The sequence below is a fragment of the Lygodium microphyllum genome, chromosome 1, assembly GCF_053477565.2.
Source record: "Lygodium microphyllum isolate KBCC chromosome 1, Lygodium_microphyllum_v1.1.10, whole genome shotgun sequence".
NCBI classification, from domain to species: domain Eukaryota; kingdom Viridiplantae; phylum Streptophyta; class Polypodiopsida; order Schizaeales; family Lygodiaceae; genus Lygodium; species Lygodium microphyllum.
This window is the reverse complement of record NC_141135.1, coordinates 38,031,808-38,175,986: the sequence shown is the minus strand read 5'-3', so window position 1 is coordinate 38,175,986 and position 144,179 is coordinate 38,031,808. Positions and strand designations below refer to the sequence as shown.

General features: G+C 41.7%; 1 protein-coding gene across 4 annotated transcripts; it reads right to left on the bottom strand.

Moving 5' to 3' along the window:
* Positions 1-64,948: 64,948 nt before the first annotated feature.
* LOC148041010 (pantothenate kinase) lies at positions 64,949-116,306 on the bottom strand. Of its 4 annotated transcripts, none has more exons than XR_015690456.1 (13): positions 115,801-116,305; positions 115,158-115,223; positions 82,236-82,302; positions 82,038-82,106; positions 81,796-81,936; positions 80,900-81,028; positions 80,671-80,757; positions 68,093-68,167; positions 67,845-67,931; positions 66,639-66,716; positions 66,458-66,557; positions 65,535-65,658; positions 64,949-65,337 (listed from the first exon to the last, which is right to left on the bottom strand). XR_015690456.1 is itself a non-coding variant. In XM_087675556.1 (12 exons), the coding sequence occupies exons 1-12, from the start codon at positions 115,968-115,970 to the stop codon at positions 66,315-66,317; spliced, it is 1,113 nt and encodes a 370-aa protein (XP_087531682.1). In that variant the 5' UTR covers positions 115,971-116,302; the 3' UTR covers positions 65,855-66,314. The 4 variants fall into 4 exon arrangements, 1 of the variants encoding a protein (XP_087531682.1); XR_015690454.1 differs by lacking the exon at positions 64,949-65,337 and adding an exon at positions 66,151-66,395 and having other exon boundaries at positions 66,495-66,557; positions 115,801-116,302; XM_087675556.1 differs by lacking the exons at positions 64,949-65,337; positions 65,535-65,658 and adding an exon at positions 65,855-66,395 and having other exon boundaries at positions 66,495-66,557; positions 115,801-116,302.
* Between the last annotated feature and the right edge of the window lie 27,873 nt (positions 116,307-144,179).

The window sequence follows — 144,179 nt, the reverse complement described above, 5'->3', positions numbered from 1 at the left end:
GTAATTTTTTGAATATTTTTAATTATTTTTTACCAATTTTTAATGTATTTTAAATGAATTTTGAAGTTTTTGAATATTTTGCAATTAATTTTTGGAATTTCAGCTTTGGAAAATAATACAAAAATTATCTAGTTGGTCAAAGGATTTTTTGGCTATTTTTTGTAATTTTTTATGAATTTTTATTACTTCTTTTTATTTTGATGTGTTTTTTAGTGTTTTTGACAGTTTTTTAATGAAAAATGGGATACTCGACTGCATGTGAACCGTGGTTGGTGTGATCATGGTTGGTGTGACCGTGTGTGTGTGAACAGAAGCTGCGTACTCCCATGAACGAGGTTTTTGACAACCGTGTAAACCACGGTCACACCAACCACGTACGAAAAACCACGCACAGCGGCATGTGAATAGCAAAGACGAACCCGCAAACGCATCCCCACGCACGAATCCACACGTATGCCCGCTTATAGTTGAGGGGTAGATATGGGTGTCGTAAGAGAGAGGCGTGTGGGGGAAAGGGGTCTAAGGGGGTGTGTTATGTGAGGGGGGGTGGGGTATTAGGAAGGAGGGCTTAAGGGAGAAGGGAGGGGGGGGGGGGGGGGGGGGGTTTAGTGGTAAGAGGGTTTAGGAGGGGTTAGGTTAGTGGGATTGAGTTGGGGGGGTTTGGTGGGAATGGGGTGGGGGTTTGGGGTAATGGGGTGGAGGGTTAGGTTAGGTTAATGGGGGGGACGGGCGGGCAGGGGAGGGTAGGGGGGTAGGGGGAAAGGCAGGCGGGCAAGGGAGGGTAGGAGGGGGGGTGGGGTTTACAGGTGGTGGCGGCGTGGCAACGTATTCGAGGCGGGCGGTGGTGAGCACCACCGGGAAGTGGGCAACTAGGGCAAAGAAGCTATGGCAAGGAGAACCAACGGGCGTGGGGAGGAGTCGTCAGTGGCGTGTGCAACGGCGGGCGGCGGCGGCCCAATGTCTCAACGGGGGGGTTGGGGGGAGGGGAAGAAGAGAACGAGAGGAGGAGTAGGAGAGGAAGGAAGGGAAGGAGGATGGAGGAGGAGGGAGGAGGAGGAGGAGGAGGAGGTGAGAGGGAGGAAGGGAAGGAGGGCCTTAGCACTATGTGCCACAAGGTGGGGAGAGTCGAGATCAATGGTCGAGGGCGAGCATGGATCACGGGGACGATCAGGGCCACTCCTTTTTGGCCAAAGCAAACCCGTCCACAAAAGTAAACCCAACCCGACATGTAAACCCAACCAGCCGGAAAGGTGGGCTGTCGAAAAAGTGGTGGATCACATAGCATATGCATGGGCCCGTGATTTTCGCCGAGGCACATCTCATGGGGCACGGTAATCACGACAACAGAAGGGGATACGACAAATTCAATGGATATGGTGGGGCTTAATGTGCATAAAATCATGCTTAAGGAGCTAGTCTTCAAGGTATTTCCATGAGAAATATAGTTTATTAGTGTTGGAGGCTAACAATTCAACAAACTCCAAATACACCCCAAATATAGTATTCATGGAATCCTTCTTAATAGCAACCACCAAGGCATTGCATTAGTAAAAAAAACTTGTGATTAATTCCTTTTGTTATGTGGAAGGTTTTCGACGTGTTGCAACATATCCAATTTCTCTTTCTTATTTTGGTTGCTAGGTTACTTCTATTATACATCTTGCTAATTAACATTTTTGTTTGTTAGTATCAGCACCAATTAGAACTTTGTTTGAACTATTTGATGTCTTAAATGCTTTGGACATATTTGAATTATGCAAGATTGAGGCTAGGATGTACTCTTTTCCAATGTCCACTCTCTTCTCTTTCACCTCCTATTTTGTTTTTGTTCTCATCATTCTTATGCATCTTTAAAGACAACATCTAGCAAATTTGCCATACTTATAGGAATAGTAACATGCATTAGGAGATTTTGAAATTTTGACCTTCTAGATAAATTCAAACTATTTGATGTATCTTTTAAACATACTCAAACCCATTGATGTAAGACTAGCTCCTTAGGTATGATTTTATCCATTGAATTTGTTGTATCCCATTCCATTGTTGTGATTACCCTACCCCATGTGACGTGCCTCGGCAAAAATCGCAGGCCCCATCCACGTGCTATGTGACCCACCACCTTTTCCAACATCCCACCTTTTCGGCAGGTTGGGTTTGCATATCATCAGGCTGGGTTTACTTTTGTGGACGGGTTTACTTTGGCCAAAAAGGAGTGGCCCCAATCATCCCCGTGATCCACACTCGCCCTCGAACGTCGATCCCGTCTCTCCCCACCCCGTGGCACATAGTGCTGAGAGAAGGATGGGGGAAGAGGAGATGGAGGCAAGGGAGAGGGAGGGAACGAAGAGGAGGAGGAGGGGAAGGGGAGGAGATGCTGGAGGTGCAAGAGCAGGGAGAGAGGGGAGAGAAAGGGAAGGGTCAGGGAGAGAGAAGAAGAATAAGAGAGAGAAAGAAGAGGAGAGAGAAGGACAAAGGAGAGGGGGAAAAACCATCGGGGAAATAAAAGCAACCGCAAGGGAAACGACCGCAACAGCAAGGGGTACGAGGATGGCTGCATGAGGGCAGAACTTATGTGGTAAACACACATGATTGGTTAAAGACATAACATGCAGTGATTGGTTAAGTGTGGGGACGGCCTAAGGCTTCTCAATCGACTGGACGCTGACGTCCCCCACACTTAAGACATAACATGCACTTGTAAATAGAAAGGTAGGGTTAGGAACACTTGGCCCATTTCGTAGATGGTTGAAGGGAACCGTCCGTGTTGATGCAGGAAGATCAGAGCCATCGAGAGGAGGCACCAGGGCTCGCCACAGAACACGTCTAGCATGGTAGGGAGCATGCAACAACACCTATGGAGGTAGCTTTGTCAGTAAAGTCCATCGATTCAAGTATCGATGATGAAGAATAGAACTCTCAGCTCACAGGCACTCAAGAGGATGATAGAACAATCGCTCGCCCCATGACATCCACCGCTCAATGAATAAGCATGAAATCCCATAACTCATGCCCAATTTGGAATTGAACAAGGGAAAAATGATTTGGAGGGAGTGTGCCACTATGCACAATTGATGGTGCATTCATGCATTCCACCCAATGTCAGTATATGGTGTGAGAAGGAAGGCTAGGGAGCCTTGACGTGCAGTGTACAAAACAAGGTGACGAGGCCTGTGTGGTGGTGGTAGAGACCCATCCCTTGGGTGCATAGGAAAACGAGAACGTACATGACTCCAATTATCCTAACATCCCCCTCAATCCTCACCTCTCAATAATTGAGTGAGGAAATACTAATTACGCTCAACCCCCCTCTAATTTATACTCTGTTTGAACATACAGAAGGGCAACCCCTTACTTACACCCATTTATGCAATCCTCAATTGCGCTTGTGTAGAGGTTGTATGCCATGTGCACAATTGATCATGCAACTATGTATCCCGCCTGGTGTATGGTGCGAGAAGAAAGGCCAGGGAGCCTTGTCATGCAATGCACAAGAACAAATCATGCTTTGTGCATTGAGAGGCCCAACCTGTGCGTGCAACACTCCATTCACATAGCTTACCTCTCATTGATTGAAAGAGTAGTGGTCACTCGGCCCACCCTCTGTCTCGCACTCATTTGATAGATATAGGAGGGCAGCCCGTGCTCACATCTCCATCCAATTAGGAGGAAAGCTCACATCACTCAATGGGTTGTCGTTGAAGATCGTTGGTTGGTTGTTGACAAGGTGTTGATGAAGAGGTGTACCAAAGGAGGTAGGCAATAGATCTGGTACTTGATTTTATCTATAGAACATGTCATCTTTGGAAAATGTAGTCTATTGTAGGGAATCAGTCCTTCGAATGAGACTGTTGATACAGCGCAGCAAGGGAGGTGTCTCTAGAAAGTTGTGTCTGAAAAGGTTCGGCTAGTGATTCAACTGTTCTAGACTGCAGGGTGTTTTCACCTTTTCCACAATGAGCTTCCCGTCCAAGGGCATTTACCACCTTTTCTTGGAAGAACGAGACTTGCTATGACAAGGAATTTCTTTCTTTTCTCCCATAGCAGATTTATTTTTATTTTCTTTTATTTTTTCACTTTTTTTTATTTTCTCCCTACTCCCAAGGGTGTTTCCACCTTTTCTTGAAGAGTAGGTTGGCATGACAGCGACTGAAGTCCTTTTCTCCCATTATCGATTTTTTTTTCCCTTTTTTTTTCTTTAATAAAGAGAATGGTAGAAATACCATGTGTCAGGACCATCCTCATCACCACAGCTCGATCAGATGAGAGAAGAACAGAGTAAGAATGGGAGGTGTCTGGGAGGGGCTAGTAGAACGAGACCGCCTCATGAGGAAGATCATAAGGGCTATCAGGAGCACGAGGAGAAGGACAATGCGATGCCCAAAAGGGATAGGGTGGGTTGACTGTGATTGTCAAGATCCCTAAGGAGGGAAGTAATTCTTCAAGTGATAGCCATTGATCAAAAAGGAATCCTCAAAAATGTCAATAACTTGCACTTGGATAGAGCCATTAGGATTGACAATAAGTACCTTATAGGGACCCATCCAACGTTGTTGAAGCTTGCTAGCAAAATTCCCAAATCGTGAATCATAGGCCAGGACAAGATCACCCTCCTTAAACTCCTTGTGCTTGATGAAACTGTCATGATAGGTCTTGTTTCGCGCCTGAGTGGTTTCCATGCATTGTAAGGCCATCCTATAGATCTCATCAAAACACTCCAAATGCAAGAGACGGCGTTGCAGAGACTTGTCATCTCCCAGGCATTCTTTGACTGCCACTCACAAAGAGGACAACTCCAGCTCAACACGAAAGATGGCTTATGTGCCATACACCAACTGCAAAGGAGTTTGTCCTATAGCAGCCTTGTAAGAGGTTTTGTATGCCCAGAGGGCCTCTGTAATTCAATCATCCCAATCGCGATAATGTGTAGCAATTGTCCTTGTTAGGATCGAATAGAGGATGCGATTGGTGACTTCAACTTGGCCGTTAGCTTTGGGGTTATAGGGGCTGGACTTGGGATGGCGGATATAATACAAATCTATGAGTTCGTCCATGATTTTGTTAAGGAAGTAGGTACCTCTGTCAATGAAAGCTCTAGGGGACTGCCAAAACGGGTGATGATATTCTCATACGTGAACAAAGCTATGATATTACCATCGTCCCACTTCAAAGCTTTAGCTTCACACCACTTTGTAATGTAGTTTGTACAGACCAATATGTATTTATTCAGCTTATATTTTGAGGAGTTGATTGCTCTTCTAATTTCTAAGGAGCAGAGAAATGGTGGTGCATCTTCTTCAGGAGGAACTTCAAAAGAAGCTGTCTTCTACTCAAATGCTGGAAGAGGTAGAGGCAAAGGTGGAGGAGGCCGATTTGGAGGCCGTGGTAGAAATCAGAATATGCAGCAAACTCAAGAAAACCAGTCCTATGGAGGAGGACGTGATAACTCTAGAGGCAGGGGGAGCCAAAGAGGTCGTGGTAGATGGCAAAGAGACCAAAATGCAAACATCAATGTTGAATGCTACTACCGTGGTAAAATGGGTCATATGGCTAAAGACTGCTATAAAAAGCAGAATGACATCATGAATGGGAAATTGCAACAAGGGAATTATGCATCTTCTAGTAGACAGGGTGATGACAGAAATGAGCATTTTTTTATGGTGCAGCACATGAACAATTCTGTGACAAGTGCAGAAGAAAGCAACGATGTATGGTATGTTGACTCATGTGCATCAAACCACATGACAGGTCATGCAGAATGGATGGAGGATGCAAGGAAAATGGAAAAACCAGGATTTGTGGAGACTGCTGATGATACTGCACATCCTATTGTGCAGATTGGAAAATTTCCTTTGTCTATGCAAGATGGGAAAAAGAAATACCTATCCGATGTATTTCATGTCCCGAATATCACCAAGAATCTGGTTTCTGTTGGTCAAATGGTTGAGCAGGGCTTGCAGGTCAGATTTAATCCTCATGAATGCTTTGTTGAGGATATGAAAAATAAAGGTCGCTTGATAGCAAAAGGAAAGAAGAAGGGCAGAATGTTTACATTGGATGTAGACATGTCTGAATTGAGTGCAGCAATGTTTGCACATGGGACCGGTGTAGTTGCAGATATTGATATCTAGCGTAAACGCATTGGTCATGTTAATGTACAGCGACTTAAATCGATGCAAGCCCAAAACATTGTTGCAGGATTGCCAAAATTTAAGGTTGCAGAAATGCATAAGATATGTGAAGCCTGTCAATTTGGAAAACAGGCAAGGAAACCATTTCCTAGACATGTTCAAGAGAGTAAGAAACCATTGGAATTAATCCACTCTGATGTGTGGACTACTAAAGTTGCATCTCTTGGAGGCTGTCATTATTTTGTCACTTTATTGATGACTATAGCAGAAAAGTTTGGGTGTATTTTATGAAAAAGAAAAGTGAATTTTTTGGGCATTTCAAAACTCTTAAAGCTATGGTTGAAAAAGAAACAGGCCTGTAAATAAAATGCCTAAGGTCAGATGGAGGGGGAGAGTACCTCTCAAATGAGTTTGCAAGGTTCCTGCAGGAGCATGGCATAAAGCAGCAATATTCATGCAATCATACCCCACAACAAAATGGAATTGCAGAAAGGAAAAACATGCATATTGGAGAGGTATCTCGTGCCATGCTCAATGAAAAAGACTTGCCAGATTTTTATTGGGCTGAGGCAGTTGCTACAGCAGTCTACATAATGAACAGGACTCCCACTGCAGCAATACATGGGATGATGTTCAAAGAGTAGAGAGAGAGAAAGGGAAAGACTCCATATCCATGAGCCTTCAGGCTCTCAAGCTCATTCCTTCATTTCCACACACTATACTGAAAAGCACACACACTCTACAAGATAAAGTGACCTAGTGTAAATGTAGACTAGACTAACTAACTCTAGTCAGATCACTGACTTACTACTAACCCGACTTATTTAATGGTCACATGTAGACAGCTGTACACACTAGCTGTCATAGATGTCGGTCATAGATGAAGACACATTGACGGTGAGCTTGATTTCTAACACTCCCCCTCAAGCTCAAAAACACAACTCAAATCATCTGCATCACTCCAAGCAGCTGTCTAAAGTGAATGAACTTATCTTTACCAAGTGATTTGGTAAAGATGTCTGCTACCTGGTCTTCAGTCTTCACATGCTCCAAGTGCTAAAACCATTTCCCTGATGAAATGGTAGTGAACCTCAATGTGTTTTGATCTTGCATGATAAATAGGATTGCTTGCTAACATAACACTGCTCAAATTGTCACAGTACAGCTTGACTTTGCTGTCCAAGTGTACTCCCAAGTCATTCAGTAACTTCTGTAACCACTTAGCTTCACAGGCCGCTAAGGCCGCACCATGATACTCTACTTCCGTACTGGACAATGCAACTGTAGGATGTTTCTTACTCTGCCAACTGATCATGCTACTACCCAATCCAAATGCATAGCCACTGGTTGACCTCCTGTCATATGTGCAACCAGTCTAGTCAGCATCAGTGTACCCCATCAAGTCAAGGGGTTTCCCATATGCATAAAACAGCCCATGATCTATGGTACCCTTTACATATCTAATAATTCTTCTGACTACATCCAAGTGTGGTTTGCGAGGCTTCTGCATGAACTGACTGATCAGCCCCACAGCATAACTCAAGTCAGGTCTAGTGATCGTGAGATAGATCAAGCTGCCTACCATCTGTCTGTACATAGTAACATTCTCAATGTCTGTCCCAACATCAATCTGCAGCTTGACATTCTACTCCAAAGGTGTATCCATAGGCTTGCAATCAGCCATACCATATTTCTGTAACATGTCATGAGCATACTGCTTCTGTAGCAGCCATATGCCTCGAGGTGTAGAGACAACCTCAATCCCCAAAAATATTTCAGCTCTCCAAGATCCTTGACCTTAAATTCAGTCTATAAACATGTCTTTATTTCAGCAATCCCATTTTCATCATCTCCTGTAATGATTAAGTCATCAACATAGACAACTAGGAAAACATAGCCACTATCTATCTTCTTCGCAAACAAACTATGATCAGCATCTCCCAATCGAAAACCATGTTGCTGTAAATAACTGCTAATGCGAGCATTCCATGCTCTGGGTGCCTGTTTCAACCCATATAATGCCTTTTTCAGCTGACATACATGTGCTGGAAATTCTGGATGTACATAGCCTTCAGGTTGTTCCATGTAAACCTCTTCCTCTAATTCTCCATTGAGAAATGCATTCTTTACATCCATCTACCATAGTTTCCAGCCTCTAGCTGCTGCCAAAGCAATCACAATTCTAACTATAGCCATCTTTGCTACAGGGCTGAAAGTCTCCTCATAATCAAGACCATACTGCTGCGCATACCCTTTTGCAACCAGCCTGGCCTTATATCTTTCCAATGATCCATTTGATTTACATTTTACCTTATACACCCACTTGCATCCAATAGGTGTTTTTCCCTCAGGCAACTGTACCAAATCCCATGTACAATTTTCAGCCAAAGCTGAATATTCCTCATCCATAGCAGCACGCCAATTCTCATCTAAAACTGCCTCATCAAACTTACTTGGTTCTCTAAAACCTGTTAATTTCGTCATATAAGCATAATGACGGGCTGAATATCCAGTGTAAGTATACCTGTCAAGAGGTCGTCTGACCCTCTCTGATCTCCTGAGCTGTGGCTCACTATGAGCTTGCCTCTCATGAGGCGGCACATAACAGCTCTGTCTAGCACCTGGCGTCATAACAGACGGAATCCCCAATTCACTATCTAAGCTATCACTGCTAGATGAATCATAACCTGCAGTGAATGAGTGGACTTGTTACATCTTCAAAAACTTTTTCTTTTCCCTTATCTGTTCTCCCCCTCACTGACATATCCGTGTCAGTGGATGCAGTAGTGCGACTCCGTAATCGTCCTGTCCAAGGACTCACTGTAGATGATACATCATGTTAGATATGATCAATGCCCCACCCTCATTAGGTGCTACCAATGATCCATGGTGCTCAAAGTTGTAAGGCCCCCATTATGAGGAGAAGCCAAATGTGAGCCCGGACATTGGTTGAGTCCTGACTTGTATATCAGATGAGGTCTATGTGACCGGATGGCGAAAAGGTGACTGTTGTGGGTCTAATCTTTGGGTTAGACAGAGTGGTTAAGCTGGTAGCAACTCGAGGCACATTGCATTGAGTTGCGTGGTAAGGGAGTTAAAAGGGGCCCCTATTGTGGGGTCCGGGGGCCGCGGAAGCGGCCCCTGGCTGGGGGGTCCCAGGGGGGCCAGCGGCCCCCCTGGCGGGGGTCCGGGGGCAGCGCCCCCGGCCCGATGGTAGGGAATATTCCCTGGAATATTCCCTGGCCGACTAGTGGAGGCTCATATGGTAGGTCGGTCAGCAGGCCGACCTAACGACCTTCGCGGGCTATAAAAGCTAAACCCCTTCGCAGCCATCTTACACTCATCTTTCACCCAGTCAGAGTTGTTGTTCCAGCTAGCCTTAAGCTCTTCACCTATCTTCTGTCTAGATCGCCATCTAAGCTTCACACAGTGGAAGCGCACGGGTGGACAGAGCCATCTTTGTATCAGTTGTTTGGAGTTAAAGAATTTTACTGATTCTCCTCTTATCTGTTGTGTACTCTCTATCTCTTTCTCAGATTCTGTTCGCTGCGCCGTGTAATATTTTACATGGTATCAGAGCCCAGGGGGCTCTAGAGATCGGAGAGCGTGCAAGAGGCAAAGGCTTCAACAGCAAAGAGAAACGATGTCGACTCCGGGAAGCAGTTCTGGCGCATCAGAAGCGGTGCAGGAGGTGGTGCTGCTGTACCGGCTATTCAAACACTGAGGATTCGTCCACCAACCTTCAGCGAAGGCAAGTTAGACGGTACAAACTACACCTTGTGGAAGTTCAAAATTACTACTATCCTTGATTCTTATGAGCTTCTGGAGACTGTGCTGGGGACTGACGCAGAACCACAGCCTACCCCCGACCCATCAAATCCTAGTGTGATGATTCCTCCGAATGCAGATCTTCTATGAGCTTGGAAACGAAGGAATGCAGATGCATTGTGTGCCTTAGTTACAAGCTGTTCTGACAGTGTTTTGACTCTGATTCAGCATACAACCAAAGCGTCAGAGGCTTGGAATGTACTAAGGAGTCAGTATGAAACACGAAACCAAACAAGGATTCAAAACTTGGAGAATCAACTAGCAGCGGAGAAGTTTGCTGAAGGAGAGACGGTTGAAGCATTCATCACTCGGATTAAGAATCTGCGCGACCAGATGGCTGGCGCTGGGATACAAAAGACTAGCGAAGAGCTAGCTCGGAGGTGTCTTCGGATTTGTCCACAAAAGTTTGATGGACTAGTAACTGCCCTTAATACTCAGGTGAGACCTCAAGCTTTGACTTTTGAGGAGTTTTGTGCATTATTAATGGAGGAGGAGTTGAGGCTGAAAGCCCGAGAAGGAAGCAACAATGGAGATGCTGCATTCTCTGCAAATGCAAAAGGCAAAGGTGTTTCCTCCACCAAAAATGATGGTGACAAAAAGAAGAAGGGCGGCAAGAAGAAGTTTCAAGGAGAGTGCTTCTACTGTAAGAAGAAAGGACATGCAATTGCAGATTGTCGTGTCAAGAAGGCAGATGAAAAGAATGGTACCCTTAAAAGTAAAGGGAAAGAGACAGCCAATACGGCTGAAGCAGAGTTGGAATTATTCATGGCGACCATTGAGGAAGTGTGCTCCTCGGCGCAAGAAGAATCTACCACTGACTCTTGGGTGTTGGATAGTGGGGCCTCCCGTCACATGACCAACAAGAAAGGTCTATACAGTTCTATGCAGCCTCTACAAGAATCCATCACTGTGACGGTTGGAAATGATGCTAAATGCCCTGCTGCGGGCACAGGTACTATTTCTTTTGTTGCTGCAAATGGTGAAGTCAAAAAGCTTTCAAATGTGTTGTATGTTCCCGAAATCAGGAGAAATCTCTTATCAGTTGCTGCCATAACTGATCTTGGTCATGAAGTGAGGTTCAAGAAGACAGGTGCAGAAATTATTGATAGTGCTGGCACAATTGTGTTGGCAAAGGAGAAAGAAGGAACAACCTGTATGAGCTAAGTGCTCTTACAGCCACCGCTGGAGTGGGCACAAGTAAGCTTTGGCATGAAAGGTTTGGACACATCGGATTTGCAGTATTGAAGGAGATGCAAAAGCAAGGTATGGTTGCTCACCTACCTACAATAACTGAATTGAAGGAACCATGTGAAGCTTGTATGATGGGCAAGCAACAGAGAAAGGCATTTCCACAAGAAAGCAAGAATAGAGCACATGCTCCTCTAGAGTTGGTGCATGCTGACTTGTGTGGTAAGATGCCTACACAGGCCTTGGGGGGATCTTCTTATTTTATGTTGATTGTCGACGACTACAGTAGGAAGATGTGGGTGTACTTCCTTCGTGATAAGGCTCAAGCTTTTGGTAAGTTTAAAGAATGGCTAATACTTGTTGAGAATGAAACAGGGAAAAGTGTGAAGAAATTTAGAACAGATGGTGGTGGTGAGTTCAACTCAAAGGAGTTTGAAGGCTTTTGCAAGAGCAAAGGTATCAAGCGTCAATTGACAACGCCTCACACACCTCAGCAGAATGGTGTTGTGGAACGCAGGAATCGTACCATTGTGGAGATGGCAAGATGCATGCTAAAGGGCAAGGGATTGCCTAACCATTTTTGGGCTGAAGCTGTTAATACTGCAGTCTACATTCTAAATCGGAGCTACACAAAGGCTCTCAAGGGAAAAACACCTCATGAGGCTTACACTGGTAAGAAACCATCTGTTTCACATTTCAGAATTTTTGGATGTGAATGTTATGCACATGTTCCAGATGAGAAGAGAAACAAGTTACAACCAAAAAGCAGAAAATGTATCTTCTTGGGTTATAGTGATGAGCAGAAGGCTTACAAGTTATATGACCAAGAGGCAAAGAAGATCATCGCGAGCCGTGATGTGGTGTTCAAGGAGGAGCCGCATACAGTGGAGGAGGAGAAGGCAAGGTCTTCCACTTTATCATCAAGCGAAGAAGTAGTCCACTATGAACCTGTCCCGAGAGCTATCCCTATCCTTAAGGAGGAGGAAGCATCATCTTCAGATGATGAGGAAAAAGTTCACCAACCTGACATCACCCCACCGGAAAAGCCATTGCCGCGCTGGGTGAAGCAGCTCTATGACCACAATAATCCTATGCCTGCATCTGTTGAGGAGAAGGCAGACGGACCAAGGAGGTCTCAGAGAATAGAGGAGCAAAGGAGGGCTTCTGCTCACATAGTCAACATGGCCTTGATGGTTGAGATTATGAGAGAAGTAAAGGAGCCAACTGACTTAGAAGAAGCACTTGCAGATCCATCATGGAAGGCTGCTATGCAGGCGGAGTATGACAGCATAATGAAGAATGACACTTGGGAGCTAGTGGATCGGCCAGCAAAGCGGAAGATTATTGGCACCAAGTGGATCTGGAAGGTAAAGTACAAGGCTGATGGTACCTTAGAAAAGTACAAAGCTAGACTGGTTGCCCAAGGATTTTCACAAGTTGAAGGGTTTGATTTTCAAGAGTCATTTGCCCCAACTGCCAGAATGACCACTATTCGCACGGTACTTGCAGTGGCTGCCCACAAGAAGTGGCCAGTGTACCAAATGGATGTTAAGTCAGCGTTCTTAAATGGTGACCTCAAGGAGGAGGTGTACGTGGCTCAGCCACCAGGGTTTGAGGCCCCCCATTCTGAGAACAAAGTGTGTAAACTGAAGAAGGCATTGTATGGGCTGAAACAAGCCCCCAGAGCATGGTACCAGCGGATAGATAGGTTCTTTTTAAATCTAAACTTCAAAAGATGTGCCTCAGATGCTAACTTGTATGTTTACAGGGATGGTAAAAAGTCTGCAGTGATTGTCCTATATGTGGACGACCTTCTTATTACAGGTGACTATGAAGATATGATCAACCAAACTCGAAAGGCTTTGAGTTTTGAGTTTGAAATGACAGACTTGGGCTTGCTGCACTATTGTTTGGGGATTGAAGTCTGGCAAGAGCCAGGAAAGATCTTCATCTCTCAGAAGAAGTATGCATGGGAGATCTTGAAGGCATTTGGCATGACCGAGTGCAAGGAGATAGCTACACCTATGGAGGTGAATGTAAAGTTATCCGTTGAGGATACATCAGCACTAGCAGACATTGGGAGGTATAGGAGGTTGGTCGGCAGTCTAATCTACTTGTGTAACACCAGACCAGATATCAGTTTTGCTGTTGGTGTTTTGAGCAGGTTCTCAAACAAACCTCATGAGAGTCATTGGAAGGCTGGGATGCGGGTGCTCAGATACTTGAAGAAAACTCTTGACTATGGTATCACATACAGTTTCGGAACTTCTCTTGTGGGGAACTGTGACTCAGATTGGGCAGGAGACATTGATTCCAGGAAGTCAGTTTCTGGTTATTGTTTCTCTTTGGGTTCAGGAATTTTCTCTTGGATTAGTAAGAAGCAACCAACAGTGGCATTGTCTTCTACCGAAGCAGAGTACAAGGCAGCTTGTTTTGCTGCATGTGAGGCCGTATGGTTGAGAAGGATTCTATGGCATATGGGAGTGCAGGATGAAGAACCAACTGTGCTGAGATGTGACAATCAGAGTTGCATTGCCATTGCCAAAAATCCAGTGTTTCATGCACGCACCAAACATATAGAGATCCAGTATCACTATGTGCGTGATTTGATGGAGGATGGGATAGTGGAATTGGTCTACTGTCCAACAGAGGAGAATGGAGCAGATATCTTCACCAAAGCACTTACGAAGGATCTGCTTCAAGTTCATCTTCAGAGACTCGGCATTGGGCCAAGGAGATAGTTCACCTATGGGTGGACATTGAGGGGGGGTGTTAGATATGATCAATGCCCCACCCTCATTAGGTGCTACCAATGATCCATGGTGCTCAAAGTTGTAAGGCCCCCATTATGAGGAGAAGCCAAATGTGAGCCCGGACATTGGTTGAGTCCTGACTTGTATATCAGATGAGGTCTATGTGACCGGATGGCAAAAAGGTGACTGTTGTGGGTCTAATCTTTGGGTTAGACGGAGTGGTTAAGCTGGTAGCAACTCGAGGCACATTGCATTGAGTTGCGTGGTAAGGGAGTTAAAAGGGGCCCCTATTGTGGGGTCCGGGGGCCGCGGAAGCGGCCCCTGGCTGGGGGGTCCCAGGGGGGCCAGCGGCCCCCCTGGCGGGGGTCCGGGGGCAGCGCCCCCGGCCCGATGGTAAAGGGAATATTCCCTGGAATATTCCCTGGCCGACTAGTGGAGGCTCATATGGTAGGTCGGTCAGCAGGCCGACCTAACGACCTTCGCGGGCTATAAAAGCTAAACCCCTTCGCAGCCATCTTACACTCATCTTTCACCCAGTCAGAGTTGTTGTTCCAGCTAGCCTTAAGCTCTTCACCTATCTTCTGTCTAGATCGCCATCTAAGCTTCACACAGTGGAAGCGCACGGGTGGACAGAGCCATCTTTGTATCAGTTGTTTGGAGTTAAAGAATTTTACTGATTCTCCTCTTATCTGTTGTGTACTCTCTATCTCTTTCTCAGATTCTGTTCGCTGCGCCGTGTAATATTTTACACATCACCTATCTGACCAGTCATGGAAGTACTCTTTGCAGGAGTATTTTCAGCATGACTCATACTGGGTGAGCCATCAGTAGGCACTGCAATAGGATTCCCATACCAAGATGCTAACTCATCAAATACCACATCTCTGCTTATGAATGTCTCATGCGTAGAAGGTACATAACACTTATATGCTTTCCGTTCCTGTGCATATCCAATAAACACACTTTTCACTGCCTTAGGATCCAATTTCTTCCTCTTCTCATCCGGCATATGCACATATGCAATGCTGCCAAATACCTTCAAGTGTGAAATATCAGGTTTATGACCATACAGCCGTTCATACGGGGTGACATCATGAATCCCTGTTGTAGGGGTTCGATTCAGCACATATACAGTAGTCACCACTGCTTCAGCCCAATAACCATTTGGCAGACATTTTTCATTCAGCATAGCTCTAGCTGACTCCATCAAAACCCTGTTTTTCCTCTCTGCAACACCGTTTTGCTACGGTGTATAACTGCATGTGAGCTGTCTTCTGATCCCATGTTTAGCAAGATACCTGTCAAAGTAGTTTGAGACATATTCACCTCCTCCATCCGATCTCAAACATGATATGTAACAGCCCAATTCATTTTCAGCATGTTTCTTGAATTCTTTGAATGCATCAAACACATCATCCTTATGTTTCAAGATATAAAGCCAAGTGTACCTGCTGAAATCATCAATAAATGAGACATAATATTGTGCACCGCCAAAGGAAGCATTATGTGAAGGACCCCAGACATCAGAGTGTACCAACTGTAAAGGCCTAGTGTTTTTTTTTACATGTCTCATGAAAGGAAACCGTGCCTGCTTCCCAAACTGACATGTAGGGTATACATGACCAAAATCATTATACTTGAATTTAGGTAATCCAAGTACTACTTCTTTCTGCTGCATAGATTTCAGCTTTTGTACATTGACATGTCCGATTCTCTTGTGCTAGATCTCTACATCTCTCATGGCACTCTCATCATGAGCAAACATAGCTGCTTTAAGTTCAGGAATGGTCGCTTCCAAAGTAAACATCCTGCCATCCCTTCTACCCTTGGCAATTAACTTGCAGCCATTTCCATACTCCTCAATGAAACATCCATCCTTGTTAAACCTCACTTGCAGATTCTGTTCTGCCATTTGACCCACAGACAACAAATTCTTTGTTATGGTCGGTACATGTAAGACATCATGCAGGCCTTTCTTCTTGCCATCAGGCATCATCAATGGAACAATCCCTTTATGCTTTATGTCATGTTGGGTATCATCCCCAGTACATACATGACCATGTGTACCTGCAACCATCTCATCAAACCACTCTCCATGTGGGGTCATGTGGTTTGACGCTCCAGAGTCAATGTACCATCTGTCATCTCTATCATGTCTCGATGCATTTTTAGATACATGCTGCATGGCAAAGAGTCTATCAACTGACTCATCATGAGCACACTAGAAGATGCATAGTGCCCATGATGTCTGCCCTTTGCCTTCATATCTCCTTGCTTCTTGTAACAATCCTTTGCAATATGCCCATACCGGCCATAATAATGGCAGTCCTTGTCCCTGCTGGACTGATCAGACGGCTGCCATAAACCAGAACCACCACCTCTACCTCGGGGTGATCTCCCCCTACCTCTAAACCCACCAGATCCATGCTGGCCTTGTGTATTTGCACCATGCCAATTACTATGCTGCTGCTGCTGTCCATAAGTATTACGAGTGTCACCACGACCTCGAAACGAACCACGACCTCTAGATCCTCTGCCACGCTGGCTAGAGTACAACACAGTGTCTCTACTCTGAGATGCACTAGAACCTGTATTCAAACCAAGTTTGACTTCCTCATGCAGCAACAAAGCAACTAGCTCTTCCCAGCTAGGGGGCTCTTCTCTGACAGAAATGGAAGTGTCAAAAGCTTTGTACTCTTTGCCTAAGCCATTCAAAGCAACAGCAATCATATCATCTTCTGATACACTTGAGCCAATAGTAGCAAGTTGATCAGCTATGGTCTTTATCTCCGTGGTATACATCTGGATGCTCTTGTCATTCCTAGACATGTTGTTGAACTGCTGTTTCAACTGGATCTTTCTTGCATGTCATGGTTCCATAATTTTTCATCAGTATGTCCCAAGCATCCTTCGGAGTCTCACATCCAGTGATTTGAATTACCATAGCATCAGATATACATAAGGAAAACCAATGCAGCACCTTGCATGCTCTTTCATTCCATAGCCTGTAGGCTCTTTTCTGTTCATTTGTTGGATTGTGTGCAGGCAACTCAGGAGCAACTTCATCTCCTGTACATAAATCCCAATAATCTCTACCAACCAGAAAATTTTTCATTCTGAATTTCCATAATGTAAAGTTCTTATTATCCAACTTCTCTCCAACTATCTGAGTGATATTGTCAGTCCCATGTGCATTAGCCATGATGCAATAGACTGTCTATCAAGTGCCTGACTCCCTGCAGTCCAATAAGTATGACTGACTGAGTTCAATCCGTAACAGTTTATGACAGTTTTTTGCACTAAATTGCAAAAAAAAACCAGAGTATTTCAGCCCACTGACACCCCAAAAAAACCCACAAACAAGTGGTCTCAACTGTAGATATAACTGTCAATACATAAGCTATGTGTTTGCTTTAGCTTAAGCTTATGTAACCTCACTGCCAGGGTACATACATGCAGTCTGAAAACTGTAAACTATGAGTAACCAGTAGCAATTTCAAGTCCAAAACTGAGTGTGTCAACAAATTCAGTTTCAGGTTGCAGTCAACCAGAATTCAGCATACCAAGCTCCAAGCAGCTCCAAAATTGTAATTAGCCAGGACAGTGTAACTGCATTTACTTCAGCTTCAAAATTCAGTTTTCAATGATGCTCATTGCTTGCTTCAATTCTCCATGCATTGAGCATGTATAGGCCAGTTCACATAGATGATGGAACCCCCAAGATGACCTGTATTGCTTCAGTAATGCATAGTACTTGTCATTGACTGTGTATGACAGCTTTCAGCCTGTCATTGATTTTCAGATCTGAGTATTATGTCATTGACTGTGTATGACAGTTTTCAGCATTGATTTTCAGATCTGAGTATTCTGTCATTGACTGTGTATGACAGTTTACAGATTTTCAGATCTGAGTATTCTGTCATTGACTGTGTATGACAGTTTTCAGATTTTCAGATCTGAGTATTCTGAGCAAGAGATCTCAACTCCAAGACATTTGATCCAATATATACATGCTTTGACACATTCTTGTGCTCCAAAGATGCCTTTTGAGTGTAGTACAAGGCTCCTGTGTGTCAATAATGACTCAATGCATCCTATCCATTCATGTATACAGCAGTTCAGAAATGATTACAGGTCTGTGTCTATCACTCCAGCTCATAACAGAGCTCCTACACAAGCATTTACTCCTTGCACACTTCAAATACCTTCAATAGTGAGCATACATGCTCTATGAACCTTGTCCAGGTGCCCCACTGAAGATTGACAGGTTGTTGTCCACTCAGATCAGCAGGCGCAGATTTTCAGATACAGGTTGCTGTCCATTCAGATCAGCAGGCGCAGATTTTCAGATACAGGTTGTTGTCCATTCAGATCAGTAGGCGCAGATTTTCAGATACAGGTTGCTGTTTTTCAGGAGACAGTCCACGATTTTCAGACACAGGTTGCAGTCCACGATTTCAGGACACGGGTTTCAGGAGGCAGTCCACGATTTTCAGACTCAGGAGGCAGTCCACGATTTTCAGAAGGCAGTCCACGTTGATTCCTTCCTTTGACTATGGCTTCATTCGCAAGTTGTCATGCCCATTCTCCCACAGCCTCATGGATGAAGCTCTGATACCATGTTCAAAGAGTAGAGAGAGAGAAAGGGAAAGACTCCATATCCACGAGCCTTCAAGCTCTCAAGCTCATTCCTTCATTTCCACACACTATACTGAAAAGCACACACACTCTACAAGATAAAGTGACCTACTGTAAATGTAGACTAGACTGACTAACTCTAGTCAGGTCACTGACTTATTACTAACCCGACTTATTTAATGTAGTCACATGTAGACAGTTGTACACACTAGCTGTCATAGATGTCGGTCATAGATGAAGACACACTGACGGTGAGCTTGATTTCTAACAGATGACTCCAGAGGAGAGGTATACTGGTAGGAAACTAGATATTTCTCATTTGAAAATTTTTTGTTGCATTGCCTATGTACATGTGCCAGATGAGTTGAGATCCAAGTTGGATCCAAAAGTTGAGAAGTGCATCTTTATTGGTTACTCTCTGCAGCAAAAAGGGTATAAATGCTATAACCCTTCTACTCGTAAGTTTACAGTGAGCAGAGATGTTGTTTTTGATGAGATGAGTAGCTGGTATAAACCAGTAAATGTGATTGATGATGTAGATGCACAAAATGGTAATGCTGCACAGAATTCACAGCAGCAGTCACAAGATATTAGTGGACCAGGAACGTCCTCTAGCAGTGGTTCACATTCTTCACCATGGACAGGCAGATTGAGATCAGGAGAATCTTCTCAAAGCAATGCAGATAGTGGTATGCAGGTATCACGAAAAGGAAAAGAGAAGGTAGATCAGCCCATGTTTGATGTGAATGCAGGTCACTCTTATGTGGATGGTGAATCCAGTGGCTCAGAACAGAGCATTGATGATGAGTTGGGTATTCCTTCTATTGTTACACCTGGAGTAAGGAAGACCAGGGATGTTTTGAGAGCACCTGGGAGTGAACCTACTTTGCGCAGGTCTACGAGAGCTAGGTATCCTGTGGATAGGCTGAAATATGATGGATTTACAGCCATTCACTATGCATATATGGTCAAAGTGATACAGGAACCAGAACCCACTTCTTTTGAGCAAGCCATGGGAAAAGAAAAATGGGAGAAAGCCATGGATGAAGAAATGGATGCCTTGGAAGCAAATGCTACATGGGAATTGGTACCTTTGCCTAAAGGTAAGAATGCAATTGGTTGTAAGTGGGTTTATAAGGTGAAGCACAATGCAGATGGTTCTATGAATAGATACAAGGCAAGATTAGTAGTCAAGGGGTATGCACAAACATATGGCATTGACTATGAAGAAACATTCAGTCTGGTTACAAGGATGGAAACTGTAAGAGCAGTCATTGCTATGGCTGCATCAAAGGGATGGTCTTTACATCAGATGGATGTAAAGAATGCCTTCTTGCATGGTGATTTGCAAGAAGAGGTCTATATGGAGCAGCCACCAGGTTATGTGCATGATGTTCATCCTGAGTTTGTTTGCAGGTTGAAGAAAGCTTTGTATGGCTTGAAGCAAGCACCTAGAGCATGGTCTCACAAGATAGGACAGTATCTTGTCACTATTGGCTTTCAGATTTCCAAGGCAGATTTCTCACTTTATGTGAGAAAAACAAAGAAAGGTATTATGCTACTTGTCATTTATGTTGATGATTTGATTATGACAGGTGACAGTGATGAAGATATCCTTCATGTGAAAATGCTATTGAAGCAGAAGTTTGAGATGAAGGATTTGGGAGAGCTGCGTTATTTCTTGGGCATTGAGGTGATTAGATCACCAAGTGGGATACAGCTCTTGCAGAGGCAGTATGGATTGGACATGCTGTCCAAATATGGGATGACAGGCTGTAAGCGAGCTTGATTTATATGACTATTACCAGGCTAGATTTGAGCTATGCTGTTGGATTGGTAAGTCAGTTTATGCAGGCTCCAAGGAAATTGCATTTGGATGCGGCTAGACGCATACTCAGATATGTGAAGTCCACATTGCAGTATGGACTATTTTATGAGACTGGGGTTCAAATACAGTTGCATGGATACACTGATGCTGATTGGGCTGGTAGTATTTCTGATAGACGATCTACCAGTCGATATGTGTTCTCTTTTGGGAGTGCTGCAGTCACTTGGAGCAGCAAGAAACAGCCTACAGTTGCCTTGTCGAGCACAGAGGCTGAGTACAAGGGCGCAGCAATGGCTGCATGTGAGGTAGCTTGGTTGCATAAGCTACTTTATGATATGCATTAGCCTACAGATGGGCCAGTTGTCATTTATTGTGACAACATGAGTAGTATACACTTGGCAAATAACCCAGTCTATCATGCTAGAACAAAGCACATTGAGGTGCATTATCACTATGTGCGGGAGAGGGTTTTACTAGGTCTTATTGATCTAGTTTATGTCAGCATAGAGGATCAGGTAGGGTTGGCAACAACCAGTTGATCTGTACTCTACAGAATAGAATCAGAGGGGCTTCAATCTCTGGAGGACTCTCTGGCCAACATCTCTTCTACTTCTTTCTTCTCTATGTCTCTGAATTCAGCTTTCAAACCACTACAGAGGGGGAGATATTCCGTTCTGAAGGTATCAAAACTCATTCTTCTAAGGATCATTGTTGTTCCATCATCATAATAATGCTAGCTTTTGATAGTTTGAATAGTGTATGTTGTGACGAATACTCTACCTATCAACTTCCAGTGGGTTGCTAATTGAACAAACAGGAGATTGACAGTGCACCATCCATCCAATGTGTCCTGCTGTTGAGCATCCATGAACAAATTCCAACTCTTTTCTTTCTTGTTTTTGTGAACCTCCACTAACCACGACTCCTGGAGCTTCTTCATGACCTCCCACTTGATGATGTCTGGAAACTTCTTAATGAATGTCAAATCTTCCATGGATGGTCATTCTCTTTGTTTCTACACTTTAGTTTGTTCCCAAACAATTTGCCACCAAGATGCACACCTCTATTGCTTCAATAGGAAGAGGAAATAGTCCACCACATAGAGCTCGCATCATGATGGTAATTTGTTTTCGCCATTCTGGGATGATCTTCTTGTAGAAAGTGGCTTTGGCAATAAGAATTTTCAACTCTTCATTGGAAGAAGGAACTTTACAAGCATCCATTGAATTCTTCTCTTCTTAGCAATGCCATCTCCTTCATTTTCAGCCTCTTCTGATGCTTGTTGATGGCAAGTTTTCTTGGGTGCGCACCAAAAACATGGAGCCCCAAGAGGAACACCAAGGAAAAGGGGTTTCTAATGCAAGAAATTTTATCTTGTAACATCAACAAGCTTTTGTTTCATTCTTTTGAGAACCACAACAAGGAAAAGAACAAATCTTCACACGTCATCATAGTAGATATCTCCCATGGATTTGATAGAATCAACCATAATCTTCAACATCTTCCTAAAATCCATCAATAGAACAAGGAACACAAAAGAAAGACACCACTTTTGAATGGAAATAATCACATAGTATTTATCTTCATTGTCTTCATAGTTCTCTCTCTCAATTTCTCATAGATAAATACATTGTTTTGATAGAATTGGCTATCTCTGGCTCTCTCTCAATCAATAGTACATCATCTCCTCTCTACAATGCTCAATAATAACTCTCAATAATCCTCTCTTGGTCGTGGATGCCCCTTCCAAGAGGCATGGGAGGTATGAAAGGGCACTAGAGCCACTACAGTGACTCTTTATAGCTCATCACTGTCACTTCACTCCAGTCTTCTCTTCAGTCTTCAACAACTACTTCTTCCATTTGTTTTAGCTTTTTTGAACTTAGATTGTTTTTTAACCATTTTTCCATGCGAACGCGCCTTCCCATCCCTGAAGTCACCTTCGACCTTTTCCATCACGTCCGCCCTATTCCTACTGACATTTTTTGTATTCAATCTATTGCATTTTGACCGTGGATCTTTTCGTATTAATTTTTTTCCTTGTTTCAAATATGTTTTTCTGATTTTTTCCATGTGAACGGGTCCTATCTCTGTCAAAATGGCATTCTGCTGTGAACACGTCGTTCTTCCGAATATTTTTCATTTTTTCTACACTTCATTTCAATGGATGGATTTTTCAAAATTAATTTTTGTCCGTCTTGCAATCGCACAAGTTTGCGTGAGAACGCCCTCATTTCCATCTTTCGACGCGCATGTCGTGTTCATTCCATCGTCCTCCATCCTTATGCCTACCGACATCCGCTCCACGTTCCTAGCACCGTAGACCAAGGGGCATTTCTCTTCTTCATCATCTATCATTCTCCATCCTTATGCCTACCTACATCCGCTCCACGTTCTTAGCACCGTAGACCAAGGGGCATTTCTCTTCTCTTCTTATTCTAATTTTATTTTTATTTTATTTTAATCATTCCCCCCCTAACCACCCTCATGTATCCCCTCACCCCCTCTCCTTCTTCCCTCTTCTCTCTCCTCTCTCTCTTTCTTTCTCTCTCTCTTTCTTCCTCACTCCCCGACCCCCCTCTCTCTCTCCACCCTCCTCCTGTTCCTCTCTCTTTCCAACCTCCCTCTCCAGCCTCCAACTATTCCTCTCTCCCTCCATTCTCCTCCTCCCCTCCTTCTCTCCTCCTCATCCTTCTCCTTCCCATTCTCCTCCTCCCTCTCCCCGCACGCCCAGAGCCTTCCCACTCCCGTCATGCCTCCCTCTCCCCTCACGCCACCATGCCTAACGCCCTCCCTCTCCCTTCCTGCCAACGCCGCCACTCCCGCCCCTCCACACTACTGCCGCCGTCGTGTCCCACTCCCCTCCACCATGCCACCGCCATGTTTCTCCCCGTCGGCACCACGTCTCTGCCCGCCGGAGATGCACTCCCTCCCCTCCACAATGCTATTGCACCTTGCCGCCACCGTATTTTTCCTGGTCGACACTACGTCTCTCTCCCGAGTCCACCACTGCCACATGTCCCCTTCCCCCCATAAACACCCCCCCCCCCCCAAATTCCCCTTCCCCTCCTTTACCCCCCTTCCCACCACCCGCACACCAATCACCCTTCTCCCCCCCGTAGAATCCCCCATCTCCCCCTACCATAACCCCCCCCCCCCCCCCCACACTAAAACCCCCTTTTCCCCCCATAGGTCCCCCCTTCCCACACCCCCCCTTAATCCCCCTTTTCCCCTGCGTTCCTACCCCCGCCCCGAGCCTCTTTGTTGGCCACTGATCACGCCCTCAGTGTCTCCATTTTTTGTGCATGTTTGCATGTTGGATCGCATGTTGGTGTGCTGGACTTTTCTACATGTTGGTTGTTGTTGTTCGTGCGTTGTGCGTACATTGTCGTGTACATGTCACATTCAAGCACCCATTCACACGCATCTTGTTTCATACATGCCATCAGAGTTGTTGTTCACGCGCAATCTGCTATCCGGTACCTTGTTGTCCCGACTTTGCTTATTTTATTCCCATAAATAACAAAAACCCGTAAATTTCATCTAAGAAATGATAAAATGTGTAAAAATCAATAAAAATTCATTAAAACGTTGAAAATGACAAAAAAATCAAAAAAAAATCAGTTAATTCTTGAAATTTCAATATTAAATTTCAAAACCCAATGAGAAAGTAATCAAAGTTGAAAAATATTTAAAACATAATAAACCTTATAAAAATCCTAAAAATTCATTAAAACGCCATAAAAATACCAAAAAATATTTTAAAAATCCAAAAATTTACTAAAATAATTTATCAACTTTTTGAAATTTCTCAATATTTTTGTTTGATGATAATGATCACAACAAATTAGAAAATCATTAAAAACCCTTAATTTCATGCAAATTTACCTAGAAATTATTGAAAAATGATGGAAATAATCAAAAAAATTCCAAAAAAAATTCAAAAAAATATTTTCATATTTTTAGATTACTTGTATAGATTGACATGATCAAAAATAATTGGAAATAATTAATTGAAAAAAAACTTTTTTAAATGTAAATTCTTTGTAAAATTCTTTTCCACTCCAAAAATAACAAACAAATTTGGAAAAATTTTGAAAATTTATTGAACTTTTGTGCTTCACTTTCAATCCATATTGGTACTTAAACAAATCAAAAAAATATTAGTTCAACATTTATATCCAAATTCATTACATTGTGGTTGCATAATCTTCACTACTGATAGCGTATCTCTTTTCTTTTCTTTTCTTTTTGCTATCCCAAACCCACAATGATTTATTAAAAGGAATCATGATCACCACGTTTTCAAACACATCCACACTAAACACACATATTTCTAAATTAAAAATCAACCCACCGTTCACTTAGCACGCACTTTGTGTGCTACTATAGACACATCTAAGTTTATTTAAAAAAGAACCTGCCTTCATACAAGTGCATGCACTAAACAAAAAGTGCTCAACACACACTTAAATTTTAATCAATGAATTTGTATTTAGAGACCCCAATCAAGGTTTGAAGTCGGGATTATGATAAAAAGTACCGTCTCACACAATAATTTTTAACTAACGGATAAGAAAGAATTTTCATTTTCTTTTAAAGGTTTATAACCTAATAAAATTTTACCCATTATTAATAACTTTATTAAAATTAATCCTTCATTATATTTAATTCCCCTACACTACACATTCCCTTTTTAATAAATGTGATTCGTGGGGATGGGTCACGATAGAGTCTTGTCTAGAAACTATTGTCATTAATGGTGGTTAATATTTCAACTGTGATGTCCATGTACTTAGTTCCTTTGAGATTTTCTCTTTTTATTTTGGTCAAATGGACGAGCTAGGAATATGATATGTCTTGTTATTTTTATTTTCTACCTTATACAAGGATTGAGGGTGTCTGATTGTATTGCATTGCATAAAGCTTTCGATCGCATGTGTGTCATGTAGGATGTGGACTGCTTGGGGTGGTCAATTAGTTGGTCGAGAGTTTGTGTTAGTTCATTCAGATTGATATCTTATGTCTATCCTATTGTTTTTCAAGCATTCGTTGTGATTGTCTCTCTGTGTGTGGTGTGTGTAATTCATCTGAATGGCGCCTCGTACTCCTCCAGTTCAATATGTTCCATTGGTTTCTCATGACTATTCTTTATTACTGGATTCAAATCTTATCAGCAAAGTGGGTTTACCCAAGTTCATCGCATTCTCATTGCCACTTATCCTAGAGGATACTGATACTTGTGATCAATTTCTAGCCTCTTATAGTAAGAGGTATGGCCCTGTAAGAGGAACAGTTATCCAACTGACACCTAAAATCTTGTTGTCTTTATCGTATCAAGGAGACTCTTTCCCTACTACTCAACAATTATTCTCGAATGAGGATATCCTTAAGTTGTTGCATAAGCAGACATAAGATGTGTTGGACCCCAAGAAGGTTCTTACTACCTTTGGCATCAATGTCTCCATGATCTCTAATCCTATGTGGAAGCATCTATGCCAATTTCTTCAAAATAGGTTTATGTCTGCCAAGATACCCTCTAATTACCTTTCAAAGGAGTTGTTTACAGCTTTCAGAATGGCATTGAAAGGCATAACTATTGATTGGAGTTCCGACCTTTTGTCAAAGATGGATCAACACTTTGTCAAAGCCACAAAAGGTAATGTAACTAAAGTTACATTTGGTTCCTACCTTTCTGTCTTCTTGGCATATGTCGCCCCTTTGAAGGAAGTTCCTACCTTGATAGTTGATCTACCAAAAGCTCCTCCTATACTGAACACACTAATATTTTCATTGAGAATCTTCATCCTATTCCTCTTGTGGTAGTTCAAAGGAAACACCTTAAACGAGTGGTTAAATCATCCCTAGTTCCTCCAATCTCCATTCTTGTTCAATCTAATAGTCAACTACCAGCTTCCCTCACAATGCTAAATCTTTTCAAAGCACATCATGATGGTACTCTCAAGAGTTCCATTCCTTCTATACAATGCTTGGTAGATGGAGATGTAATTCCCTTCCTATGTCAAGATATCTAGTGTTCTATTGAGCTCTCGGTGTGACTGCCTGTATCCAGTAGCTCTATTCCTCTTTATGTGACAAAATTCAACAGACCAAAGAAGAGTTGAAAAAAGTAAATGAGGAGCTAGCTTCTGCTCATGAATGATTTTATGATCTTTGTACCCAAACAATGGAGCAACAGACTAAGATCATTTATGCTCAGAAAATGGAAATTTCTAGTTTGCACACTTAGTTGGTTGACACTAAAACCCGTGGTTAGTGTGGAAGCCTTCGCTCAACCGCCAAGACCCACGGACTGCTTATTGTTTCAAGCATTCCAAGCCAAGCGCTAATGGCTACCTCTCACATAGCCGACGCGCCATCCATATCTACAAGTGTAGTGAGCTTACCTCCATGCCAATTGAGTTACCTCCTCTCCCGCACACTCCGGTAGCTCCACGATCCAAGCGCAAGCTTCAAGAAAGCTCCATCCTCAAGCTCCATGCTCCAAGCTCCATAGCTGCCAGCAAGACAAGAGAAGAGAAGAGAAGAGAAGAGAACAAGAGAGGGGAAGATGGAGAGCTTCTCCTCCCCTGTCCCTCACCCTCACACACTCACTCCCTTACACTCTCACACTCCCTCTCTCAAGCACAAGCTCAAGCAAGCAAGCAAGAAGAAGAAGAAGAAGAGGAGGAGGAGACCCACTTTTGGCCACACACAAGAATGAGCTTCTCGTTCACTTTTCAACTTTATATACAAAACCCTAAATCCCTTCTAGGCGGTCATCCCCTTATCCCCTTTTCTACATGGCCAGCCATGGCCTAGGCCCTTTTTCCCATTGTCCTCCTATCTTCCTAGCTTCCTTTCCACCGCCTGTCTACATTTACAAATTGCACGGGTGAGAGCCCGGCACTCTTAAAATAAATCATGGTGCCCTTTTGCTTTTTTACAAAAGTATTAACTTGCGCCTTTCCTTGTGTGCCTTTTTCCTTTATTTAGGACTTTTCAACACTTCTTGCGTTTCCATATTTTTCTTGGCACACCTTCGTCTTCCGTTTCACTTTTGCCCTGGCCTTGTCTTCTACTTCAGCTTTTTCAGATTTCCCACCTTTGTTCGTTTGAGGGTTAACATTACCCCCCTCCTAGACAAGTGCCAGTCTCATGGCACTCACTGTCATAGGTAGCAGGCTGTGGCATGCACTGAAGACATGGGTGAAAGGGACATCGATGGTTGTCGTGGAGGAGTGTTGGTGGTGGTATGGAGGAAGGTCATTGGGGGCACGTTGGTGGCCTAGGTGGCTGGTGGTAGGGTTGTTGAACTTGGTGGTAGGGCTGTTCTTTGTTGGGGATTGCACTGATGGCCAGCACAAGTGTTAATTTGTTGGGGATTCTGCACATGATGATTCTTGCCGGGCTTGCAGGATGATAAAGGATAAGAGTTCAGAGTTGGGTGTCGATGAAGAGCGAACGACACTTTCGTTGGAGTCTTCAATACCTGCAATTGAAAACCTCTCATAGGTGGTCTCTCCCTAGGGGTAGTGCTAGTCTTCTCTATTGTGCTTAAGACATTGTTCAATTAGTTTGGGAGACAGGTCAAACTCTAAGCAAGCTGAGAGTATTGTCCTGCACTTAAGGACCCAAACTATGTATATATTTCGGTGTAGATATTATGTGAGTGCTTGTGCATACTTAGATATTACGTAGTTAGAAGACCGTGGCTCGTTTCTCGTAACAATATGTGGATGAAACAAAGTTGTCCATGTTGAGAAGAGGTGTATGAGACATCCTTTGCATTGTGAATGCATGACGTAGCATAATTGAACACAAGGACACTGCACTTTCAGTAGTTGGGAGCTATTGGACTTGCTTGATGAGGATGGTGTACTTTTCATGGCCATTCATGCGGTGCTTACCACAATTGATTGCAATGGTATTAAGGCAGAGTGCAAGAGGGAATCGTGTGAATGGGTCAGGGTGACAGGTCTAACTATAGGCGAGACAAGCTCCCTAGGTATGTCCTGCCCTTGATGTGCCCTGAATAATTGTGGGTGATGCTAAAGGCCTATGGGACTAGGGACAGAGCCAGTCGACCAAGGTCACTGGACGTACCTAATTTGAGGACCCCTAGATGTTGTGCTGTGATCGTGGGTGCTTCTAATCTTTTCGTTATTTTCTTGTCTTTCCTTTTCTTTTTTCCTTTTTCATTTTCTTTTTCTTGTTATTTTTTCTTCCTTTCTTTCTTTCTTTTCTTTTCTTTTTCTTTTTGGACTTGCCTAAGTACAACCATTGCAATATGTTGAGGCTATCAGCCTTTCAATGGGTTGAAAAATATCAAGCTTCGAAGGCTCAGGAAATGGATATTACAGAGATGATTGTGTCCTAGCCTCGCTATTAGAGAAGCAGTTGTTGAGATGGGGCAATACACTTGAGATATTGCAACCCTCTTTGGAACGTGTGATATTGGTACAACTTGGGGTAACAGTTGCCGTGAGTGCTGGCATAGAGTGTAACTCAGAAAGAGAAAGTGGTTATGATCATGCTTTGGGCCATGCGGTGTGGGTGATCGGCCAGGATGATTTTTGCTTTCAGCAGCATGGCTTTGTTGCAGCTCTTCATGGGGTTGGTGGTCTTGTGGTGTCTTGCGCATTGAACACTTTCGCACAAAGACCTGCGTCATCCTGCATCCACTTGTCACTTCATGAGAGCACATGCACGGCACATGCCGCAACTATAATAAACCAATGCAAGACAAGGAGACATCACTTATCTGAATTCCATGGTGTTGACTTAGATACGTATCACATGTGCTTGATTATCTTTTTCTTTAACTAAAGACGTGAAACATAGTAAACGTAGATATGAAAAGTTTGTACAATTGGGGAACATGTCAGCACGTAACCCTTTAGAGACAAAAAGTCATGGCCAGGTAGCATTTAATAAGCCTTTTATACAACATGGGGCTACTCTATTTATACGAGCCGGGGCGATTCTGGGTGGCGGGGCAACTGAGGCTATGCTGGTGAGTGGCTTCTGTGAGGCTGGGCAGGGAAAATGTCGGTCGGGACCTAAATGGTGTAGTCCCTGGCCACAACTATTTCCAGAATGCTTTTAAACTATGCGTCAAATTCCTGCTTGTCTCAAGCTGCCCTCTCCTCTTTTGAGCACCTAGTGCCCAAGCATCTGGTGGGAGCCTACACATCAGTGTTGCCATGCCCCACGTGCTCCCTTGAGCTTTCTATTCCCCTGGCCTGCAGATTTTTTGGCCTACATCCGGGGCGGTGTTGCTTGGGGCCTTATTTCTTTGCATACCTTTTAAGGGTAGATATGTAGCGTTCTAGCAAAGGAGCTTGTGCTACATGCTCCCTTCGACGGCGGATAGCGTTCTTGCAAGCTAGCTGCACTGGGTGCTCCATGTCAGCTACCATAGGGGGACCTACAAAATGCGAACCAAGGATTAGGCCCTAAGGTAGCATAAAACTATTTGCATGGAAGGGATTATACAGTGGGTTATCAAGCGCATATGATGAGGAGGGGAGAGGTGAGGCATGCAGTGTTTGTTGTAGAGGGATGGCCCCCATGATGATGTTCATTTTTCCTCCAGCAATTAGCAAATCTTAGCTTATGCTAAGTTGTGTGGACTGGTTGTCATGGAGTGGAGCAGGGCTCATCCCTAGAAGGATAGACCGAAAAGGGGAAAGGTGTATAGAAAGGGATGGTGCCCCATCTACACCATCAGAGATATTGGTCAGAGCTTCGTATGGCGATAATGGGGGTTGCATGCCCTCCTCCTGGAGGCGGGAATGGTCACACGACTTCTCAATGTGTGGTGAGAGGAGAACCTGAGGAGCTCAGCTTGTCAAACCCAACTCTTCTCCCTGTGTTTGGCTATCATTGCTTGTGTGTGTTGACCTTATCTATACAGGGTCACAAAAGTCATTGTTTATTTATATACATATTTACGAATCCATGTCACTTCACGAGGATAAAAACCAATTGTAAAACTCTGGATTGTACTGAAGTGTGGCACACGCATCTAGTACTCGTGGCAGCTTACTCAATACCGATAGATATTTTGCAACATCGAGTAGCATGGAACCTTGTCCTAGTCTACTTACAACATGTAGCTCCTCCTCAGTGGGAACCTTATCAGCCAGAGAGTTCTTTTGGCTAGTTCTAGCTAAGTCTGTACCCCGAATGGCAGTTAGCACTCGAAAGGAAGTTGGTGCCACATAGGTTGGTCGCTTTGATACCGCCATTTGGCCAATCACTCCTCTGAGACTGTCATAATCTGGGCTCCTAGTTCAGCCATTGCAACGCGGTTTTCAAACCAACATTTTTTAAATTGACTTTGACCCTCTGATTGTCACTCTAATTGCTCTATCTCTAAGAGATTTGGTTGGCAGAGCACATTATTGAATGTTACAGTTAAGCGTAGTTCGTCAACTTCCTTGTCAGAGATGAGTCACATGCGTTCATGCAGGAGCCTGTCATAGTGCTCGTTAATATGTTCTTGCTCTTCCCAAGATAGGGGAAATGGCAAGTATTCTCCAAGCTGCTCCTTAGGGAATGCGCCCATGTCTGCAAGGATGTAGACATGTGCGAATACCTTGAGCTTAGCATCCAACTCAGTCAAGCATTCTGCGACACTTCTATGTTCAACGAGAGCTTGCTTGGTTGCTATCTCATGCAAGGTTCTAGGAATTTGCCTAGGCTTTAGCATAGCCAGGGGCTCAAGCCTAAATGAGCAAGATTGGTCGACGCTAGGATTTCTTATGCTCTCGAGGTTTGTTATTGCATCATGGTTCTCCTTGGATGTGATTGGTATAAATTTGTCACCATGTTGTGACAGCATTGTATCCACTCTTGATTGGTCAATGCGAGTTCTATTGTCGGTGGATTGAATGTTGCAAGCAACCGTTGATGGTAACGGCTGCTTTGATTTTTCAGAGCACACGGATGTGTCTGAGGTTTCACCACTATTCGGAGAGACATCAAAGGGTTCATTGGTGGATGGACTCGATGCTTTATTCCTCATCTCTCTAGTGCTCTTGGTTTCAATGTTCTTGGGATCCACAACCACCTGTATAACTGTTGTTGTTTTCGTTGTTTTCTCCTCTTTTTCTTGGTCAATGAAGGTGCATAACTTAATGACTCAGGACTCTAAACTTGGTCAGTCGTTGATGTGCTTGGTTGGGCCTCAACTTTTCCCTTCTCTGGCGTGTCCTCATGGGACGTAGCCACACCCTGCAAGACAGCCTTGCTAGGTTGATTGGTCAGATGCGCCATCTCCTTGGCCACATCTTTTCTTGAGAGGTTTCTCCTCAAGCCTAGGCTTTAGGTGCTTTGGAAGTGCTGGAGTTGTCAAGGACACTGGTTCCGGCACCTCCTCCATAGGTGTACTGCTAAGGACACTCTCTGCAAGGGGCATTGTCACGGCCAAGGGCTGTGACTGCTGGGATCCCTGAGTGGAAGTAGTAGTGGCTAGTCTAATGGGCTGGCTACTCTTGGTGGATTGTAGTGTCAAGTCTCTAGGGCGATCGAAAGTGGTCGTGTCTTTTTTTTCCCTTTGAGCATTCACCTATGTAGATCGAGTATCAGTTGAGCTAGCCACGGTGGATTGCACAGGCATATCCTTAGGTTGAGAGCTAAGGGTGATGTCGTGTCCTGCCTCTTGGACATTTGGAAGCTTTGATGTAGGTAGAGATTGGGATTGAGTAGTCGCACTTGATGAGACTGTTGTGCTTCCTGTTTACGTTCAGAGGAAGAGGGTGTAGGAGACTTGAGACTCCTAAGTGGCTTTGACACTGGCTGGGAGATTTGCTCGTGGCTGTTAGATGATTTTGCTATTTGCTTTGTTGAGCATTTACCCTTGCCATGAGCAATGTTGTGCCTATGATGCCTGTTATCCTCTTGGAAAATCAAAGGCTTTTTGGGTACTAATGGCTTTTGCATATCCTCAAGGATTACATTTGATATCTGCTTGTCAAGCATGCTAGGCTCAAGATCTACCCTTTGAGGGGTCCCGTTTGGTTTCTTGATTTCGATTGCGAGGGGCTCGTCGTTCACTCCACTATTTTTGACTCTAGACTTGGGTTTTCATTTAGATCTCCTCCTATGCTTCTTTACTCTTGATACGATCTGGCCTTCAATCGACAGAGGAGGTTTAGCAGGGGTTTTGGCACCCAAATCCATCGGTTACCTGTGTAGTACCCCCTGAGTACGTAGCAACGCTTTGGATATCCATCGCGGTGTTGTACTAACTCTCCATCGATGCCTTCGTCTATAAGGCTTGGGCTTCTTTTGGGGTCTTCTACGATATTTGTATGTCCAAAGCCCGTCCTTGGCATTGTCTCTTGACCTTCTTGTTTTAGGCATGGCCTCACTCACTAGTTCTCATTGTTCGACCTCTGCTTGTATCAACTCTTTCAACAATTCCTTGCTCTCGTCAGCAGGCTTGGCTGTTATGTCAGTACCTTCCTTGCCTTTCTCTCAAGGTTTGATGAGGTCACACTTGCTAAAGGTTGTGACTATCCTCACACCCAGTAGTGTCAAGTGTATCCTCTGTGCTACATAGTCGGCCTCACACTCAGCCTCACACTTGATCGCCCTTCTGAAGGGTCTTCCAAGGAGGGTTTCCTTCCCGTAATTAGCACTATTTGGAGGAACATGAAATAGGATAGGCAAGCTTTCAGTTTCAATTGTCGCAAGGAATTTGCACTTCCCTATGAGTGCTTGTGGGTGTCCCCCGTAAGGGCTAAGAGTTGCATTAGTCGGTGTGAGCTCTGGTTGGCCTAGTAGGGTCCATGCTTCATAGGTCAAGATATTGAAATATGCTCCTTCATCAATCAGAGCATCGATGGTATACTCTCTTTTGCCATGAGTTTGACCCTAAGATAAGCAAGTGGTACTATTTCTTCGTCTTCTGGGTTTTGGCTTGTAAATTTAAGCCTTCTGACAAATGCCCTTGAGTCCCCAACTGCACGACCAGATGTGGATTCTCCACTAATGTCTTGGATCATCACTGCAGTGCTATTCAAGGAGCATCTATCGTCAGGACTGTCATATCTAGTCATTCTCGATGTTGTTGCTTTCGGCTTTGACTAGAGGCAATCTGAACGCAACACGTATGTGTTTTTGCAGTGTGGTATTTTTGCCCTTGTTGGCTAGATTGGCCCATTGAGGTTCTAGGGTCTCTATTTGTCTTTGTTGTTCCAAGGGTTCAACAATTCAATAGGGCAGTGAATGATTACCACTCCACAACGTGTCTACTCTACTTCACGGGTGATTAACCTTAACTTTTGAGGAGTCAGTGGCAATGCCATTCTTGGACACCACGTGCCCTAGGATGCATCCATGTTTCACCTAGAATTGGCACTTAATGGGGTTCAATGGGAGATGATACATTCTGCATTTTTCAAAGACTGCACCAAGTTTGTCTACGTGTTCCCTCCAACTTGAGTGAACACACAGATCACCAATGAACACTTCTAGATTGCCTAAGCATATCCTTGAAGATGACACACATGAGCCATTGGAACGTGGTTGGTGTATTTGTCATCCTAAAGTGCGCTATAGACACATCTAAGTTTATTTAAAAATGAACATGCCATCACAAATGCACACACTACACAAAAAGTGCTAAACACCCCATTGATTTTTAATCAATGAATTTGCATTTAGAGACCTTAGTCTGGGTAGCAAAGTTTGAGTCTCATTTAACGCACCGCTTCACCCAAATAATTTGTAATTAACATTTTAAGAAGGAATTGTCATTTTCTTTTTAAGGTTTAGCACCTACTAAAATTTCACCCATTTTTTAATAATATCTTAAAATGAACCATTCATTAAACTAATTTTCCTCACTAAATTGGGGATATCTGAAGTTAATTATATGTATATTGAGAAATTGTGCCTTGGAATGGTCTTTACGACAAAGAAATTTAGGCATTATATTCTCTATAAGAAGGTAGTATTCTTTATGAAGGCGGAAGGACTCAGATTGTTGCTGAACAAGTTACAGTCGCTTGACCATTTAGCAAAGTGGTTAATCACTTTGCAAGTGTTCGATTATGAGATTAGGAGCAAGCCACCGAAAATGTAGGGTATTGTAGAATGTCTTGTGGATTTCGGGGAGCCAAAGGAAATTTTGGTTGAGGAAAGTGATATTGAAGGTTTATTTAAAATTGATACAGCTTCCATCCCTTCCTGGTATGTGGTTATAATGCATTATTTATCTACATGAGGATTTGGGGCTACTTTATTAAAGTCTAAAAAGAGAGTATTATAGCATGGCATACATACATGATCAAGTTGTAGTATATGCATGAAGATATGTAATATAGACGTGCAGGGATGCATCTCCACACTTAAGACCTTACAAGAAAGGGTGAACTGAGCAACATTGACCTAAGACCACACATCAGACTCCAACTGCAGATGTCCCCACACTTAAAACATGACCATCACGAGAAATAGAAGGTGTAACTTGGCCCATGTTACTAAGGATTGAAGTTGATTATCGATGGCACATGCTTTGTCGTCATCAGCTCTATAGGAGGTATAAAAGTGTCTTCATAACACACGTTCAATGTGGTAGGGACCATGAGTAGCACCCATGAAGGCAGTTGTGTTGATGGAATCATGGAAAATCGTTGATGGCGAAGGATATGGCACTCAGCTTACGTTCACTCAAATGGAATGAAAGAACTGTCACTCGCCCCACAACGGACATCACTCGATTGAATAATGATGGAAATCCAGTCTCACACCCGGCTTAGAATTGTTATGTGGCGTTCTTGGATGCATCCTCAAAAGACGAATCCTTGAGCCAAGAAGTATATCATCCCCAATCCAAACCCAAAACCTCAATGATACCCTTTTAGCCTCCCACAGAGTGAGCTAAGCCTCCATTAAAAGAGGACAATAGTTCCAGTGAATTATCAGAAGAGGAGACCACCCCCTTGAAGGAGTCAAATCTCTACCCAAAAGTAGTCCATGGGACATTTATCCATGAAGTGAAAGGTGAAAAGCAATTGACGTTCGTGGATGCAAAAGGTAATGAATGTCATCTGAAGGTGGGACTAAATCTTCCAGAAGAACTACTTGTCCTACGAGACCCACTAAAGAAGAACTTAGACATGCTTACATGGTTGTATAAAGATTTAAAGGGGATTGATCCCACAGCATGCCAACACCACATCGACCTAGACCGTGATGCTAAACCTGTGAGACAAAGAAAACGGTGCATGAATCCAAATTATTATGCTCTGGTGAAGGCCGAATTACTGAAGCTCCTTGAAGTTGAGTTTATTTATCCAGTGGCTAATAGAGTGAATGGGTTTCGCCCATTGTGATAGTACCCAAGAAGAACGAAAAACTGCAAATATGTGTGGACTTCCAAAAACTAAATTCCAAGATGAAGAATGATCATTTCCCTATCTCTTTCACAGCCCAACTGTTGGACACAGTCATAGGCCATGAACTCTATCTTCTCTTGGATGGATTCAACGGATACAATCAAGTCCAAATCGTAGAAGAAGATCAATCCAAAACAACCTTTACAAAAGAATGGGGAACCTATACTTATAGAGTGATGCCATTTGGGCTCTGTAACGCCCATGCTACCTTCCAAGAAGTGATGATGGCCGCATTTCAAAACCATCTACTTGATTTCATTGAGGTATACCTAGATGACTTTTGTGTCTATAGCCTAATCCGTGAGCATTGGGGACACCTAGAGGAGTGTTTTGACAGATGTCCAGAGTATGGGATTCCTCTCAATCCCGACAAATACGTCTTTGGCGTCTCGTAGGAGTTCTTATAGGCCACATTGTCTCTACACAAGGGATAGTAAAATAGATCCTGATAAGTTTGAGAAGATTGATGTCTTAACAACCCCAACCAATATTAAGAAATTGGGGGATTTCTTGGTCATGTGGGCTATTACAGAAGATTCATTGCACACTTTGCGACAAAGGCAACCCCTTTGCATAAACTCCTAAGAAAATATGTTGAGTTTACATGGACCAATGATTGTGACGAGATGTTCAATACCTTGAAGAAGTGTTTGATTGAAGCACCCATCATGTAGCCTCCTGATTGGATGAAGGAGTTACATGTGCACACACTAATGCATCAGTTGAAGGCCTAGGTGAATTCTTATGCCAAAAGGGCCCCTCCAAGTTAGACCACAACCTATCTATTATGCAAGTTAGAAAGTAATCGACAGAGAGCAAAACTACACAGTGATGAAAATTGAGTGTCTAGCAATGGTGTTTTCCTTGGAGAAATTCTGTCTACTATAGACACACTTCAAATTCTACTTGGACTGTGAAGCCCTATGATTCCTGATGAACAAGGCCGATATGAAGGGAAGAATGATGAGATGGCTCCTTTTGTTTCAATAGTTTGATTTTGAAGTGATTACCAAACCCAATCACTCTCATGTCTTGGCTGATCATTTGTCCTGAATCCCTCAAAGCGATGAAGAAGAGCAAGATGATCTAGACCTTCCTAATGCTTCATTGTTTCTAGTTGAAATAGTTACCCCATAGTACGCAAACATAGCCAACTTCTTGGTAACCCAACAGTACCCCTTGAGTATCTCAAGCCGTGAGAAGAAGAAGCTTCTATTGGAATCTGTCCCCCTACACCTTGTTAGGTGGTGCTCTGTACAAGAAAGGCAAGGACGAAGTCTTGTGAATATGTGTTGCAGGAGAATATATTTGAATTATTCTTAAAGCGTGCCATGATGAGCCGTATAGCTGACACTTTGTAGTAGAAGCGATAGCCAAAAAGGCCTTTCTTGCAGGATATTGGTGGCCAACCCTCCACAAGGATGCCTATGATTACTGCAAATGGTGTGATGCTTGTTAGCAAATGGAAAATCCTACCAAATCTAGTACCATGCCCCTGCAATCTATTCTTACCCTAAAGCCATGTGAGAAGTGGGGAATAAATTTCATTGGACTCATTGATCTGCCAACCAAAAGGAAGCAGAATAGATACATCTTGGTTTATACAAACTATGTAACCAAGTGATGTGAAGCTAAAGCTCTGAAGCGGGATGATTGTAATAGCATGGCATTGTTCATGTACAAGAACATCATCACCCGTTTTGGCAGTCCCCTAGAGCTTGTCAGTGAGTGAGGTATTCACTTTCTTAATAAGTTCATGGAAGAGTTGACAAAACTGTATAAGATCCGTTATTGTAAGTCCACACCCTATTACCCTAGAACCAACAGCCAAGTCGAAGTTACCAATCGCATCCGCTTCTTATCAATAAGGGAGATGGTTCTTCAGAGGGATTATGCCAGTATGCACAGTTGATGTTGCATTAGTGCATCCAACCTCGTCTAGCATAGGTGCAAGCATGAAGGCCAAGGAGCCATTTAGTGCAGTGTACAAAATAGGGTGACATGTCCTGGGGTGATGGCAGAGATCCATCCCATGTGTGCGTAGGAAAATGAGAACGTACCTAACGCCAAGTGTCATAACGTCCCTCAATCCACACCTCTCAATAATTTTTTGAGGAAACATCATTCACGCTCAACCCCCCTCTATCTCACGCTCTGTTAATGGATACAAAAGGGCAGCCCGTTCTTGAAACCCCTTGATGTAATCCTCACCGTCACTTGTGCAGAGGGTGTATGCCTTGTGCGCAATTGATGGTGCAGTGTGCATTCTACCTTGTGCATGCATACGGTGTAAGAAGGAAAGCCATAGAGCCTTATAGAGTCGTGCATAGGAATAATTTTGTGCTTTGTGCATTGAGAGGCCCATCTTGTGCGTGCAATGCTCCATTCACACATCTCACCTCTATGTTAGATATAAAGGGCAAGGACTGGTCACTCACCCCACCCTTTGTCTTACACTCTCTTGATGAGTACAGAGGGCAACCCATACTCACATCCCCATCTGGTTAGAATGAAAGCTCACAATGCTCTAGGTTTGTCGACGAAGATTGGATTCATCTGGTTGATTTTGTCAACATGGATTGGTTGATGAAGAGGCATACCCAGGGAGGTAGCCAACAAGTTCGGTGCTTGGATTGCATGTTGAAAACTTGGTATGTTGTAGAAACCACAAGCATTGATGAGGTTAGAGGATTCAACACACCAAGGGAGGTGGCTCAAAAACCTCTTCTGCAAGAGTTCAGCTAGAGATTTGACGATCCTAGACTGCGGGATGTTACCATCTTTTCCACACCATCCAAGGGTGTGTGCCACCTTTTCTTGGAACGTGGCCTGCTATGATAGGGAATTGCTTCCTTTTCTCCCATGATTGAAGAATAGGTCGGCATGACAGGGACCAAAGTCCTTTCATCTTTTCTTGAAGAATAGGTCGGCATGACAAGGACCAAAGTCCTTTTTTCCCATGATTGATATATTTTTATTTTGCTTATTTTAGTTTTTTTGTCTCTTTTTTAAAATTATTTTTTAAGAGTAGAGTGGCAAGAATGCCAGGTATCAGAACCATCTTTGCCACCTCTGCTGCATCAGACGAAAAGGAAGCCAAGGAAGAGGGGAAGGTGGCTGTGAGGGGCTATCAGAACGAAACCACATCATATTAAGATCAACAAGAGGGTTATTAAGAGCATTAGCTAAAGGCGTATTGACCATCGTACAAGGAATGAGGAAGCTATCAATGGTAATTGTCAAGATCCCCAGGGAGGGTAATACTTCTTAAGGCTATAGCCATTAATAAGGAAGGGATCATCCGAAGCATCGACTGTCTGAGCCATTGGAATTGATGGCAAGTACCTTATAAGGGCCCATCCAACATTGTTGAAGCTTGCTTGGAAACTTTGCAAATCAGGAATCATAGGCTAAGACTAAGTAATCTTCCTTGAACTCCTACTTAAGGAAGCTCTCATGTTAGACCTTTCTGCGTGCTTGCGTGGCTTCCATGCATTGTAGGGCCATCTTACAAGTCTCATCGAGACACTCCAAGTGTACTCCAAGTGTACTCCAAGTGTAAGAGACGATGTTGTGGGGACTTGTCATCTCCTAACAAGTGTTCATTGATAGCCACACGTAGAGAGAGTAGCTCGAGTTCAACAGGGAAGATGGCTTCTATTCCATACACCAGTTGGAAAGGGGTATGTCCTGTAGTTACCTTATGGGAGGTTCTATAGAGAGGGTAGCTCGAGTTCAATAGGGAAGATGGCTTCTATTCCATACACCAGTTGGAAAGGGGTATGTCCTATAGTTTTCTTATGGGAGGTTCTGTACGCCTAGAGGGCCTCTGTAAGTCGATTATCCCAATCACGACGATGTATGGCTAATTTACTTGTTAGCTTGTTCTTTCTTCAAAAATCCAAGGTCTTCCCACAATAGCAGAGGGTATGAGGTCCCGTAGCATTTTTTTTTTACCATCAGATATGTTAGCCACAATAACCCCGTCTTGCAAGGGTTGTCTTCATGTATGGGAGAATGCCCAACGGTTTGATTCTACTTTGGTTTGCCAATCTGGTAAGCCACTGCATAGGCTGCATTCCTTGCAAGCCTAGATCCTTCAATCAATGCATGTGCTATAAAGCATCCTTCGATCCATACACAAATCTTTAGGGTTCCCGGATCTAGGAAGGCATTAGCCACATGCACTTCCTTCACAAGTTTTGAGGCTCAGTTGGACTTGGTTACCACCACAAAGGGAGAAATTCTTAGGCCTCTTCTTTTTGTTAGTATGCTTTTGAATTTCTTTCGACAACTAGGAGACATCATCAACAACTATCATAATGTTATGTTTGGTTTAAAAGTGTCAAGGTCTTTGACCAAATCATATTCTTTGATAGGATCCACATGCTTTTCCAATCTACTGGGGAATGGGGCCAAAGCCCACTTTTATCTTCCTTTTTTCTTCTAAGGGCGGCAACATCTCTACTTTTTCTCAATGACGAGGTACTTTAGCATCCTCTATATCTTGGACCTTTGGTCCTGCCTTTGTAGATGTCTTTGTGGCTCTCTGTGGCTTTGTAGGGCTCTATACAAGATTGCTTCTATTCTGCACTGTTTTGTTTCTCCTTAGGATGGTTAAACTTCATTGTCTTGGCAGAGGGAACATTCTCTTTTGGAACTGTGGGTTCTCCTTTCTTTGTATGGGTTATTATGACCACTTTCAATTCCACCAAATTGAAAGCAGGTTCTTGGATCTTCTGTTGGGGTATCAGGAGTATCTTTCACAGGAGAGCTGGACTTGGACAATCTTTTGCAGTGTGGCCTTCTCCTTTGCATCATCGATTGCATCAGGGCTTGTTATCCACAGACCTTCTAGGGTTTGTACAGTTTGGTCTGCCAGCTAGTCAACTCCACTACATGAAGCTTAGGATCTTCATTGTACTCTCCCTTAAAAATGAGCAATGGAATTTCATTCGTTGGACTGTCACTCATCAATAAGGATAGATTGACTAGGAAAGGGACCTTGAGTTGCCATGGGGACTTCTGTAAAGATTGCTTTTAGGGCATCAAAGGAGGCTTTTGTTGCAAGCTCGTTCTTGGCCTTGATTTTTGCCTTCTCTCTTCTCACGTACCTCTGAACTTGTTCTAGTGCTTGCCTCTTGATTGTGTCATTCATCATCTGAGAGTTGGCTCCAACCAGTTAGTCTGTACTCAACAAAACAGAATCAGAGGGGAATTCAATCTTTGGAGGACTCTTTGGCCAACATCTCTTTTACCTCCTTCTTTTCTACGTCTTTTAATTCAATTTTCAGTCCGCTACAGAGGGGGAGATATTCCGTTCTGAAGGTATCAAAACTCATTCTTCGGAGGATCGCTGTTGTGCCATAATCATAGAAATGCTAGCTTCTGATGGTTTCAATAGTGTATGTTGTGAAGTATACTCTATCCACCAACTTCTAGTGGGTTGCTAATTGGAAAAATAGGAGATTGTCAGTGCACCATGTATCGCACGTGTCTTGTAATTGAGCATCCACGAATAAATGCCAACTCTTTTATTTCTTGTTTTGTGAACCTCCACTAACTACAACTCCTAACACTTCTTCAAGATCTCCCACTTTCTGATGATGTTTGGAAACTTCTCAATGAATGCCAAATCTTCCATAGATGATCATTCTTCCTATTTCTGCACTTTAGTTTTATTTTATTCCCAAACAAATTGCCACCAAGATGCACATCTCTATTGCTTCAACAGGAAGAGGAAATAGTCCACCACATAGGGCTTGCATCATGATGGTAATATGTTTTCGTGATTGTGGGATGAACTTCTTGTGAAAAGTGGCTTTGGCAATGAGAATCTCCAATTGTTCAAAGGTAGAAGTAACTTTGCAAGTTTCCATTGAATTATTCTCTTCTTTGCAATGCCATTTCCTTCATTTTTAGCCTCTTATGATGCTTGTTGACGGTAGTCTTCTCGGGTTGCACACCAAAAACATGGAGCCTCAAAAGGAACACCAAAGAAACAAGGTTTCTACTATAAGAAAATCTATCTTGTATCATCAACAACCATATCTTTCATCTTTTATATAATCTCTTCAAAGAAAACAACACCAAAAATAAGAAATCTTCACGCAGCTTCATAGAAACAATTCTCCCATAGCTTTAACTTTAATAAAATCGATCAGTTTCTTCATATTCTTCATAGAATTCATTGATAGACATAGGAAACACAAAAGAATCTCCACTTTGAATGGAAAAATATCACATATGATTCATCTTCAAAGATTTCATAGCTTTCTCTCACAATCTCTCGTATGTAGATACATTGTTTCGCATAGAATTGACTCTCTCTCTCTCTCTCTCTCTCTCTCTCTCTCTCTCTCTCTCTCTCTCTCTCTCTCTCTCTCTCTCTCTCTCTCTCTCTCTCTCTCTCTCTCTCTCTCTCTCTCCATCAATAGTACATCATTTTCTTACTACAATACTTAATAATCACTCATAATAACCCTTCTTTGGTCATGGATGCCTCTTTCAAAAGGTGTGTTTGATATGAAAGGTCACCAGAGCCACCGCAATGACTCTTCATAGCTCATCTCGTTGTCACTTCACTCTAGTCTTCTCTTGAGTCTTCAATATATCTTCTTCTTCTAGTTGAGCTCTTTTGAACTTACATTCACATGTTTCCAAAGCTAGAAAACTTTCCAAAAGTCACACATACATTCCACAAAACACTTAGAGAGGCATACAAAACAGAACATAATAGAAACATAGGCTCTACAGAAGCTCAACAGAGGATTTACAGAAGGTCAACAGAAAGCATCATAACCACATAACGCTTATTAAAACCATTCCAAACTATCAAAAACCATTCAATGAGATTCAAACAAGCTCAACCTTCATCAATCATTACTCCATGTTTCATACAGAAGAAAAACATAATAAAATAGAAGCAAAATAGAAGCTATCAATACCAATCAGAACCTATCAGAACATCATAGAGCTTCATATCTCTACTTTTAAACATAATGAGCTTCCAAAACATAATTGATTTTATCCAAAACACTTTCAAACACTTTTCCAACTTTTCCAAAACAACTTAACATAATTTAAAATCCATAAAAAATCAACCATTTAGACCTCAAAAATAACAAAAATAATCCACAAAACCAAGTCATTTCAACATTCAACATATCCCCACAATTAATAAGGAAGCATCCTCACGACCTAAAAAAAAGGGAATACAAGTTCATCAAAGAGCTCAACTTGATCTTCTTTAGCATCTTCAATAAACCACCCAACCAGAACCCCAACTTATAACTTGTAACTAATAAAGAATACAAGGAAAGGAAAACCCTTTATCGATTAATACATCTTATAAACAACAACAAATCATAACAAATTCGTAAAGGATATAAGAGGTTCTGCAACTTTTCTTCTTAACCTTTCCATCCACCATCACTATCACTGCAATTTCCAAAAATATAGCTCTCGAAAAAAACCAATATTCAACCACAACGAATTCATCACATAGAGAAATCAACACAACGCAAACAAAAATCAACCATCTGAATGGCACCTCCAAAAGAGAGATATATCATTAAGAATCATAAAAGATATATCCAAAGGTATCAATGAAATGATCCCTCTTGAAGGCTTGATGATTACAAAAATGATCCATGGATAAGGACAAAACAAGATATCTCCTAGGTAGACAAAGGACATGAAAATACAGTACATCTAGTTGTTGGGAATCATTTTTTACATTGACATTCATGCATAACCTTGAAATGGCCTTTGGATCATTATGTGAATACCTATGCATATATGCTAGGTACCAAGCAAAGTGAGCCGTCAATCTCACTGAAGGATATGTAGATTGTGAATATTTTTAAGCAAAATGAAGATAATTTTGATACGCTTGAGTGGCAGTCATCCACTCCCATGGAATTAATGGCCAATTAATTTGCGGTCTAGTAAAAGAATCATCTGAGATCTATCCTCTTCTTCTTGGAATCTTCTGATCAAACCCTGCATATCCACTAACCAATTGAGGGGATTGAGAAATAAAAGTGCTAGGAGATGGAAGAGGAACTAGTACAAGAGGATGAAGAGAGGGTTAGACAAAATCATAAAATGAGAAATAAGCTAAAGAAGAATTAGCTAAGAATTTAGGCAAATCGATTAAGAAAGGTGTTAATTGATAAGCAAGAAAAGTGAAAGGAATATGTATAGAAGGTTAAGATGAAGAGGGGAAAAATACTCGATCTTCAATGAAAGAACAATAAGAAAAAACCCTGATTTGAGGGGCACCCTGAGGTTGAAAAAGGAGAGGTAAAATAACTGTTGAGTTGATGTATAAAGGGAGAAATAAGCATCATATCGATGGGCCATTTGTTGATAATAAGATCAACTAGGAATGGATGATCTAAGGCAGAGATCGTCAATGGTAAGCATCAAAGAAAGATGAATCAAATGGATGTTGCTTGGAAAGATAGACTAAAAGATGAAGAGGGGGAAAATACTCGATCTTCAATGAAAGAACAATAAGTAAAAATCGAGATTTGAGAGACACCCTGAGGTTGAAAAAGAAGAGGTAAAATAATTGTTGAGTTGGATGTATAAAGGGAAAAATAAGCATCATATCGATGGGCCATTTACTGATAATAAGATAAGTTAGGAACAGATGATCGTCGATAGTAAGCAATAAAGAAAGATGAATCAAATGGATGTTTCTTGGAAATATATGCTAAAAGATCCACCCTCAATTGGTTAATGTTCTGCACATGAATAGCGGCTTTATTTTGTCTTTGGCTCACGACTACAGAATCAATCATTGTATGCCATGAAAGTGTTAGGGCAAGTAGCCACTTTGGAGGAATAACATTGAAACATTTCATCTATCAGCAACTTCAAATGTTTGACATACAAGGTATCTTGTAAGACCACATCCCCAGTATACCAAGCTAGATCTTCATTGTCTGGAATCAATAGATCACCTCTCAAATACATATATGACATCAACATTGTATCCAAAGTTATAGAGTCTTCAAACACTATTCAGACTACTTCACTCAATAAGTCAAAAGACTAGGCTTCCCTCCATCCATCCTTTGGAAGAGGTAGATCCTTTGTTGAGAGCTTAATATAGAAGGCCAACTTCTATAGTTGATAGTGCATAAAAAATGAGTGATGTGGAGGAACATACTCTTGGAATCGCTCAAATGAAGACCATAATAAGTCCATCTTGGAATGAAGCCTTTCCACTTTAGACTAGAATAAGGGGCATAACGTGGCTTGTCTTTGAAGAACTGCCAAGTCTGCAGGGCACAAAGAAGGAATTGGATGTACAGTAGGACTCTATGAAAAAGAATGTGATTGAACCAATTGATCATTAAGTTGTTAAATTTGGATATTGCTCTGTTCTAGGGTGGTATGTGCTATTTAAGCTCCTCTGTCTGAGCAGCTATCAAAGGTTGAAGCCCTTGAGATTCCTTCAACAATCTATCCCTCTCCTCAATCACACTAACTATTAACCCTCAAACGAACAAAGGTGGAAAATCCGGAAAAGCTGAAGTAGAAGACAAGGCCAAGGCAAAAGTGAAACGGAAGACAAAGACACGCCAAGAAAAATATGGAAACGCAAGAAGTGCAGAAAAGTCCTAAATAAAGGAAAAAGGTGCACAAGGAAAGGCGCAAGTCAATACTTTTGTAAAAAAGTGCAAGGGCACCATGATTTATTTTAAGAGTACCGGGCTCTCACCCGTGCAATTTGTAAATGTAGACGGGCCGTGGAAAGGAAGCTAGAAAAATAGGACAATGGGAAAAAGGGCCTAGGCCATGGCTGGCCATGTAAAAAAGGGGATAATCCGGCCAAAAGGGATTTAGGGTTTTGTATATAAAGTTGAAAAGTGAATGAGAAACTCATTCTTGTGTGTGGCCAAAAGTGGGTCTCCTCTTCTTCTTCTTCTTCTTCTTCTTCTTCTTCTTCTTGCTTGAGCTTGTGCTTGAGAGAGGGAGTGTGAGAGTGTGAGGGAGCAACTGTGTGAGGGTGAGGGACTGGGGAGGAGAAGCTCTCCATCTTCCCCTCTCTTCTTCTCTTCTCTTCTCTTGCTTGCGGCTATGGAGCTTGGAGCGTGGAGCCTGAGGATGGAGCTTTCTTGAAGCTTGCACTTGGATCGTGGAGCTACCGGAGTGTGCGGGAGAGGAGGTAACTCGTTCGGCATGGAGGTAAGCTCACTACACCCATAGATATGGATGGTGTGTCGGCTATGTGAGAGGTAGCCGTTAGTACTCAGCTTGGAACGCTTGAAACAATAAGAAATCCGTGGGTCTTGGCAGTTGAGCGAAGGCTTCCACATTTTGGTTCCGTTGTCGAGACCAACAGATTCAAGCCTTCAGCACTTGTGCGCTTTGAATCGAGCATTGAAGTAGGTTTTTCCCCGAACCGGTGCTTGAGTAGATAGGTAGGAAGCGAGGAAGTTTGAAGAGGTATTAGATCTCCTTAGCAAGTAGATTTTTGTTGTTTTGGACTTGGAAAGTATGATGGAGTAGTGTAGGTATTTTCCTTACGATTTTTTCTTGCATTTAGGAAGGATAGGAGCAAAACATTGGAGCAAACAGTAGGGTTTTCTGCTGCTGTATAACAGGTTGAAACAGGGAAAAGAAATGCTAAAAATGAAAATTTGGGTTAAATGTTAGTAAGGGAGGTAAGACTAAGGTGAGTACATGCTTGGGCAGGGTGATAAGGGGCCAGGAGTGGCAAGAAAGGCCACATTATGCATTGAAGGGTTTCAGGAGAGCATGAGAGAGGGAGAAAGCTTCATCGCGTAGATCCACTTCGATCTGCCCATCCAGGAGTTATTTGCCCAGCCCAGGTAATTCTACACCTTCCCTTACATGAGTAGGTTGGATATGGAGCTGCTCAACCAGGGGGAAGGCCTCCAACACTCGGCGTGGCAAATTTCGTGAAGTCTACCGAAAAAATGCACTGCGCTCGGCGTGTCCGAGTGACGATGATTCTGGGCTGAATCCTAGAATTGTCCCTCGGACCGCTCGGCCATTTGGCCCTCGGCCCACTACCACTCGGACCACTTGATTTGGCCCGCTCAACCCAGACACCCACCACTCGACCTGTTCGAATTTGACATTCAGACCAACTTCGAAATTCTCCACCTGAGTCGGCCCTCGGCCTACTCGGCCCTCGGACAACCAAACTCGGACTGGCCGAATTTGACATTCGGACCATTTACATTCAGCCCTTTCTACTCAGCCCTCGGACGGTCCGAATCGGACACTCGGCCCCTGCGATTCGAACCTGTTGGGCCGAATTTAGATTTTTTCAAATTTTAACCTGAAGACGGTGAAACTGACCGAGAGACCATATAGAGCCAAAACCATATCATAGATCGATCACTGGGCTGAAACTTAGAGCAAGTAGTTCAAAATTTGGCTATAAACGGTCTTCCAAATCACGTATGGCATTTACCATAACGGCCCTGTGGGCCGGGGGGGACTACCCCCCCGGACCCCCGCAGAGGGGGACTCTGCCCCCTCCGCACCTCCCCCGAGTAGGTTGAAGAGAAAATGCGCATCGTGACAAGTCTCCCAAATTGGACCCTAGTGTAGTAATGGCTCTACACGAGCATGGATTCGCACTTGCAAAAGAGCAATCAAAAGCCCATACCCCACCCATCCTTCTTTACCCCCTTCCTACGACTGTTCCTTTTCCAATTCCCATTATTCCTTGTTTTGCCATTTTTCCATGTGAACACATCCTACATTCATCGAAATCCACATCCAACCTTATAGCCATGTTCATCCCTTCGACTTGGCTACTTTTCCTTTTACAGACCCTTTCTCTAAGCCACAGCTCTTCAATTATAAATTTTTAAAGAATTTTCTACCCATTTTCTTGCTGCCCTAACTTTGCTTATTTTATTTCCATAACTTTGAAAAACCCGTAAAATTCATTTTAAAAATGATAAAATATGTAAAAATCAATAACATTTTCACTAAAATGCTAAAAATGATAATAAAAATTAAAAAAATCTAGTCAATTCTTGAAAATTCAATATTAAATTTCAAAACCCGATGAGTAAATAATCAAAGTTGAAAATATTTAAAATATAATAAACCTTATAAAAATCCTAAAAAATCATAAAATACCAAAAGTATTACTAAAATTTTCTAAAAATGTATTGAAATAATTTATCAACTTTCTAAAAAAGTTTAGGATTTTTCTTTGATGATAATGATCATGATAAATTAGAAAATCATTAAAATCCCTCAATTTCATACAAATTTATCTACAAATGGTTGAAATTTTATGAAAATAAACAAAAAATTTCAAAAATCATTTTATATTTGTAGATTACTTGTATAGACTAACATGATCAAAACTAATTGGAAACATTTAATTGAAAAAAAACCATTTTTTAATGTAGATTCTTTGCAAAAAAAAATCACTCCAAAAATAGCAAACAAAATTTGAAAAATTTCTGTAAATTTATTGGACTTCTATGCTTCACTTTCAATTCATATTGCTAATTAAACAAATAAGAGAAAAATATTAGTCCAACATTTGTATCCAAATTCATTACTATTGGCAAACATTTTCAACTGGTTGGATTTTGTTGATTGGATTACATTGTGGTTGCATGATCTTCACTACTCATAGTGCCTTCAGACTATGCTTACATACACACTCCTCCTAGGTATTTCTTTTCTTTTTGCTACCCCAAAATCCACAACGATTTATTAAAAGGAATCATGATCACCACATTTTCATGCGCATCCGTGCTAAACACACATATTTCTAAATTGAAAATCAATCCGTCATTCACTTAGCATGCGCTTCGTGTGCTACAGACAGATCTAAGTTTATTTAAAAATGAACCCGTTGTCACAAGTGCATGCACTAAACAAAAAGTGCTCGACACACGTAATTTTTAATCAATGAAGTTGCATTTAAAGACCCCAGTCAAGGTTCAAAATTCGAGTTTCAATAAAAATATCATTTTACACTTAATAATTTTTAACAAATAAGAAAGAGCCATTGTTTTCTTTTAAAGGTTTATAACTTAATTAAATTCCACCCATTATTAATAACTTTATTAAAATGAATCCTTCATTATATTTAATTTTCCTACACTACACATTCTCTTTTTAATAAACTCGATTCGTAGGGATGGGTCACGATAGAGTCTTGTCTAGAGTCTGTTGTTAATGGTTGTTAATATTTCCAATGTAATGTCCATGTGCTTAGTTTCTCTGAGATTTTCTCTTTTTATTTTGGTCAAATGGACAAATCAGGGATACATTATGTCTTGTTATTTTTCTTTTCTACCTTATACAGGGATTTAGGGTGTCTAATTGTATTTCATCGCATGAAGCTTTCAGTCGCACGTATATAGAGGTCATGTCATTTTTTTTAGGATGTGGACTACTTGGGGTGGCCAGTTAGTTGATCGAGTCTGTGTCAAGAGTCTGTGTCAGTTATTCAGATTGATATCTTATTTCTATCGTGTTTTTTTGCAGGCATTCATTGTGATTGTCTTTGTGTGTGTGGTGTGTGTAATTCATATGAATGGCGCCTCCTACTCCTCCTCAAGTTCAATACCTTCCATTGGTGCCTTGTGACTATTCATAATTACTGGATTCAAATCTTATCAGTAAAGTGGGTTTAGCTAAGTACATAGCACTCTCATTGCCACTTATCCTGGAGGATACTGATACTTGTGATTGATTTCTAGCCTCTTATAGTAAGAGGTCTAGCCTTGTAAGAGGAACAGTTATCCAATTGATGCCTAAAAGCTTGGGCAAGGCTTTGTCTTTAGCCTATCGAGGAGACTCTTTCCCTATTGCTCAATAATTATTCTCGAACGAGGATATCCTTAAGTTGTTGCAAAAAGTAGATACAAGATGTGTTGGACCCCACAAAGGTTCTCAGTACCTTCAACATCAATGTTTCCATGATCTCTAATCCTGTGTGGAAGCAGCTATGCTAATTTCTTCAGGATAGGTTTATGCCTACCAAGATACCCTCTAATTACCTTTCAAAGGAGTTGTTTACAGCTTCTAGAATGGTGTTGAAAGACATAACTATTGAGTGGAGTTCCTACCTTTTATTAAAGATGGATCAACACTTTGTCAGAGTTATAAGAGATAATGTAACTAATGTTACATTTGGTTCCTACCTTTCTGTCTTCTTGACATATGCCACCCCCTCCAAAGGAAGTTTCTACCTTGATAGTTGATCCACCAGAAGCTCCTCGTCCTACTACTAAACACACTGATGTTGTCATTGAGGATCTTGATCCTATTCTTCCTATGGTAGTTCAGAGGAAAAACCTTAAACGAGTGGCTAAATTAGCCCCAATTCCTCCAGTCTCCATTCCTGTTCAATCTAGAAGTCAACTACCAGCTTTTCTCACAACACTAAATCTTTTCAGAGCACATTGTCATGGTACTTTGGAGATTTCCATTCCTTCTGTACAACGCTTGGTAGCTAGTGATGCAATTCCCTTCCTATGTCAAGACATCTAGTGTTCTATTCAGCTCTCAGTGTGACTCCCTCCTATATCCAATCTATTTCTTTTGCTATAACGAAGTTCAATAGACCAAAGAAGAGCTAACAAAAGCAAATGAGGAGCTAGCTTTTGCTCATGAACGATTTTTTAATCTTTGTACCTAAACGGAGCAACAGACTAAGATCATTGATGCTCAAAAAATAAAAATTTCTAGTTTGCACACTCAGTTTGCTGACACTAAAACCCAAGTGGTTAGTGTGATTGAGGAGAGGGATAGATTGTTGAAGGAATCTCAAGAGCTTTAACCTTTGATAGCTGCTCAGACAAAGGAGCTTAAATTAGCACATACCACCCTAGAATAGAGCAGTATCCAAATTCAACAACTTAACGATCAGTTGGTTCAATCACATTCTTTTTCACAAAGTCCTACTATACATCCAGTTCCTTCTTTGTCCCTTGCAGACTTGGAAGTTCTTCAAAGACAAGCCACATTATACCCTTTGTTCCATGCTAAAGTGAAAAGACTTCAGTCTAGGATGGGCTTATTATGGTCTTCATTTGAGCAATTCCAAGAGTATGTTCCTCCAAGTCACTCATTTTTGTGCACTATCAACTACAGAAGTTGGCCTTCTATATTAAGCTCTCAACGATGGATCTACCTCTTCCAGAAGAGGATGGATGGAGTGGAGCCTAGTATTCTGACTTATTGATGACTCAAGTAGTCTGAATCGTTTTTGAAGACTCTATGACTTCGAATACAATGTTGATGTCTTATATGTATTTGAGAGGTGATATGTTGATTCCAAATTATGAAGATCTAGCTTGGTATGTTGGGGATGTGGTCTTACAAGCTGTCTTGTACGTCAAATATTTGGAGTTGCAAATAGATGAAATGTTTCAATGTTATTCCTCCAAAGTAGCTGCCTGCCCTGACATTTTCATAGCATACAATGATTGATTTTGTGGTCCTGAACCAAAGACAAAATAAAGCCTCTATTCATGTGCAGAACATTAACCAACTGAGGGTGGATATTTTAGCCTATCTTTCCAAGCAACATCCATTTCATTCATATTTCTTTGATGCTTACCATCGACGATCTCTGCCTTAGGTTCATCCATTCCTAGCTTATCTTATTATCAACAAATGGCCCATCAATATGATAGTTATTTTTTCCTTTATACATCCAACTCAATAGTGATTTTACCTCCTTTTTCAACCTCAGGGTGCCCCTTAAATCAGGATTTTTACTTATTGTTCTTCATTGAAGATCGAGTATTTTCCCCTTTTGCATCTTGTCCTTCCCCATCTATATATATTCCTTCCACTTTTCGTGCTTATTAATTAACACCTTTCTTAACCAATTCACCTAAATTCTCAGCTAATCCTTCTTTAAATTATTCCTCATTTTATGATTTTTCCTACCCCTCTCTTCATCCTCTTGTACCAATTCCTCTTCCATCTCCTACCACTTCTATTTCTCAGCCTCCTCAATTGGTTAGTGGATATGCAGGGTTTGATCAGAAGATTCCAAAAAGAAGAGGATGGAGCTTGGTTGTTTTGTGTTTGTGTTATGTTAATTTCTCTATGTGATGAATACGCGGTGGTTGAATATTGGATTTGTTTGAGAGCTATATTTTCGGAGATTCATAGTGATAGTGATGGTGGATGGAAAGCTTAAGAAGCAAATCTGCAGAACCTCTTATATCCTTTACAAATTTGTTATGATTTGTTGTTGTTTATAAGTCAATGTTTTAATGGATAAATGGTTTTCATTTCATTGTATTCTTTATTAGCTATAGGTTATAAGTTGGGGTCGTGGTTGGGTGGTTTATTGAAGATGCTAAAGAAGATCAAGTTGAACTCTTTGATGAACTTGTATTCCCTTTTTCTTAGCTCGCGAGGATGCTCCCTTATTAAGTGTGGGGATATGTTGAATGTTGAAATGATTTGGTTTTTTGGATGATTTTTGTTGTATTTAAGGTTTGAATGGTTGATTTTTTTAAGGATTTTGAATGATATTTAGTTGTTTTGGAAGTGTTTGAAAGTATTTTGAATGAGGTTGATTATGTTTTGGAATCTCATTATGTTTTATAGTAGAGATATGAGGCTTTGTGTGATGTTTTGATTGGTTCTAATAGCTTCTGTTTTGTTCTGTTTTCCTTCTATATGAAGTATAGAGTAATCATTGATGAAGGTTGAGGTTGTTCGAAAGCTCATTGAATGGTTTTTGATAGTTTGGAATGGTTTTAGTAAGAGTTATGTGGTTATGATGCTTTTTGTTGACCTTCTGTAAATCCTCTATTAAGCTCCTTAAAGCCTCTGTTTATATTCTATTATGTTCTATATGCCTCTATAAGTGTTCTGTGGAATGTATGTGTGACTTTGGGAAAGTTTTCTAGCTTTGGAAAGAGGTGAATGTAAGTTCAAAAGAGCTCAAGGAAGTGGAAGAAGTAGCTGATAAGACATGGTTGGAAAAGGCTAGCAAGGTCTTGCATTGGCTATCCTTATGTGTGTTAGACACAAAAGCTATGCAAATTACAAATTGTACATCACCAAAAGCAGCTTGTGACTTGTTAATGAAGAATTATGGCCATATCACTCATGTAAGAAAGACACAATTGAAGCAAAAATTTAACCACATATCTAGGAATGGAAGGTCTATTGAAGACTATGTGAGTGAGATTAAAACCATTACAGAGCAACTCGGCTCAATTAGAGCTGAAGTTGAGAATGATGATTTAGTGGCCACTACCATCCATGGTCTTGGAGAGGAGTACAAGCAGTTTGACACTTCCATATCAGTGTATCAAGAGCAACCTAACTTTGATGAACTTGTGGCACTTCTTTTGCATAAAGAAGTGAAGCTTGGACTCAATACAAGTTCCAATGGGTCTAAGAATAGCAAGGACAATGTTTTCTACTCAAATCAAAGGGGTAGAGGTGGAAAAAGAAGGTCAAACTTTAGAGGAAGAGGAGCTCAAAATGCATATGCAGCCCGTGGACAGCAAGGTACTAGATGGCAAAATAGGAAGCCTCAAGCAAATAGAGGTGACTCTAATGCTCATGGAAGAGGGGGTTACTCATCTAGAGGAAGAGGTACATGGCAGCAGCCCCAAATGAGCCATGGACAGCAATCAAATGCAAATAAGGATTGTCATTATTGTGCCAAATATGGGCATGCAACTAAATATTTCTACAAGAAGTAGAATGATCAGAGAGCAAGAGGAATGCAACATGGTAATTATGCCTCTTCTAGTGGTATGCAGGAGGATGACAAGTTTTTTGTTATGCAACATGTGAAGAAGGGGTTGCCTACACATGTCAAGACAAATTATGTATAGTATATAGACTCATGGGCATCTAACCACACGACTCCTCATGGAGACTAGTTTGACACATTGGTAGAAGGTGCTCATGGATATGTTTGCATGGGAGATGATATGCAGCATGACATTAAGCATACAGGTACTAAGAAAAAGAGTCTATATGATGTGTTACATGTACCCTCCATTACCAAAAACTTTCTTTCTATGGGACAAATGGCTGAACAGAATCTACAAGTTAGATTCAATAGAGATGGATGTTACATTGAAGTGTATAGTCAAGGATGCAAACTCATTCCTAAAGGCACAAGAAATGGCAGGATATTTACATTGGATACAAAAATTCCAGTATTGAATGCTGCTATGTATTCACATAACAATGTTGCAATAAGGAACATTGAGATATGGCATAAAAGGATTGGTCATGTAAATGAAAGCTGAAAAATATACAACATAAGCAAGTTGTACTTGGACTTCCTAAGTTCAAGCATGTGGAATTGGGACATGTATGTCAATCATGTCAATTTGAAAAGCAATCAAGGCTTCCATTTATGAGGCATGTAAGCACCACTACTAGACCATCATAGATTGTACATTCTGATGTATGGGGACCCTCACAGAATGCATCTCTTGGGGGATCACGTTACTATGTGTCATTCATAGATGACTATAGAGGTACACATGGTCGTATGTGTTGAAGCACAAGAGTGGTATCATGGATGCTTTTAAGGACTTCAAGAGATATGTGGAGAAATAATTGGCTTGTTACATCTCATGCTTAAGATCTGATAGTGGTGGAGAATATGTCTCTAAAGACTTTGATTACTTCTTAGCAGCCCATGCAATAAAGAGGCAATTGACATGTAAGTACACACCACAACAAAATGGTGTGGTAGAAAGGAAAAATGGGGTGATCATGGAATCGGCTAGAGCCATGTTGAATGAGAAGAGCCTACCAAATGCATATTGGGTAGAGGCTGTAAATGATTGTTGTGTATATCATGAATCATACACCAATAGCAGGGATACATGAGGTGACTCCTCGTGAGAGGCTTTATGGGATAAAGCCTGACATTAGCCATCTTAAGGCCTTTGGATGTTTGCCATATGTACATGTTCTAGATGAGAAGAGGAATAAGCTTGGCCCAAAGGCAGAAAATGCCATTTTTATTGGATATGCACAAGATAGGAAGGCTTACAAATGCTACAATCCTTCTACTCATGAGACATTGGTCTCAAGGGATGTAGTATTGGATGAGTTGAATTCATGGCATAAGAAGAAGACCATCTTGATGGATGATGATGATTTTTGTCAGGAGACTTATGTACATGCAAGTACAAATGAGAGTGCAAAAATTTGTAGACCTTCTAAAGATGCTACTACATCAGTCAGGTAGATTGAGGACTTCAGCATCTTTATCCACTGACACTAACATGTCAGTGAGGGGCAGAAATGTGGATAAAGGCAAAGGCAAACTTGATGATGTTACAAGGCCACTCACTTCTGGTTATGATTCACCTGGCAGCACTGGCAGCTTGGATAGTGAGTTTGGCATTCCATCAATTGTGACTCCTGGTGTGAGACATAGCAATGTACCACCTCATGAGAGGAGAGAGTCTCATACTACACCTCAGTTGAGGAGATTAGAAAGAGTCAGAAAGCCTATGGATAGGCTTACATATAGTGGCGACATAGTGAGACACTATGCATATATGGAAAAAGTCAAGGAACCCACAAAGTTTTCTAAAGCTATTTTGGATTATCATTGGTGTAAGGAAATGGATGATGAATATTCAGCATTAGCTGAAAATGACTCTTGGGATTTGGTTGATTTTCCGGAAGGAAAAATGCCTATTGGTTGCAAATGGGTATACAAATTGAAGTGCAAATCAAATGGCACATTGGAAAGATACAAGGCAAGACTTGTGGCAAAAGGGTATGCACAACAATGTGGTCTTGATTATAAGGAGACATTCAATCCGTTGCTAAAATGGCAACCGTGAGAACAGTGATTGCATTAGCAGCATCTAGAGGATGGATTATGTATCAGATGGATGTGAAGAATGATTTCCTTAATGGTGATTTGGTTGAGGAAGTATACATGGATCAACCCGAGGGCTATATACATCCTGATTTTTCTACATGTGTGTGTAGATTGAAGAAAGCATTGTATGGGTTGAAGCAAGCACCCTAGAGCTTGGAATGCTAAGATAAGTGCATGCTTACTGAAACTTGGTTTCACTATGGTCAAGGCTTATCATAGCCTATTCACAAACAAGACAAGGGCTGGTTATGTGATATTAGTCATCTATGTGGATGACTAGATCATTACAGGTGATGATGCCACGGGAATTGGAGAGATCAAGAAAATGTTACATGCTGAATTTCAGGTCAAAGATTTGGGTGAACTGAAGTATTTTAGGATTGAGGTTGTTTCTACACCTCATTGTACTTGGTTGTTGCAAAAGCAATATGCACAAGACATGTTAACCAAGTATGGTATGTTGGATTGCAAATCTTGAGCACTCCATTGGAGCTAAATGTTAAGCTACTTGTAGATGTTGGGCATGATATTGAGAATGTCACTATGTATAGACAGATGGTTGGTAGCTTGATTTACCTTACCATTACTAGACCAGACCTTAGCTATTCAGTCGGACTGATTAGCCAATTCATGCAAAAACCTAGGAAGCCTCACTTGGATGCAGTAAGGAGGATTTTGATATATGTCAAGGCTACATTAGATTATGGTCTATTCTATGAGCATGGTAAGCCTTTGGAGCTTACAGGATATACAAATGGTGATTTTCCCTTAGTAGTAGTATGGTTAGCTAGAGCATTAAGAAGCAACCTAAAGTCGCACTCTCTAGTATTGAGGCAGAGTATAGAGGTGCTACACTTGTTGCATGTGAGGCAGCATGCCTCATGAAGCTTCTTGATGATGTGGGCATACAAGAAGTCAGGCATGTTACACTCTATTGTGACAACATGAGTAGTGTGCTCCTAGCCAGTAATCCTATCTATCATACTAGGACAAAGCACATTGAGGTACATTATCGCTTTATCAGAGAAAAAGTTATTCCAAGTGACATTGATTTATTCCATGTGAGGACAAAAGACTCAGTTATAGATATCTTTACCAAGTCATTGGGTAAAGATAAGTTTGTGCATTTCAAAGAGCTACTTAGAGTGAAGTACCACACTTGAGCTTGAGGGGGAGTGTTGAGAGTCAAGCTCATGTACCTTTGGTGTGGTTTGGTTACCTTAGTGGAATAAGGTTTGGGTCACACTGACTCAACCATGGTTACATCTAGGTTACTTTCCTTCTATATGTTTTGGTTGTATACACACACTTAGTCGGTGGGAAGACAATGAAAGATGAATAGAGAGCATGGCTGCTCTCCTTCTTTGTTGGCCTTTGTCCCTCTCTCTCTCTATTTCTTTCATTGTTGTATGAGCCCACTGTCCTTGCATTAGCATCCATGTTGGAACTCTAACAAAAATTGTGCCATTTTTAATTTTTCAGGGAGAACATCCTCTCTCTCTCTCTCTCTCTCTCTCTCTCTCTCTCTCTCTCTCTCTCTCTCTCTCTCTCTCTCTCTCTCTCTCTCTCTCTCTCTCTCTCTCTCTCTCTCTCTCTCTCTCTCTCTCTCTCTCTCTCTCTCTCTCTCTCTCTCTCTCTCTCTCTCTCTCTCTCTCTCTCTCTCTCTCTCTCTCTCTCTCTCTCTCTTTGAACTCTAAGCTACTTCCCATATAGGAAATAACTCCAATTTGCTTATTGTAAGGGGCATAACATGGGAGATGCACTGTTTTTCTACACTGTCATTAGCTCTCTAGACCTTGTCACATCTGGCCATGTCAAAAGAATTGGAGAGTTTGTTCTAGCTATGGACCTACCAATAGCAACACAATGAAGGGAAACGTTTCCATCACTTCCACACTTCTGATTGATGTTACCTCCCTCAAAAGCATAAAAATTGAGGATATATTTCATAGAACATTTGCAAGGCATCTTCCATAGATATCCAAATCATTTAAGTCAACTCCTAATCAGAGTAACAGCTTGACACTCCCTTTTGCATTCAATGAACCACCAGGAAAGGGATGCCCAATAGCCACTCACTCTCATGGGAGCAAGTTGAAGGAGTATTGAATAGTGTCCTTCTCCAAAATGGACCCTGAGTGTAGTAAAAAAATTATGATTTATGCTGAATGCTAACAAAGAAGTCTAGGTAACAACAATGGCTAAAATAGATGCCAAACATAGCAATTCCTAGGTAGCAAAATGTGCAAAGGATAAATACAGTGGTCTAGAGATTACTAACTACAAAGAAATGACAATTAAATAAGAGTGAGGCTCAAAACCAAAATGCAACAATCTAGAGGATTAGAGTCTGGATGAGGAAGCATAGTACTATATATTCTTGGCAATAAGAGTCTAAAGGCTATAAAGCAAACGTAGAATATGCTATGCAATGCATGTTTTCCATTAAGCTAGAAAACTAAGTCCCATGCACATTTCTTCTACATCAAATCAAACTCAAACTGCATAGCCCTCTCCCAAGAATAAGAATCACCTCTATGCATAGCCTCCTCCATAGGTAAGTAGCTCAGCAAAGTCTATCACCATGACATAATCCATAGAGGGCTCATAACAATCAAGAGGATGTGAAGCTCTAGCAAAGAGTCTCAAAGTTGGTTGTGGGGCCTACATGGCCTATCCACTTTGTTCAACATCATGATCCTACACAGCATGCAAATCTTGGGCCACTACATCATCAACAAATGCAATAGGCTTTCTCACTAGGGCTGACTATATTGTAACAGGAGGCTCCTCCTGATGAAAGATCATCCTATGTACCTCAATCACATGCTCTAGTCTCATATGCATCTTATCTTCATGGAAAATAAAATCATGGCTACTACTGATAATCTTTTGAGCGTGTGGATCCCAATGTGATAACCCATCTCACCCCCACCATAACCAAGAAAGATATGTTTGACATACTTCGAATCAAACTGATTGTGCTTGTCTTTGGGAATATGGTAAAAGTCCTAGCATCCAAAGACTCGTAAGTGTGGATATGAGGGAGGTTTTACCAGACCATATCTCATCTATAACTCTACCACCAAGAGCAATGCATGGGGATCTATTAATGAGATACATGGCGATAGTAATTGTCTCAACCCAAAAGTGATGTGGTAAGCCTACCTGACTAAGCATTCTATAGACTCTTTCCTAAATAATCTTATTCGTGCACTCTACAACACCATTCTAGGATGGTGGGGTGTATGGGGTAGTCAACTAATACTTAATACCCCTCTCATCGCATAGCTACTCAAAAGCCTTAGAGACATATATACGTCCACTATTAGACCATGGGCATTTCAGCCTATACTTGAAGCGTAGGTAAAGCATCTGATTTTGCTTAATGGGATAGGCTCAAATCTTATGTGAAAAATTAGCTATAAAGATAATAAAATATGTTGCACCGTGTAAGGGATGATAGGGCATGGGACCACAAATATCTGAATGCAAAAGAGTCAAAGACTTACCCACACATGTAGAAACCTAACTTCTTGTGTGGATTATGAGTATGCTTACCATACAAACAATGATCACATAAATCAAAAAATAATAATCAAAGGATAAAAGATTTTTTATCTTCCTAGATTGAAATCACAATGGTAAGCATCTAGGAACAAGATCCATGCAAACATAACTTCCAAGAGCATTACATGATTGTTTAACTACGAATAGAGAGCTCCATCACATCATCACAATCACAACCTTGCATCAACACGATTACATTATTAGAAGTTCAAATCCTCATGATTTCATGACTTTGAATGCTTAGACATAATGTGTCATATCTTAAGAACAAAGTCTACTAGACCTCACTTGAAAGCACTAGACACTATTTAATCCACACTAGGCATATCTTAAGAAAGTCTATCACTACACCTCATATAAAAACACCAAATGCTATCTAATCCACACTAGGTATACTTCTAATGATCACACAATTGCATCTAACTATCACCAAAATGCTTGAGTAGGAATCCAAAACATTATCTTTGCTTTTTCTTTTTTGGATTTATTCAACCTGTTTGTGGATGTCCTAAGGGTAATGCTAGTCAACGTTGATAGAGATTATGATCTTTGAATCTTATTTAGTATCATCATGACTTAGTTTCCACATCACCATGATTGCAAACCACGACTACCACAATTTCATGATTAGAGACCTAAAAGCACCACCTTTGCTTGCATTTGTTCTTAAAGACTATGTGTTTCAACCAAGAGGACAAGGCCTAACAACAACCTAAAATCAAGATTACCAAGAGTAAGGCTTCTACCATTTGTAATCAATTTCCACATCACCATAACTAAATTGTAGTATAAAGGAATGGAATAGTTAATGATGTAATATAGTTGAAACACAAACATATCAAAATCTTTACGCAACAATTATGGCAGGTGTATGTATGATAAGTTATAACCTTGGCTAGACTTCTAAATAGTATGTGAGCTCTCTTTGAGTCTACCTTTTATGTATAATCAACAATATCCCTACAAACCCCAACTATCTATCTTTTCCCCAATTGGGATTCTTACTCTTAAGGTGCTCACTACAAGAATATTGGACTATCCCTTACCTTTTTATCAATAAAGCTATCCTTATCTTAATATTTGGTGTGATCTTCTCTTAAAGTATTAGAATGTTTCTACTATTGATCAATATCTATATAAACATTAAGGATAGGACAATGTGGCAAATGTTTCTATATATGCCCCAAAAATTGTAAACATTGGGGTGAATTTGACATATACTTTTGAAATTTTCTTTCATGTGAATGGCGAACGGACCTTCATAACCTTAATAAACCTTGGAAATGTGGGCAAATAAAAAATCTCAAAGTTAAAACTCAACTTGCTCAATTTTTTTAAAAAATCAAAAATATATAAAATTTTAGCCAATTGGCCTTCAATAAAACTCCAACAATTGACATGAAGATGGTGACTATAACAAGCAATTTAATAAAAATTACTCCTCAATGGAATGAAATACTTATGTGGGTTTCTAAAACACCTAAATACATGAAGCTAAAGGGCTTGCTAAGTAGAAGTCAAGGCCCTTATTTGGTCAATGAACTTCCACATGAATATAAAGGAGAGACCTTTTTTTTTTGCCTCCAACATTTTGCGATGGGTCTAGAAAGGATGGGATGCAACAACATTACGATGGTCCCATACCACATATGACTAGCATATTTCCCGAATGCATTTCTTGTATAAGTCATTGTTTAGGCTTTCTTCAATGTTGGAGAGTCAACTGCTCATATTATGCTACAAATAATAAGTACAATTATGTATATTTTCATGGCCACTTGAATGGGGCTATAGGCAAGGGTCATCCTACAAGCGAGGAGACAATTAGCATTACATCACTATTATAAGAATTTGGTATACTCTACATTGAAACTTGTGACTACAAAACATATTGCATACTTCTCGATGATCTTTGAATGGGGTGTTTGATGTTACATATCAATTTTCATCATCACAATGAACAACCCAGCACTTCAATGGCTACCGTAAACAAGGTTAAAAGTTTAATCAAATCCATGTTGGATGTGAATCGCCACATTGGATTAAGCAGGATTCAAATGATTGTACCCATGTAAGTAATCATGGATTCACCCACCAAAAACAACGAGGGCATCGTGGGAGATCAAGAGTTCAACAATTTTTTGGAGGAACTAATGTCACTAGTCCAAAATCAAATGTGTGCCTCATTATTAAATTTTACCGTTCTGTTTTATTTGAAGTTATTAAGCATGTTTTATCTTATGCAATTACAATGCAAGTTCAATAGCATTGTCACAAGTGAAAGAAAAAAAGAGACTTTCATTATAGGGAAAGGCTTTGATAGCATTATGGATTTAAAAAAGAGGTGCTTGTTTCCATTCTTTTATGGAAGTCATTTTCCTAGGCAAGATGCACCTAATGAAAAATGTTGTCTTCAAAATATCCACCAAGGGTCCTAGTTCAGGGGTTGATTTAGTAAGTCGAATGCTCTCCTCTAAAGGGAGGGATCTTTCCGAAGGTTGGGTGCACTTTGACCTCACCCATAGGATTGAGGGATGGGCTACCATGTCTTGCTCAATGTTTGACCCAAGGTATGATGTCCTTGTTTCCTTATAATGACTACAGAAGTTAATCCATACCGTGTCTCCTTCAAAGGCTTTTGCTATCATTTTAGTTGGAAAGGTCTAATGGTGTTCACCATATGTAATACAAAGGAGAAAGATCTTGATACCCAAGTCCTTTTTTGGAAGTGCTTGAATAATTTAATGAGAGAGAATGATCACCCCCTACAAACTTTGCTAGTTTCATGGTAGATGAATTGGGAGCCAACTGGATTGCGAGCAAGATATCAACAAGGAGCCTGACAATGTAATGAAGGGAAGAGAACACTCATGCTTATTTCATTAGGAGCAAAGTTTGCTTAAGCATTCCAATCAGCTAATCCCTCCTAGTGTGACAAATAGAGCACCTTGCATTGAGTGAAAAATGGTGTCTTTCTCAAACCCGTGAGAAAGTAAAGAATAATGTGTATCGTATAAGACAATGGTGGCGGTCACATAAACTACACCTGAGAACATCAAAGATTTGGAGCAATGATTGAAGTGGTGGGAGAGTAGAGTTAATCATTGGGCAAACCATATGCATGTATGGTTTTCTTTTTCTTTTTCATAAGGTTAGCAATATTTAATTTGTTGCATTCTTAAATTGCTGAGGCAATTGCATGCACATCTAACCCCCTAGGACCATATTTAAATTTCAAATACAAATCTTTCAAAGAGCATACATGTAAGTTGGCTCTCAAGGGAGGATGGAAAGAGAAAAATAACCTTGTATAGTGCATGTATGATAGACACAATCAACTCATACATTCAATGTTCTCATCGAATTGGCATTCATGACAAGAAGGTACCATGGAAATGGATCAAACCTGGAAACCCTATTGAGTAGGGTACTTTCTTGAAGTACTCCATCCCCAGCATGTATTGCACACATGGTCGAAAGTGCAAAGGCAAGCATCGCTTTCTACAATGATCCAATTCTAAATGAAAATAGAGAAACAATGCAAAGGAAAAGAAAAGGCAGAGATGCTTGTAGTTTCTGTAAACTAGGCCATTTTATGAAGTCTAGGGAGAGGATATCTAAAGGCTGACATCACAAAATAACATTTGAGTCCACTCCATGTGAGACTCAATGTGAGACTATAACCATTGATTTGGTGGAGGCAGCATTTGATGGCAAGAGTGACAACAACCAACGTGCAACAAACACAGAGGAGGATGTACATAAGAGCTTACGTGCTCTATGAAAAATACCTTTGCATTCCAAAAGGAAATGTTTTGGGCTAGTGAATAAGAAGAGATGCACATATTCAATAGACAGTAATTCTCTAGGATTGGTTGCACCTTGCTTTTGGTTTGAGATATAATTCCAAGGTAAGTTGATCCATCAATAGTTTTGGTTTTCCAACAATAATGAAGAACACACTTGGGATGTTGACAAACAGGTTCAACATATTCCCATGTTGCCTTCTATTTGGCCTATTGCCAGGGGGACAAATGTGTCCCATGAAAAAATCATCTCTTAAGATGGTTGGGTTCAATGTAAAAAATGGAAACAATCCCTCAACTCTTCCTACTGCTTTAAACTTACATCAACACTTGTTTGATATTCATTAAGAGTTGGAAGCACATATCAAATGGTGGCAAGTCCTATAGACTAAAAGAGTATAAATGTCATGACAAACAAGCAACAGAATTGTCTTATGCCAAGGGACTGAGTCCTCTCTTTTTTTTTTCGTAAATGAGTCTCTCTCTCTCTCTCTCTCTCTCTCTCTCTCTCTCTCTCTCTCTCTCTCTCTCTCTCTCTCTCTCTCGTTTTCCCAACATCCTCACAAGTATATAAATATACAAATATAACACTTTTTAATCCCATATTCAATTTGAAACATGTAAGATAAAGGCCCCAAATATTTTAGGATTATCAAGTATTAGGTTCAAAAAGCTATGATATAATATATAGAGCTTAAGATGTGTTAGGGACCACTACACATTTACATACACACAAGGCAAAAGGAGCAATTGTTATTAATCATACCAAAAGCATATACTAGTAATGGTCTAATCACATTAGTATATATATAGAAGGTTGCATTGATAGCTATATATTATAGATATCCACTTACAATGGATGTTTTTACACTGCCTTTCAAGGATTCTAAAGTGTTGCATGCTTCTTCTAAGATCTTCTATATATTATTATACGCATGCGCTTAACTAAAGCACATGATTAGTTATTTATCTTCTTTGATTATTTTAAAGTCTCAATAATAAATTAATCACTTGTGTTCTTTATTTGTATATGCAAACGATCTACTATGCTATTTTAATGCTTCAATTATTGTTTACAAAAAAAAAAAAGAGCCAATGTGCATTTTATGACCATTTGACAAGGAGAGATGCATCTATGCTATACAAGCACCTTGACACTCTATTCATAGAAAAACCTAATATAAGTGCACTATTTTTCTATTACAACAAGCTTCAAATTTCTAAGGTAAAATTAGTAAGGAATGTGTTGTGTGTGTGTGTGTGTGTGTTTGTGTGTGTTTAAGGGCTTTAAATTTTCTTTTCGACAAACTTACAAGAGTCTATGAGGATTTACTCATTAGTACTTCAAATTTTGTTTTTGGTGCCTTTGTGAGCTGATAATTTGAAAGGAAATTTCAGTGTTTTTTGTAACAAGTGGAATACACACCGACTAAGGTTTAGACACCCAATCACACTGATCGAGGTATATAAGGTATAAGAGCCCCAGATTAAGGCAACCAATTATTATCAAGATCATACTCTTCACCTTCATCTCCTGCTTCCATAGCTCATCCTTCCTTCTCTCCTCTTTCTCTCTCCTCTTCTAGTCTTTTCTTTCTTCTTACTCTCTCTCTCTTCAGCTCTTCTCTCTCCTCAGCTTCTTTCATTACATTTTTCCTGTTCTCACAAACATGCATTATGTTGTTGTGGGAATAATAAGAGAGGGTGGTATGTTGTTTGCATATTGCAAGAAGTTTAGAGTTTGGGGTATACTTAACGGAGGTGTTTAGAAAGGAAAAGAACGGCCCAAAGAGACACACAAAGGAATAAAGGGGAAAGAGAGGGTGGTTAAATGCCAGCACTTTACAAGCACCCTAATGACTTGTGTTTGCACAGGTCCTAGCACAAAGCACTAGTAATATTAAAAGGCAGCAACTTGGGCAATTTCTTTTGAATATTACTAGCAATCTTGAAAGAATGAACAGTGTCTAGCAACTTCTCAAGAATATACATAGCACAGTTTCCTCAAAAGACTTGATAGCCTTAGCCAGTTCATGCATAAGGTCAGTAAGTTTCTGCACCCACTCATTGAGACTTGAAAATCCCTGACCTTGAGCTGGAAGTGGCATAGGTTGTCTGTACCAGAAAATCTGTCAACAAGAAAGTCCATAGGGATTGAGCAGTTTTGTGCTTTACATCAAGTGGTAGCTACCTCCGCTGAAACAAGGGAGATGAGGGCAGCTAGAGCTCCCCAATTGCCAACAACAAACTTGTAGATCTCCTCTGGGGAAGCAAAGACAATGATCTTCAATCGTAATTTTGTAGACTGTACTCTGATGCCATGAAGAAATCAAAGGCACAACATGAGGAGAGTGAACAGCAAAGGAGATGAACACAGAGGCAGAATGATGAAGCAAAGGCGTAGGGTGAAGGCATACACACTACATGAATATGAAGTATTTACAACGGAGCATATAATTAGGTGTAAGTGAAAACTGGGCACCCTGCAGGAGAGAGAAAACTGGCCAACCTGAAATGAAAAATGGTCCAACCTAAAATGGACCTGCCTGGAGGACGCAAAAAATCTTGGACAAAAACCTCTGAAAAGCTGGACTTATATTCTCAACACTTCATCAGCTACTTTGTTATTTCCCCTGATAGCATATACAACAGAAACATTGCCATAGTTATACAGCTACTTACATACTTTTACTTGCAGACAGTTTACTTACTGGCATTACAATTTTGAGGGAAAATCACCAAGATTTTCTTTTTTACACAACAAAGAATCGGATTTAAAAGCTTCAAGTCACACTGATCTCCATGCTAGATTTGAAGTTCTGAGAAGAATTTGGGTAATGACAACAGCATATCTAGCTCTATAATATTTATTACATCATGCACAGCAATGTTGTGTCCTTCCTTGTAAAGGAGGGCAACATCTCAATGTATGATATCAAGTATGGGAAGACTCATCTGGACTCCACTAGAAAGATATCCAGACACCATAAATAGAAGAATTTGGGTAATGGCAATAGCATATCTAGCTCTATAATGTTTATTACACCGTGCACAACAATGTCGTGTCCTTCCTTGTAAACAAGGGCAACATCTCAATATACGATATCAAGTATGAGAAGACTCACCTGGACTCCACTGGAAAGATATCCAGACACCATAAATTAACTGTGATCCAACAAAATAAATATAGCTATCTGTGTGGAGAACAGTGGTTCACACTGGCCAGGTACTTTAGTAGCTTACTCCCGTTCTGTAACTAGGAGCACCTTTGCTACAATAATGATACTGCTTATGGAACTATTTCTGAATATTTTATTACACAGTCGTACAATCTTCCTCCTAAGAACTCTGCAACCTCAGGATGCTTCACCTGTAAACAGATGATGAAAAGCTTACTATTAAAAAAGTTCTCAAATGTTTTGTAGTATTTACCTGGTAAGCTAGCTAAAAGAACCTTCATAATCTTTACCATTCCAATTTTCAAAGAATCACACTTGAACAAAGAATAAAGATTGGTCTCTATTGCTCGGCCCTGTTACCCCAAGAGTCAAGTTAGTAAGCAATGCTGCAGAAAATCTGGACAGAATCACTCCACAAATCACTCTAGACTCACCATTCCTTCCAGAATTACCAAGTCTACATCAGATGCAAGGTAGGCAAGATCGGGTGAAACTCCTGATAAGTCAATCACCTACAAGCATAAAATGCCTTGAAATGATAAGCAGGACCCGTACTAGACGAAATGTTATTTGAATCAACTAGCAATCAGCCAGAATGGCTTCATTATATCAGCTACGGATCTAACACTCACCAAAACAAGTTAGAAATTCTACCTAATAAGTGAAAGTTGAACAGAATTTATGAAGTAGAATACATTGCTGACCTACAAATACCAAAGAGCCAGATGTAAATTCTTGTTTCTCGAACACTAGACCCAAATTCTTTTAATTTCAACGCGACAAGCAAATAGCTGGGTAAGACAGTCCAATAAGAACTGAGTCCTCATAAGCATAGACCCAGCATAAAACAAAACTGATCCCTCCTGTGATTGTTTTCAGAATTCCCAGGGCCACAGTTACAACATTCCAATAGTACAAAAGGTATGTACTCATTGACTGACAAAGGACACAATGTACACTGTTCAACGAAAAGGACTAAGTTCACAAAGCTAGGATGAGAAGGATTACTAGAAAGCAGTTGTAGCAGAAATTAGAACTCCTTTGGTTCAAGGAAAGATTCGATCAGATGTTGGATTCCAGCTCATTATGTAAGGATCCAGCTGGAAGCTGCTACCTAAAACTGCCTTACAACTCTACTTCAAAACCTTTTGTAATTTTGACACCACTGAGAAACTCTGGGAGTCAAAAGAGATGCCATCTCACATTCCCATCCTTGGTCTGAACTTCTCGATTTCACCCATGTCTTACCACCTTAATCTTACAATGCTCAGACAGCGTCAATATTCTTTGGTGTCCTTTTAAAATAACTGTACATTGCAAAAGAAGTGGTGGGTCTGAAGAAGCCCCTCTGCCAGTTACAGCACCTCCCAAATTTGGACAAAAATTTTAGAAATCCTTCGGGCTGCACTACAGGTCTTTCCTAATAGTTGTCATATGAATGTGCATCAAAAGTATTTGATTCAGAAAGCCTAATGAGGACTTCAAAAAGCTAATAGACATGGTGTGCACTCAAACATTCTGAAGCCGTAAGGTCTAACAGAGTACATATAGAACTCATAGCCAGAACACATCAGATGGAAAAAGGTTGTATTAGCACCAAACTATACTTGGTAAACCAACATCACACAAGAAATTCATACCGGCAAATCATTTCCAGAGTCCACAACTAAGAGGCCTTGGGCATCCACACCAAAGAAAGTTTCTTTTCCATCATTGATCTCCTTGACCTACAATCAATCAGGCTATATATAAATGTATCTGATATCAAAAGCATTTTGTGCATACAAGCTCTATTTAATTAAACAGTGCAGTTTCAGAAATTTCATCTTCACAATGAAAAAAATAATCAAAAGTTAATCAGGTTCAGAATAAGGTTCCACATCAATGCCTTGGAGATAACATCCATCAGCTCAAGGTAGGTGATATCATTTAGAGCTGGCATCTCATTTGCAGCCAATACCACCTGCATCAAAGCCTCAAAATCAATCTCTCTCTCTCTCTCTCTCTCTCTCTCTCTCTCTCTCAAGAAGAAGTTTGAATTGACATATATAAATATTTGCATCATGCCTTCTGGCCAACCTAGCACAATCATAACCTTTGTTGGTTTGGAGATGGCAGCTATCAGCTCAGCACAGTGTGTAAACAGTAGAGAGAGAGTGTGTGTGGGTGTGATCACTACTCCACACTTGATTAGTTAGGAAGTGTGTAACTCAAAGTACAAAGTAAAACCCTTAGACTTTAGGGTTGTGTAAGTGCCTTAAGGTGTGTTCACACACGAAAGTGTGTAATGTGTGATCAGTGACCAAACTGTGTACATAAATGCACAAACAAAGAACAATATGACTTGGGAAAAAAACCTCTTATGGAGAGTAAAAAGTGCCCCAATGTCCTACGTGTGGATCACCAACACTCCCGTGTGAGCGTAGGCATGAGTAAAACCCAACAAACCCCCCCTAGAGTGAAAAGTGATCGGCATACAATGTTCGTCCACCAAAGGAAATCAAATTTAAAGCATTGCAAAATGCTTCAAATTGGTCGTGAGGAAGAGCTTTGGGAAAGATGTCTACCATGTTATTGGTAGGACAGCAGACAAGGCTGATATCCTCTGCATGTAGCTTGTCTCTAACAAAGTGATAATGTATCTCAATGTGTTTCGTGCATGCATGAAACACTGCATTCCATGCCACTGCAATGGCATCCTTAGTGTCAATGAACAAAGAGTAGGGTCCGTGACAGATACATCAAGATCAGCCAACAAACGTCTCAGCCATGCACATTCAATTGTAGTATTGAAAGCTGCCTTGTATTCAGCTTCATAAGACGATGTGGCAACAGTGGATTGTTTCTTGCTAAGCCATAAAATGCAAGAAAAGCCAAGAAAGAAACAATTTCCACTTGTAGAGTAACAAGAATCAAAATCTCCAATCCAACGGAAAACACACTTCATAGCTTGCCAATGTGACATGTGTGGGCTGTGCATATATTTGCTCAGAGCTCAAATTGCAAACTGAATATTTAGCCTTGAGTTACATAAATAAATGAGACATCCAACTATTGGAGCATATGTATGAATGTCAAACATGTCACTATTATCATGCAAAGACAGTTTAAGTTCAATCTCCATCAATGTACTTACTAGCTTACAATCTTGGAAGCCAAATCTCTCAAGGAGTTTACCAATATATCTAGACTGTGTCAATCCAATGCCTCTAGTATCATCAATAAACTAAATGTCCAAATAGTGACGCAAAGGCCCCAAATCTCACATTTCAAAAGTTTGCTGCAACTTTTTCTTAAATGCCAAAATCTAACCAGCATGTGTCCCTGCGAGCAAACGATCATCCACATAAAGACAAATGACCAGCAAGGATTCCCCCTCTTTGCATACGTAAAGAGTAGACTCTGATGGGCTGTTAATGAACCCTTGGCTAAGTAAGAAAGCATCAGTTTTGGCATATCAAGCTCGTGGAGCTTGCTTCAAACCATACAAAGCCTTTTTTAGCTTGCATACCAAGTGTTTGGATCCTTGAACTACAAAATCCATGGGCTGCTAAGCATACACTTCTTCCTGAAGTTCCCCATGTAAAAATGCAGTTTTAATGTCAAGCTAGTGCACAATTCAACCATAATGGGCAGCCAATGTAACCATACACCTGATAGTAGTCATACGGGATGTAGGAGCAAATGTCTCCTTATAATCAATGCCTTTATTTTGCACATAGCCTTTTTCTACAAGCCTAGCCTTGTACTTATCAATGGATCCATCCGCTTTTCGTTTCAACTTATAGACCCATTTAGTACCAACGGCTTTCTTTCTAGCAGGCAATCTAACTAAATCCCATGTTTGATTCTTCATGATAGAATCAAATTCAACTTGCATTGCTACCATCCAATGCATGCTTTGTTGTGCATCCTCAAAAGAATCAAGTTCATCATCATCGAGTGTGTTTACTGCCATAACAAACTCCATAGCATTAGCATGATCATGCAAATGTATTTGTCTTTGAGTATGACCAGCAAGAGGAGCATCCAAATGACTGTCTTGTAGAGCCTGCAAGTACCATCTAGGTATTTGTCTAGCCTCTTGATTATGCACATGCTCTTGATGAATCTCAAGTTTAGCATCTTGCTGAATATTCAGATCAGCCATAGGCTGAATTTCTGCATTATTTAATGGAGCAGATGGCTGAACATTTTGTTCATTTAATGAAGCTCCAACTGTATCACCAAAAGAAATAGGCAGCAACCCTTCAAACACATCATTTGCAGCTTGATATGTGTCATAACCAACAAGAAATAATTCTGACTTTTCATCAAAAATCAAATCTCTACTGACGAAGACTTTCTTGGAAACAAGATCGTACAATCTGTACCCTTTGCTTTCACCATTGTATCCCATAAATATGCCCTTGACAACCTTATTGTCCAACTTTTTCCTCAATACTTTGGGAATATGAGTATATGCAAGATACCCAAAAGTACAAAAATGACCAACCGAAGATTTTTGGCTATTCCAAGCCTCAAAAGGCGTTGTATTTTTCAATGCCTTATTAGGGCGCCTATTCAAAATGTGACAAGCACACATAACTACTTCCATCCAAAATCCATATGGCAATTTTTTAGTTTTTAGCATACACCTAGCCATCTCTATGAGTGACCAATTCTTCCTTTCTACAAACCCATGGAGTATATGCAATAGTATACTGATGTGCAATGCCTTTTTTGCTTCAAAATTTTATTTACCAAGAAAGACATATATTTCCCCCTCAATCTGAACAAAGAGTCTTAATCTAACAGTCAGATTGATTTTCTTTTTGCAAGTGCAATTTTAGTCAAAAATACATCATACACTTCTGACTTTTTCACCAATGAATAAACACAACAAAAACGAGTAAAGTCATCAATGAAGATAATGAAATAATAACATCCACCCCATGACTTTGTCTACATGGATCTACATACATCTAAATGCGCAATCTGCAACTTGCCTGTAGCTCTAAAAGCAACATTACGAGGAAAAGAAAACCGATGCATTTGTCCATGATATAATGTGCCAATGAGTACCAAAGTCAATAATTCCTTATCCTTAACCATGTATTCATCATCATCAAATGTGACTTACATTCCACATTTCACTAAAGAAAAATGGACGATAAATTCTTCCTTATCCTTGGCACATATAAAGCATCCTACAAACTGAGAGTAGAACCATCAATGGCCTTCAAGACAATCTCTCCAACAGCTCTAACAAGATAAGATGCATTGTTGGCACATTACATTGATTTGCCAACAAGAGTTGCAACAACAAAGGTAAACAAATCCCTACGGAATGTCATGTGCTTAGAAGCACCACTGTAAAAAAAACCAAGTACTAGCATCCTCCATAGAGTTGAATGCTCTATCTGCCCAAGAAGAATCATAACTATAAATGTAAAAACAATAGTCACGGTCAACAACGAAGGATGTGGACTCTGTAACAATAGTAACAGAAGGTGCATCTGAAACAAACATCCCACACTCCTTTTTCTCCTTGGCAATGCGTTTTTTGCATTCTAAAATATAATGACTTGGTTTTTTACAATATATGCACTTGCCCTTCTTGGCTTGCATGCCCCCTGCTTCTTGTTATTCTGTAAAGTTCCTGAACTTCCAAAACTCAAAGCATTCCTAGACTAACTGCCCTTGCCCTTCTATCTTGCCACAAGAGCATGTTCAAAAGCTACAACAGCCACTCCACTATTCTTCCTTATTTGCTCTTTTTCCAGCAACAAACTAACCAACCGAAGAAAGGTAAATGGTTGCACAAAAATTCGCATTTTAAGATTCAATGCTATATGAAAGGCCAAATAAGAAGATGGCAAAGAATTCATAGTAGTAGAGATCATCTAAGCATTAGAATAATACTCATCTACATTCATCAACTGCTCACTCAAGTCCTAAATTTTATTAAGGTGATCCTACGTAGCATCGCCTTCTTCCATCTTCACATTTTAAAGCTCCTTCTTCAAGAAAGAAATGCAAGAATCATTTTTTCCAACAAACATATGCTCAAGTGTAAGCCATGCTACTTGTGAAGTAGCAAGAGACCGGATATGCAAGACTATAGACCGTTGAACTGCCAATGCAATAAGTGACAATGCTTGGGCATTCCTAGTGTCCCAAGCCTTCTGTACAGTTGTTCATTGGGATGATGGTTGAACAGGAGCTTACCTTTGACCACAACCTCCTTGTGTGGAGGAGTAGCAAGAGCCATATCTGCAAACGAACTTCTGCCCCACCACTGAAATAATCCAAAAGATTTTTTGCAACAAGTACATTCTTTATCATGAAGGACCACGTAGAATAGTTATTGCCATCCAATCTATCCTCTTTAGACACATAAGTGAAAACATCACTCTATCAATGATTTGCCATGATAAATGCCACTCTTCCAAATGCACAAGAGCAATAACAAAAGCTAGCCTGACCTAGAAATCTGCAAATTTCCAGAAATTACAGCAAATGCCAAGCTGTAATCAACTAATCTGTGTCACACTTGACCACTACTGTCTCAATGTGTTGAAATTTTTCCATATTTCAACAAGCAGCACGATGTCCAATGCAAGAACAGTGCTTTTGGGTTAATCTCTCGCAGATGATTCCTTTATGTTCCTCAAGGCTGAAAGATCCAACTTGAAAAGGGCCATGGAGACTTGGAGGCTTTTTTATCTTGCTTCGGGCTTATATATCAATACACAGAAATCTACTCTAATCAGTTCTACATAGAAGGACTGAAATAACTTGGGGTGGCAGGGGGTGTGGTTCTTCAAGGTGAGATTACTCGCCACTGATAAGGATGAATGTGGATTCTCCAGCCTTGCTTGACTACATATCTTCCTACACACATGATAAGTTTATATATTGAAAATTGCAAGGCTAGCTTGTGGATATGCAATTGAAAGTGGCACAAACAATCATGATCAGCAAGGTTACGAAAATACAAGGCTAAAAGAACAGAAGGAGGCGGACACAACTGGGGTGGTGCAATGATATCCATCCATGGAGCACCCACCTCTCCAAGGATGATACCAACCGAAACTATGAAAACTAATTGTCACAATGACAATCCTCGAACACAGCCCACATGCCCACGGATACTTGAGGATGAATCAAAAATAAAGGCATTGCGTGTCCATCAAATGTGCCAAAGACAATCCAATGCAGAAACTAAAAAAGACAAGGATGTACAACTATAAAGTGGCTATAGACAGCACCTTGCATGAACCCCAAGAATGGAGGATTGTCCACTAAGGTGTCACTAAAGTCCATACTTAAGAAATGAAATCCTAGATCTATCTAGCAATTGGGCAAGACATAAAAAGATAAATAGAAGTCTCAATACATTAGACACATCTACCATTGGAGATTTTGTCACCACACAATGCATCCCCTATTGGGAGACTACTAATAAGAAGCCTCCATATAATCTTTTTTTATAATCCATATAATATCTCCCTCTCTCTCTCTCTCTCTCTCTCTCTCTCTCTCTCTCTCTCTCTCCACAAACACACACAATTATACAAAAGTGCATGCAAGTGCACACGCTCACATACACATATGTGAAGTTTATTCACCTTGTAACTTTTTTACTCAATGAGATAATAAATTGTGGCCTTGGGAAAAAACAAAGTACATGTGAGCTTCAAAATAAAAAGTGTGTGTAAGGCTTTATATTTTGTGAATATTATTTTCTAAAATGCATGTCACCAAATGTGCCTAGATAAATATTCCACAAAAATATTTGGTTTAGCATTTTATACTAGACGTAATTATGTACCCTAGATTTGACCAAGACAAAAGGTATAATTTAGAGAGGGCATGTGTGCAAGAGTTTTAACATCTTTTGTGTCTAGAACCTTTGTCCAAGTAAAAATTATGTGAATCAATTTTTTCATGCGAAATTGAAGATCCAAAAGTGTGCTTTAAAAGTGGTTTTGAGCCAAAAATACACCTACATTTCTGAGTCAAAATTGTAGGTTCCAAATGGAAGTCCAAATTGAAGATTTGGCCTTGCATGATCAAGTACAAAGACGATGAGGAGGATTGGGTATTCCAGATAAGATATCCGCATCCATGCTCCCCCCAAAATCTGGTCTATTGGAGAAGGATGAGAAGAAGTATTGTCCTCCACATCAAGCGAATAATGCGACCTCAAGTCCTCCCATTAAGGATTTGCTTGAATAGACAACTATGGGCTTCCAAGATGGAGCATGAGACATCATGTTTTAGATCCATGTAGCTCGTGCAAACCTAGCTTCTAATGACAATGATGCAATAAACATTGTGATTCAATTATTTCTACTCTCTATGAACAAGGATTGGTATGATCAACACTAACTGGTGGTGACTTGATCACCCACTAGTCAAACATCCATAGTCCAATCTCATTGTCATTGGTATATGTACTATGGTTAAACACATTTCTAGCAAATCATTGCTATGGTATGGGACATGGTGATGGTTCTTAGAGGCTTATTACTTTCCCATCATTGTATATTTCATTGTATTTGTCACCCATGATCATAGCCATAGAAGGCACATGCCCAAGATGCAAGGTCATCATCTTGAGACACCACACCCTTCTCAAATGTGTTTTGAAAACGATGTGTTCCATGTATGATCTTATCACAACAAGACGTGCCCAAGGACAAGGAGAACAGTAGGGGCACGACCACAAGGGGAACATATGGCAAGGATTACTTTGGAGACGTTGTACCCTCATTTTGAATTCTACACCATGCACATTGCCCAATAGCAATGTTTGTGCCACCACAATTGCAGCTGCTGCAACCTATACCTTGCCACCTATGCCACAACCCATCGACTGCTTGTGCCCACATCGCCACCTACAACAATGTGTCCTATTCTCCTAGACTACCACACATATGCCATCACCAATGTGCTAAAAGCTCGGCCTTGAAGCACTACATGCACAAGTGCTAAAGCCTAAAGTCAGAAGTGTCTTTCCAACTTGACTCAAGTTTCAGCTTGCTAGAGACCACTATGTAGACTATCCCTGAATTACTGTGGAGATGTCGTACCCTTTTGAATACTACACCATGTACATTGCTTGATAACGATGTCTGTGCCACCATGATTGCAGCTGCCACAACCTATACCCTACCACCTATGCCACAGCCCACCAGCTACTTGCACCCACGTCGCCACCTACAACAGTGTGCCCTATTCTCCCAGACTACCATGCATGTGCCATCACCAATGTGCTGAAAGCTTGACCCTAAAGCACTACATGCACAAATGCTAAAGCCTAAAGTCAAAAGTGTCTCTCTAGCTTCACTAAAGTTTCAGCTTGCTAAAGGCCGCTATGTAGACTATCCCAAAAAATTAACAAGCTACCAACCCTCCCCTCCCCCTTCTCTCTCTCTCTCTCTCTCTCTCTCTCTCTCTCATGCATCTGAGAAGATATTCCAAAAGCAAGATGTGTCAGAGCTACAAATGGAGAGGACCTCTCAAGACATCAAAGAAGTCACACAGTATAGCAAATAGCTTGTGGAGATGGACATGCCACATGGACTATGTTGGGAATGAAGGGCCACCATGCCTTTTATACGTGCTTGGGTGTAAACAAACCCTTACCAATCATACTTTGTACTTTACATATAACTATCACAAAAACCTAAGAGTGGTACAACTTTTTGTACCCACACATTGTGCATCTCACTCTCTACTAATGTTGCTCTCTCTCTCTCTCTCTCTCTCTCTCTCTCTCTCTCTCTCTCTCTCTCTCTCTCTCTCTCTCTCTCTCTCTCCATTGCCATTGTCATTATTGAACATCGAACCTTTCCTGCACATAGGCCACCACAAACTAGTATTAGAGCTAAAGGCCATCCCAACCATGCTTGTGGAGCTTTTCCGAGCTCAGACACAGCAAGCCGTCAGACCTTGTCAAGCATCAGTCATGCAGGCAGTGTGCACATAATAAGTCGCATGCAACTGAGCAGGCAGGCGACAGGCAGCAGCCCACTTCTGCGAAGTCAGAAATTAGGCATAGATTCCACAATAGTCAAGCAACACCTCAGCAACAGTTCCCAGGTCAGCGCAGGTGTGCACAACATCTTGACGATCAATATTTTTTTTGTAGAAAATTTAGGATTTTTTACAAAGGTCACCTACTCTGTTGTTTCCCCATTGAGTTTCATTCTTGTATATAGATTGAAAATCTTTGAATCGGTGCTAGTTTACCAATTTATTATTGGATTGATGCTTAGAAACACAAATCAATTGTTCAAGTCACACTCAAGGGTAGGGCATTCCCGTTAGAAATAGATGCTTTCGATCCGGATGTTAAAGTATCTCCAACCTTACTCCCCAAGTGTGCAAGATATATCTCTTTTCCCCATCCGCATAAGTGATTAGACACATATATGCATTACGATTCAGATCATACTCAATACTTGTTACTCTATCAATAACATTCATTTTTTCTCATTGAAAGTCAATTTTTCAATATAAACGCTTATGACCACCTCCCCTATGCCTACTAGTAATGATCCCCTTGTTATTACGACCACCTCCTAAACGTCTACCACGAGTTAATTGCTTACAAGGTTTTTTATTAATTAAATCCTCAAAATTGAAAACTGATCGGTTACGTGTACCATAAGTATAAGCTTCATATAGTTAGATAACCATGGTTTCCCTTCCTTTTTCTATTTAGTAGATCGATGCTTCCAAGTCAGTATTTAATACTCTTTAAAAAATGAAATAAAATAGTTTCCTTGAAGAGTAATTATCATTATTTTACGAGAATCAAAGGATTCCAATGGTTTTTTATTCTTCTTATTTGGTAATCAATAGCTATTCATACCCTTCACTTTAACTCTGAAGAATCGTTCAATCCAATCTTTCACCTTAGGTTTGGTCAATTCTACATCGACTTCAAACTTATATTGGTTGTTTCGCAACAAACAAATGCTTTTCCCAATAAGCACTTGGATTTTTTTTGTAGAAGTTCATCCTTGGTAAATTCTACGGACAGTCACGCACGCACAAGCACAATCGAACAAATCTTGGAGATTTGGTGTGTATTTACTCTTGGAATTTGGGGATTTTGATTTATGAGTAAAGATTTTACTCAACTAAGTAAAATTTGTGGATCCTTGCACACTCTCGAGTCCCAAAAATTGGGACTTTTCACATAGGTGCAAAAAGTGCAATGGGACGGGTACAATTCCTGGGATTTTGACATTGAAACCCGTACAATTTGGGGCTTTTGCAAAATTTGCAAAGCTTGGATCAAATTCGGTCTTGGTATCTACTTATAATGCAATTTCCCTGCAAATTAAGCACATAGGATCCCAGATGAATTTGGGGCTTCTACAAAATTTGTGAAATTTTGGCAAAATTGGCTCGTGCAATCCATTCGAGAGTTATGTTTGATGTCATTTGAGCAGTTTGAGCAGAGAAATTTTGGGGCTTTTGACCATGGGAGTCAAAATTGTACCCGTGGATGCGTTTGGAGTAAAAATAGCAGCTAAAACTTGGGGCTTTCTCATGCAATTGATATATTAGCCCGTGATACTGTAATAATTGCTTACGGTGTGCTGTAGCACACATTTGATACCTCTGAAAATTGATTCGTAAATCTAAAATTTATGTAATTACTTGAATTTTTCATTGCTGGTTGCTAGCAACAATCTTTTGCATATCAAGAAGCTTAAGGGTGCACACAACTTTGCTATATGGTAGAAGCAATGCTATAATGTTTTGGTGTAGAAGAAACACGTGAAGCCTATAAAGACAAAAGGGGGTAAAACCAACAACTATGGATCCAAATGAGTGGGATGAGTTAGATGAGCTTGCACGCCCTACCATAGAGCTTTCGGTGTCAAACACTTTGCTCTTCAACATAGAGAGATTGAAATTTAATTATGATATGTGGCAACAACTTGAGGAGTTATATGCTTAGAAAAGTGCAGCCAACAAGGTTTATTGGTTGAAAATTTTGATGGACCTTCGTATGAAGGAAGGTAGGTATAGCCATGTATGTACATTTGAATGAGTTTAAGCCGCCTGATTGCTTTGGAATTTCACATTAAAAAGGAGTTCAAGGTAACTTTTTTGCTATGCACATTGCCTAAAAGTTAGGACACTTTTAAGACAGCAATGAGTAATTCTAATGCTATGCTTTTATATTCAAATGTGGAGAACTCTTTACTCAAGGAGAAGCTCAATAGGTAAAATATTTCAGCAAACAAGTCTTCAAATGCACTACATACTAGAAGCGAATCCCAGCAGAAGGGTAACTCTGTCAACAAGGCACGCAGTAAGTCTCGTGGTAAAAATGTGGAGTGTCATCATTGTGGCAAGAAATGGCACTTCAAGCAGGATTGTTTAAGTGGAAGAAAGAAAAGGGCAAAAGAAAAAACATTGATGATAACAAAGATGAGAAAAGGACAACCAATATGCAAAGAAGAACAGTGTGAAGATAAAGAAAGTCAATGTAGTCAGTCACGAGAGTGACAATGGCAATGATGTATTCTTTACTTTTTCTTTTAGTGCACAGTCATTGATTGCAAATTCTAATGATGACATACACACCTAGATTCTTGATTCACGTGCCTCATTTCATGCAACACCACACCGTGAGTGGCTCTCTAACTACAATGGTGGTAGACATGGTGTTCTCCACTTGGGAGACAATTATGCATGTGACATTGCAAGGATTGGCAACGTGTAGTTGGCATTTCAGCACGCTTCAATGTTCACTTTATATAATGTGAGACATGTACCCCAACTCAAAAAGAGCTTAATAAGCACAAGGCACCTAGATAATGAAGGCGATCATACCACTTTTGGGATAGAAAATGAAAGATATGTAAGGGCTCTAGGATTGTTGCTAAAGGCTCTAAAAGTGATACTCCATATCCATTACATGTATCTAGTGTGCGTGATCATATTGTCACCATACCGAGCAACCAAGTGTGTCTTTGTGGCATAGCTGGTTAGAGCACATGAGTCAAACTGAAATGAAAGTGCTTTCTCATTTGGGTTATTTGTCCTGTTTAAGATATGCTAATTTTGACCATTGTGATCATTATATTTTTAACGAGCATGCTCAAACATCACATTAAAAATCTCTTTCATTAAAATCTTCACCCTGAGAGTTAGTACATTCAAATGTATGTGAGATGCAAAGGTTGTCTCTAGGGAAAAAGAAATATTTTATCACTTTAGTTGATGATGCTACACGCAAAGTATGGGTTTATCAGATCCGTCATAAAGACGAGGCTTTGAATAAGTTTAAAAATTTCCTTACACTTGCTGAAAATATGACCAGCAAGACATTAAAGTGTCTTTGCTCTAACAATGGTGGGGGATATGTATCCAAGCCTTTCAAGCCTTTTGTGACAACAAAGAGATAAAAAGGGAACTCACTGCCCCTTATAATCTGCTCCAAAATGGTGTCGCACAACGTATGAATAGGACTATTCAAAAGAAGGTCCGTACCATGATATCTCGTCTTGCATTACCTCATGGATTTTGACAAAGGCTATTATAACAGCTGTACACTTGATAAATCAGTCATTAAATAAGTCTTTGGAAAGGAGAGTCCTTCAAGAAGTGTGATCAAGCAAGTCACCTTCGTATTCACACTTGAGAGTGTTTGGTAGCGAGACATTTGTACACATACGCAAAAAACAATGCAAAAAATTGGAGCCAAAGCCTTGTAAATGCATTTTCCTAGGATACAGTGACGAGGGAGAAATGGGGTATAAGTTACGGGATTCTTAAAAAAGGAAATTTGTATGCAACAATGATGTAATCTTCCAAGAAGATTGCATGCATAAATAGCCCGAAAAGACAAAGGAAGTGTGAAGGGTTGTGTTACGAGAAGAAATACCTATAGGACAGCAAAGAGTGTCTACTGTACAGCAGCAAATACCTATTGTAAATGACATATCTACAGGATACTACACCGTCATAGGGGAACCCTACCTCAATGCTTCAGCCTCTCTATGATAGACAAACCCATGAGAATATCCTAAGATGAGGGTGCCTCCTACGCAGTTCCACACTATATCCGGCTTAGACATCATTTTGTACTCATCAGCTATGTATAGTTCACTGTTTATTTTCCATTTAGATATAGCATTAGATGTCAACTATTTTGGGACATGGGAAATTACCTGAATTTTCAGATGTAACATTTTGGTCTCACAGGTCAATTTGGCCTTTTGTAGATGTTAATATAACTCTCTTTCTTTCTTCCTCTTTCTCTCACAAATATTAATCTCTCCCTCCCTCTCTCCCTTTCTCTTGTAAAGAAATACCAGGGCACCAAAGATAACCACAAGTGTATGACAAAGCACCTAAAGCTTCCTTCCTACAACCCCAAATTAGTTACACGTGTATTACAGAATAGATAATGACTATGATAGCAATAACTTGAATAAGATATACAACCTTTGTACCTCGTCGAAGGAGTTCCCTTGCAAATGGTAAAATACCAAGAACAACATCTGAGCCAGCATTATCAACAAATATGATAGCCTGCAATCAATGTATTCATAAGCTGCTTGTCAGGTCAAGAATATCCAATGTACAAAAGCTGTCAGTCAAGAAATGCATTCATGAGCTGCTTGTCAGGTCAAGAATATCCAATGCACAGAATCTGTCAGTCAAGAAGACTTGCCTTCTTCCATGATTTACGTAACCACCTGACTTTGAATTGCTCAAGATCATCAATCACCCAAGGTCGAGAAAGCAGTTTTTCGTAGCTTTTCAAAAATGACATGCCATTACTAGCAAAAAGTTCTGCAAGCTTTCAACACCCATAAGCAGCAACAATATTAAACTGTTAGATATCTGAAAACTGAATGCAGAACATTTGCTGAATAAAACATGCATATGCACTCAATGGTCAGTCAACATAGACACCAATAATGCAAAGATGCATCTATCTGGTACCATATTCTAGGACAGTTCAGAGCAAGTACAAAGAGGAAAGCCAACATGATCTAGATCTACTCTGCTAGTAAATTAGGCTCTTTGGCAAGTTGCCAAATGCATCTTGTAGACAAAAACGTTGAAAATGCATGAATGGAAAGTGGTGAATAATAATGCAAAGATGCATCTATCTGGTACCATATGCTAGGACAGTTCAGAGCAAGTATAAAGAGGAAAGCCAACATGATCTAGATCTACTCTGCTACTAAATTAGGCTCTTTGGCAAGTTGCCAAATGCATCTTGTAGACAAACACGTTGAAAATGCATGAATGGAAAGTGGTGAATTGTCCCATTTATTCTTGGGTTAACAGACATTCTTATAAGAGATTGATTTCAATTAGCAAGGCCGCAATGATAGACAGAACTCAAATTTTGACCAGCTTTTGTCAAACAATGGTGTCACTTCTTTAAAAAGCAATATACTACTCACTCAGATAATATTTCTTCTCATCGTAATGTTACCTAATAATGCAACTTTCTTATATGTTTTACAACTGCCATGATAATTGCATCTGTTGCTTATGTGGAGTAACTGTATTGATATTTTTAGAGCAGCCAACACAGAGTCAAAATTTTCAAACCTGTGAAACACCTAGATCAAAGATATTTCCAGCAAAAATTCCCTTCAAAAGATGCTCCAAACGCTCGCCAGGGTCTTCAATACTATCTGCTTGCTTTATGACATCACCAAGAAGGGCAATAGCTTTTGCATTCTCCTCCTCCTGTTGATTAAGAAGAGAGGACATTTGCTTTTAAATCCATAGCCAGAGTTCCAAGCATCCAATTCTCTTCTAATGTTGTCATAGCAATGGCACCCTCTTACCTTGACCTTTCTGAAGATATCCTTGAAGCCACACTCTCTTAAGCAAAGCTCTCGAAGTCGACAAAGAAGCTGTAAGAGAACCAAAACCATGTCAATGAAACGTGCCAAAGTTCACTGCACTGGATAACTGGTACATTACAAATTTCAAAAGCAAGTCATCTCCACAAAGAGTTGAAAAAATCTCTACAAACCCCTTACAATGCAATCTGGAGGACCTCCATGGCTCTCAGGGTTGGCCTGCAAATCATCCAATATTTCGCTATACCTGCATTAGCCAAAACATCTGTCATCAGCAACCTGAAGGCCAAAAACACACCTCCAAATCAAACATCAGCAACCTAGATGTGGAAAATTGTCCATCAAGATCACTGCTTAAATGTTTCCCAGAATCACATGGGATGGCCATTTTCTAGCTTCCTATCCCAGTCCCAAACCATCCCCATACCGTCCAAATCCTGTCCCCATGTTAGAGCCCCTTTCATAGTAACGGGATCGCAATTCACATCCCCATCCCCATTCCAAAGTTGCACAGGCAACATGATCCTCCAAATTATGAAGGAACTAGTATTGCAAGCCCCGAGTCCAACCATGACAAGAAAATGTTTAACAGGTTGCTTAACTGTGTTACAGGATGTTCTAGGTGAAACCTGAATGCTACAGCAACTTGTTTCACAAAATCACAAACACTGGTATAATCAGAATTCTGGTCAACCAGCCTGATAACTCTAAAGTGGATGACTGCTGTATCTCTAGTAACAAGTGTCATTGGTAGCCTTGCACAGAAATTTAATACATGAAAATGGAACACCCTGTCAATTATGAGACCTGACATGGGAGCACCATGTAGTTGGATTTGAAATATGAATAGACTACTTCCACCAAAAACGTAGGAGATCACAAGAATGGTCAAGGGATCATACTCATGAATGACTGGCACCAAGTACAAACTATCCAATAAATAATACTGGATACTATGGCTGTATTTTGAATCTGAGCCATGAAATAGTTATGATGCTAAAGGGAAAAATCTCAATCTGCATTGTGCATTCATGCATCTGAATTCATATGAAATATGCTTGACACTTTTCTTTGCATGCACTCTCAAGATATGGACATGCAGAATTCTTGTTGCAGCACTGATATGTGGGTCATCACGTATATTTTGTATTCTAAGCTTGTATTTCAGTCATTAGCCAATATTGTAGGGATCTACCAATTTTGAATCAGTTGGAGACCTAGATTTTTTAGAATTTTCCAATTCTCTGGCCAGTGGCCAATGTTCTAGTCAATTAGTTTGCAATGTGAACACAACTAAGAGCACCTTCTTGCAGCCCCTTCTCCAACGTCCTCACCCACCCTGCCTCCACATTCCCACCTAGCAAATGATAACAGATCTGAAACGAGCTCGAACAATTGGGAAACTTTTGCTAATATAGCAAAAGTTACAAAACGGACAACAATGGCTATCATTGCTTTTGGTGCGTTCCCAAAAGTGACCACAAGAAAGTCCCCTAAGTTAATAAGTTTTGTCACCGCATTTAGAGTTAGTACTAGAGTTACTTGACTTCAATTGAGTTAGGGGTTAGGTCTACCTTAGACCTAAGGTTGTACTTTCATTCTATCACTTTTAGTTCAACAAGTCTACTCAATGGTTTTCAGCTCACACTATCTATTGCTCACTCTCTCTATCTCTTTCTCCATTTTCAACTATTGGTATCAAAACTAGACACATGGGTTCTATCTTGCCATGGCTCAATCGGTGCCATCCATGAAGAGTCCACTCAGCTTGACAAAGGAAGAGGAGCTACTCTTTTGGAGGGAGGAGCTGCTATTTTGGAAGAGAAGTTGCTATTCTAGAGGAGATGTTGTTTTCAGCCAGCACACAACCCTACACAGCCAAACTCTCTCAGCCCTACTTGTGATATTCTCAGCCATGCCTAACATTTTCTCAGCTCTACCTGCCATTTTCTTAGCCCTGCCCACCATTTTTTGCAGATCTGGAAAGAAAACCGCAAAAAACCCTAATTTCTAAATTTGGGGGTTTCCAAAAATTTGTGCAACTTCTCATCCATCTTGCTCATTGTTGGGATAAAGGCCCAGTTTAACCCCCATGTATAGTACACGCACATTGTACACGTAAATGCATCCTTACATGCCCTAAGTATAAATACATTTTATTCTTTGTGTACCAACACATTTGTTGGTACACTCTTATCGAATCGTACTTGACTCTACTCTCTTACTCTCGCTCTTTAGCCGTCATGCTCTCACGCTCACTCCTCCTCAAACTTCTGTCGCTCTGCAACTGAGCTTTCCAACAATTGGTATCAAAGCTGTAGATTCTACACGTTTCCCGAGACCAAGGGCAATTCTCAGCGCAGGAAGCTCGCAAATAGGCTGTCGTGCTGAAAACAACCAACGGGGAGTGAGCACCACGGACAACTGACCAAGCGGTAGGTGATTGGGCAACGGTATAGACCAAGACCAGAGACGGCAATGGCTGCGCGTGTAGACCAGGACCAGAGGCGTCGACCAATGTGATGCATGCAACGGAAGGCGAGGCGCCGGCGGGTTTCAGCCTAACGTGACGTGGACTGACGTCTATCAGTCAGTCCATCAAACGTGCCTGGCATATGGGTCAACGGACTCATCATCCCAATCCCTTTGTTTTTCAAAACCATTATTTTTCTTCAAAACCATTTTTTGAAATTCCTTCCTCTAACCGAGGGTTCACGCGTGAAAGCACAATTGTAAATTTTGTGCAAATTTGAGCCAGAAATTTGGGGCTTTTCCCAGATTTGACTCTGCTTATGCTCGTCAATGATTTTGAAGTCAAGAATTGCAGACATTGCATGTGATGACCTCAATTAATTTGGGGATTTTGCCAAATTAGTTAGAATTTTTCTCCTTTGAGCAAAATTTCTTCACATTGGATCCCAGAAATTTGGGTCTTTTCATGTATTGGCAAAGTTTTGCTCAGTTGGGTCAGATTGGCTGACATTTATGCAATTTTGGACTTGAAATTTTAGGGATTTGCGCAGAATTTGGTAAATTTCTGCAATTTTTGTCCATGTGGTGGCTGGTTCATGTACAAACAGCAGAGATTTATTTCTGGTTGAGAAAGAACAGCAATGTATTTTACTAGTTTAACTTGTGCTTTTGCAGTTTAGTACATTTACTCTTATGTTCGTGATAAAATGGTTGCAACTTCTTCCAGTTCAAATATCAAGAGTTTGATGGAAATCAAACGATTTGATGGTCATGGTTTTGACCTTTGGAAAGACCATATGCATGGCATTTTGTTTCTAAAGGATTGTGAGGATGCTTTGCAGGAAGATAAACCCACAATAATTTCTGATGCAGATTGGGCCAAAGTAAATAAAAAGGTTGTGGCTTACATAAAGATGGGTATCACTAATGACATCTTAATACACACTAAGGGTTTAGATACAGGTTGTGCAATATGGGAGAAGCTGAAAACTACCTATGAGATCACCACACCTGTTAATCAGGTGCATTTAATGTGCAAGTTGGTGAATATGCGACTGGATGAGTCAAAGCCTACAGGTGAGCACTTGAGTGCATTTACAAGGATTCTAAATCAACTCAAAGATGCATTTGAAGATAAGTTGAGGGCAATCTTTTTTATCATGACACTGCCTAGCTCTTGGGAGACCTTGGTGGTTTCACTTAGAAATAACCCCAATCTCTCATATGATGGGGTGAGGGGTTCTATCTTGAATGAAGAAATTAAACATATGTCTAGTGGAGAAGGCAACAACTCAACTTATAATGTAAGAGGCAAGGCTGAAAAGAAAAATGCAACTGCAGGAGAACAGAGAAACAGGAGCAAGAGCAAAGGAAAAGAAAAGAGTGGCATTGCTTGCTATCACTGTGGTCAGAGGGGCCACAAGAAACCTAATTGCAGGCATTACAAAAAGGAACAAAAGAGAAAGAAGAATGCAAGAGATAAAAAGAAGAAGGAACATAAGACAGATGCATCTGAGGCAACCAAAGGCAAAGAAAGAACAATGTGGCCTCTAGTGTAATCATAGAGGAGCTTTCAGATACAGAGACTGATGTATTATATACAATTGATTATGCTGCCCTTGTATGTCACATGCAGGATATGCAGATTACCAAGGCTAATGTGATTGATGCACTCTTGTCAGTTGATGATGGTATCACTCAGACTTGGATTATAGACTCTGGTGCCTCTTTTCTAGTAACTCCTTGCTTGGAGTGTTTTGCTATGTTCAATGCAGGTAGTTATGGAAAGGTGTATCTTGGAAATAACCATGCTTGTAGCATTGATGGGACTGATGAAGGGGATGCAATGGCAGTGGAGAAGGAGAAGAGGAAGATGCGGGAGAGAAGAGCACACACAATGTAGGTGCTGTCCAACTGAATTGACAGCCTTATTGCACTATCATATTATATATGAATAAAGAATGGGCGGTCACAATATACACGGGTAGGCCCAAAGGCCTTTTATCCCAACAACCTCCCACTAAAAGGCCAATGTGGCTAGGGAGTGAAAACAAAGAAAAGAAAAAAAAAGACAAGGTAAGGAATCATAACATCTCACCCAACGCCCAATCGGAAAGTGAGCTGTGCAAGAAGTGTCCGGAACCTCTGCAGAAGAAGAGTCAAGCATCCCCGAGTCCATCACATCCAGGAGATAAGCGATCCCGCAGCTCCATACAACGGAGCAATCTAAGAATGCTTCTCATGAAGCAAGCACAACTCATCAGTGCACGGCTGTAAAGCATCAGAATCGCGCATAGCATCAGCGTGGTGCATATAAGACAGTGGAGAGCAATTAAACTCTCCAAAGTCAATCATTGAAAGAGGGCCAACATCCCGGACACTCGTCCAACGGGGTCTCAAGACTACATGTTGCCTCAGCGAAGCGGAAGACTGACATATGGCTGGCTGTCTAGCCTACAAAACTATAAGAAAACGGGTCTCATGAGCTTGCAAGGGGTCTAGCAACTTACCACCAACATCCTGACCCTGACTGCTATGCATAGCTACGTCATCTGGGCCAATAAGTGCCTCATTTTCAGCATAAACAGCTTGCTGTAATGGCACTGTAGCTGCTGTAAAATCAGCCATAAAGCGTACTAAACGCTCATCAAGAGGGCTAAGAGGTGTTTGCGTCTCATAGAAGACAGCATGACGGCTGCATATGACTTGCTAGGCATCCAAATCCCATAATCTATAGGCCTTAAAGTCACCATCTCCACAACCAAGGAGAATACATCTACGTGACATAGGCTCATGTGGCATACGTATAGATGCTTGGCAGCCAAACATCCTCAAGTAATCATAGGAGGGTTGCATGCCACTCCATGCCTCATGGGGTGTAACACCATCCAAGGTCAAGCACGGTGTCCTGTTAACCAAATAGACTGTTGTCATAAGGGCCTCAGCCCAAAAGCCATAAGACAACCTAGCTATGGTAAGCATAGAAGCAACCTTTGCCTGTAAGGTCAGACACATGCCATGAGCAATCCCATAATACCGTGGGCACAAGAAATCAATGCCATACTGCTGACAAGAGGTCCGAAAGCTGGGAGAGAGAGCATGACTCTCATAATCCATCTACAAGCACCTAGGCCTGCTACCAGCAGAATCCATAAACATGTCAAGCATAACTGTAGCATCCTCAATCTGCACCAAGGGAAAAGCCCAAACACAATGGATCGCAAGATCAACAAAGGTCACAAAGTACAACGCTCCACCAAGTGACTAGGAAGGCATAGGTCCATATACTACACAATCGACAAGATCTAGAGGAGCATGCCTCATACGATCGCCATAAGCTAAGGAGGCTCTGCAAGGACCAAGAGTACAATCAGGGCAAGCATCAAGATCTATAAGTGACATAGGAGGCAGCAATGAGTCTGAACAAGACAAGATCTCCATCTCTCTGTGGTGCATATAACCTAGGCGATAATGCCATAACAATGCATGTGGTATCGGGATAACTGCAACCATAGAATCTCCCACATGAGAGACATGCACTAGGTAATGAGAACCAACTCGAGAACCTCAGGCCAAAACCAAGCAACCATGACAGATCTTCCATGACCTATCCTGAAGAGAAACAGAGTAACCTGCATCATGCAACTAAGTGACAGAAATCAGGCTCTTACTGACCATGGGAACATGTAGAACATCCCCTGAGCATAAGAGAAGTCCCATTAGGCAAAGCTAGGTGTATGTTCCCTATACCAACAATAGCATAAGTCTGTTCAAGGCCCAGATCAATACATCCATCAACCTCCCTGTAAGAAGAGAACCATGCTCTATGAGGGGTAACATGACAAGATGCCATAGAGTCGAAAAGCCAATCAAAGGCATGGGTCTGATCATTGAGCAAGTAAGCTGTAGGGAAACTAGATGACAGGAGGACATGCTCAACTGCATCATCATGGGTAACTGCATGTACCTCACCACTAGAAAGAGTGGTAATACCTACTACTGTTAGAGATCACAACCAGGTAGGCAGGTGCAGTCGGACAGTGTGCAATCGGACTGCCACGTGGCAGTCCGACCTGTGCAGGCACTCGGCTGCATTTAATGCGCTGCATTTAATGCAGCCGACAGGGTATTTCTGGCGCCCTATTTTTTGGCAGATTCTAGCTATAAATAGCCGACATTCCCAGCAGTCTCCCACACTTCTCTGCTCGCAGATTACAGACCGATGACACGCGCAGATTCCGTCTCTGTTCGCAGATTTCAGACAGGAGGCAGTGCAAACTGCAGTGGACTTCAAGGTGAACAGCAGGTTGCATCGTCGAGGTGGAGACACGCAGTCCAGCGCACTGCGCCCGTGTATATATCTGCATATCTTTGTATTCAGCACACTTTATACAGCAGATCTTCATCTTCCATCGTCTCTTTCTCTCTCTTCTCTCTCTGCGTTCTCTCTCTCTCTCAGTCCTGATGACCCGTGTTATGCAGGATCGAGAGCCCACCTCCGTGAAGGAGGCTTTACAGTCCGCACCATGGAAGAAAGCTATGGAAGCCGAGTTGGAGGCTATTGAAAGGAATGGCACTTGGTCACTCGTGCCCCGCCCCCCGAATAAGAAGGTGATTGGCGTCAAGTGGGTCTTCAAAACCAAATACCTTAGCGACGGTTCTTTGGATAAGCACAAGGCTCGCCTTGTTGCTAAAGGTTTTACACAGCGCCCAGGGATTGACTGTCATGATACTTTTGCCCCCACCGCTCGTATGGCGACCATTAGAGCTGTTCTTGCTTTGGTTGGCCATAGGAGATGGCCTGTTTACCAGTTGGATGTGAAGTCGGCCTTCCTCAATGGTGATTTGAAGGAGGAGATCTATGTTGAGCAGCCTCCTGGCTTTGGATCTTCAGATGGGAAAGTCTACAGGTTGAAGAAGGCCTTGTATGGCCTCAAGCAGGCTCCGCGTGCATGGAACGAGAAGATTGATTCGTTCCTCCAGTCTCAGTTGGGATATCAGCGTTCCAAGGCCGATCCGCAGCTTTATGTTCACACTTCCGAGGATGGTTGTGTGCTTTTTGTCTTATATGTTGATGATTTGATTGTCACAGGTGATGATGCACAGCAGGTCCAAGAGACGAAGTCAGCTTTACATCGAACGTTCGAGATGACGGACTTGGGTCTACTCCTTTTTTTTTTGGGCCATGAGATTTATCAGTCTCAGAGGGGGATCTTCATCTCTCAACAGAGATATGTACAAGAGCTCTTGGTGTCTTTTGAGATGGAGGATTGTCGGGCCCTTTCTACTCCTATGGATCCGAACTGGAAGGCCACTTCCCATTCAGCTTCTCCTTTGGCGGATGCTTCCCGCTATCGTCAGTTGATTGGGTCCTTGATTTGGCTTCTCAACACTAGGGTTGATCTATGTTTTGCTGTTGGACTCTTGGCGGGGTTCATGAGTGAACCTAAGACGGTGCATTGGCAGGCTGCTCAGCGGATACTTCGATATTTAAGGGGGACGTCTGATTTAGGGATTCATTACCCCGCAGGGACAGATGGTTCAAATCTTGTACTTGGAGGTTGGAGCGACTCGGATTGGGCCGGTGATGTGGACCACAGGCGGTCTACTACAGGTTACTGTTTTACCTTGGGTGCAGGTGTTATTTCATGGAGTAGCAAGAAGCAGCCCACGGTAGCCCTTTCGTCTACTGAGGCGGAGTATCAGGCCGCGTCTTCCACCACATGTGAGCCTGTGTGGCTTCGGCGATTATTGGAGGAGCTTGGGTCCCCCCCCCACTCGTTCTACTTTGCTGCAATGTGACAATGAGAGTTGCATTGCCTTGGCACGGAACCCTGTTTTTCATGCCCGAACGAAGCACATAGAGATCCAGTACCACTTCATCAGAGAGAAGCTTCTGGATGAGACCATCACTGTGGAGTACTGCAAGACGGAGGACAATCTTGCGGATTTGTTTACGAAGGCGCTTCCCCAGGCTCTACTTCGGAGACATTCCAGATCCCTCAGGCTTCTGCCCTGCCCAGGCTCTGAGAGGGGGTGTTAGAGATCACAGCCAGGCAGGCAGGCAGGCAGGTGCAGTCGGACTGCCACGTGGCAGTCCGACCTGTGCAAGCAGTCGGCTGCATTTAATGCAGCCGACAGGGTATTTCTGGCGCCCTATTTTTTGGCAGGTTCTGGCTATAAATAGCCGACATTCCCAGCAGTCTCCCACACTTCTCTGCTCGCAGATTACAGACTGGTGACACGCACAGATTCTATCTCTGTTCGCAGATTTCAGACAAGAGACAATGCAGACTGCAGCGGAACTTCGAGGTAAACCGCAAGTTGCATCGTCGAGGTGGAGACACGCAGTCCAGCGCACTGCGCCCGTGTATATATCTGCATATCTTTGTATTCAGCACACTTTATACAGCAGATCTTCATCTTCCATTGTCTCTTTCTCTCTCTTCTCTCTCAGTAGAAGTATCACATAAGCCATAGGCATACAAATACATGCTGTCTCAGACCTGAAATCTGTTGCAGAATAATCTGTAATCAGAATTTGGCAAATCCGACATCACCATCGCGTCCAGAGTGTGCCAAAACCCCAACTTAGACTCTTATCTTGCCTGAATCGGGTTCCGAATGCCCGAGATATGACAAAAAGAGTGATTTTTTAGCCAGATTTTGAAATAGGCGCAAAAAAAACGTAAGCTGACAGGGGGGGTCTGCTATTCCACGTGTCAACAATGGGGCCCAAAGGGGACACAAATGGGGACCAAAGAAGGCCTACATCAAGCCTCGGTAAGCCTTGATAGGCTGGAAGCAAGATCCAGGTGAAGGAAGCTCCAAGAGATGTGAGCTATAGCTGCCCACAACCTGTGAAAAACCCTGTTGAGCTGAAAATTGAGTGAGAATGAAGAACTCATACCTCGTGTGGAAGGCCGAGATGAGCTCTTGAAGACCCGCTCTGATACCAGTTGAAGGGGATGCAATGGCAATGGAGAAGGGGAAGAGGAAGATGCGGGAGAGAAGAGCACACACAATGTAGATGTTGTCTAACTGAACTGACAGCCTTATTGCACTATCATATTATATATGAATAAAGAATGGACGGACATAGTATACACGGGTAGGCCCAGAGGCCTTTTACCCCAACAATCGGCACTGTACACTTGTCTTTAGACAATGGTCAAGAGCTTGTGTTGAAATATGTCAAATATGTGCTTGGCATTAAAAAGAGTTCACTATCTGTTAGTCAGCTTGACTTGCATGGCTACACCACACTGTTTGGTGGTGGTTTATGAAAAGTGAAAAAGGGTTCCATACTGATTGCAGAAGGAACCAATAAGGGCACTTTGTATTGTTTGCATTGTAAATCCTTGAATGGCAAGTTTCTCACAATTGCTGAAATTTGCAGCCACTTAGAGTTATGGCATAAGAGATTAGGCCATATGAGCCAAAAAAGACTTGATGTCCTTACCTCTCTGAAGAGGGTTGATGGAAAAGGTTCTAACTTAACTTTTGTAATGAGTATCAGTTTGGAAAGCAAATAAAATATTCCTTTTACTCTAGCATCTCTTGTAAGTCCAATGTCTTGGACTTAGTGCCTTTTGATGTATGTAGTATGCCTAAGAAATCGTTGGGTGGTGCTGCATATTTTGTCTCCTTTATTGATGATTGTTCCAAGAAGATTTAGGCATACGTGCTGAAAAAGAAAAGTGAAGTGTTTGTTGTTTTTAAAACTTTTCATGCATTTGTGACTACTCAAATAGGTCAAAAGCTGAAATACTTGAGATCTGATAATGGGGGTGAGTTCACATCAACTGAATTAAAGTCCTTTTGTGACTTGCATGTATTAAGAGAAAGCTTACAGCTCCTTACAACCCTTCTTCAAATGGGGTGGCTGAAAAATATAATAGGACTTTATATAAAAGAGTGTGGTGCATGTTGTCCACTGCTAATCTCCCTCATGAATTTTGGGGAGAGGCACTCAAAAGCGCAGTTCACATTTGCAACAGCTCTCCAAACAGGTCCTTAAATAATGGCATCCTTGAGGAGGTTTGGTCTGGCAAATCGGCCTCATATGACCATTTACGTATATTTGGCCATGATGTTTTTGTGCATGTTAGGGATGATGGACAGCAAACAAGAACACAAGGAGGCCACTGACAGCAAGATAGGCTTGTTGATTATGAAAATGCGGGTGTTGGAAATCAAAATGAAGGTGTTGTACAGCATAAACAGCATGCTGAAAATGGCTTACAGCAACCAATAAATGCTGAAAATAATATACCTCCAAATGTAGACCCAATTCGTGAAAATATTGATCATTGGGTATGCAGGTCTACACACATAAGAAGGCAACCACATAGGTTTGACCCCTCCTTGCATTATGTGATGCTTACAAATGAGGGTAAGCCTCTTACATACAAAGAGGCTAAGTCGTGTGAGTTCAGCAGTAAGTGGGCGCTAGCTATACATGAAGAGATTAAGTCTTTATATGCAAATGATGCTTGGGATCTTGTGTCTTTGCCCAAGGGAAGGAAGCCACTTCCAAACAAATGGGTGTACAAAGTAAAGACAATTGACGGAAACCCAAGTACAAGGCAAGGGTACTTGCAAAAGGGTATGCACAAAAGGAAGGGATTGACTTCCAAGAGATCTTTTCACCTGTTGTGAAGATGACCACTCTATGTGTGCTTTTTGCTCTCACTGCTGTTTTAGATTTAGAGCTGTATCAAATGGATGGCAAAACAGCTTTCTTGCATAGTGACATTGATGAGGAAATCTACATGAAACAGCCCGAGGGCTTTGTAGTTCCTGGAAAAAAGCAGATGGTATGTAAGCTAAAACGCAGCCTGTATGGGCTGAAGCAAGCATCACGGTAGTGGTACAAAAAGTTTGACACTTTTATGCTATCTCATGAGTTTACACGCAGCCATGCAGATCATTGCTTGTACATGAAAAATGATACAGATGGCAGCCCCATCATACTTGTTTTGTATGTGGATGATATGTTGCTAGCTAGGAAAAGAAAGACTAGCTTGGATGCTCTCAAAAATTAGCTGAAATCAGCCTTCTCCATGAAAGATTTGGGGATGAGAATTCGCAGAGATAGAATGCAGAAATTGTTGCTTTTATCTCAAGAAAAGTACATTGCAAAAGTACTAGACAGATTTAACATGGCTGAAGCTAAGCCTTTTGGGGTACCCTTACCTCCTTACCTTAAGCTTAGCAAAGCCAACAGCCCAAAAGATGACATGGAAGCAAATGCTATGAAAGAAGTCCCTTATGCATTAGCTTGTGGCTCTCTTATGTATGCTATGTTTGCTACTCGTCCAGACATTGCTCATGCAGTGGGAGTTGTTAGCACGTTTATGTCAAATCCTGGCAAAACACATTGGGAGGTTGTCAAGTGTATTATTCAATACCTAAAGGATACACAAAGAAAGTGCATTTGCTATGGGCAAGGTACACTTAGTTTGCAAGGTTATTGTGATGTAGACATGGCAAGTGACTTGGACACTCGTAGGTCCACCAGCGGGTATGTCTTCACAGTTGCTAGTGGGGTTGTGTCTTGGTGCTCCAAGTTACAGAACATTGTTGCACTCAGTACCACTGAAGCTGAATGCGTATCAACTACTGAAGCTTCTAAGAAAGCTATATGGTTGAGCAAACTTACAAAGGATCTCGGCATATCTATGGGTATTGCAATTTTGGGATGTGATAGCCAGAGTGCTGTGTATCTGGCTAAGAATGCCATGTATCATTCACGCACAAAACATATAGACGTGCAATATCACTTCATCAAACAGATTCTCGAAGATGGTCAAATCACATTGACCAAGATCAAAACACAAGACAACCCTACAGATGTTCTCCCTAAAAGTCTAAGCAAAGCTCGGCACGAGCATTGCATACGACTAGTGGGAGTTGGTTAGAGGTTCGCATCAGACCTTTAAGTGGGAGGTTGTTGGGATAAAGGCCCGGTTTAACCCCCGTGTATAGTACACGCACATTGTACATTTATTGGTACACTCTTATCAAATCATACTTGTCTCTGCTCTCTCACTCTTGCTCTTTAGCCGTCATGCTCTCACGCTCACTCCTCCTCAACCTTCTGTCACTCTGCAGAGCTGAGCTTTCCAACAGCTCATCTCATCCCCAATTTCAAAGAAATTGTCAATTTCTCACACTCGGTGCCAAAGAAATTAGGGGTTTTCAACTAGCTTGCCCAATTTTTAAATTTCTCGAAATTTCCTCGAGGTGATTTGGGGCTCTTGTCTAATTCAAGCTCTTGTGCGTGAATCTCCACCGAAATTGCCAACATTACGCAATTTCTTCAACATTGGTGCAACAAATTTGGGGCTATTTTGATTTTTGGGTCCGACACGCATCCTAAGGTGAAAACCAGTTATTGGTTGCTGTTTGCGAGCATCCCGAGGCAACATTACATCAAATTCTAAGGCTATGTGCATAAAATTTGGGGCTTTTGCCTAGCACACATTCAAAGCAACAAACAAGTGCTGCAACAGCATTATATTGCTGTTTATGTCAAATTGGGCAAAGAAATTTGTACAAACTTCGGAAATTCCAATAAAATTTAGGGATTTTCAACATGAAGTTGCTGAAATTAGTATTTTGCACTAATTTAGAGGCACATGCAATGGTACAACACTAAATTGCTGTAAATTGCAGATTGGATACTGTTTTGTGCAATGTGGGCACACTTTTCGAGGAAAGAGAGAGAGAGAGAGAGAGTGTGTGTGTGTGTGTCTGTGTGTGTGTGAGTTTTGATAATTTAGTACTTGCATTAGTATCCGCTCTCGGGATTTTGGTGATCAGAAGAGTACATTTCACACTTCGAGCAATGTTTGGCTGTTGAATTTGTGCATTAATTTGCAACAAAGTCAAATCAAGGTACCTAGGATCATAGCAACATTTTGGACGTCCTCACTCAAGAGGATAAGCCAGATGGCACCAACTATTCCCTATGGAGTTTTATGGTGTGCAATCTACTTGTTGCGAAGGATATCTCTAGGATTATGTCACAAATGATTTATAGAGACCAGGTGAGCTTGCACCTCAAACACCTCAACATGGTTCAAGTGATGTAGCCATGCTCTCTAAATATAAAGGCAAGGGTAAAGCAAAGCAGTATGTAAAAAATCAGCGCAAGGCTAATATGGGACAGCCATATAACAAAGCTACCCAAGACATAAAAAAGACAAAGAAAAGGGAAATGCCACTACTGTAAGAGACTTGGACATTACATTGATGAATGTAGGACAAGGTTGGCCAAAGAGAATAGAAACGCTTCTTTTTGGTTATCCAAGAGACATCCACCACTCACTCTTTGGATGGGGATGCTATAGCAAATTTTGTACAGGACTATGCAACTATGACACTTCCATGGCTGATTTTGCATTTAATGTTGCTAAAATGCAACATACTTGGTATTTTGACAATGGGACATCTAGGTACATCACTTCACGGAAGTGTTTGTTCACATCTTTATGCAAATGCATCTTTTAATTCAGCCTTGAAATCTGCAATTTTTGCTTCTGAACGTCTAGTGAGCAACATGTCATCTACATAAAGAATGATAATCAACAAGTCTCCCCTTCATTCTTAATTATAGAGTACCCTTTGCTGACCAAATATGCATCAATTTTAGAGTACCATGCACGAGGAGCCTATTGGAGACCATAAAGAGCTTTGTTTAGCTTGCATATCATGTGCTCTTTCCCTTTTACCATAAACCCTGGAGGTTGTGACACGTAAACATCCTCATGCAAATCCCCATTCAAGAATGTTGTCTTAATGTCCAATTGATGTACCTTCCAACCATAATTTGCAGCCATAGCAATTACATATCTCACCATACTCATACGGGATGTAGGAGCAAAAGTCTCTACATAATCTATGCCCTTTTTCTGTGCAGAGCCTTTTGCAACCAACAGTGCTTGGTACCTATCAATGGTACCATCAACCTTGCGTCTGAGTTTAAAAACCCATTTTGTGCCAATGGCCTTCTCACCAAGTGATAAATCCACAAGATCCCATGTGGAGTTAGTAGCAATAGAATCTAACTCATCCTGCATTGCATGCATCCAATGTACATCTTGTTGAGCTTCATCCAAGGAAGTAGGCTCATCATCATCCAACAATGAGCTCATAAATACATGCTCATCACAATCATCTACTTCCATAAAATCAGCCAAATAGGTTTCCCCTACATCATATGTTGCATGTCTGGCAGCCCTTCTAGAGCGTTGGGCTAAAAGAGCATCCATTTTACTCTCCTAGAGAGTTTGTAACAGCCATCTCAAGACTGTTTTGTTGCATTTACAGAAGCCCTTTCATGTTGTACTACATCTTCCACTGCATGTGGCAAACCATCATCAATACCCTGTTGTTCAAGCACATATGGTGTAGCACTAGCTCATCGTATTATGTCTGTCCGACCATTTACAGCAAGCATGGAATCCAAAGAAAGTGGCAAGAGACCCTCAAAGACATCACCAATGTCATGGGTGGCTAGCATTTTAAATTGATCATGTGAAAATGCAACATTTTCAGCAAATATGATATCCCTGCTAACAAAAACTTTCTTTGTACGTGGGTCATACGAGCAATAGCACTTGCTTTCTGAACTATAGCTAGTAAATATGCATTTTACAACATTGTCATCAAGCTTCCCACGAAGCTCTTTCAAAACATGTGCATAGGCTATGCAACCAAACACCCGAAAGTAGTCAACCTTGGGTTTCTTGCCATCCTAAGCTTCAAATAGAGTGATCGTCTTTAGTGCCTTAGTGGGTGCACAATTCAACACATGATTTGCACACTGAAGACCTTCTAACCAAAATTTATGTGGCAACCCCTTGCTTTTGAGCATACAACGAGTCATCTCCATAAGAGTGTGATTCTACCTTTCAGCAACACCATTCTGTTGAGGAGTCATTCTAAGAATGGCTTGATGCGTCATGCCATGATCAAGCAAATATGTCTCAAAAGCACGAGACATATACCCCCCCCCCCCCCCTCTATCTGTGCTAAGTGTTTGCACTTTCAAGCCAGTTTCAACCTCAAGCTTTGCAGTAAGATGTTTATAATGCATAAACACATCAGATTTTGTTTTCAGCCCATACACCATGTACACTGAGAGTAGTCATCAATAAATGTAATGAAGTAAAGATAACCTCCAAGTCCACATGTCCTCATGGGACCACAAACATCAGAGTGAATAAGCTGCAATTTCTGGACAACACGCATTGCACCATCCTTTTTGAAGGCAAATCTGTGCATCTTGCCCAAAATACATCCCTCGCATACATGAGGAGGTTGGAGTCTCCACTAGAGGCAATGGATCTACCGTATGACACCTCTGAAGGGTTATCAGACTCCCAAAACTCATATGTCCATAGCGAGCATACCATAGCTCCGCATTCTGCATAGTGGGCGATAGAGTAGTGATTGCCAGAGCATCATGAGACTATGCACCATAGGTATCCAATAAAAACAAACCCTTATCTCCGGCAATGCATTTGTCATCCTCAAAGATGACCTGAAAGCCATGCTTGTTAAAAGCAAAGATAGACAACGAGTTCTTTGTAATGCCAAGCACAAACAAGACATCTAGAAGCATGAACCCAAGACCATCTGCAGCAATAATAGTGATTGTCTCAATGCTACAGACATCATAATTGTTGTTGTTCGCACATATAACACACTTCCTAGTAGGGGTTGAATGCAAAGAGAAAAATAAACACTCCTTAGAGGTGGTGTTCTAAGAATCATAACTACAAGTCAGAAATGCATAGTCCTCCATAAAGTTAGCTGAAGCATCACCATCAGTAGATTTGTTGGCCGATGTCTCTTGGATAGCCAAACCAGAGTCTTTTTTCTTCTCTTTGGCTAATCTCTTCCGGCATTCATCAATACAGTGACCTAGCTTCTTACAATAATGACATTTTTCCTTCTTTTTAGACTTTTCTATGTCTTGGACAGCCTTATTTAATGGCTGTCACCCTTTTGCTAAATTTTTGCATTTTGCTTGACTTTTCCTTTGCCTTTAAACTTGGAAAGCATAGCCACATCTCCTGAACGCAATGCAACATTCTTTCGAGTCCGTTCCTCTTGCAACAAGAGGCCTTCCAACTCCACAAATCTAAGGGGCTGTTGCTCCCTCCCCCCCCCCCCCCCTCAAAGACATCATCAAAGAGGTGTGAAAACCAAGATACGACTCTGGAAGAGAGTTCAATGTGATGTTTATCAATTCACCATCCTAAATGATTTCATCCACATTGAGTAGCCACTCACGCAAATCCTATATGTGAGTAAGATAATCTTTCATGCTATCACCCTCATCCATGTTCACATTCGCCGACTCTCTGCGGAGATAAGATCTTCTGGCCTCATTATGTGCTGCAAGCATGTGCTCAAGTACATCCCATGCTGATTTTGAGGTCTTATAAGTCTGGATGTGTGGGATGATCAATCTTTTCACTGACAAGGCAATTAAAGAAAATGCATATACATCTTTGGAGTCCCATCTCCTTTGATCCTTCGTAAAAGGGAAAGGGGCAGCAACACCAACAGCTTGTCGTCTAGCATCGTGCTGAGATGTTTGAGATGCAAGACCTTCAGGTCTGCAAATCTCCTATAACATAGTTCCACAAATCCTTCGCTATAAGAAGGTTGCGAACCATTAAAAAAACTCCACAACAGGTAGTTTGATCCATCAAGTTTGTCCTCCTGAGTGAGAACACCAAGGATGTTGCTGTGATCATTAGTCCCCTGACATACCATGCTATTAGTAATGGACAAAAATCTACAGTCAAATGCTTCTTTGCCGCCGAAGTATAGATTAAACTCATCAAAGTATCAAAAATCCCCTTGGGATTATGCAACAAGTACCAAACTGTCACACAAATGCCAAGTGTGCTCAATTTGACCCAAATCAACACTCAGCCAAGAAATAACAGCAATGCACTACTGTACCATACCTACCTTGTAATGTGTACCCTCAAAAGTACAAATTCCAGCAGTTTAACGCTGATTCTTACGTAAATTTACTGAATTTTTCCAAAAAGTTTCTGCTTAATCTACATATAACAGCAATTAAATATTGTTGTACCGCTTATCTGCTGCCTTGGAATGCGCATTGGACAAAAGCCCCAAATTTCTTCCTAAAATTGAAGAATTTTGTATCTTATAGCTTGAATTTCTACAGTAATGTCACCTCGGGGTGTGTGCCAACAGTGAACAGCAACTTGAATCTGCCTCATCATACATGCTGAAGCCTCTAGGACAAAAAAGCCCCAAATTTCTTATACAAATGTCAATGAAATTGTGCAATGTCAACGTTTCCAATGAAGATTTACACATGGGACTGCAAATCGAACAAAAGCCCCAAAATTTTTGACAAGAATGTCAAAGAAATTGTGAAAATTCTTCGAATTGATTGTCAATTTGAACCTTGGAAGCGAAAACTGAAAAAAGCCCCAAATTTTGGGCGGTACGAGTTGATATATGGAAAGAGATGGCCAAAATGAACGGGAAATTGCAGAAATTTCGAAAAAAACCAAACTTGGAAATTAGGTTTTTTGCATTTTCTAGGATTTGTAGAAAATCGCAGGCAGGGGTGATGAGAATATGGCGGGCAAAGGTGAGAAAATAAGGGGTAGAGCTGAAAAGATTAGCAGCTCCTCCAAAACAATAGCTCCTCAGACTGCGTACAAGACTGTGTGAGAGTGCGCAACGGAAGAACAAACACGAACACAAAGGGGGAGAGAGAGAGAGAAAGCAGAAAATGAAGGAAGAAAATCTGCACTGACTGTAATGAATGCTGAATACAGAACTGTGGACTGATCAGTCCTTGCACGCAGCCCGAAGCGTCAGTGAGGGCACCAGATCAGGCTGATGATGATGGCAACACCGAAGACAGAGGAAAATGACGGAGTCGAAGTATGCACCTGCCAAAGAAGGAGGGAAGATGATAATACAACTGACTGCCAAGTGGGAAATGCACATAAAATCCCGACTGGAGGAGAAAATGCACTGAAATGCAATAAACTGAGTGCCCTAGAATGAGCTACCTCCTCCGTCAAAACAAGTGATAGACAAGTCAGAGCTCCTAAAGTCCTCGTCTGACTCAGACTGAGACTCACAGGCAGGAGATGATAGGTCATGACAAACATGACTGCTAACATCCCCTCTCAGATCCTGGATGTGGTGGAAGGCCAAGGGAGAAACGGATCCTGGGGTGGCAAGAGGAATGCCAAGGTCGATGAAGTCCGTCAATGAAGATTGCCGATGAAGAAACTCCTCACGATCCTAGGAAGCCCCCTCTAAAACAGTAAGGGCCAGGAAATCCACAGCCGCATCACCGAGATCGTCCCCCTCTGAAAGGGATGGGGGGGTACGAGGGAACCACCGGAGGAGAGGGTGGGGGATGGGAAGGAACCTGTGGAAAAGAGGATGCACAAGTGGAAACGGATGTAGCAATAGACAACGGCCTCGGAGGTCCCTGCATAAGAGAAGGGGAATGGAGCCTATAAAGCCCGCCCTCCTGTCAACCTGTTGCAATAACAGCCCCTGTAGAAGAATCCTCAATACAAACGGCCTGCTCGATGAAGACAACTCGGGTACCAAGCCTAGTAAGGCCATAGACTGAGAGGAGTGGAAATCCCAAGTTAGGAACATAAAGAGCCTGGAAAAGGGAGCTCGATGTGCGGTCGGGAAATAAAGGCAAAGTGCCAACACCACAAATAGGCACCAAAACAATGTCACCAACAGTGACTGAACCCTCAAAAGGGCATAGATCCTGCAACAAATCACCTCGGGGAGTCGTATGACTAGAAGCTCCACTATCAACCAGCCAAGGTCTCTTAGAAGATGAGGCAACCACTGAAGAAGGCTCCTCCAAGTCAACAATATGAAGGAACACTGACTCATGGGTAACCGCTGGAGTAGAGGTAGAAGGCTCAGATGGTTTAGCTCCATCCTTCGCTCCTAGACGAAGGTGAGGGTATTTCTTCCAACATTTCTCCTTTGGATGTGTCCCCTTCCCACAGTATGGGCAGTTAGGCTTCTCCGAGTCGGAGTCAGAACCTGAAGAACTCTCCTGTCTTTTAGCCTGTGACTTCTCTTTCTTTTGTGTCCCCCCTCTCGAACCTGCAACAAAAGCTTCGATGGAGGTGGATCCACTGGCTACCTCTTTGGCGCGCTCGTCATGCTCCAAAACAAGCGGGGCAAGCTCCTCCCATAGAAGCTTCTCACGGGTCCTCCATGTAAGAAGGCTGGTGTAGAAGACATCAAAACGGGGAGATGGCAGCTGAGTCAAAAGAATCATGGCCATATCCTCAGAAGAGATCATCCTGTCAAGGGACGCAAGCTCATCCCTTATGTCTTCCAACTTGTTGATGTGATCCTTCATGGAAGAAGAATCATCAACAACGAGCATCCGTTTTCTTCTCGAGAGTGATCCGATGGGCAAAAGTCTTGTGATGGTACAAAGAAGCAAGCTTTGTCCACACTTCCACTGCTTTCCGCAACCTGCGCACATGCACTAGGACAGAATCCTATAAGCTCATAAAGAGGAAAGATCAAGCTCGTGAGTTGAGCCGATCCCATAAGGCCACACGATCCATCGATGATCCAACGGTGGGATCCTCCACTAGACAGGAAATAGGGTGGGTAACAAACTCCCAAAGATCGAAGGTATCTAGAATACACTCCACCTTCCACGACCAAAGTGAGTAGTTGGAACCATCAAGCCGGTCTTCTTTGGGCAAAGAAGGGAGTACGGGCATCTGTATAGAGGGTGCCATGGAAGGCATATGAAGGCCAGCAGAACGAGCCTTCTGGGAAACATGGAGAGAACGGGGAATAGAGGGATCTTGGTCAAATGGGCTAGGTGACCTCCGATCGTCGCGTAAACTAGCACGAAAGTCTCTCTGTCTCTCAGAGGAAGGAATAGAGACCTCATCCTCTAAATCAGCAAAGAACTGGTGATAAGACATCTTTGTATATATCTGCAATCATCAAACAATCTGCAACCAATAGACAGTCAAGATGGAGCAGCCTATGTCAAAAAAGACCCAGAAGATGCTGTCGCCTGCAAGAGGAGAGAGAAAATGCTGCCGCCTGGAGAAAAAAACTGTCGCCTATCCTCCAAATGATGACGCCTTCTCCGCTGCTGATGTTGACCACCTCCTATTGGCTGCGTTTGATGCAAACGTAGGCTGCAAACACCTAGAAAACTGTCGCCTACTCCTCCTGATGCTGCAAAACAACAAAACGCAGGTATGGAAGGCTGCGTTTCAGCCTAGACAGCACTGCCAAGGGCTGAAAAGGAGGGAAGAAAGGCTGCACTTGATGGTGTCCTCCTCTGCAATGGAAGCTCTCCTTTGTGCTCTCAGTTAGGCTCTGATACCATGTGAGTGCACAACGGAAGAAGAAACACGAACACAGAGGGAGAGGGAGAGAGAGAGAGAGAGAAAGCAGAAAATGAAGGAAGAAAATCCGCACTGACTGTAATGAATGCTGAATACAGAACTGTGGACTGATCAGTCCCTGCACGCAGCCCGAAGTGTCAATGAGGGCACCAGATCAAGCTGATGATGACAGCAGCACTGAAGACGGAGGAAGATGACGGAGTCGGAGTGTGCACCTGCCAAAGGAGGGAAGATGATAATACAACTGACTGCCAAGTGGGAAATGCACATAAAATCCCGACTCGAGGAGAAAATGCATTGAAATGCAATAAACTGAGTGCTCTAGAATGAGCTACCTCCTCCGTCAAAACAAGTGATAGACAAGTCAGAGCTCTTAAAGTCCTCATCTGACCTAGACTAAGGCTCACAGGCAGGAGATGATAGGTCATGACAAACATGACTGCTAATAACAGACTGCGCGTAGGGCTGCGTGCACGCTAAAAAACAGCAACAACTCATCCTTCTCTTCCTCGGGCAAAGAGTTGGAGAGCTAACTGACAACAATAGGACCTTAGGCGAGGTGGCACAAGATGATGGTGGCTGAACTGAATCTACATGTAGAACCTGCTCTGATATCAAATGTTGGAAAATGACAACCAGCTATGGAGGAGAAAAAAGAGAGACAATGAAAGTGTGCTGAAGCGAAAGAGTAGTATACTTGCTGAACTGAAAGAATGAGAATGAAGAGTACAATATAGGTCTAAGATAGACCTAGCTCTAGCTCAACTAGAGTTGATTGACTCTAACTCTAACTCTAAGAGTGGTGACACAACTTATAACTTTCGTTGTGCTCATACTAAGGATTGAAAAAGAACTAAAGACTAAAACATTGGGCACTACCCATAGAATTGGCAAATTCTAACAACGGAGAGCTTGACTAAGCTCTTCAATTGTCAGGTAACTTGTATAAGGGCCTTTTCTTATTGGACACATATGAGAGGAGTTCTCATGATGCTCTGGTAATTAGCACTCTTACATCCAATATGCAAAATGCAAAGCTATGGCATGCCCAATTCGATCATATGAGTTTTGGCAATTTGATAACTCTTCAACGTTGTCAAATGGTGGATACCTTATCTCCTATGAATAACCCCCCTCCCCATGCATGTAAAGGATGTATCTTAGGTAAAATGCATAGATTTTCTTTCAAAAAGGATGGTGTTGTGCATGCTGTCCAAAAATTGCAACTAATACACTCAAATGTATGTGGTCCCATGAGAACAAGAGCACTTGGGAGTCATCTCTATTTTGTCACTCTTATAGATGACTACTCACAATCTGAAAGCAAAACCTGATGTATTCACGCACTCTAAACATTTCGTTGCTAAGCTTGAGACAAAAACTATTTTAAAAGTGCAGACACTTCACACAAATGGAAGTAGGGAATATATATCTTGTGCTTTTGAGACATTTTTGCTTGAAACAAGTATCACACACCAATCCACTGTAAGAATGACCCCTCAACAAAATGCAGTTGTTGAAAGAGAAAATCGGACTCTTATGGAAATGACCATATGTATGCTTGAGAACAAAGGGTTGTCACATAAGTTTTGATTAGAGTGTCTTCAGTGCACTAATCATGTCTTGAATCATGCACCAACAAAGGCACTAAAAATCATCGCACCTTTTGAGGCTTGGCATGGAAAGAAACCAAAGGTTGATTACTTTCAAGTATTTGGATGCATAGCTTATGCACATATGCCAAAAGAGCTTCGTGGCAAGCTAGATGACAAGGCCATAAAATGCACTTTTATTGGCTATAGTTCAGAAAGCAAAGGCTATCAGTGGTATGATCCACACACAAAGAAAGTGTTTGTCAATAAAGATGTAATCTTTGCTGAAAATGCCAACCACCTATGACTTGGGTGATGTATTTGAAGGCCTCTTACCACTTCTTTGGAATCCGAGCCTGTTGTAAGTGGCCTGATAGACTTGTTACAACAAGCTGTTGCCACCACACATGCTCCCGAACAGCATTGATGATGTTGTGCCTCTAGTAGTGAAATATGCAATACAGCAAGAAAGGGCTGCTATAAATGCAGCAAAAATGATTCCTACATGGCTGTTGCAAACTCTCCAAGAGAGTAAAATGGATACTTCCTTACCTCAACACACCAGGAGGGCTACTAGACATGCAACACATCATGCAAGGGGGCTCATTTGGCTGATATTTCAAAAGTAGATGATTCTTGTGATGAGTATGCCTTCATGAGCTCACTATTAGATGATGATGAACCTACTTCCTTAAAAGAAGCTCAACAGGATGTACATTGGATGCAAGCCATACAAGAAGAATTGGATTCTATTGCCACTAATAATACTTGAAATCTTATTGAGTTACCACTTGGCAAGAAAACCATTGGTACCAAATAGGTCCTTAAACTGAAGCATAAGGCTGGTGCTACTACAGACAAGTACAAGGCACGTTTGGTAGCCAAAGGCTATGCACAAAAGAAGGGCATAGATTATGAGGAGACATTTGCTCCTATATCTCATATGAGTACAATTAGATGTGTCATTGCTATGGCTGTAAATTATGGTTGGAAAGTACATCAATTGGACATCAAGCAGGCATTCTTGAACAGTGACCTACATGAGGATGTTTATGTCTGACAACCTCCAAGGTTTGTGGTGAAAGGTAAAGAGCACAAGGTCTGCAAATTGCATAAAGCTCTTTAAGGATTCAAACAAGTTACTTGTGCATGGTATGCTAAGATTGATGCTTATTTGGCAAAGCATTGGCTTCACAAATAGTCCAATTGCACCCAATCTTATCATTAAGATTGAAGTGGGAGATCTCCTATTTATCATTCTATATGTAAATGATATGTTGCTTACCGGACCAAAACAACATAAAATTACAAATTTCAAGGCTGAATTGAAACATGCTTTTGCTATATCAAATATGGGCTGATTACATTGCTATTTGGGGATTCAATTCACCCAAAACCAGCATGAAATCATCATGTCACACTCAGAATATGTGGATAAGCTTTTGTATAGGTTTAATATGCAAGACTACAAACCTATGTGCATTGTGCACTCCTATAGAACCAATGCTCAAACTATCCATGCATGATGGTAAAGAGATGTCTAATGTTACAATTTATAGCTAGGTTGTTGGTTGTCTTATTTACCTTTGCAACACACGTCTTAACATATAGTTTGCGATATCCCAAGTGAGCAAGTTTATGCACAAACCACGGGCAGTACATTGGCAAGCTATCAAGTAAATCTTCAAATATCCACAAGGTACTCAGTTATATGCTTTATTATTTACCAAAGGGGAGACTTGCACCTACATGCTTACAGCGATTCAAATAGGGCTAGTGATTCAGACACTAGGAAATCTACTAGTAGATACTATTTCTTTCTAGGTCGTTCATGCATTTCGTGGCTAAGTAAGATACAACCTACAGTGGCTACCTCATCTTATGAGGCTAGCATTCATAGCAACAATGGAATGTATATGATTGCGTAAATGGTTGGCTAATCTACAGATTTCATTGGAGGGTCCTTGCAACCAGCCTTCCTCCTTGGATAGGGTGGTAAATAACTTGATTAAGTACTAATTATAGCAAGCATAAAATTAACATAAACTGAAAATACACACTTTAACACCTTAATCTTGGACACTGGACATCCAATTGGCCCCAAAACTGGCACCCCTTGCGGTTGTTCTTTATCTTATATTACAAATGGAAGGAGTACAACTAAGATCCTCAAATTCCCTCTACTAATCCAAGTGCCTCTTGTTGTCAAAATTGACCGGTAAGCCTCCAAACCAATTTGCCCCTTGGTTTGCTTGGGGATTGGCCTTCATTCTGCTCCTTAACAAACAAATTTAGCCCCAAATCTCATATTGGCCAGTTGGCCTCTTCAATCTCCCTAAAATTCCTCAATTTTAAATTGCTGGCATTCAAATCCTAGACCCTCAATTCTGAGCATGCATCCCAAGGCGGCTATCAAAAGCCCACTTTCTACTGTGCAAATTAGGGTTTACAGCAAAGATTGACAGAAATCTATTTCTTTGATAGCACAAACTGCTGAAAAATACTGAGATAACTTGAGATATGGTTAGGAAATAAAAGAGAATGTTGTAGAGAGAAATTTCACAGTTTCATCACAAGAAATGCTAAAAAACTGTTGCTGCCCTACTCAAACGGCTATGGAAGCCATCACCTACAGCTTAGGACCATCAAAAAGACTATTGCCCTTCCTATATGCTGTCACCTATACCAAAAGGACCTTGGGCTACTGTCACCTACTCCTGAAGGGCTCCAAATTGCCGTCGCTTGCTTGTAGGACTGATCCATGGTGGCTGCAAATCACATCAGTAGCATCTCCTTACTCTCTAACAACCTCCTCCTCTCTCACAATGGTTAGAATAGACTTCCACCAACCCCTAAAAACGTTTTTTCCACTTGCATAGGCAAGTTTTGCCAAGTGAGTCTTCTAATCTCATTTTTCAGCACTATCCAACTTATTAAATTGATTTTTAAATTATTAATTTTAATTATTATTCTAGTGCTCTGAAAATTAATTTCACCAACCAATAATTAAATTAGCTAGACCAATTTGTCTTCCAAGTATCCCTGAGCAATTATTGACCCTTAGACCAGCATTAATTAATTAATTAATGCTGATCTCTAATGTCACAATTGACATTAGTAGCGAATAAATTGGTCTAGGCTCAAATCTAACATTGGGAACCACCTAGTACTTATCAGACAACTTATTACAACTTTTGCCTTTGGCACCAACTAATAGGTCCACACTGTGAAATAATTGACTTGCACCTGATATGTGCAAGTCACATTAGCACATTTGATTAACTTTTAATCAAATACTGAGCAAAGCAATAAAATTTCATGTCCTCGTCACAGTCCTACACAGATTCTTTCCGACAGTCGAAGTGCTATTGCAAAGCACTACCTCATAAGAAGTTTGAGGCTTTTCAAAAGTCGTTAAGCTTACTACCCTTTGGTGATTGATCCTCCTATACTTGCATCACATTGGCAGTACAAGGAGGTGTTATAATTTGCCAATGTTCTAATCAATTAGTTTGCAATGTGAGTACAACTAAGCTAATAAGTTATGTCACTACATTTAGAGTTAGTACTAGAGTTCTTAACTTCGGTTGAGTTAAGGGTTAAATCTATCTTAGAACTAATGTTGTACTTTCATTCTAGCACTTTCAATTCAACAAGTATACTAAATGGTTTTCAACATACAATGTCTACTGCTCACTCACACACACACTCTCTCTCTCTCTCCATTTTCAACAAGATTCTCGACACTCCCATGATGGCTACACATCCTCTCTCTTGGCTTAGTCTCATTTTCATGGTCCAATTGCAAGAGCTGGAGACTACTATTACTTTCTCTCCCACCATCAAGTTAGGGGGAACTCTATAATGCTACCATGGGGGAGATGTTGAGACACTACAATCAATAAGTTCATTGTATTCCATTAATACCTATTTTTATTTTGATTTACAATCCCAAAAAGGCTTTATTTGTATCACTTATTAGTTTGGGAACAATCCGAGACAATGGGGACACCACCTAGAGAGTTCAATGACTCATGTGCCTATAAATAAGGCATCGATATCCATTGCTTGACACTTTTCTCATTCTTTAGTCAGCCTCCCTCTTCACCTACTACCGATCACCTTCACCTCTCCAATGCCTAGTGGACGCTTTCCACAAGAGTGGCTCATGTGCTGCCTTTTGGAGCTGATTTGCTATTGCCTTGATTAGCTGCTGCCTAGCCTATCACCCTATCAAAGGGGCTCCCCAACCCATGTTTTCAGCCTAGTAACCTATTCTTCATCATTTGCACTGCTATGTTTGCTAGTTTCACTCCTCCCTGGACTCGTATAGCAAATTATCTTCCTCATTTATCATGTTTTCCAACCCTTGCTGCCACCCCAGCACCACCCAAGCAACAGTTCCCAACCATCAACGAGTTTATGGAGGTTGTGTTTGCAGCAAATTCATGCAATCTACATCAAGTTACACCCTCTTTATCATTCCTACAACAAATACATAGGTTTTTGCATTTCCTCCTCTCCTAAAGCGTTGCCCAACAGTCATTGACAGCAACCGTCATCCAAGAGAGATTTCAGCATATCTTTCATACCCAACAGCTCTAAAGGACTGCATTTCACTCCCTCTACTATAGTCCTTCATCTTCCATTGTCTACTCCGGCATTCCAACACCCGGAGGATTGTGTTTCACTCCCTCCATAGAGTAGCCCTTTTCCTCGTCATTGACACCTTTACCAAAGGACTACATTTCACTCCCTTCACAACGCACATCCCTTCCAGGTGCTGCCGCCTAATCAACCAAGACAGTGCAATTATCACTGAGCTCCGCTCCATTGTATCAGTATAATTCATTCAACATGATTCACTGTTCATCTTTCTTCATTCATCTACTTCTTCAGTGTTTCTGGAAAACTTTGTCTAAGTGTTTGCTATACAATGTGTTTCTCCTCACAAACCCTACTATATCTATAGGGACCCATTCTTACAAAAATTACATCAAGAGGGGACCCACTCTTATAGGATGGAGTGATTCAGATTGGGTTGATCATTGACACGCACGTCTACTATGATATGTTCTCTTCTATTTGGTGCTATCCCATGAAGTTGTCAAAAGCAACCAAAAGTTGCTCTTTCTTCGACAAAGTCTGCATACAAAGCTTTGTGCTTTGTAGCGCAAGACGTTGCATGGCATTGGCATATGCTTGCAAAGCATTCCAAAGAAGACTAGGCTCAGATGAAGACCTTGCTCTAAACATCATGAGCATATACAATCCACCCTCTTGAATACTAATCCAAAAGACACTCACCGAGAGCCTCATCCTCAACCCCACACATCACAGTTGGTGAAGATGATCCTAGTGCCTACTTCTTGTTGAGCAACCAAAGTCACTAGATGCATTAACATTTAAGAGTCATGCATCATTTCCTAATTTTGCTCTCCATTAATATACCCCAAAATGGTTATATTTGTATTATCCAAAATCCACTATAAATAGGGCATGTGTGGGCTTTTTTAACCAACCCCCCATTGCAAGAGGCTGTCCAGCCTGACATGGCTTGTTCTAGAGCATCATCAGCTGCAGGCAACCATCACCAACCTTACATTGACTGATTTATGCTGCTGTCCGGCATCTTCGACAGCCTCTCCAGATGTTGCCTTGCTTCCAACTGCCTAGTACAACCAGCAAATAGGCCTACCCTCCAGATATGGTATTTTGTGAGAGTGCACAACAGAAGAGGAACACAAGCACGCAGAGAAAAGGAGAAGGTAGAAGACAGCAAGGAGAGAAAAAGAAATCTGTACTAAATCTGAAATGAATACATGGTGGACTGATCAGTCCTAGCTCACAACCCAATGCATCAGTGAGGACACCCAATCAAGCTGGAAAATGATGACAGCACCAGAGATGGTGACGGTGATAGAGATGAAGTGTGCAGCCAGCAGCCCTTGCAAATGGCAAAGAAGAATGACCAAGTCAAAGTGCGCACCTGCAAGAGGAAGAGAAGAATGCTGCCCAAACTAGTGGGCTGGCAATAAATAGCTAAGAGCCACCAAACCTGGCCAATCAGCAGCCTAGGGCCTCAAATAAGCAATCAGCCAAATAAAATCTGGCCAACCAGCCCCATCTAATGCAGAAAATGCTGCCTCTCTGAGAAGATCTTGTATCAACACTCTTGGAGAGTCATATGACTCAAAGCACCACCGTCAATAAGCTAAGGCTGCTCAAATGATGACACAATGACTCACTATTGTATGTGATTGTCTCGTGTTTGGTATATGCATTCCATTTCCCAAGCGAATCTCTGAGTTCTCCTTCGCAATGTTCTTGTGTTTTCTCTTTTCTCTCTCTTCTTTCTTGTGTTCAGCAATATATTTCAGCATTGTTTCATGCTTCAATTGTTGCATCAACTTTTGAAAATAGACGCCTAAAACTATTGTGAATGCAAGCCTAATGATGACGCCAAGTGAGTGTTGAGGTACTACTTTTTTAGTTTGCACAATTTAGTTGAAGTTTCGCACTGACAGCCCCAAAAAGGGTTGATGTCCACATTTTGGCCACTTTTTCAGTTCATTCACTCTACACCACTTCAATCATTCTTCACCCTCTTCCATCACTCCAACACTCTTCCCTCTTTTTTTCTCTCCACTACTGCCCATAGCCCTACTTGGAGGACATCGTAGTTCGTGGCCACCCTTGTGCTTCTCCTTCGAGTGCCCTGTTTCCTCATTATCAGGTCTACATTTGGAGGCTTCCCCCATCTTGGTGACAAGTTTCTCCGACTTGGCATTAGTTTCTTCCACACAAGTGTTGGTCTCTTCTCGAACTAACATCATCATCTACTTTGCGTTTTCATTATTTGGAGGCTCTCCACCAGTAGGCTCAGCTTCCATTTGTGCCTAGCATCACCCTAGCAACTGTGTCTTGCAATTTAGAGTCCTTCCTCCCACCTTGCGTCATCTTCTATAGCTTGACATCAACTGTCATGCACCTGGCAACAGCATCCATAGCCTGACATCAATGATTTCATCTGCATTTGCAGCTCATCTCCATCAAACATTTGCATTTTCAGCATTCTCAGCTTGCATTTGCATTTTGCTACCTAGGCCATCTCCCCGACATCTGAGGACTGCAATTCGCTCCCTTGGCAGTTGTCCTTCACCTTCCAATGATTACTTCCATAGCCCACTGCCCAGAGGACTACATTTCACTACCTTCATTGCACAAATTCCCCACAAGTGCTACCACCTGATTCAAATAGGACATGGCTATTATCTTCTGAGCTTTGGCTCCACTGTATCAGTTTTTCTTCTCTTAGCATGATTCGGTGTATCATCACCGTGTTCTTGTGTTTTTGAGTTTCTCTTCTCTTTTGCCATACACACATGTTCCTCCCTGCAAACCCTACTCTCTCTCTGGTTACTCAATGATTTCTTGACACGGTATCAAAGGCAAAGATCCTTAGTTAGCCACAAAGATCCTTTGCATTAGAGAAGGCAAAGACAGGTTGTAGGTTCAACATCCACATCTGATTATTGCTCTGCTTCCCTCCCCTGCATCATTTGGAGATATCCTTCTTCTGCCTCCCACCCTCCCCTTTTACAGGTTACCACTCTAGTATCATGGCATCTCCACCAACAGATTGCCTATCTCCTAGGTGCTCCTACTACGGTAAGAGCAGTCACATCCCCGAAGATTGTTGCCATCGACCTTTGCTCCTTTCCCCACCGGAGTATATCCGTCTTCCACCAAAGCACTCCTTGTGCTACCTCTTCTTTCTAAGCCATAGAGATTGTTCTACATCAGCTCTCAACTTACTATGCTCAAGGCCATTAGAGCCATTAGACACATCCAATATGCAATAAGTCATCGTGAGCAAACGAAAGCTCTACAACCTCACATAGCACAAGCCATAAATTGAACATGGCATCCTTTGTTTCAAGCATGCTCTAAGAAGTACATGCTTGCCACATCCCTAACAAAAAATTGGGCAATCCCAATGGCATCATAGTAAGTCTTACAAAAAATGAGGGCACACAACTTAAAAACTATGAATATAGCATTGAATCTTCATGAGACATTTCACAAAAATATGATACTTGGATGAGGCTACGTCCAAGTATCAAGCTTGATGCATGCATTAGTGAAATCGGCCTTTGGTAGATCACACGACAATGAACTTTCTACTTTGCAAGCACCTATTCTTGAACACAAAAATTCGGCAATAGAAAAGTAAAACAAACAATGAAATAAGAATGCTCCTACACCTAGAAATAAAGAAAGATTGGCTTCAAAGCTTGGCGCCCCTTGCAATTTTTCTTTATCTTAACTAAATAATCGATAATCGTTCATGGATTTATCATGCTCTAACACCTATTTCCAACTACTCTCACCAAATAAGACAAAAAAGCATCACATCCAAAACTAAACAACTAAGATTCTATAGTCGCACAAGAAGACCAATCTGCCCAACATTGGATATGCCCAGAAAAGCCCAATTCAACAAATCAGGCATGATGGTTTTATCCAAAAAACCTTGAATCTCAAACAAACAACACAAAAGAGCTCCAAAAAAGTGTCAAATGATCCCAAAACAGCATTGTCCAGCCAAGAACAGCTCTGCCTTGGTTCAAATCATGACTGACCAACAGCAAACAGCCATTGCCAGCTTGTGTCAACTCCCCCAAGCCCTTCTGCCCAGCTTTGGGACAGCTCACCCTAGCCTCAAAACATCTACACCCAGCCCTAGACAGCACCATGTAGCCTTAAATCAGCTCTGTCCAGCTCTGTATTAGCTTCACCAGCAAGGCAAGCAGCAGGATCAGCAATAGATCTTCTCCAATCAACAGCCACATGCAATCATAATTCCTAGGCAGCCACATCCTAGGATCTGTAACAAGCTCCACCTTCGTCAAAACTGACATTGCCCCTTGTGTTGGCTCTACCCAGCCCTAGAATACTCCATCCAGACTTGGGACAGTTCAGCCCAACCTCAGAATGTCTCTATCCAGCCCTGGATCAGCTTTACCAACAAGACACACAGCATGATCCGCAGTAGATGTTCTCCAATCAGCAACCACAAGCAAGCATGATTTCATGGCAGCCACACCTCGTCTTTAAAAAGGCCTTCTCCTAAGAAAAAGCTATGTTTCATGCCTTTTGCTTTTTACACCTTTCATAGTTTGCGTTTTATCAACTTTTCACAAAACTAATTAGATTAATAGTATAATTTGAGCAAATAGCCTCTGATTCATTAAATTGGGGCACCCCAACCCAAATGTTTCACCCACACTCAAATTTAGCAAACTAAACAAAACTGTTATTAACATTTAATGTGTGCACAAATTGACATAGTAATAAATTTCGTTTTCACAACTAAACCTTGATTTATTGGTGGACTTGCTCATGTCCGATACAACTATGATGTTTGGACCCAACAAAGAGAGTTCCAAATATAAATCACATCCCTGTGACACTTGTGTGCTTACCTTAAAAAATATTGGTTCAACCATGCCCTCAACAAGCTAGCTATGGAATGAGCTTAGCCGTTTCTCACATTCACGATCCTTCCAAGATTTAACTTTAGAGAATCTTTCAAAGTCTGGTTACTACAATAAGTGCAATGTTTATTGCAATGCCCTTTAGAAATAGTCATGGGCTGCCCACCTTTGGCTCCAAACTATATTAAGGCATTTTTGTTCGTCACCTTGCATGGCATGTTATTCTGTAGTTCCTCTAAGCCCAACTAGTTTTAGTGAGTTTTCTTGGTTTTTGTCACAAATATGTACAAGCTCCCCACCAACCAAAACATGTCACAAACTCTATGGTGAAGAATCCAATCTCCACCCATTCTCTTGATGGTTTTCTATTGCATTGCACATTTGTGGAGCATCATGCTTAGATAACCAACCCTTGGACACGAGAGGATTCCATTCCTCTATGGTCTTCTTCAGCAATCAACTTCCCTTAGAACAAGCCTAAAAAACACAATTTACATCAAGCCTCGAAACTTCCACACTTGGAAGCATTTAGTGTTTTCTTTCAATTATTCTTTCTTTCAATTATTCTCAAATTAGGGTGTGTAAATGGCACAAATTGAAAGCAAAGTGTGGCATCAAACATCTGAACACAAAATGTGAGCAAGGAGGAAATGGAAACAAAACAATGCTACATAAATTGAGTAACTCGTAAAAATGACAAGCCGGCTATAAATAGACATGACTACTAAGGTCTTATGTCTCCTACTGCCTTAGCAATAGGACACCCATCTCACAAGCTAATGGACACGACTACTAAGGTCTTATGTCCCCTAGTGCCTTAGCAATGGGGCACCCATCTCACAAGCTAACAAGGCCACCTACTAAGGAGTGATATGTGGTGGTACCATGGATACAACATCGAATGCCTTGTTTGTGAAGTAAAGACTAGAGTAGCTTGCCTAGAAAAGAAACTGATTGCAGTATATTTTAAACAATTAAAGGCATTAGCCATATTTCTATGTTTTTATTTATTCAAAGGCAAAGATGCTTCTTATTCTTATCTTTGAATTTACTCAAAAGCAGAGAACCTCATAGATAGATGTCAGTAAAAACCTTTGTGCAAATTTGGCTGCTCTTGCAGATGCATCTTCCATTGACTCATCTGCTTCCGCCTGCTTCCTGTAAATAAGCACTACTGATTAAAACAACAAATCTAGAAATGTGTACACGTAACTGTCAAAAGGCCAGAATAAGCACCATTTTCAAATGCTGATTACAGAATACAGCCAGCCAAATACTGCTTAGCAACAAGGACTGAAGTGCAAAAAGAGAACTGAAACTAAAGGTTTAAAACTGTGACATGGTACCTTGGTATGTGACATGGTATGTGAGCACTTAATTCAATTATCTTCACGAAAAAAAAAACTGTAACATAGTACCTTGGTATGTGAGCACTTAAGAATATATTTTCCAAAAAAACATCGTATATACATCTTTTGACAGAAAAATACTTCGTAAATCTTTTTGACAGAAAAACGCGTAATAATCGGTTCTACGATTTCTTAATAGGCATTTCTAATTCATCGAAGCACAAAGGAAACCTCAATGCGGAAGAAGGTTCAAGTGATATGCATCATAAGCAACGGACCCGGACCCGCTTTTCAGTGCTTCAGAATGAAATGGTAACGAATCTGCAAACGATCACAGCTTGAACCAGACAATAAATTTATCCCTTAAAAAGAGAGCTGGAACTCACTTGAGGGACGGGATAGATTTGCGAAAGAGTTCAATCCAAAGAAGCTCCGTGGGGGTGGCTTGATGGGGAGGGTCGGAAGGGAAACGATAAGGAATGGTGCAGGGCCTGTAAGTATAGTCGGCCCAGGTCGAGAGAAGGGGGAAAGGCACTGGCGCAGAGCTGCTCTCCATTACTACTGCTACTACTACAACGGTTTCTCTTCTTTCTCTCTCTCTCTTTCTTATTTCTCCTTTTTTACTATGGCGTCATGTGTGGTCTCCTTCCTTCCTTCTCGTCGACTATGGCGTCCTGTTAAGGCCGCCGCAAAAGAGAGAGCGAGAGAGAAGCCGGGGGGGAACCGGCGGGGGAGGCGGAGAAGGGGGGGGGTTCTTGTTAGCTCCCCGCTCGTTGGGAACGGCGCCTCTCTCGCTCCGCAAGTAACAACGCGGTCCGATAAACAGGCACGCCCAATAACCATGGATGACCTCTCTCATCAATTAGAACGATCGGAGGAATTCCACATCAGCTCATAGGCCTCGTATATGAGCAACCATGCAGGGGGAAAGTATATTGTGGTAGACCCTTTTGTGTCATATTGGGTTTACCACATTGAAACTCTTCTCCCCCAATCATCGCACTAAGGAAGTGTGTTCTTTGTCAAACCTTGTAGTTTCACCATGGGAAAGTGACACATACCAATAACCCATGCATCCTCCTCCTCTGTTCCTCCAAGAGCAATTTTGAGAGCGAGCGATTGGTCATTGTTGTGGGTAAAGGCACCTTCAGTCACAGTGTGAGCTAAGAGATTTGCGCCTATTGTTCAGTTGATCCTCTTGGTTATCACTTGTAGCTCCTACTCATTACTTGCAGCTTGTGAAAGCTTCTAGCATTGGTCAGTACTCTTGGGCATTGAATCTTGGGCTTCCAACATTATATGCATTAAAATTGAGCTCATGTATCTCAGTTCATTGATGTATACAAGAATTACCTTGTTGAAACCTATTAGGGGCAGTCTGCTTCTCCATGTTTGGAGTTCATATAACGATGTCATTGATACCCGTATACACTTGCCTCGATGATAGATTGTTACGGTAATGTTTTCACATGCTTTTGGGACTAATCTGAGCCCACATTTGGCTCAATCTTACAAAGATATAATTGTTGAAAACAAGGCACCATGCTGGTTACTCACAAGGATAGCCACTAATTCATGTCATGAGCTTCACTAATGCTTATGTGGGCATGGCTATGATGCTGGATGTTATGACAAGGCTTGGACATGCTTTGGGCTTCATGTTGGGTTGACACATGTCAATTTATGCAGAGATTTCTATTGTTGGTCACTGCTTCCAGCCTATCACTTACTTGGGCAGCTCTATGTAATGAAGCACTTATACCATTTGAGGATTACATTTTATGCTATTGATGCCACGTGTTTGACTATGCTATCGCAAAGGTTTGAGCCTCATGTTTAGGCTACATTTGCACTTTTGGGGCTTTAATATGTTGCCTTGGATGCCATGGGGGCTATCACTTATTGCATGGATTATGTTTTAATGCTACATTGGTTTACACCTATGAGCTTGAGGTTACCTTGTGATCTATGCTCCTATCACATGCTACACGATCTTGCTTACATACCCTGCATGATATAGGATATCACCTAGCAATTCTAGTTTGTCACGTATTAGTGATAGCTTAGTTTTGGCTTGGTTTTCTTACTGCTATATCTTATTTATATCAAATTGTAATTGTAATTTTTGGCATTTTTCATGAGAGCAATCACTTTCATTCTACATTCATTTGTTCATATTTTGCGGACACCTTCTTGGTTCAATAGTTCCTCTTATTTTCGGCTTGATCTGGCATTGATTTTGGGGCTGATTTGTTTGCAAGTTATTACAACAACCTCTTTTGCCCTCCTATGCATTTACTTGGTCTTAGTATGGCTGGTGGTTCCAATGATAGCGCTATTTTTAATATTGACAAGTTAGATGGCACCAACTATAGCTATTGGAAGGCCCAAATCTGGCAAGTTTTAGTGCAAAAGATATAGATTAAGCCATGGAAACATGAGGATGTCAAGCCGAATGTATCGATGCAAAGAATTGGGCTGAATTAGATGAGCTATGTAAGTCCACCATCATATTGTCCTTCTCTAAGTAGGTATTCTGTAATGTTATCTCTAATGGGAAGTCTGCATGGGACTTATGGGAAAAGATTTGTAATGTCTATGATAAGTAGAGCCTTGCTTCTCAGATATACTAGTTGAAGCAACTCATGGACCTCTGCATGAAGAACAAGGGCACTTCTATGTCAACCCACTTAAATGAGTTTCATTCTGTTCTTAGCCATTTGTCTTCAAAAGGGATTAAATTCAAGGGCAATCTCCCCCCTTTGTTCCTCTAGGTTACATTGCCTAAATCATGGGATACATTTTGCACAGCTATGTGTGTAAACATATCTACTGATGGGCTAGACTTATAGGGATAGAAGGTGCACTCTTTAATGAAGGGATTAATGGAAAAAATGTCGATGCTTCCCATACCTCTCATGCTTTGACAGTTAGAGGCAATAATGGTAGGTGCAGTAATGACCACCGTGGAAGAAACTCTTAGCGGTCTTGTTCTCAGTCACATGGATAGTCTTGCAATAAGCCCCATGGCCGTAAGTCCTCTTTGACTTGTCATTACTAAAGGAAAGCAAGGCATATTTGGCCACAGTTCCATAAAATGCACAAGAACAAGCACAAGGAAATGGGCAAAGCTAAAGTGCAATATAAAGATGATGATCGTAGCATTGTCCCTAGCAAGTTAGGCCTTAAGATTGAAGAGATTAATGTCGTGCTGTGACTAATTCTGATAATGGTTTCATACTTGTACCTTCTTCTCATGATACTTCATAGTTAATTGATGCTTTGTTAGGATATACTAAGTGTTGGCTGATAGATTCATGGGCTTCCTTCCATACGACCCCTCATAGAGAGTGGTTCCACTCCTATCACAGTTTGATTGGATTTGTCCATTTGGGTAATGACGTGATACTAGAGATAGTTGGTATTGGTGATAGTTTAGGTTGCATGTTTACTCTTCATAATGTACATCATGTACTAGCATTCACAAAGAGCCTTATCTGTACTAGCACTTTGGGTGATGCAAGTTATATAGTTTTGTTTTATGATTCCTCATGGAAGATTATCCGTGAGAATCTTGTCATTACATGTGATGCAAAGTCCAATACTCTCTACCCCTTGCTTGTATATGGGTCAATTGATCATGTTTTGATAATAGATGTAGTTCCACGTGTATCTCTTTGGCATCATCGCCTTGGGCCACATGTCCTTGAAAGGAAGAAAATGCTTACCCATTTGCAGTATCTTCTACCCCTTGACTATAAGTGCTTTTAGTCTTGTAATCATTGTTTATATGGTAGGCAAATACATAATATGCATGAAAGGTTTAGCATGACACATATGGGTGAGGCATTGGCTCTCGCTTTATTAACCTCAGCACAAAAAGAAAGCAAAAAAAGTGGAAAAACGCAAGCTAAGTCAAAGGCAGAAGTGCATTCTTAAACACAAGGCATCCCTAAAACTTTTTGTAAAAGAGCGCTAGCCTCCCTCCTGTGCAAAATTTAAAGGTAAATGGACAGTGGAAAGGAAGTTGGGAAGATAGGAGGACTATGGGAAAGAGGGCCTAGACTATGGCTAGCCATGCAAAAAAAAAGGGGATGACCGTCCAAAAGGGATTTAGGGTTTTGTATATAAAGTCGAAAAGTGAACGAAAAGCTCATTCTTTGGTGTGTGGCAACAAGAGACTCTTCTTATTTTCTTCTTCTCTTCTCTTTGTAGGCTTGTGTGTGCTTGAGAGAGGGAGTGTGAGGGAGTGAGTGTGTGAGGGATCAAGGAGGTGAAGCTCTCCACCATCTCCTCTCTTCTCCTTCTCTTCTCTTCTCTTCTCTTATCTTATCTCACGTGCGGCTATGGAGGATGGAGCTTGGAGGTGGAGGCTTGAGGATGCTTGAGCTTGCATCAAGAATCATGGAGCAACATGTGTGCTTGAGGGAGGAGGTAGCTCATTCAGGCATTGAGGTAAGCTCACTACACCTTGGTAGAATCGAAGGTGCGTCGGCTAGGTGAGAGGTAGCCATAGGTGCTCGCTTGAAATGCTTGAACAATAAGCGGTTTATGGGTCTTGGCAGTTGTAGCTTGAGCTCATCTCTACTTTTAGTCCCGTTGCCTGGACTAACAGATTCAAGCTTGAGCACTTGCGCACCTCAAATCGAGCATTGAAGTAAGTGTTTCATCCTCAAACCAGAGCTTGAGATATGTAGGAAGTTTTGGGTTTTTAATCTTCACAACAACGAGTACGTATTTTAGTTATTTTGGTGGTTTGATTATTAGAAGAGTAGGAGAAATCGATTCAGTACCTTGCTTTCGATTGTTGTTGCATTTAGAGTAGGTTAGGATTAATAAATTGGATTGGAAAAGCATAGGGTTTGGTGCTATAAAATAGGCCCAAATAGGACACAAATCAAGAAAAACGAGAAAAAAAGAGTGCCCAAGGGGATTAAGGTCGACAAGTGAGTGATTAGGAGTGGCAAGTCCTTTGCCGGGAAGGGGTTTAATAGCCAAGAGGCCAAGGGAGAGCTCATTTGAAACCCTGGTTGTGTGTGTGTGTGTGTGTGTGTGTGTGTGTGTGTGTGTGTGTGTGTGTGTGTGTGTGTGTGTGAGAGAGAGAATTCCATTGTGTGGATTTGTTTTGACCTTGCTGCCACAATGAGTTTGTTGCCCGCTACAAGTATATCCAAATCTTCTCCTTAATCCATAGATATAATCTTGAAGTGATCAATGATTACAAAGCCCTGAATCTCTTGGTTCCTTGAAATTTTCAACACTTTAACAAGAAATGTGTTGCGTTTGACCCGTCCGAGCGGCTCAATTTTGGGCCGAGTCCCAGAATTTTTCCTCGACCACTTGTCTTTGGCCTACTCGGCCTAGCCTATTTGGCCTTGCTCACTAGGACGCACATCCACTTGGCCCACTTGGACTCAGCCCAGTCAAGCCACACATTCGGATACACTAGGCACTCGGGCCAGTCCCGTTCGGCCACTTGGCCCTCGAACACAACATCCACTCAGCCCTTAGACATATGGCCCATCCGAGTTATACGGCCAATTCAAACCTATTGGGCCAAATTTGATTTTTCCCAAAATTTTTAACTTTTGGACCAGGCCCACCTAGACCTCGGCCGTACAAACCTCCGAAGGCCATACAGACACTTGAAACACCTTTTTGGTGCGAGGAATAGAAGAATCAACAAGATGTAGACATAGAGGCAATGCCAATCCACTATCTAATGACCTAGCCCGTTAGCAGCATTAAGCGGAGTCATAAACCCCCAAACAAATATTGACTAAGCAAAAGGCGCAACGAAAACCCTACAAACTGGCGAGCATACAAGCCTATCAAGTCAAAACTTGGAATGAGAGTGCAAGAGCTGCTTAGACACTTTGTTTTCTCACTCACTCTGATTTCCAACACTCGAAACATACTAAAGAAAAGCTAAAAGCTTGATTGTGCATAATGCACGAAAAAGAGTACACACACACACACACAGAGTGAAGGTAAGTTGAGGACTATTTGTAATTAACAAGGAACTCACTCAGACATAATAACTTGGAAGAATCCACCAGTAAGAGAATATCACAAGATATAGATGGGTGATTGAATCCCCAAGTGTAGGACCCAATAAAGAACACAATGAAAAAGCCAGACGTAGCAAGGACCCCGACACTATCAAGGAAGTGGATCTGCCCGAACTCATCAACCTGATCAATAACCTGGCAGAATAGGAAATCTTAGACATGGAAAAGGGTAGCTCGAATCGTAAAAGCAACAAAGAACTTGACCTAGGAGACTTTCTTGAGGCAATTCAACAATTAGTGAGCAAGTATGACGCTCAAACCCGATTACAACATCGTAGAAAACCTGTAGAAGACATCATAGCAAACCTTGAGGAGGAGAGGAAACTAGCACACAAGGCTCTGTAAAGCATGGTTACTTACAACCAGGATCAGCAAACTAAGAGCTTACGCCAAAGCATGGAAATGCGAGAGATCCAAAGAGTGCTAGCCCTAACATGTAGAAATCGAATAGAGAATGAGAGAGTGCTAAAAGGAGACCTCACGTTAAATAAGCTTTTGACGGAGCGGCTGCTAGATAACATGATAGTAGAGCAAAGTGCTGCAACATTAGCACCATCGCTATTGGCAGGGTCAGGAGTCAGCCAAGGCTCTAAGAGCCAATCAAAAATTCCTGTAGTAACAAAGCAACTGGACAAATAACGATGACCCATATAGCTTTGTAGAGCAGTTTGAGCAAGTTTGCAACGACAACAACCTCACCGATCTCACTCAATGCTTCTAAGCTTTCGATCTATGCTTAGGCGATAAGGGTAGGATCTGGTACACGAGTTTAGATGTTGTTGAGTGAGCCAATTTCAATATCTTGTAAAATCTCCTCATAAAGAGATTCTCTGAACCAAGATACTCTGATAACCTGCAAGTGCGACTCATGAATGTCAAACAGATAGAGAAAGAGGACATCCAAGATTATGTAACCCATGTGAGGATTCTCTTCAAGAGAATCCCTATGGACAAGAGACCTACCAAAAGAGCAGTGTCTACATTATTCATTAATGGAATACGAAATGAAGAGCTCTACAAAGCTTTGGCAAGCAACTTGAGCCTATAGCAATGAGACATGCTGGCAAGGGTCTTGGAAGAAGCTATTAGAGTGGATGATCAGCTCAAAGAGAGAAGCTTTGGGAGCTCAAATCGAGAGTCCAATGCTAGGAATTCTAAGAGAGCTTCAATGTCGAGTGAGAGATTAGGTGGCCCAAGTGCTTAGGATATAGAGAAGGGCATTGATTCAGGGTAAGAGCTAGTAAAGATGAAGATGGACATAGCCAAATTGCAAGAGATAATGAGATGCCCAACATCCCCATGTGTCCAATGTGTGTATCGTGGTGAAAACCACCCGCCAGTGAGTGTCAGGATCCTAGGTCACGACCTCTGTGCTAATTGTGGTAGGTTCGGCCATGACGCCATGCATTATCGATCACCTCGAAGACTCCCATACGCACAGGCTTACGATCAATCCTACCTTGCAAATAGACTGCCGAACTTCTTTGGAAGGGGAGTCCCATTGGCCCTCCCAGCACTTAATGACACTAAGCCAACCATCCCTAGGATGGAGATAAACCCTACGAGTATCCCTAGGCCACCTGAACCCTACGTAACCCATCCACTGAGTGACACTCCAATCCATTATGTGGAGGAGCTGAACGGCGAAGAGTCTTATGTACACCCTTACGTATCATACGACAAAGAAGGCAATGCAGTCCTTATGGACTACCGACCAATACCGGTGATGGTGTTAGGTAGAGAGAGGCAGAGGTCTAAGAGGGTAGACCTGAGAGCAATCGTATGTTGGACTTGTGGTCACCCAAGACAGATTTCTTCGCACTGCCCCAAGAGGGAGCAAGCAAACTGCCCTGGACAAAAGCCATCCTCTAGTTTGGCAAACGAGCCATCAGTCCCATTGGGGTTTTTCGGTGTCGAAACACTCAATGGGGAGGCCATACCCATCCCATTGCATGTCATGACCCGCATGTAGACAAAGCAGGCCAACATATCATTGCGAGGGCCTAGCAATCTCGACACAACCTCAATCGAAAAGAAGAGTTGGAGATGAAGGGAGAAGAGACCGAATGCTAAGGTCATGCTCAAAACCGAAAGTGCCACAAACTACTTGCTAGAAAGAAAGTCATTGACGCAGAGGCAAAAATATCAAACAGCTCAAAAGAAAAGTGCCGAGGTCAGGAAGTATCCCAACCCAAAGCGCCAACTCAAAGTCTTCAATAAAGTGAATCAGTGGGTGAAGGAAGCCCAAGAGCACCTAAAAGACGTTGAGCCCATACTGGAAGATGAGGTCGATGATCTCTCAAGTATAAGCACACCAGTCACACCCCCACAATCGAAATCGAGGGATGCAACTGCGCCACAAGTAGTGCTGCTTAGACAAAGTCTAAATGCTACGGGCCAACAAATTAATCAAGGCCATTGGCCAAGAACTGCGGAGTTAAGAGAAAGGCAAGCAACTAGCGACCTCCTTAATACATTGGTGACCACCCCTGTGATTCTAGGCTTAGGAGACCTACTTAGGTAGCATCCAACGCTATGGCAAGAGCTAAAATAGTGGGTTGAATAATCAAATGAGCAAGCCACAAACTTGCACAAGCATGACACAGAAATGCAAATACCGAGATTGACACTGCACTTGGTGCATAAGTCCTTGCATGTCAATTCTTTTTGGGAAGGCACAAAGATGCATGTAGTCCTACCAGTCTTAGCTCTTAGAGATGTCATAAGAAAGGGAATTGTAGATATAGGAGCAGGAGTTAGTGTGCTAAGCCATGTGGTACTCCAAACTTGGGGTAACCCACCGGTCGAGACTACTAGGTTCAACGTCATACTAGCTAACAGAATGAAGGTGAAACCATTCAGCATGATAAATGATTGGCTAGTGAAGATCGCAGGAGTCCAATTTTCTATTGACTTTATAGTCATGATGAAGGGAGTTGACTATGACATCCTACTAGGCCAACCTTGGATGCACAACACAAGAGTCATAGAAGACTGGGGCAACGATCTCATCTTCCTAGGCAATGGAATGGAGGCTGTAAGGGTAGGGATGGATACCTAGAAGACTACGCCGATTGACCTAGACACCATCTCCACCATGTTGAGGGGTGATGGCCAAATTAGAAAATCCTATGGTTCCTTTACCAAGTATATCCCATGTCTTGAGGACGAGCGAGACTGGATGCATGTTTGTGCTACCATTGACCTACTGTTCTCAGACAAGGAGGAGTACAAACAAGCCATCAAGACAATTTGCAAGTCCAAGGACACACCCTCGGTACCAATTTGCATGATGGTTGGAAGCCTACATGGAAGACCCCAATCCTGTCACATTCCAAGTCTCGAACAATAGACAAGAGCTCCTTGAGATCCTATGATATTTGACTAACAAGTTGGATGGCAATCTGGCAACGAATCTCAAGCCACTCCAAGATCTCTTCGACGAGCCTAAGTGGCAATGGTCCAAGGTGCACGATTTAAACTTGATGTACAATTGGGCCTTAGTCCTCGACCCCAACAAGAAGAGACATATCAATAATTGGGAGATGATGAGCAATCAGACAAAGATAGCTTTAACGATGAACATAAAGACTGATGTTCCTTTAGTGATGAGAACGAACGGGAAATAGACACTATAGAATACGACACTGAGAGGGATGTGTAATTAAAAAAATACGAACTGACTCCAAACAACACAAGTAGAATGCCTTTAGATTAGAGAGAGGAGTCATGTGAATGGATTGCGATTGAACCTGGTTGGAACACATAGGCACAATTGACTATAAGCAGGTAGGTTTAGCCCAACCAAGTGCCCCACCACTGCTGAGAATGGACTCACCTTCTGAGCTGCACTACCAAGAGAGACTCCCTCTTCTAGTGAAGATGGAGAGTTCATCGATTTTGAGTTGGAATTTATCTTAGATAGTTATCCTGAGATGCCTCGACCTTCCAAGACTGGACGCACCAAGGGGGACCTACCTGTCCACCTAAGGCATCGGCGATTAAGGGAGGAATGACGGAAGCTGCCTAAGGATACACAGGCAGATAGTGATCCCGAGATGCCTTGACCTTCCAAGACTGGACGCACCAAGGGGGACCTACCTGTCCACCTAAGGCATCGACGGTTAAGGGAGGAATGACGGAAGCTGCCTAAGGATACACATGTAGAAGAGCAACAAAAACTACAAGACCTATCAAAGCGATTCACGAAATTCAAAAAAGGAGATAGGGTCATGATTTTGCTGGGGGGCCAAATAACAGGGGCAAAGCGAGCGAACCCATCGAAGGACCCGCCAAGGTCAAGGAGGTCAATTTAGCCAGGGAAGGGGAGACACCCTGACCTGTCTTTATAGCCTATGACTTGGCTAAGAAAGAGAAAGCAAGTCTCATAGCTCTCTTACAAGAGTATATAGATGTCCTTGCTTGGTTCCTAGAAGAGCTCAAAGGGATAGACTCGAGTGTAGTGACTCACAACATACCCATGACACTTGACACAATGCCGGTCAAGCAGTGATTGTAAGCATCGATCATATACCATGAATCCAAAGCACGCCCACTCCGTTAAGGAAGAAACTGACAAGATAATGAGAGTAGGATTCATCTATGAAATTGAGCACATGGATTAGGTTTCACCCATAATCATTGTATTGAAGAAGAATGGAAAGATTAGAGTGTATGTCAATTACAAGAAGGTAAACATTGCTATGAAGAGAGATAACTATCCATTGCCGTACATGGAGCACATGCTTGAGAGAGTGGCTGGCAAAAGAGGCCTACAATTTTTTGGACGGCTTCTCTGGATACAATTAGGTGCAAGTGCATCCTCATGATAAGCATAAAGCTGCATTTGCCATTGAGTGGGGTATCTTTGCCTACATAGTCATGCTCTTTAAGTGTTAACCGTTAGACGAACAAGGTGGAAATTTTGGAAAAGCTAAAGCAGAAGACAAAGGCCAAGGCAAAGTGAAACAGAAGACGAAGGCACACCAAGAAAAATCTAGAAACACAAGAAGTGCAGAAAAGTCCTAGATAAGGGAAAAAGGCGCACAAGGAAAAAGCGCAAGTCAATACTTTTGTAAAAGAGCGCAAGCGCATCATGATTTAATTTAAGGAGCATCGGGCTCTCACTCGTGCAATTTGTAAATGTAGACGGGCTCTCACTCGTGCAATTTAAGGAGCGCCGGGCTCTCACTCATGCAATTTAAGGAGCGCCGGGCTCTCACTCGTGCAATTTATAAATGTAGACGGGCGGTGGAAAGGAAGCTAGGAAGATAGAAGGACAATGGGAAAAAGGGCCTAGGCCATAGCCGGCCATGTAAAAAAGGGGATAAGGGGATGACCACCCAAAAGGGATTTAGGGTTTTGTATATAAAGTTGAAAAGTGAATGAGAAGCTCATTCTTATGTGTGGTCAAAAGTGGCTCTCCTCTTCTTCTTCTTCCTCTTGTTCTTGCTTGCTTAAGCTTGTGGTTGAGAGAGGGAGTGTGAGGGAGTGAGTGTGTGAGGGTGAGGGACCGGGGAGGAGAAGCTCTCCATCTTCTTCTCTCTTATTCTCTTCTCTTGTCTTGCTTGCGGCTATGGAGCTTGGAGCGTGGAGCTTGAGGATGGAGCTTGCTTGAAGCTTGCACTTGGATCGTGGAGCTACCAGAGTGCGCGGGAGAGGAGGTAATTCGATCGACATGGAGGTAAGCTCACTACACCCGTAGATATGGATGGCGCGTCGGCTATGTGAGAGATAGCCATTAGTGCTCGGCTTGGTACGCTTGAAACAATAAGCGGTCCGTGGGTCTTTGCGGTTGAGCGAAAGCTCCCACATCGAGTTAACTAACGCGCCAGCTATCTTTCAACGACTTCTATGCACCATATTCAAGGATATGCTTAGGAAGGAGTTAGAGGTCTTTGTGGGATGACTTGTGTGTTCACTCTACTTGGAGGGAACACTTAGACATACTCTGAGTGGTCTTTGAACGGTATCGACTATATCATCTCTCGTTGGACCCCTTGAAATGCCAGTTTTGGATAAAACACGGATGCATCCTAGGGCATGTACTGTCAAAGAACAACATTGCCATAGACTTCTCGAAGATTAGGGTCATTGTCGATCTTCCATCCCCAATTGATTACAAGGGTGTTCAATGCTTCTTAGGCCATGCAGAGTATTATTGACGGTTTGTGTTGAACTATGCATTGATTTCTAGAACCTCTATACAAGCTGTTGATCATATTCGAATGGACCGAGGAATGCCAATGCGCATATGAGAAATTGAAAAAGGCTCTGATTACTGCACCAATTCTACGAGTCCCAGATTGGACACTCACGTTTCATGTATACATTAACACTTTGAAATTCATTGTAGGAGCTGTGTTGTGCCAGCTTGGTAAACACAACCTAGATTACCCAGTGAGCTTTGCTAGCAGACAACTCATTGAGATCGAAATGAATTACTCAACAACGGAGAGAGAGGGTTTGGCCATGGTATTTGTTGTGAAGAAATTTTGGTATTATCTTTTGGCTACGCCTTTTACCTTCTTTGTTGACCATCAAGCCTTATTATATCTTGTTAATAAACATTGGGCTACAGGATGCATTGCTCGATGGCTACTTCTACTTTTAGAATCTGACTTCTCCATGGTGGTACGTAAAGGGAAGCAGCACTACATAGCTGGCTATATGTCTCGCATCTCCACAGGAGAAGTTGCTGGACAAGGCATTGTAGATGAATTGCTAGATGTGCATCTATTTAGCTTATCCAACGAAAGAGATTTGTTTAGAGCCAACATGACACTATATTGGGCAGATGACATAGTCCAAGTACTTGAGCAGAATACCTGAACGACCAATAGAAAAGGCCCGACTCAGGTGACTCATCTTGAAGATCCAACCCTATCAATTGTTGATAGCAAGTCAACTCTATAGATTGGGGCAAGATGGATTGCTGCGTAAATGCATGTGTGAGCATGAAATGAATGACATACTCATAGAGGCGCATGGCCAAATCACAGGAGGACACTTTAGTGGAGACAACACAGCCTGCGAGGTGTTGCAATCTCAGCTATGGTGGCCTACTCTTTTCCGAGATGTAGCATGATTTGTAAAGCACTATGATGAGTGCCAAAGGATCAAGGTCCCAGTTTGTAATGACAAAATGGAGTTAAGTCCGATCATTGCAAGGCAACCATTCAAGAAATGGAGAATCAACTTCATTGGGCCATTTAGTTCCATAACACAATAGTCACAAGTGAAATACATCATTGTTGTCATAGATTATCTCACGAAGTGGATGGAAGCATGAGCTACAAGAAAGAATGACATTAGGACCATTACCAAGTCCCTTTGGGAGCAAGTGATCTCACAATTTGGTTGCCCCATCAAACTCGTTAATGACCAAGGCACATGCTTCATCAATGAAGTGATCACTCATCTCCTATCCACCTTCCTAATCATCCATCGGAAATCCTCACCATACTATCCTCAAGCTAATGGCTAGGTTGAGTCTATGAATAAAATTCTAGTAAATGTCATGACCAAGGTAGTCTCTGCTTCACGCAACAACAGATATAACAAGCTCATGGCCGCTTTATGGGCATACTACACAACTTATAAAATGACTATGGGATAGACTCCCTTCAGGTTGATTTATAGAATTGAAGCAATTCTACCTGTAGAGTTCTTTGTTCCTAGCCTGAGAATTGCTCATTAAGAGAGATGGGATGGAAAGGAGGCATGGACCAAAGCACCTGGTTGAGCTTGAACGCTTATCGGGAACTCGGCTTTTAGCCACCCATGTGCTAATATGCGAGAAGACAAGATGCAAAAGCTGGTTTGATAAGCATGTGAAGTAGCAAGACTTTGAACAAGGCGACTTAGTACTACTGTACTCAGTCAAGGGACATAAATAGAAAATGAAGTTTAGGGGGTTAGGGCCTTTCAGGGTTTGCGCCATCAGTAGAACCGGTAATGTGAAACTCAAAACCCTGGAAGGAGAGGGCATATGCTTCTTCAATGGTAGTGGCATCAATAAGTATTACCATCTCACACACCCATTACATGAGCCTCTAATGATGGAGCCCCCTATCAACATACAAGTTGCCACAATTACAGATATTGAAGATGGGGATGAAGAAACGGTAGAACCATCTTACCTAGGCATGACGGTCACTACCAAGCACACAACCACCCTCAGTGCATTGATCAATGAGGGGCTGACTTTAATATCCTATCTCACATGTATTGGACCCCAATTGGCAAATCGCAGTTACAGCCCACTAATGCCAAACTCACCCCATTTGGGGGCCGATCATATGCCCTCTTGGAAAAGTGCAAAATTGCAATCTTTATCGAGTCTAAGAGCATACCAATGACCTTTTATGTGCTGCCAAACACTAAAGATGCAGGTGTGGACTCGTTGTTAGGACACCCATTTAAAAGGCAAGCTTGTTGTAATGTCGACTATGAGTCCCAGCACATTCACATCACCATAGGCAACGTGCATATAGTCACTGCTTTCAGCGAGGGTTGCACGACTCCTTCAAAGTTCGCCAAGCCACTAGTAGAGAAACCCACCGTCAAGTCTAGGGAGGGGCTCATGACTTGTCATAGCCCACCAAGTCTCAATACTAGTAACTCGTTGAACCCCAAGTTGAAGCCCAGTAACCTGAGTTCAAATGGGTACCTAAACATCAAGGATAACTGCCTAGGAGAAGACACCCACACCCTCGCAAGGCTAAGGACCCACACTCAAAACCTAGGAGGCATAGAAAAAGCTACCAATATTGACAAACGATCAAGCCACGATAGGTCCTAAAAACTTTATTGCAAGCACAAGGTTACTATGAGGGTAACACTCGTATCTGGGTACCTAAAGCCAAGACGACCAAATGCACTCCTCAAAAGCCAACCTCAAACTTAACTACATGAAACATCTAGACAAGTCAGACACTCAGGCCACTAGAGAATCAGGCTGCTAAGTCCATAGAACCTCAAAATCCTAGACCAACTGGGCCTAAACCAATCGATCGCCCAAAACTGCAGCACCTATTACTAACAAACCGCCCAAATCTAGTCCCGCTAGTGTCCCTCAGACCTCAAAAGCACCTAGTAGTGCGATACCCTCAACTCCAATCAAACCCATCAAACATGAGGCCAAGCCACAACCTAAGGAACAAACCAAGAAACAACCATCAGTTGTTGAACTCTCTAGTTCTGTCAAACCCCAACCCCCCACGGTGCCTTAGACCCTCTTTTATGAGTGACGATCCATTTTGACTGTGGTTTTGGACTTAGCGGAGAACACATGGGATGACTTGGTTGCATGTCTTAGACGCTTAGATGCCACCTTCATGTTGCTTGCTAAAAGCTATGACTGCTTAGACTTGGGACTCTTGGACGAGCCTATAGCGAGATAGAAGTACAAACACTCCCTTGTTCTAGGAAAGAATCAGAATTTGTGTTTGTCAAGGCTTCTGAGGCAGCTGAGGAGTTGATTGCCACTGATGTTTCCCATGAACAAGCAAAAAATAATGCCTTATCACCTCATATGACAAGCGCATAGCTTATGCCAATGATCAAGAGATAGAAGACTTGAAATAACTTGTTGCCAGCAACCCCCCTTTCTTGAGAAAATGGTACACTCTTCACCTTTAATGGGAGCTCAAAGGATGTCAGATCATGACAAATGTAGAGCAATGACGTGCCAAGTACATTGAAAAGTTTGGCAACCACATTAAGTGTGTGCAATTCTTAAGGATATACAGCCTTGAGGACAAGGAGTGTGGGACAGTAATTATGGGGAGTAGAGAAGGAACCAAGCAAGTGTAGATCTCGCTCAGTAAGGCCTTGGTAGAGAAGGCACTAGGATTGGAACCAAAGGTGGAAAAGAGGCAGAAGAGAGATGTTTATGCCATGCTAAAGATGAAAAAGGTAGACGTCTTGACAAACGATGGCATAAGCATCCAAGACATCCCCGACTCAAAGGTCAGATTGCAAGCTAAGGTGATCCACTCCCTCTTCTCTAGACAAAGGTACAACACACTTATGCACAGGATCAACGTGCTCGTGCTGGAGAGCGTGGCGGCCCACTCATGTTGGATGAGTTGGATTGGAATGGCTATGTGTGGAAAAGCATTGACCAATCCGCTAAAGCACTAGCCCTTGGAAGTAGATTGACGGTGGTGGAGAGTCCCTAGCGTCAAAAGGAGCCAAGAGAAAGAAGCATTCAGCCAAAGCCTTGTTCATTGGGTATGGAGGAATCTCAACCACTCTTATCCAGAAGTGATAAAGGAGGCACAGGATGGAGAGGAGGGAGCGGATGAAATGCCTGATAGGTCACCTCCTCATCATGATAGAGAACAATTGAGTGAGAAGACAATTAGTGAAGAGGAGGGAGAGCAATAAGCTCAATCCAACAGAAGGGAGTCAAAGAAGTCTAAGAAGAAGACGACACAATACAAGTAGGAGGAAGAAGGAAAGGAAAATGAGAAAGTGGATTTGCAAAAAGCCAAGAAAGAGTCAAAGCAAGAGGCGAAGGAAAGGAAGAAGAAAGAGAGAGAAGAGTTTTAGAGGTTGGAGCTAGGGTCAAAAAGAGCCGAAGAAGAGAGGAAGAGAAAGACTGTTAAAAAGGAGGAGGAATTGAAGAGGAAGAAAGAGGAGGACATCGCGCTAGCCACACGCTTGTCCATCAAACATCAAGGCAAGCTAGACGAGCTAGGTGCCTTGAGTCCGCAAAGAGATGAAGGCCCAAGCTAGAGTGAACATGTGCTAGAGATGACACGACTTGCAGTGGCTGAGAAGGAAAATCCATAGAAGCCATGAAGAAGAAGCTAGGAATAGGACATAGGGCCTTAAGAGCAGGCTTGCAGATGCCGCCACAACTCGTGGGGGTTGGCCTTAGCCTTGAAGAGTAGTGCCACTATCTCTTGCTAGCAAGTCTAACCCAACAAGAGATTGATGCACTTGGCTTCATAGAAGGGGCATAGCAAGGGCCAAAGGTAGGAGAAGGAGGCTGAAATAAACTTTGAAATGGGACTATAGGAGGAAGAGCTTGTCCCACCACCTCCTCCCCCATGACCAGATGAGCAGCAACAAGCAGATACCTCCGTAGAAAGAAAGGCAGCACTGAGAGAAAGGAGAAAACAAATGGTGGAGGAAACAAGAAAAAGATGGAATGTTAGAGGAATGTACCTATCCCATCATGTAAGGATGAGTCCCTAGCAAGCTTCCATGCCAATCTTCTAATCTGGAAATGGCAAGAAATGGCCAGGAACATCCAATTCCCCACCACCCTGCATAGAGCTTTGACCATCAAGGTGGTGGAGGAGGTGATTAATATCAGAGGCAGGCTCAGGGAGAAGTGGCTGAAGGAGAGAGAGAACAAAACCCCACTCTATGGGGCACTGAAGATGCTGAATTTTGGCAAAACAAGTTTTTGAAGTGTTAAAGTCTATGCCTGGTTACAAATGCCAACCTACATGGAGAAGGCGGATTTGTGGTCAACATGGACACTTGGATGGCCTTTTGCAACACTTAACCCTTTGAGTGGAACAACTCAACGTTCATGCCATACCCTTGAAGGGTAGGAGTGGATTTTGACCCCAATGTCCATGGCCAATATGATTTTCCAATAATCTATAATCTGCATTGTACTATATATGAAGATGCCCTTATTTTCACACCAGAAAATTTGTATGATACCATGGTCCACTTCATCAACTAATTCTCTTCGTGCCCTAACCCCGCCTTTATTACCACTTGTAATTTTTTTCAGGAAAGGACCCGCACCAACTATATCTTCGATTTCAAGACCGGTCTATCCAACACTATCCCCCGCAAGGGCTTGTATACAAACTCAAAAAGCCATCTAGCCACACCAATACCACCTTCCAACCACTACCCATCAATGCCATGGGATTGGGAGGGGGTAATGTTAACCTCAACATAAAAAGAAAGTGAAAAAAAGTGAAAAAGCACAAGCTAAGTCAAAGGTAGAAGTGCATTCTTAAATGCAAGGCGTCCCTAAAACTTTTTGTAAAAGAGCGCCATGCTCCCTCTTGTGCAAATTGTAAAGGTAGATGGACGGTGGATAGGAAGCTAGGAAGATAGGAGGACTATGGGAAAGAGGGCCTAGGCTATGGCTGGCCATGTAAAAAAAGAAGGGGATGATTGGCCAAAAGGGATTTAGGGTTTTGTATATAAAGTTGAAAAGTGAATGAAGAGCTCATTCTTTGGTGTGTGTGCAACAAGAGACTCTTCTTATTCTCTTATTCTCTTCTCTTGCTGGCTTGTGTGTGCTTGAGAGAGGGATTGTAAGAGTGTGAGGGAGCGAGTGTGTGATGGTGAGGGATCAAGGAGGTGAAGCTCTAAACCATCTCCTCTTCTTATTCTCTTCTCTTGTCTCACGTGCGGCTATGGAGAATGGAGCTTGGAGGTGGAGGCTTGAGGATGCTTGAGGTTATAAAAGACCATAGAGAATAGTTGTTGCCATCCAACCTATCCTCCTTCGACACATATATAAAGACATCACCTCCCTGATTGGCCATGGTAAATGTCACTGATGATCAAGGAGCATAAGAGCAATACTTAAAAGTGGACTAACTTGGAAATCTCAGAATTTCCAAAAATTACATCAAGCACCCTAATGTAATTAGCAAATCTAATCACATTGTTAAAACACTATCTGATGTACATGTTGTCCAAAGCATAAACAATTCTCAGCATCACAAAAAATGCAAAAGCCCCAAAATTTATTGTTCCAAAATGCATAAATTCAGTCTATTACTACAGATTGTCACTAATGTACATTTGCCAATCTCTGATCTAACATCAAAAGGCCCAAATTTGTGACCCAAAATTTCACAAATTCTCTGTAAGATATGTGTCCTTTATAGTTGCAAGAATAGAGATATGCTGCCTGGGCAAAAGCCCCTTCCAATAGATGAAATTTGAATTAAAATTTTAATTTAAATATTTTACTTTTACCTCCTTAAAGTGAGCTATGGTGGGCAGTTCAACAGTGTTTGAGCTAGAGGTAGGTTGCACAGGCAACTGTTGTTGCTGGCAGGTGGCAGCTTGAGGCAGCGCATGGGCAGAAATATGTGGCATAGGAAGCAACAACTAGAGGCAGATTGGCCAGATGGTGAGCATAGACAGAGGCGTTGCCTGGGGCAGCTACACAAGGAGTTAGAGCTATAGGAGGCTAGCGCTAGTAGCAAACAAGGTCTAGTGGGCACTAGTGGAACACGTATCAAAGAAGCAAAAGGTAGGAAAGATGAGGTGTTGCCCATGGTGGTGGCATTGGCTAGAATGGCTAGTGTTAGTGTGGACAAGCATGAGCTACCACACAGATACCTGGACACTGGTGAAAGGAGACTAGCAAAGTGGGTGATGTGGTTGGTGGTAAACCTAGCAGTGTAGGTGGTAGACCTGCTATCAAAAGTCAAGGAGCTTGGCTGAAGGTGGTGGCCACAGGAGACTAAATTGGAGTGGCAACTCAGTTGAGTGAGAGGTAGGTCTGATACCAGATGTGAGAGGTGAGAGAATGCACAAAGATCAAAGCTCAGGTGAGAGTACAATTGACAGTGAAGAGAGTGTATGAGAGTAAAGGCACAACTACAAATGTGTGAAATACGTGGGATCTAGAGCATGGCAGATGCGGAAGCTGTGGAGGTTGAAAGAGGAAAAAGAAACTCATGAAGACATTGACCATGACGAGGACAAATTGTTACACAAGTGAACTAAGTTCCAAGATTGAGACTTGGACTCATAAACACAATCTTGTGTATTGATAGTGACATGACACTTTACTGGAACGAAAAGAGTACTATCATTGCATTAGAAAAAGAGTGCAAGTACAATGCTTTATAGGAATTGAGTGGTGGTACTTTCTCCTACTGTGCATATGGGATTCTGGTCCTGAGCCCTCACTGCTTCTCACAAAGGGACTAAAGTAGGTGTGATTGCAAATATCTCAACACCCCTCCTCAATCACAACCAAAAGTACAAAGTGTGTAGAGGCTTTAGTGAAAGCAACACCTGCAAAGCGTGGGCACACCATAAACATGGAAAAAACACCAGAGGCTACGCAGATGGACATCCAGAGGCTATACCAGGGACCTCACAAAGTGTACAGAGGCTGTAGTACAAGGATAATTGAGGAGTTTACAAGTTTATGTTTGAGGCATTAGGGCTAGGAAATACAAAACTAAAAAAGTCTATTTGAATAGAAGGACTGATGAGGTTGGTCCTTCTCTTGGTGGTCTTCTTCTTCTTCTTCTTCTTCTTCTTCCTTTGCTCCATTTTCTTCTTCTTTGACTGCAACTAGATAGGCCTTTTGGGGCCTCTTTCTGGCATGGCAGAACTTCTCGGTGTGTCCAGTCCTTTTGCAGAAGTCACAGAAGAGCTGATCCTTCTTACCTTTGTACCTGTTGCTAACATATAATGTATGCTCATCTCTAGAGGTACTTGGTTCTTCCTTAGTTTTTAGCTTCTTTTCCTCCTCTAATAGTGACGCCTGGATATCAACAAGTTCAAGATTTGGCATGTTGATTAAAGTTGTTGATACATTATTATATTCAGGAGGCAAACTCTTAAGTAGAACACCAATGCAAACATCTTCTTCCATTTTAATGTTGATTCCTGTAAGTTGGGTTAGAAGTCCTTCCATGTAATTTAGATGTGTGGCAAGTGATGTGCTGGACTTCATTTCAAGCCTGAAAAACTCAATTAGGAGACCATACTTTGATGATTTAGATTGTGCACCGAACAAGGTGTCAAGTCTCTTCCATGTATCTTGTGAGGTCTCACAGTTATCCACATGGTGGATATAGATGTCGTCTAGCTCTAGTTTGATAATGGCCTGAGCCTTATCATTGTTCTTTTGCCAAGTGACAGCAAGATTTGCATCACGAGGCTTCTTTTCTTTTCTAGTGGTAATGGCCCAGAGGCCCTTCTTCATCAGGATCAATTTGATGCGGGTCTGCCAGGTATGAAACCCGACTCCTTTGAAATGAGCAGTTGGAGAATCTTTGCCCATGTTTGACTTGAGAGACCAACAACAAATTAGCTTCAAATGACTAAGAATAACTAGGAACGAGTTGATCTTTGTATTGTCAAAAGACACAAGCAATGGCAGTGAAGTATCAAAAGATACTAGTTTGAACTTTGATGTTTGTTGCTTGAGTTTGACTTGATGATCTTCAAAAACTCTTCATAGATTTCCCTCCTTGCTGATTTGATGGTTGAATACTTGCTGAAAACTTCAGATTAGAGTGGCCTTGGCTTGGTTTAAGTGGCAAGAGAGAGAAAATGAAGGAAAAATGAGCTTAAAGGTAAGTGGCTATGGCTGTCTTGTCAAAACAGGGACCAGCACAACTGGTAAATGAGCTCCCACGTGCTCCACAGATTGAATCTACTCAAACCCTTTGAGATGGAGGATCCTAACTAATGGCTCTAACTCCGCCTAAGAGGGTTTGTACTCATTATGCTCGAGTTGAGAGATCTAAGCCTTCAAAGCCGTCACTGTCAAAACTGCGCCCAGATTTGGGAAAATGCAAATGTCAGGCATGGTGTGCATCAATCTCCTTGATTTTTGTGCCAAGAAGTTGTGCCTTGACCTGAAGAACAACTCTCAAGAAGAAATCTTGAAGAGATATGGCCTAGTTGATGAGATATGGCTTCTCCAACAGATGTAGGTAGGTGCTATCCACAGACACAATTATGGTAGCAACTCTGAAAAGAGGCAATGCTGAAGCTATAGTTGCCCAATCTCAATGATTGAGGTGCCAACAAGGGGCTTTGGAAGTAGAAAAACACTTCTCCAGAAGGAAGTTCAGATAGATTTAGCCTGTGGAGAGAGATATAAAAGCTTCAAATTGAGAGGGTGCTACTATCTATGGCTGCCATGGAAGCTTCATTGAAGGTAGGAATGCAAATGAAGTTGGAGATAGAGTCCAGTACTCAAATTGAGCTGAGAAGAGATGGAAAGGAGCTGAGAGGAGTGAAACGAGAGTTGGGCCATGCTCAACTGAGCTCTGATACCATGTGAAATACGCGGGATCTAGAGCATGGCAGATGCGGAAGCTATGGAGGTTGAAAGAGGAAAAAGAAACTCATGAAGACATTGACCCTGACTAGGACAATTTGTTACACAAGTGAATTAGGTTCCAAGATTGAGACTTGGACTCATAAACACAATCTTGTGTATTGACAGTGACATGACACTTTACTGGAAAGAAAAGAGTACTATCATTGCATTAGAAAAAGAGTGCAAGTACAATGCTTTATAGGAATTGAGTGGTGGTACTTTCTCCTACTGTGCATATGGGATTCTTGTCCTGAGCCCTCACTGCTTCTCACAAAGGGACTAAAGTAGGTGTTATTGCAAATATCTAAACAAAATGCACTAATCAAAGAGCATAATGTGCAAGTACAACCCATAAACCTTAGGTTTGCTAGAGCGTGTTCACACCCAAAAGGTGTAAAACACGATAAGTGCCCAAAACTATGTAATATAGACATATAAAAGAGAGTGTATGAGAGTCAAGGCACAACTCCCAATGCAATAATCAATGTGTGCAATGTGCAAGTACAAAGTGTAACCCTTAAACCTTAGGGTTGCTAGAGTGTGTTCACACTCGAAAGGTGTAAAATACGATAAGTTCCCAAACTGAGTAATACAGGTACATAAAATAAAAGAGAATAAATCTAGGGAGAAAACCTCTCGTAAGGAGAATAAAAAGTGCCCGAGTGTCCTGCTAAGGATTGTCGACACTCCTCTATGAGTGTAGGCATGAGTCAAACCCAACATGCATCATTGCAAAGAATATTTGCTATGCATGTACAAATGTAGTTATCTCCTCCAACTCATAACAAATACTTGACTATTTGACCAACATTGTGAGGAATCACACAAACAAAAATGATGCTGATAGAAATAAAATTCTAGAAGGAAGAAGGAGATCATATGCACGTGCTACAAAGAAAATTGTGGAGAGAAAGCATCAAGAAAGAGTTGCACCATAGGAGCATTCATTGGAGAAGATGAGAGAGGATTTAATAGCGCAATAGAACCCCATTCATTATCAATCACTTCATGCTTCTTTGTAATTTTGCTTAAGATCCTTTGCTCAACCATGGCTGAAGGAAGGTGAGCCTTGAAGTGGAAGCATGGAGAAGAAGTAAGAGCCACGGTGGAAGGAGAGAGAGAGAGAGAGAGAGAGAGAGAGAGAGAGAGAGAGAGAGAGAGAGAGAGAGAGAGAGAGAGGGAGAGAAGATGTGGGAACTCCAACAGTCACAATGTGTGGCCGGCTTTCTCTTTATTCAAATGTCATTGAAAGAATAAAGAATAAAGAATAAAGAAATAGTGATAGATGCATGCCACCTGCAGTAGTGTACATGTGTGCATGTAACTAATACACGGTGTGAGTAACTAATGCATAGTGCAGGCACTTCCAATGTAACTAATACATAAGCGGCTAGGCATAGGTGCCTTTACCATCAACGACCTCCCACTTAAAGGAAAATGTGCCCCTAGTGAGGAGAGTACAAGAAAAAAGTGACAAAGTATAAATACACATAAGTAAAATAGGGTGAGGAAAGATGTCATCTCATCCAACGCCCATCAACTTCCTAAGGAACACAAAGCGCTATGTTGAGAAACTTTTAGTGAGTAGATCTGTAGGTGTTAACCGCTAGACAAAAAAGGTAGAAAATCTAGAAAAGCTAAAGCAGAAGACAAAGGCCAAGGCAAAGTGAAACGGAAGATGAAGGCGCGCCAAGAAAAATCTAGAAACATAAGAAGCGTAGAAAATTCCTAAATAAGAGAAAAAGGCGCACAAGGAAAAGTGCAAGTCAATACTTTTATAAAAGAGCGCAATTGCATTATGATTTAATTTAAGGAGCACCAGGCTCTCACCCATGCAATTTGTAAATGTAGACGGGCGGTGAAAGAAAGCTAGGAAGATAGAAGGACAATGGGAAAAAGGGCCTAGGCCACGATCGGCCATGTAAAAAAGGGGATAAGAGGATGACCGCCCAAAAGGGATTTAGGGTTTTGTATATAAAGTTGAAAAGTGAATGAGAAGCTCATTCATGTGTGTGGCCAAAAGTGGCTCTCCTCTTCTTCTTCCTCCTCTTGTTCTTGCTTGCTTGAGCTTGTACTTGAGAGAGGGAGTGTAAGAGTGTGAGTGTGTGAGGGCGAGGGATCGGGGAGGAAAAGCTCTCCATCTTCTCCTCTGTTCTTCTCTTCTCTTCTATTCTCTTCTCTTGTCTTGCTCGTGGCTAAGGAGCTTGGAGCATGGAGCTTGAGGATGGAGCTTGCTTGAAGCTTGCGCTTGGATTGTGGAGCTATCAGAGTGTGCGGGAGAGGAGGTAACTTGATTGGCATGAAGGTAAGCTCACTACACCTGTAGATGTGGATGGCATGCCAGTTATGTGAGAGGTAGCCATTAGTGCTCAGCTTGGAATGCTTGAAACAATAAGCGGTCCGCGGGTCTTGGCAATTGAGGGAAAGCTCCCACATTTTGGTTCTGTCCCGGACCAATGGATTCAAGCCTTGAGCACTTGCACGCTTCGAATCGAGAGTTGAAGTAGGGTTTTCCCCGAACTGGTGCTTGAGGTAGATAGGTAGGAAGCGAGGGAGTTTGAAGAGGTATTTGATCTCCTTAGCAAGTAGGTTTTTGTTGTTTTGGACTTGGGGAAGCATGATGGAGTAGTGTAGGTATTTTCCTTATGATTTTCTCTTGCATTTAGAAAGGATAGGAGCAAAACATTGGAGCAAACAGTAGGGTTTTCTGTTGTTGTGAAACAGGGAAAAGAAGGGCAAAAAAATGAAATTTTGGGTTAGATGTTAGTAAGGGAAGCAAGACTAAGGCGAATACAGGCCTGGGGTGTCAGAGAGAGAACTAGGGAGAGAGAAAGAGGAGAGAGAAAGACTACAGAGGAGAGAGAAAGACTGCAAGAAGAGAGAGAACAAGAGTAACGAGGAGAGAGAAAGACTAGATTTGGAGAGAGAAAGACAGGAAAGATGAGGAAGCCATAGAAGCTGTGAACAAGAAGGGAGAGAAAGATTGTAATTGTATTGATATGTCAAAAAGATATGAAAATTTACAACTTCTCTTCTTATATACCAATGTCTGTGTGACATGGCATATTATCAACATTCTAACTATTCCCAACTTCTTACAATCCATCCCTTCCCAAAAGTTTTTGTCCTAAAAAACAAACCTAGAAAGAGCTAAAGAAGAGATGGATAGAACAGAGTACTACTCTGTTTTACAGCTTTACAAATGGAAAATGAATGAAGAATGACCATTACAAGGGCTGAATTTGAAGAACGGAAAGAAGACCCAACTATATACATGACTTGAAGTATTTCAGAAGCAAATGGAGCCATAGAGTCTTTAACAATTAGTTCCAGAAGAAAGTAGACAGCTTGCTGAATAAACAGTCCCTGCTGGACCAAATCTGCCATAACTTTTGATAGAAGTGTCCAAATAAGATGTACCACATATCAAAACGAAGCTGTTGAAGAGTACTTTAAGCTCATGTAGATAGCTTAATTCTGAAAATGAGGTATGATAAAAACTGTTCTAAAACAGCGTGCTGTCCTGAACCAGTCTGCATCAATACTAGCTCCATAAGCAATAGGCTTCAGCCACCAATGTATCCCTCAAGTATGGATACTCATCCAATATTGAATCAGGTCTCCAAGAAGCCTCTTTAGAGGGTAAACCTCTCCATTTTATCAAATATTCCACAATAGAACGTGATCGAAGCTTCTTTTCGCGCTGACCTATAACATCCTCTGGGATGTACTGAACAAGACCATCTTCATTAATAGGTGGCAGCTCATCAACTATATCCACTGGATCACCATAATAGGGCTTGAGCTGACTAACATGGAAGACGTTATGAATCTTTGTAGAAGAGGGAAGCTCTAGTCTGTATGCCAAATCTCCAATCCGCTTAAGGATCCTGTAAGGGGCATAAAATCTGTGGGCAAGCTTATTACTGGATCCATCTTTCAATGTAGAGTACTTAGATTTGGGCACCTTCAACAAAACCAGCTCTTGTTCTTGAAAATCTAAAGGCCTCCTCTTCTCATCAGCATACATCTTCATTTGATCTTGAGCCTTCCTTAGATTCACCTTGCATTGCTGAAGAAGGGTCTGCATTCTTTCCAACTCTTCCTTCCCATGAGGGTTGATCTTTTTATTAAAAATGACTATGGGTAATGGCACCTTGTAACCATACAAAGCCTCAAAGGGTGAAACTCCTATGCTCGCATGAGTGGAATTGTTATAAGCAAACTCAGCTAGGTGTAGCCAAGAATCCCATGAGGTTTGGACATCATAACAAAAATGGCGAAGATAAGTCTCCAACCATTTATTAACTCTCTCTGTCTGTCCATCAGTTTGGGGATGATAAGCCATAGATGGAGCCAACTTAGTACCCATAGATGTAAATACCGCTTGCTAGAAGTTACTCATAAACTTTAAGTCCCTATCATGGACAATCACCTGCGGTAATCCATGTAATCTGAAAATATGCTCCAGAAACTGGTTGGCCACTTGAGAAGCAGTAAACTGAATTTTTGTTGGGATAAAATGAGCTGCTTTGGTGAGTCTGTCAACCACCACATAAATACTATTCCACCCCTTCTTGGTAGGAGGTAAGCCAATGATAAAGTCCATAGTAATATGAGTCCATTTACCCATAGGAATAGGCAATGGCTGCAACAAACCTCCTGGCTTATGGGTGCTATCCTTATTTTGTTGACAAGGCATACACTTCATAACGAAGTCATTGACATCTTTCCACAGTCCTTTCCAATAAAAGCTCTTACTGATCCTGTCATAAGTCTTGAAAACTCCCAAATGTCTAGCTAAAGGCGAAGAATGTAACTCCTCCATAATTTTTCGCTTGAAAGAAGAAGTAGAGGGAATAACAATCTTGCCCTTCCACCAAATAAGACCATTTTTAAGCTGGTAATGTGAGTTTTCTTCCACAAGACCTTGCTGTAATTTCTGAAAGATTTGGCTGAATTCCTCATCTAAGAGATAGGCCTCCTGTAATTCTTCAATCCAATCACTATGTAGTTCCGTCATGGCTGACACTTTGCAGGCCCACATATGAGAAAGAGAATCAGCCACTATGTTATCTTTGCCCCTTGTATGAGTGATGTCAAAGTCATAATTTTGTAATGTGGCTACCCATCGTCATTGCTTGGGAGTGAGATTTGACTGAGTAAGGAAATACTTGAGTACCCGATGATCACTATGTACTCTGAATCGGCTGCCATATAAGTAATGGTGCCATTTCTTGATTGCATGCAGAATAGCCAACATTTCCTGGTCATAAACATTCATGGCCATCTCCTTATCTGTAAGCTTACGGCTTTCAAATGCAATTACTCCATGCTCCTGAAGCAAAACAGCCCCAATGCCATGGCCATTAGCATCACACTGTATCGTAAACTCTTTGGAGAAATCCGGGCATACAAGGATAGGAGCAGAAGTAAGTAATTCCTTTAACTGGTTGAAGCTGCTATCTGCAAGAGCATCCCAAAAGAAAGCCTCTTTCTTCAACCTGTCAGTCAAAGGGGCTGCAATTGCCGCATAATGCTTTATAAATCGGCGATAGAATAAAGATAGACCAAGAAATCCTCTAAGAGAAGTAGTAGTAGTAGGCGTTGGCCAATCTCTTATACATTGCACCTTCTTGGAATCAGCCTGTATTCCTTTTTCACTAACTATATGTCCCAAGTATTCCACTTCAGTCTGCATAAAAGAACACTTCTTCTCCTTAGCAAAAAGCCTATGATGTCTCAACACATCAAAAACCTTTCTCATATGTGACAAATGATCCTGTAAAGTCTTGCTATAGATCAAAATGTCGTCAAAGAACACCAGGACAAAGTGAAAGAGGAAAGGTTGCAGAATCTTATTCATCAGGCTTTGAAAGGTAGCTGGAGCGTTTGTAAGCCCGAATGGCATCACCAAGAAATGGTAGAGCCCACGATCAGTCCTAAAAGCAGTCTTGACTTCATCATCCTCTCTCATGCGAATCTGATGATACCCTAATCTCAAATCAATCTTCGTGAAGAATCGAGCCCCCTTAAGCTCATCAAGCAAATCATCAATCCTGGGTATAGGATACTTGTTCTTCACTGTTATCTTATTGAGATCCCTGTAGTCAATGCACATTCTGAAAGATCCATCTTTCTTTTTGACTAATAGGACTGGGGATGCATAAGGTGAAGAACTTGGTTCAATGAATCCCATTTCAAGAAGCTCTTTGATTTGCTTGGCTACTTCCTCTCGTTCACATTTTGATAGTCTGTAAGGTGGCTTATTGATTGTCTTTGAGTTGGGCTCCAAATCAATGGGGTGATCCACCGCTCTCTTAGGAGGCAATGAAGTAGGTACTTCAAATAAATCTCTATACTCCCCAAGAAGAGCTGTCAAGGCTGGATGGTTTGCTGAATTATTGGGCTGATCCTGTGTTTCTTTGTTCAAATGCAAAACAAATATCTGTGAGCGCTTCTTGTACTCTTTCTTGAGTTGTTGAATGGTGATAAGCTGAAAATCAAATCTACTAGGGATTCCTTGTAAACGGATGAGCTGTCCATTGAAGAAAAACTCCATATATAACTGTGAGAAATCCATAGTAATCCTGCCTAAGGTCATCAACCAATCACAACC

Excerpts from the sequence above, each read along its gene's own strand:
- LOC148041010 (XM_087675556.1), bottom strand. The coding sequence starts at position 115,970 with ATGGAGAGCAGCTCTGCGCCAGTGCCTTTCCCCCTTCTCTCGACCTGG. Across the intron at positions 82,303-115,157 it reads GCAGCCAAATTTGCACAAAG|GTATAGCGAAATATTGGATG; the intron begins GTTTTTACTGAC and ends TGGCTAATGCAG. Across the intron at positions 82,107-82,235 it reads GAGGTCCTCCAGATTGCATT|CTTCTTTGTCGACTTCGAGA; the intron begins GTAAGGGGTTTG and ends GTTCTCTTACAG.